Consider the following 144179-nt stretch of genomic DNA (forward strand, 5'->3'; position numbering starts at 1 on the left):
ACTACTGACACTTTCTCTGTGTAACAGCACACACAAGAACACACTGGCATTTGTTGATTAATTTAGGTAGATACAGACAGAGTCAGCAAGTATAATAACACTATGTACAGCAGCAGTGCAGCTCCAAAAGGTATCCTAATGTACCTGGGCAGAGGTATCAATCCAAGATGACTGCAACATGACTGCTATTTTACAATAATGCTGGAACCTCCTCTTATGTCACTGTAATTCCGCAGTGAATTTGTTCTTGTTATTTATGCAAAAACAATTGCAATACAGGCAATAATGAACATTCACTTCCACAAAAACAGACCGTAATTTTACCCAGACATCTTGCTGATGCAGTAGATCTAAATGAGCTACACTTGTACACATACACTCTGAGTCTTGATGATGTGTTCTCCTTCCACCTCCCTAAACCAGATGGCCTGAGGAAATACCATCCCTTTTTCAAGGACGAAGTCAAAACAAAGCAAGAGGATTCACTCAATCAAGGGATGCAGATATCACAGCTCTGAGTAACAGCTAGCCTTTAAGCATCCTTCCACTAAACAGAATCTGAACAACTGAACTGGCACTGTGGTTCCCCGTACAGTGCAACTGAAAAACTCATAATGCTCTCAGAAGGTCTATGGCATTAGGCCCTGCAGTGAGTAACATGGAGCTGAAGTCTTTAACTGTGAACTCTGGCTATGCTTGAACATGAGACAGATACTAACAGACCCAGCGTGCTGAGCACCAAAATATATCCAGGCAGACTCCAAAACAGGCTTTCAGAACTTGTGAAACTTTTATTCCACAGTTTCTGTAGTAGCAATGAGATTTTGAGAGGTCTGGAATTAAACACCACTGAGCATTTTGACAGATCTCACTACAATCTTTTTCAATTACCTTTCTTTTGTGGATCTAGCCTGAATTCTTGTCTTTCTGTCTTGTAGCATCTCCTTTTCAGGTTCCCCACCTGTAAAATGAAAGACATTGTCAGATGATGATGCTGTTGCTGCCTGAAAAAAAGCTGTACCTTAGCTACATGTGCATGCCAAGTAAGAATGGGTTGGATCCAAGCCTTGCTTCCCTGTGATGAACCTAGACAAAACTCACCAGTGTATTGAACAGAAGCAAAATTCTGCTTACCCAAGGAGATAAAATCAGAAACCCCTCAGGCTAGAAATTTCAGACAGACTTCAACTTAATCTAAAGGAATATTTAGCAAATGTTTGAGGGAAGTCCAGAAGGTCTGCATCTGGAACATCATTCCAAAAGCATCTGTGGGGTTAAGCACAAGTGTTCAATATTGTCTGGAGTTCTTAACAGTTTACATGTTGCTGAACTGTAATTTTTCAGAGCAGGCTGACACACCAGTCCATCCCATGGAGAATCTGCCCCTTCTGCCAGGGTTGCACGAAGCCCCCTGCTTTGTTTTTACTTTCCAGTCTCAGCCAGTGAGTGCTCAACAGCACTGAGGATCGTAGACACTCTTGCTTCTTTTCCATCGCCTGCAGGGGCAAGCTCAGAGGAATGTTGCTCTTTTCAGGAAAGCAGAAGTAAGGTGTTTCCCTCCTCCTGCTTCCAACTTTCACACTACCACACTATCTACTACACACTACTACAGCTATCTGTACTTTGTACTGCAAATAAAATAAGAGTGTGGACAACCAATCTAAATTTCTTCATATTTTCTTTTCATTCTTTCAGTAGATTAACAGAACTGTACAAATTGCAAAAAAAAAAAAAAAAGCTTTCAGAAATCAGGATCTCTTCACAGATCCTGACCTACTTGTACAGTTGCTGAAATCAGGCCTTTCTAGACTAGAATATTGTGACCATAAGATGAACTTTTGAGATGATACAATAATTCAAGCATGTATATCAAAAAGAATGAGTCATGGATTTCTTTCAGAATGGAATTCATTGGCCTGTTGTATTAAAATGCAGTCTGGTAATATACATACAAGACACGGAGATAGTGGATGACAACTACAGTAATCATTGAAAAACCTCACTGAAATAAGAGTTTAATATTGGAGCAGCACATTTCTAATTTAATATTACTTTCTTAATATCCTTGACTAAATATTACAGATTGTAATTTAGACATCCTCAAATATTTGCTTGTAATATGAACAACAGACTATATACATTGGAGAAACTGAATAAATTCAAGATATTTTTGATTAAAACCACAGTTGTTAATCTAGAGTTTCCCATGGCTGCAAAGCATATGCTTTAAATAAGGTAATTTAAGTAAGTATGAGAAGAAACATTTGGCAATGGGAACTTTGTAAATACTGCCGGTAGGTACCATTATGCATACATCTCCAAGTTAAGCAACAATCAGTGCACTGACAAACTCTGAAGTGAAGGAGTCCCATGGTCCATCTTGTCCCTATGATGAATGTATGTATGTACAGAAACAGAGAAGTAAGAGCCAACAACCCCAGAGCAGCATTCATTCAGCATTAAAGCACATCTCTACTGTAAATGGAATGCCTTTTTATATAACTTAACTACTACCTGTGTAGATTCATAGACATGGTTGATTTCTCTAGTAACTAAAATAAATGGTTATTCATTTTAAGTCCTGCTAGCACTGCAAAGCTAATAGAGTCCTAGAAAAGTGAGCTGGTTTCAATTTTGGCTTACCAGCACTGATATAAACTGAGCTCTCTCTGCAAAATCTTCAAGACTGATGAGGCACAAACCAGAAAAGGCATAACTTCGTCTTTTAGACTACAGATAAAGCTTCCAAAGATTTGCTAACGCCTTTTCTTCTCTTTTTGTTTCTGACAATTAAACATATTTAATACAAAGTCACTGTGAGCAACATATATGCAAGTACATATCATTTTTATATCATATAAAGGCAGAATCATGGTTTGAGATGAAGCACTGAAACGTAAAAATAGCAAGCAATTCCAGAATTAAGACTACTCTTATTGCTGATCTATCTCCCTTCCCAAAATCTATGTATTTTATTTTAATTATTTTGTATTTCCACCCCCTGAATACTCATGGCATTTCTGACATGACATGAACTACCAAAGCCTGGTTTCATAATTCTGTTCTCTCTCTGTTATCTCCGACACCATTTTTAGGATTTAACTGACCTAAAAATGGCTAGGATCCATACCTTCTGCATGTTCCTGAAAATGCAAAAAAAGGTTCCACTGAAAATAGTACTCATGGAGAAACTAGGATTAAAGAGATACAGGGCAAAATAGAGAAATTCTGCCTCCACTGAACTTAGAAGCATAATTTTTATCAACTTTATGAAGTCAGGATTTCATCCCTTTTCTTAGTGCCACTGTAGCAATTTCTTAGCTGGTTTATGACTGTGGAAACCCAACATTTCCTTCACATTTTACAGCCAGGACTGCTAGCACTTGGCATTCTTTGGACATAAAATATTATCATACATTCTTCCAGTCTGAAGAGTTGAACAAAATGTAACAGCACTCATTTATTTGTTAATTTCTCTTAGTTGTGTTTGTTTGTTAATATTGTATTGCACTGGATTGATACAACTGATTAAGAAGGTGTTTTAAGCCTAGAAGAAAATGAACAATTTTCAAGTTGGTGACAAGTTAAAGAACTCCTGAGAAACTTGACCTCAAATTTTATATATTACACATTAAATCAGTTGCAACATTAGCTGTTGGGAAACTAGTACACACTTTAAGAGAAGGCTTATTGACAATCATTGTTCATAAGAATCACCTGTTGAACAAAAGTGGCAGGCAAGAGAAGCCCTGCTTGGCATGCTGCTCTGTAACAGCAGAGGATAATTCAACAGCAGGAAAATAAAAACTAGACAACAACTTCCTCTATGAGACTAAAAAAAAATACAATAGCTCTAGCAGTTTGAGTTTTCCAAGTCAGTAAACAAGAATATTTCAGACTGTATGAGAAGCACTAATGTTAAGTTATTGAGCAATGTATACATGATCTGGTCTATCTTCTTCATTATGACAATAGCAGGACCCTTTCTCCTGCGGAGCCCTCCTGTTTTCCATGGACGTGAAGGTTGGACAGTGTCCCCAGCCATGCCTGGGACTAGCTCAGCTGCCACTGTAGCCAGTAGCTTCTACTACCGTTTGATTCAAGACAAAGCATCAGAAGAGAAGACTTTCTTTGACTTGGTTACACATACAGTAGAAAGTAGATCTATATAGCATGTGTTGGCATGTGCATGGTAGCAGGACCTTGCTGACTTACCTAAGTAAGAGCTCCCAGGGTGCTGCAGGATTTCTGCTCTTGTACTTCACATGTTAAAACAGGCTGTACTCACATCTACTTTTTCTGAGTAGGCTTATCCAGCATCACAACAACTCTTCTAATTTCTTGACCTCTACCAAGTAGTAGAGAAAGCATCCTCATCACTGTTGGCATAACTTTCACCTACAGGAAGCTTACAATCCTGTGTCACATAGGGTTGAAATTACTCTTTTTTTTTTTTTTTCCTGCAAGGACATCCCCCAGGAAACATTCCCTAATAAAAATATAATTGCCATGACATAATAATTAGGTGCAGTAAGCAGCTAGCGGTTAAAGCATGTAAAACTGAGTGATGTGAAATTGACTACAATGACATAGTTCAAGATAAATCTAATAGATGCTTTCTGCAGTCTGAGGTTGTGGTGGTTTAGCCCCTGCTGGGGTCTGAGACCACACCGCCTCTACCCCTCCCCCACAAAGGGAGTGAAATACAAAGCCCCAAGACTGAAATAAGGAAAGGTTTAATACAACAATGCAATAGCAACACAACCAACAACAACAATAACAGTAATAGTGATAGCAATGAACAGAGCAAAATAGCTACCAAATACAGCAGTGAGAAGCACGATGTACAAAACCACGTGTGCACCTCGCTCCCGCGCCAGGAAAATGTGACCTGCCAGGATGTGACGTCAGCATGGTATCTGAATAACCCGGCTAGAGCTCCCCCCCAACTGCTGGGGAAACTTAACCCTATCCTGGTTAAACCAGGACAGAGGTGAAGAATGTAAACATTTTAATATAAAGTTTTTAAAATCTGTATTCTATGCTACTTTAACTCAAGCTAGAGTTATGGTTTAATAAATTTCCTGTTTCTAATTGGCACACAGCAAAAGATCTCCTATGCCTCTGTGTGAGAAGTCCTATATATTTAACAGGATTTTAATCCATGTAAGCTGCAAAATTTTTGTGTTGGAAAACCTGGACTTATAAAATTAGTATCTTCAAAATTTTTTATATACCCTGCAGCCAGACCATAACATGTGGCATATTTGAAGTCCTAAAATTCGCAGCTTTAAAATTTCTCTGAATGGAATAATTAGATACCATCTTGTATGCCTGATACAATGCTTTGCACATGAATTACTTTTAAACCACTGTGAGATTCAAACAAGAATTTGACAGAAGAAAAGAGCTAGTAACTCTTATGAGTAATTTAGGCATGTCAAAAATATAAATTGTTGCCTTACTTTTTCTTTTTATGATTTGTGACATAAGAAGGGATTAAATCTGCACTATTTTCTACTTTGGTTATGATTTTTGTCATTCAAATGAAGACAGAGCAAGAAAGAATGAAAGTTAATTCTTATTGTTCAATGTAAATTATTTACATGATAGTCTTAAAAAGGAAATGAATAGAAAAAATGTATTTTAGAAGTGCAATTCTAATAATAAGAATTGGAACCTTAATGGAAAAATCATATAAAATTAACTAATGTATATGTAGCTCTGGTACAATTATTTAATTCTCCATGCTGCAACATCTGAGAGCAACTAAAATATTATGACCTTGAAGTTCTCAAAATAGCTAGGATTTCTACCTTTCTTCTCCATTGTTACAGTCAGTGTCATTACACTTAATTTACCTGGTGCCATTTTCCAGTCTAGTTATAGTTCTTTCTGTTTTAGTTATAATTCTTGTCACAGAAATGAAGAATTTGAAACCTTTTATGGATCATTTTTAACCTTCTGTATTGGGCTTTGTTGGTAATTCCACTTCCACATTAATCTACAGGCATGGTCTCATGAATACACATGTTAAGGTTCACTGAGTCAACCAAATGAAATATGGAATATTAACAAGACGAAACTTCTTTCTCCTTGCTGAATGGCATGTTATTACATATCACTAGTAGACATACCAATTCTTATAAATCATGCTGTGTCATGCATAAGAAAGAAGATGGAAAACAGTAGAAAACTAAAAAAAATCATCAGTGTGCTTTTAAAGTAAGGTTAGTCATTCTTAGATGCCTATAAGTGTGATTAGACTGTGATATGTATATATATTTCACTAGCCATGTAAGAGATCATCTCGATGCACTATATTTTAACAGTAGAATGATGTACTCCACATGACTTTGCATCCCAAAACGGCGCAGGCTCTGAAGTCCATGAATTGTAGAGATAACTGTGATCTCTGCATGTTGCTATATACTCCAAGTTTTAGGTTTGAACCTCACAATGAGCAGTTACCCAGCAGCACTAAGAAAACCCTGAAGACATTCCTCAGTTACTTATGGGCGATCTGCCAACATCTTAGCCATGGTGCCAGGTATTTATCAAACAAACAGGTCTTGCATTCTTACAGCATCTGGGAAGCATTGCATCTGAAAATGACAGATATTAGCATTATCATTTTCTTGTTACATTTGTCAATGTATTTGAGAAATTTAGATCCTTGAAGAAAATCAGTAACAATATTGATAAATTAAGGACTTGTCTACCCTATACAGTGCAGAGATCCTAGATACCATTCCCGTTCTACTATCTACCCATCTGGTACAACACAGAGCAGAAAGAATACATCGTATTTTTCATATCACACTAGCAGGCATTTATTATCTCAAGCACAGGGATGTACTGCTGTGAAAATATCTTTTCCAGCTCTGGAAGAAATTTGGATGATGATGGATAAAAACTATGACCCCTATTTTATAGTATGGTATGTACGGCCTTACTCATAATTCCATCATAAAACCAGCATTCGATGAATTCTACTGTATGGACAAAGGTCAGCAAACTCATCTGTTAGTCACAGAGACCATAAAGACTTCTTGAAGTGACTTTTCCTTCAAGTATTCCGAAGTTTCAAAAATACGTGGAGCACAAAGGAAGTGCTCAAAAGCATAAGGATTTTGTGTGTTTCACTTGGCAGCAAAAGCCATACAGTCCTGGCAGAGACCCCCAAAGAGGGACTGACCTGCTCTTCCTTGTACCACCTCACAGCTTTGCTCCTTCTCTGAACACTTTGCACGAGGACTCGGTAGTGGCAGCAGTCACAATCTAGCAGGCAGGAAGGAGCACCCCGTGCACCCTCACCACATCACAGCGCTTTAAAATAGGTGTCAACATGGCAGTTGCTAGCAGGAGAAGACTCACAGTCTTTTACACTGCCAGTAAATTTGCACTAGCACTATATCCTTCAGCTAAACCTCTCCTTGCAAAGAAGTCTCTCACAAGACAGAGGTGCACCGTGTCCCTTTGCCCTTGTGATGTGTAAGATCAAATTCTCTTGAAGTACAGAATTAATAATAGACTGCAATGAAGTATCACAAGCAAATTCCCTATCCCAAGCCTTTTCCCTTAACACTCATTAATTAGGTATGAAACACAAAGCAAACATAAACACTAGAACACTGGGAAATGCAAAATGCAGGCAGACCATGCTACCCAAGTGCATCTGCTCTAAATAGAAATTTAACTGCCTGAGGACAAACTGTCTTAAGAGTACTTCTGCTTAACTCTACACAGATTGGTCAATGTTCAGACAAATGGGCAGCCAGTCAGCATTTATTTTTCTTCCCTTTGTTTAATGCATGGCCTCGGGCTTCCTTTACTAAGCACTATTCTGCTCTGAATATAGATTCTAAATGTCAGAGTGATTCATGTCCATTTATTCATTTAAACAAACAAGGAATTGCATATTGACATCTAGGAAAAAAACACACAAGTGTCCCTCATAATTTTAGCTCATGATTTTAAAAATTGGAATCTTCCTGAGAACTCAGTTGCTTCAAGAGATCTTCTCCTATTTTAGTATAACAAAAAAGTTACCTATGTCTTTTGTCTGTAAGAGAGGGACTTTTTTACCCTTGCTTATTTTTTCCTTCACTTGTAACTTTAGTATAAGGGATCTATGCAACTGCATAATACTTGCCAACATGCATGTGGGTCCTAAAATCCACATAATTCTGCTATTCCAAAAGTTCATAGACTCATTTTAGTGTTTTCTCACCATCCTTCTTTACAGCAGGGCAAAATGAAATGACACAGAGCATGTAAGACTTCAATCAAACAAAAAGGCATAATTTGTATCACAAACTAGATTCAATAGATATTTGTAAATGCTTCAATATTTTCATTTTTCTATTTAAAATGCTCTTGTTTTTATGTTCAATTTGGACACAGCTTCAGTGCTATCAATGAGTCAGAGAAACATTTGCAGTATCTCTGCTGCATTATGAACTTTTATATGTATGCAGATCCATCTACCCAGTCATCTACACAATTAATGTAACTAACGTTTGTCATTTTTCATTCTCTCAGAGGTTCATGACTTATTCAAAGCTATTTTGCAAAAATATTTTCTACTTCTACTCCTACTAGACTGATAACTTCAGAAGATAAAGAAAACAATATTAACTTTTTTTCTGACAGAAGTCACATATATTGTTGGGACTACTACTTAGAAGAAAAATAGCTTTACTGATATATGAGATTCATATGTTATTCTGGTTTTCTTCTTAGCAAGGATAGAACAGAGATTCATAGGCTGGGAAGTTTACCCTTCTTTTCCATTCCTACATATCTTTGTAGTTTAAACAACAATGTAGTGTTTATAAAAATACAGCAGAGTAGCTGTGGTATATAGTATTGCATCTGGACACTATCTATTTTCAAGAAATGCCATCTACATTACTGAATTTGGATCTAGTCTGGGGAGAAGTCAGGATACTTCCAACACTATTGGTTTTAAACTTGGTTATTTTTCTCTTCCTTTGCTTATAAAAGTATGTAGATTTATGAGAAGAAAAAGCTGTTCTGAATGTGATGTGTTTAGAATCAACAAGAGAGTCTATAGTGACTTGGACTTTCAGACAACTGGATTGAATTTCAGCTGTGTCTCAGCACAACAATTGATTATCACAAAAATAATTCTACCTTCATCTGAAGTCTGTCAGACCAGACAATTCAAAATGTCTTCAAAAGCTAGGCTATCTTAACCACCTTGTAAAATGCCAATCTATCAGATGGAGAAAGAAAACCCTAGCAAGAAAATAAAGGGATTATTATGTAACTTTAAACTATGACAGTTCTTCACAGAAAGAAAAAAACCAAACCTGTTATGTGTATGTGTGTGTATATGTTTTACAGAAAAAAAAGTACATGTCTGTGTGCACATGTACATGTCTGTGTATAGTATAACAGTTGAAGGTTTTTCATTTGAGAAAGCTATTTCAGCAAAACTGATTTTTTTCATGTTCATATAGGTTTTGTTGAAGTTCCTATGGAAAAAAATATAAAAGAGCAAAAGAAGCAGTTCTGCTAACACATGAATTAATGAAGTCTCCTTTCTTAGGAGTTTAGTCTGCTGGTTGCTTATGTCAAAGAAGGTCTGGCCAATGTCTTTCCAACCATTAAAGAATGAAAAGGTATCTCTCTTAGAAGTGGGTGGAGGTGGTTGTTTAATCTAAAAAGGCATGAGCTGCAACTTCTCTTTTAGCTAGGACATGTCTGAATGGGAACAATGTCTTTTCTCTACTCAAGAGTCATTGTAGCCTTTATCAAATCTGTCTGAAGGCAGCTAACAGTTTCTAAAGCTATCAGCTGACAGAGGGGGAAAGACAACAGCTAGGTCCCACAAACAGACTCCTTCCCTTCCTCCATCTCCCCTGCCCTCCCTTCATTTTCTCCATCTCCTCTGCCATTTCCCATGTGATTGCATAGGTCTAGTTTCCCTAGGAAACCATGCTAAAAAGTCTGTTGAAACATAAGTATCAAGATTTCTCCTTCCCTTGTGAAAAGTGCTTGGCTGTATGGCTTAATGAACTGCTTGAAGTCAGCTGGGTGGTGTTATTTTCTGTTTCACAGAAGAAAGAATAAACATCACAAGAACCTTTATTTTTTTTTTTTTTTCCCCACCAGTGACTCCAGAGTGAGAAAATGCATGAAAAAGAGTTCATTTAATGGTGAGAAACATCATTATGATCAAGGGAAAATAAAGCTTTAGAGTTACAATCCAAGGAGGAACATTTTCCTTTCTTCGCTATAGCTGTCCCTGTGTTGGAAACTAAACACTGCCAGGGCAGGGGCTTGGGCAGAGACCCTGGCACACCATCACCTCTTCTATTACGCTGGGGTAATGTCCACGGCCTGATTTTGACCCCTACCAATTAGCACTTTCCAAAACAGTTCCTGAGCACAAGTGGGACATTAGCAGAGTCGAGGGACTGCTCCCCTTAGGCAGCTTCAATGCAGACATCGTGTTTGAGAGGTTAAGAGAGTTCAGCTCCATGAATGTGTGTGATACCATGCCTTTTGGCTTCTGGGTGCAAAACACCCTGAATTAATTTTTTGTAGAAGTAAAGATGTAGGCTGCAAGTTCAGCTACTAAGGCTGCAGAGATGCCGCAACTAACACACTGTTAGAAAGGCCCTTTCTACTACAGGTCGAGTAAAGCAATTTGTGCTTTACTGACTTTGTTTTCAAAAGGCTATTTTAATCAATAGATGCATTACTGAGATTTCAAGCTCTCTTGATGCAGAGAAAAAAAACCTGTGTCAATCAGGCACATGTAACAAGAGTAGTTGGTTTGAAACTCGTACTTATTTGAAACATGAGTCTTACATAGCATCTTAAATTTTGGCTTCAGTCAAAATTTCAAATGGTAGTTTCCCTTCATCAATATTTGTTTATCATGAAAGGTGTTTATACCCTTTTAAAGTCAGAATCAGCACATTTCATGGTTTTTAAGTAACTGCATGTAATTTGTGATTTTTAGAGTAGCACAGGTATGTCATTTCCCCTTAGCTATGAAGTTTGTTTCAACTGAGTTGGCATCTATTTTGGGTAGGATTGCAGACTAGTTGGAAGGTTTTAATTTTAAACAGGATTTAACAATACCAGCTCATATTCTAAAATGTAGCTGGTGGGGATTACTTCACACAGACTCAAAGATGATATATTTTGTATGTTATTAATCAATTCCTGACCATCCCAATCCTGAATAAAGCAGGTGATTAATAAAACGCCACTGGCAACACAAGAAACTAGACATGATTCTAGTACAAATTGCATCTCAACAAAGAAGACTGAGCCAAAAGTCAGATTCTGCAAAGTAGTAAGGATTTGTTGCTAGCACCTAGACAGGACTTCAGAACTTGATTCCAGTCTGAGATTTTACACAGACCAGATCATGAAATTAATGATCATCAGAGAGGAATTAATAGAATTACAGATTTTGAACATCATTTATTGTATTTGCGGTGGTTGTTGGGGTTTTTTGTGGTTTTGTTCTTTGGCTTTTGGGGGGTTTGGGGTTTTGGGGTTTTTTAGTGTATTTGAGAGTTTGCAGATGCCAACATGGGGGGAAATAAACAAAAGTGCTATGGAAACCCTGCTAGCACAGTCATTATCAAGACTCGGTACGAATGCAGTGCTCAGAATCACAGACTCACAGAATCATCTAGGTTGGAAAAGACCTTGAAGATCATCTAGTCCAACCATTAACCTAGCACTGACAGTTCCCAACTACACAGATGAAAAGAGCCCTACAGAGTGAATAATACAGGAAATATAGCAATTGAAATTAGTTCTCCAAATTTCCATTTTTAGCTGAAAAATCGAGCAATTTAGTATCAGTGGACATCACCAATAGTATTTTGTCTATTATTTCTGAAAACAAGGGAAAGGGATGGAAAACGATGAGATACATCCTGATCTATTTCTTGCAGTTCAAATAGGGATGGTTAATTAGTTGTGTGTATGTCTACAATCATTCTTAAACAATTTACAAAAAGGTTCTCTGTGGGATGTTATACAACATTTCTCCTGACCAGTATTATTAGGATTATATAGCTATTAAAATTAAATTTTACAAGATGCTTTGTATGCATGCTCTCCAGGGAAATTTCAAGAAAATGTCTAGCCACAGTTAACTCAGATAAGGCAAATTAAGGGAAAGCTTAAAATGCACTTCTCTCACATTAAAAACCAAAACCAAAATTGTTCAACCCAGACTCCTGGATTTAAGTACCTACTGTCTAAACACTGTGGTCAGTAATTAAAAAGACTAGGTTCTAAAAGGAAACTGTAGTACTATGAGACTTAATGATCGCAGAAACCGTGACTCCTCCAAATGTTGAAAGTGAGACCATTCAAGAGGTACATGTAGGGCTTTTGGCTACCAACAATCAGTTCTGTGTGGAGACAGTATCTAAGAAAACTTGGCATATTATATTTTTTCCAGAGTTCTTTGAATTGCACATGCTACAATCATCACAATCATCAATATATAATTTCTGCAAGCAAACTTTTACAGATCCATGAGATAACATGTTGAATTATAACATAGCTTTAATGAAAATACTAATGCAAATGTAGATTAATCAGATGTTAGGCGTGCTTTATACATTTGAAAAGCATTAGAAACAAGCAATGGGGGTTCATATATCTCATAGATAAGTTCAAATATCTAGCACTTTACTGCACAAAGTCAAAGCTGTTTTGAAATACAGACAACAGAAGAGGACTTTTTTTTTTTCCTAAATAATGTAGTATAAAAGTCATAAGCAAAATCAAAAAGAAAATAAATTCATTTTTAAGGACTTCTATTTTTAATGTTTTGCCATTAGCATCCAAATCCTGAAATCAAGAAATAGCAGATGTTTGGATGCAGGATCTAAAAATAGAGCACCATTTTATTTCAATATATGGTATAGATTAGTGCTGAAATAAGAGAAACAATTTCAGGAAATTTTTTACTTGACATGATTTATCAGGGACATTACAGAAATTCAGATTAGGTGTCAGGAAGTTAGTGGAAATGCACCTCTTTATGCCCACATATGCCCTCTGGGATTCACAAACCAATTGTTCAGATGTAAGAGACTTAAATATATATTTCAATGTGTTGGTCATTTCTCAAATAGACTTGCCAAAAATTTGAATCCATATGGACTCTGATTTTGGAACAATATACAACAGCAAATGTAGCAAATGACCCTTCTAACATCATGAAGCTCCACTGTTTCAAATAGAATCACATTAGTTTAAGCATCCCCTTTCGCAAATAGAAGTATTTAAAGACATGGGAGTGTCCTCTTAACTAAGAGCTCTAAAATTAACTATCAAACAGAATTTCAACACACCTAAATCTTAGACTGATCAGGAAATTATGCTTGGATGTCTATTTACATCAGTTCTTGCTTTAACTTCTGCCTCTCTTGTTCTTGTCCTGTACTCAGCTACAATTTTCTTCTGCTAAGAGTGCAGAAAGGCCAAAATTGTTTCGATGTAATTCACTAGAAAAGTTGTTATTATGCATAAAGCAACCAATATTAATCCTCTTTTAATTTTTTTTAATGTGCTGTTCTTTGAGTAAGGAATTTAACATTAAATCCTACACATCTGTTCAAAAGAGTAGTGCCATTCTTCAGTGGCATGAATAAACTGAGAAGGATTTGCTCTGGAGGTGTCTTTTTGGGGTTTGCTATTGTTATCTAATCCTTTCATCACAACCGTATATGGCAATATGCAACAGATAAAAGAATGACATTGATTGAACTCTAATGGATAATGCCTGAATTTGCTGGAATGAGACAGATAGTCTGGTCTGTTTCCCAGAAAAATTCTTCCATTAGTGATACTGTGATAATTTCCATGATTATAAGGAATTAATTTTGCTAAGGCAGTAAAAGTGCACCCCTAGAGTTTTATTTATTGTCCACTGTAATTTTGTTATTTCAGTCTATCACATTTGTGTTCCAAGTGGAATAGTGTTTTTGAATTCATGCCCAGCTTACATTATAAAAATTCATTTAACAGGAGGGCTTTCTTTTAATATGTAGTATCTGCTAAAAGGACAAATATAGCTCTGGCATTTTACTTCTCTAATCACATGTTACTAAATTATATCAAGAAAACTTGAGAGATTAATGTGATCTGGCTAAAAGAAAATAATTGTCCAGATATGATAGAATGTCCTTACCACCTACTACCTTAATTGAAAAGTCAAGATAATGAAGGAGAATAATGACAGTTCTCCATAAGTCTAGTTGGATATCTAAGAACTGTATAAGAAAAAAAATAAGAAAAAAGAATCTATCACTAAGAAACAGGGCTGCAGGAAGAAATTAATTCCAGAGTTTTGACAACAATTGCACCATGATCAATTTTGAGGCTACTACTTTACCAGTTTCTTCATTACTTACACTAAATACTGCTCAACTCAACTCACATGTATGTATGGATAAACTAAACAACAGAGCATTTACATTCTTAGCTGCAGGTCACACAGTACTTCAGTGGGAAGAATTCTTTTTTACTTTCAGACACCCGATGAAAACTGAAACTTTCCGTAGTAAAATTTGAAAACATCATAATCAATCATTAACACACTTTTAGTATCTTTTTAATAACTAGTATGTATGACTAAATAGAAATATCAGACTGGCTACAGAGAGTTTTTAAACAAAAAAAAATCATTTTCACAGTAGATCAGACATTCATTTGAAAGATACAAACATGTTTCATGCAGAAATACTGGCATGTTATCCTAGCCATTCCTTTAGAGTCAAATCATTTTAGTTGTTAAATGTATTTAATATATTTGTAACACTTGCATAAAATGCATGTCCATGGATTACAGTACTCAACAATTTTAGCCTCAAACTCTTCCTTTGAAATAAAGTTCTATGCATCATCTTCCCTTATGTATTGTACTGGAGTGAAGTTGATAACGTGGCAAAGTCTCATGAATACTAAAGCAAATCGGTGAATTCACCCCACCTCTATACTCCTCCAGCCATATTTTGTAACCTTGATATAAACTCCTCATTCTGTTTGGACTAAAATGCAATTTGAAGATGAACCTGTACACTAGAATTACCTTTTCTCCTAAAATCTGAGACTCCTCACCAACACTGTATGATTTAGCTGGCCTTTTTGGATGGAAATACTAATGTCTCAACCTCAACCCTGCTTCATGGACTAAATATCACTCTTCTCCCTCTCACCTCTAAGCTCATTGTTTACAGAAACTGCCTGAGGTCCCTTTCCCTCAACACCACAAAATCCAGCTGTTAATAGAAACTCCTCTTGACAGTCTGCAACAACCTTCTCCTTTCCAGTCTCTGATCCATTACTAGATTTTCATACCCTCTGACCTGTCAGTCACCCTTAACATGTTTCTACCTTATATTTTTTTTCATTCTTTCTTTTACCAGTTTGACTTTTCTCACCACACCTTTTGCTTTTTTTCTGTCTATGGCCCTAACTGTTCTTTTAACTCATCCTTTGCAGAACCCATCTCGTTGCCCCTCTAGTTTTCAGTAAGACATCTCATTAGGCTCAATCTTTGAGCACTTTTTTTCTTTGTCACACCTTATGTTCACGTAATCTCATCTGCCCACCTAAATTCAACTGACATCTCTACATCAAGATTTCCAGGTTTACCTCTGAACCAGAGACATCTCCAAATAATTTTCTCTATCCTTTGGCTTCTGCACATGGATGACTTGCTATCATTGCAAAATTAGCAGAGATCTTATTTCCCAATTATGTTGAAGTGTCATAGACAAGTAATATTGCTAATATGCCATCTTCATTAAAAGTCCCAAAATTCTCGTGATTTTTGTTCCTGATTTCCATACCATCCTTTTCTTTAGTAAACTAAACCTTTGTTTTCTGTTGAAATCCCTTCAGAATTCTGCCATTTTCCTTTAGATTTTAGAATCATAGAACAGTTTGGGTTGGAAGAGAGCATTAAAGGTCATCTAGTCCAACCTCCCTGCAGTGAGCAATGACATCTTCAGCTAGATCAGGTTGTTCAGAGCCCCATCCAAGCTGGCCTTGAATGTTTCCAGGGACAGGGTATCTAGCACCTCTCTGGGCAACCTGTGCCAGTGTTTTACCACTCTGAGATCCTTCACCTCTTTCACATGAGATGTATATCTGATGATTTATAAATTGGCTCAATTTGGATCAATCTACACAGAGACAGATATATTCCCTATTCCAGAATACTGAATTAAAGTTTCGGCCTATCAGTGTAAGTATGCAATTCACTTTCTGCGTATATCTGTATACACACATATAAACTGAGCTATATCCTTCCTAGAAATCATGTTGGTAGTGTCTCTGCTTCTTTTGTATTTAAAAAGGTGAATATAAATACAAGTAATAACCTGATACTACACATCTGTGCAATTTTCTAATATGCCAGCTACTTAATTAAGATTTCTGAAGATTTTTTAATAGATAAACCTTAAAGATTGTTATAAATACATCCATTAACAGCATCTGGAGACAAGTTAAAACAAGGAAAAGCTTTCCTACTGCACTGTTATAAAACAGATCAAAAAAAAAAGAAAATAAAAACAAAACCCAAAACCAAAAAACAATCACACAAAAAAATAAATACATCCAAATAATTACATGGATGAGACTTTGAAAACGAGTATCTGCATCGATATGATATAAATGATATGGCTGCATAGCAGCTAGCTCTGATACTGCAAGTAGAGCAACACTAGTAGCATGCATGTGCTAAACTTGATATACTTATGAAGATCAGTGGGGAAATTCTGTTGACTGAATTCTACATTGTATATTTTATTAGGAGAAACCTTTATAAGGAATAAAGTTTCAGTTTAGTTGCTTGGTTTTTGTGTGCCTGCAAAGCTGTGAACACCTTTTAAGACCTCATTTCTGTTATACTTACAGGAACTTACCTGATAAGGATATGACATGTCCTTTTAGGTGCATGTCAAAAATCCCAACCTAACCTTTAGCCCTGCAAGGCTGGGTGATCACTGGAAGAACAAGGGGAGAAGGAACATATGGTCTTGTATTAAGCAGCATAAGATAAATCTCAGAACAGAGGCAGCTTGTGTTTTTCACACAAGTCAGCATGTCATAAGACACCTCAAACTGCTACTTCCTGCACAAAATACAAACTGTTTTGTCTCCACAATGTCCATTTTCACACCTCCAAAAGTAAGTCCTTCAAATACACAAGTAAAATACTTTTTACCCTACTTTGCCACATGCAAACTCTAGTCAGTTGTTTTCAAAGCAGTCCTATAAAACGGTCACATTAACGAACTACAGGTTTTCTGTGTTTTGGTTTGTGGTTTGTTTTTTTTTTTTTCCAAATTAGCCCTTGAATTAACAACAAAAAAAGGTATGTCTCTGAAGGCAAATCATTCTAATTAAATTTGCTTTAGATGAGCAGATAAATAATAGAACTATTTTTCAGCCTGTGAAGAACTCTTTCATAAATATGTGATCTGCTAGAAACACTATTACTCTATGCAATTCTGTGTGGTCAGAGACATTCCTTCAAGAAAGAGACAGGCCAGCTGGAGAAAGACCAAAGCATATCACTGAGAACAATAATAAGTCTAGAAAGTATGATCTACTTTGAAAAACTAACCCAATGAGGTTTCTCAGTCTAGAGAAGCCTGAGGAAGACCTAGTAACAGTTTTCAAATGCATAAAAGTCTGCTGTAAAGAGGAAGAAAAGTCCATTTTCATGTCCATAAAAAACATGTAATGGCTTTCAGTAAGAGCAAGGAATACTACAGTAGCAAAGTACTGGGACAGCATGCATCTGTGAAGTCATGGAGTATCCAACACTAGAGTCATTAAGAACAGGTTAGAGAAACATCTGACAGAAATGAGAAGTATAACTGATCTTGCCTTCAGGTAAGAAGATAAACTAAATAGCCTTGAAAGTATTCTTATTTTACATCCTAGATTATTTTTATTATCATCTTTTTGAGTTTTAAGTATACTCCAGAAAAAAATTCTGAAGCAATTTTATAATTTCTCTTATTCTCTAACAGAAACATTAAGAGCGATCTCTGAGATGCTTATTAAAACACCAGAAAGGAGTCTCATATATGACATCTTAAAATTTAGGACTGTTTACTGGACCTTTGCTCGCTTAACGGTAACTATTACTTATTTTGCAACTGATCGCCTTAAATACCATTTTACACCTTTTGCAATTTGAAAACAACCATGTTGCAAACATTAGTTTTTTATCATTAAGAAACTAATTACTATTCGAATTAATTACTACAGAAAACCTTCCATCTATACCAACAATACTGACCTACTCTGTATTTCAAACAAGCTTGTGACTTGTCCACTGATTATTTAAAAATATCACTTAAGATGATCACATCTAGCTGTGTGTATGTCAAACTATAAATAAAACAACAAAGTGCAATCACATTTAATATAAAATTATTAATCTATTTATAATAACTTGACATATGTAATATATATAGTTTAAAACAGATGTAAAACAAACCAGAAAAAAATACAAAAATGCGGTATGGCTAGCAGAAATTTGGGAAAACTAACCAAATACAATATTTAATATTGTAATATTTTATTACTTAAGAAGATAATTGAAGTTTGGGTGAGAATTCACTAACAGACTATTCAGAAGTACTTGGAATTTTGATAATGTATTTTCTCTGATGTATAAATCTAAGATACAAAAGCAAATGTCAAGCATGACTGCTATTCAAACATGGCACCAAAAAAAAAATCTTCTGAAGTATCGCTTTGACAATTTCTCTCTCTTTGGATAAAGGATAGGACTGGGGTTTGGCTCAGCAGCACTTTTTAAAGTAATCAGACTCCAGAACAGTACTAACCATCAACAAAAAAACCCAAAATGCTTCTAACAACTAGACATGTTCATTTTACTCAACAGAGAAACAAAAGAAACATCCCAGAAAAATGAATAACAAAGAATGTTCAGTCACATTTATGAAAAAAAAAAATTATATTCTTTATTTTTATTTGGAAATGCCTAATCAGAAGGTGTAACTATTCAGAAGGGGTAGCAGGCTCCTAAACCTGTTTTTTTTCGTGCTCAGTAATCAGATGACCAAGATAACTGCCTCAGTTGTGGAAGGCTCATGTTCAAGTCCCTGCTCCATGGGATTCAGGGCAATCAGAGATGAAAAAATCTGTTCTGAGGTCAGACTTCAATGGCACTCCCACAGCATCAAAAAGTATCCTACCTACACATCTTTACAAATGGAAACACGCATTTAGTTCTGAACATAAGCACTGCAGCATAAAAATATTCATGAAACCTTTTGTGTCAGTTCAGCAAACTTGGCTGTGACGCAGTTCCTTCTCCAGCAGCCATCCCTATCTGGCCTGTTTCCGGGGCCCAACAGAATTAGATGGCAACATATCAACCATCCTTGATGTAAATTTTCTTCCTCTTTCATATAACAAGGGAATTCTTACATGACACTTATGCTTTCATCAAAATGATTAAATACTTGTATGAAATAATAGTTGTTCCACAAAAGAACATTTTCATGTGCTTATGTAAATATTCAACACAAGCAGAATTTTGTGACTGGACTTGAACAAGTTGATACCCTCAGATTGAGGAAACACTGACATGAGCTAAATCTACATCTACCAAGCAGAAATTGGCTCAAACTGCGAATAAGGCCAGCTGGCAAACTGATTCAGTGCTGAAAGAGGCAACTGATGACACCTGTAATCAGTTTGCACAAGGATGAGAATTCTGTTTTAATTCAAGAGGTTCATTTTTGATGTTCTAAATGAATCATCAAAGTTGAAATTCAGAAAACAAGCTGTTGGTTTTGAGGAAAAGTGTTACTGCCTTGAAGCAGAGAAAACAACAAAATTCATACAAAGCCTAGATTTTTCTCACACAGATGATGTTACCTGTGATCCCAAGGAAGATCTTTTCAAACATTAATAAACTATACGAGATGAAGGTGTCTCGAAGACACCAGCATCCTCATTAATTCCTGTAGTAAGCACTGAAGTTGAAACAACTTCTGTAATAAAACCAGTGACCTCAGAATTTTCTCTTCCTTGAACCTAGCCACCCAAATGAGAACTTGGTGCATATTCTATCTATTTTGTATACAAACAATGTGTTGTTCTCCACATACTACAGTCTCTGGTCTTAGAGCTGCAAACTACAGCTGAGACCCAACATCCAAGGCCAGGAAGCGCACCCTGGGTCACCAGGGGATGGATGTTACTTGATGTGGGTGAGGAGAGACTCATGAGACTGGTTTCTCAGATAAGCCAAATATATCAAAAGACATCTGATTTAGCCAAACTGAGAAAACGTGCCCCCACTGTACAATCAAAAATTGTGAGCTCAATTTTCAAATGACTACCTTACACCCTGTAGCAGGGAAATGACACTGAATGAAGATATTGAGAGAAGGCCAGCTTCAAAGACATCAGAGATGAGGTAAGAAGATGCTGATTTAAAAGGGAAACTGAAACATTTAGCTTATCTAAAGTATTATTTTTATAATAGCAGAACTATATTTAGCTAATGCATTCACACATGGAATTAATTAAGCTGTATTTAAAGCATTCTATTTATAATTGTTAATTCTCCATTTCCTGCAAGTCAGACTAATGAGGCATGTACTTAATTTTGAAATAATTTTTTAGGAGTTTGCATAAATTGGAATGGCCACATAAAATTTATACTCAGAAGATCTAGGCTGCCATGTGTTGAAAATAATTTAGCATGGTGATATGGTAGGTGAGGGGGACAAGGAAGTTTCAACACCACATGGCTAATAATACATGCAGATAAAATTAAGTTTTATTTTTACAGTTGCATGGTTACAATCTATCTAAAGTATGCCCAGACAAAGTTATGTAAACTTTCAAAAAGAAACAAAAAACTTCTTTTTTCTTTTACCTTACTATTTACATTACTACTCTTCATCTCTCTTGAATCTGCTTTTTTTTAACCACAGCATGCATTCCATTGCTTACTTAGAGATACTAAACCAAATTCTAACCTAAAGTTTTAATATTACAAACAGAACAAAATAGACTATCTGAAAGTAATTACTTTGGAGCATTTCTTGACAGAAATTGATTTAGAGAAAACATAGAAAATCTTAAAGACACTGGTTCCTAGATCACCAAAGTCTGAGGCTCACATCTGCACAGAATATAAAGTTGAATCAGTTCTGCTGCACAGAGAGGCTGTAGGGGATGTCACATTCTGCTCCCATACTTTTGGGGCAAGTACATGTGATTAGCACATTCAGTTCTGTGAATGAGCTGACTGAGCTACAACGAGCAGAAGGCAGGTGACAGTGGGTAAAACCCCTTTTTGCTCATTTCCTACATCCCAGGCACTGGGGAGGAAATGGGATGCTTCTTTTTCAAAACTATATGCTTTCTCTCTGTAAGCACAGAAGAAGAAGGAAAGGCTCAGAAGAGGAATTTGAGCTATTATCATTCAGCACATACCTCATTTTCAAAGCTGTAGCTAGCCCATAGCAACTGTTCATATATTTATGTGCAGAAACACTTATTTTCTGGTCTGGTTGTTAAAGTCTGTTAAAGCCTAAAAAGAAGATCAACATTATGCAAAAACACAGATGAAGGTCAGTTAAGTTAAATTCGACTAATGTAGCCTGAAGAGTCCAGTTTGCACTTAAAATGTCTGTCTGGTATTTGTAGGTGTATTTGTAAATTACCCACACAATTTGTCACTAATATAATCTGCCTTCCCAGTGACTACTTCAGGGAACTCAAATTCTTTTTTAATTAAAATTCCATAAAACCAAAGAGCCCAATTTAAAGCTTGTCAATACCGTTCATCTTTTCAGGTAGTGCTGTTTTAGACAACACATACATCAGGTGCTGTTGTCAGCTAGAAACCTTGAATTAAGGTAAATTGTTTAAAGATCATAAACATTATTTAGTTTTAGAGGCCTGTATTTACTCACAGAGCACTGTTTCAGCAGATATAAAGTACGTGGCAAGTTCTACATTGAGGTAAGACACCTTTAAAGGAAACATGCATTTCCTGGAGCTTAGGCTGGTTTGCAAAATGACATGAGGTAGTGGAAGCTGATAGAGTTAATGGTAAAAAAGCAGAAAAAGCAGAATTTACAGTTGGCTCCCAAAAATGTGACATTGCAGTGTTTTCTTATTCAGAATGGAAGTTACAGAAATGACAATGCTCAGAATATAGGAGTATTTAGGTATTTCCAAACTGAACTGACTCTGTTCCTATATAGTACTGCTTGCAGATTACCAGCTAGCACTGCTGAGAATGCTTTCAGAAAGGACTTAATACAAGGGGTGCAAATCAAAACCCAAAGCCAGAGAGTACTTTTCCATTAACTTCAGGGGCATTTAGACCAAGAGTAGAATTCTGCTTCAGCGGTCGGTAAGAAAAATGAAAAAAACCCACAAGAGAGAGGAACATCTACTAAAAAGTGAATCAGGGACCTTTATTCAGCTTCTATCACTCTATAAGAACAATGGGATATCCACAGAAAGACAGCTGGTTCACATCATTTCTTTTTCCAGACTTAAGCTGTGAAGCTCATTGTGGTAATTATCTCACTGTCTAGCAGTTGGGCTGGATTCCAAAAGGGACTCAAGAATAATATTACCTATTATGTTTCAGTTCCTTCTTTCAAAGTAGTAAAACAGATCTGAGAATTACTCTCCTGCAGAAAGAAGGGAGTCGGTCTTAAGGGGCTGTCTCATATGAAAACGTTTTCTAAGGACAGCAGCAGCCAGGGTCTATCTGGAGTGCTTCCCTCTATTACTTGTCTTCAGCTGACCCAACAGTGCTTGTGTAAAGGTAGCTGTCTGAATTACAGTGAGGAGTACTTCACAACTAGGAGCAAACCAAAATCCGAAGGGTGCAAAGATAGCTTCAAAACACCTTAGTTAGCCCACTTTTGTGAGCTGCAGGTTGTTATGTCACAATGCTTAATAAAATTAAGAGTTTCACCAAATACACTTACACCAGAAGGCAAACACAAACAGTCTATTACATGAGACAGAATTGTATTTTTTTTAATCATTCAAAATGCTAGTTAATTGAAATCAGGAGTAATAGTTTCCCAAAATCAATGATTCCCACATACTACAAGAGGTTCTGGAAATTCTGAACATTTAAGTGTGGCTACTTCTTTAAGATTATACCAGTGCACATTTATCACTGAGCTATTTCTGGTAAGAAACGCATCTAAATAAAGCCATTTTAAGGAAAAAACAATTCCCGCTCATCCAATCATACAGTTTGCAGCAATTTTTACAAACCCTTATTGTTCATATTAAGAGCAAACATTTTTATTAATTTTGACCAGTATTTGCACAGAAGAAAGTGCTAAATAATCCTAACACACTATTTTTAAAATGTTTTCAATGTTTTATATTTTAAACATGTTTCTGTAAGACTATCATAGAAAACGCAAGTTCACAGCTAACAAGAATCTCATGAAAGTTGGTATGCCTAGATATTAAATGTAGGGAGTTTGCTAATTTTATAACTATTCTATCGTTTCATTGCATTGTTAACTTCCCAATAAATCTTTCCTACCATCATCTTCTGTTTCAGAAAAAAACCAAAACCAAAAATACCCCAAGCTTCAGAAGAAAGAACTTTAGTCTATTTGAATGCCTCATACTCTGCCAGAATTCTACTGCTGAAGCTACCATTGAGAGTTATATTGAAAAGAGCGGCCAAGTAAGAGAATAAAACTGAATGCTTTGAGGCATTTTCCCAGTCTTTCTATGTGTTTGTCCACAACTTGTATGAGACTTAAATCTCTGGTAAAAGAGTAATTATATAGCGCTATTGTACAAATAAGCATACTCTAACTTTTGATATTACAGGCAAGAAATCTTTCTCACATCCTTTTCTATTTTCTTGCTAAAAAATTTTCCAAGGAGTCATTAAAACTTGTCAATCTGGCAAGGTATTACAAGAGGACAGAGAAAACATGCTGTGCACAGCACAGTCTGTTTCTCACAGTCAGAAATGAGGGTCAGTTGGAGTGAAAAGAACTGTAAGCTCCAAGGAAAGATTTAGGTGAAAGTAAGTCTTTTTATCATTTTCACCCTTTTCTCTGCATGCTTTGAGCCTTTGGGGGAAGAAAAAAAAAAAAAAAAAGTGTTTGAAGATGCTGTTTCTGAGTCAATTTAATCAACTGCACAGTTCCTGGGAGTTAAAGAACTTACAGGTACGAACTTCAGCTGGATTGATCATATGGGCACAAACTGAAAAAAGACCCAGTGCTAGAGCAAGCCGGTCACATCATTTCACCCTCAATGAGATGTCAAATGTCAGGCCCATCACTGGAGACAAGAAGAAATATGTGAACACATAGTATACATGAAATTCACCTTTTCTGGTCTCCAAGAATTAGTTCAGTCCTAGCAGCTCCAATCTCAAACACCACATGCAGAGACGACCTGCACTGCCCACAAGTTTCACAGACACTGCTGGTTTAAGCTGAGACACTGTGCTCTTTCTGAACCTACCCATGCCCTGCCCTACTCTTTTGCTATGCATATGCCCCCAGCACCAGCATCTATTTTTCTCCCCATGAGGTGGAGATTTCTTGTAGCCTTCCCTTGCAAAGGAAGGCACGTTCCAAATTCAGACTATCCTCAACTGCAGGCCTAACATTCACCCATTTTAAGTAAAGGAAAAGAGAAGTACTCACTCTCTTCTTCCTCATCCCTCTTGCTTAGACCTTTCCTTAGGTCAAAGAGAAGTGGAAATTCTTTGTGTGAAGCAGCATTCACACTGATGAGTGGTGACTGTTTCGGTAGCTTATTTAACAATAGATATTTTTGAGTCATTCTCCTAACACAGCTAAATCACCTAGAGCTAGACAAATGCCTGAAGCAACTGAAGTACTTACAAAAGTACTAATCAGGGACTACATCTCAGATCTTATCCACTAGAGGTGTGTGGCACACACATTGCCCAAGGGTCTGGACCTGAGAAGTCGTCTGTCCTGAAAAACTATTTCAGGAGCCAGCAGCATGCACTGAGTCCAGCTGGAGCACATGGCAAACCACTTCACGCTACGAATGTTTTTGAAAACAGCAGCAGCACACACATGGGAAAAATATGGGCTTTTTAATAACTCTTAATAACTCTGCTTTATAGACAGAAGAAATAATAATGCTAGTTTCTTCCAGCTGTCCACTAAGACAGCTGAGTTCATAAACAAAAAGTTCATAATCTAAGTGTAATAGATTTTGCTTCCTCAGGCAACACTGTGCTATGAAAGTGTTTAAAATGGACTTTTCTCTATGTAATCAATAGAGCTTTCACAGAAAGATTGGCTCTGTTCCAAAGACTTTTTTAGCTGTTTGCACAGGACTCCCAAACACCAAATAAGTCTTTTATCAATTTCTATCTCCCATTTCTTTATAACCCCTTCTCAAGATATACTGCATTTAATGGTGAAAGATTTATTTAAATCACAATCTAAAAAAGTTTCAACTCATAGTTTGTAACACAAATTGACACTATATGCAACTTAAGTTTTACTGACGGAAAAAAAATACATACTTTATAGTGTATTTCATGATATCCTCATTTTTAAAATGTGTGCAGGGAATATTCTGCAGGTAAAGACTTAATGCCCAATATAAGTAGAACTTAAAATATATCCTCTATAATGACATACATATTTTCAAAGTGTACACGTGAAAGTATCAGCTTTTCCCGCTGGGAGCAAAATGCAGTTTAGCCTCAGTTTCCAGCTTGCATTGTGTAGTTAAAGCACATTTAGCCTGTACGTGACTAAAACAGAAATTCATGGTGCCAGAATGCAATGAAGTCACTTTATTCTTAATCTTGAATAATACGAAGCAATAGTACAGCAACTGGACAGTATGTCCAAGTTTAGCATGTTTTTTAACCTCCTAACCACCACTAAGGTGTTTGGGTTTTTTAAAATTTACATAGATTTCCACTAAAAGCTGGAGGTTTAAATGGTTAACGTAACCAAAATCAGACTATGTGCATTCTTATCAAAATAGATAAATTTACATAGATTTCTCACTTTTGGTCTTTATCTTTCACCATAATCACAAGGCAGAATTTTTATAATTTTAGGTTTTGTATGCCAAATCAAAAAATTAATTTGGGCTTTTGTATACAGTAAAATTGTAATCAATTCAGATGGAAATTTATTACTTTCACCCACAGTAGTGCTTACCCACTCATTACTGACCATTACAGACATTGTCACCTGTAATCTAATGGTTGGGCATACAGAACAGGTTTGCTTGTATTTTTCATAAATTATGCCAATAAATTTTGCTGCATATACCTCAGAATAATTAATCTGACATGATTTCCCCAGGTTTCTCTTGCCATGGCAGAGTTCATGACTGTTCTCCTGGGATCTTTTATGAAATGGACCCCTTCAAATCCCTTGCTCACAGTATGGGAGGTAGAGGAGCCTTGACTCACTGTTAGCCTTCCCTCAGAAAGATTTTCCACAGGACAAAGGCTTAAAAGATGAGACAGAAATAGATATTTTGATTAGGGTTATGGGAGAAATTTGCTTTTGTATGGTTCTGGGAATAATTTAATGAGGCAAACTGCACTACTTTTGCATGGCTCTTGGCACACGGAAGCACTGACTCGAAGAAACACATCGAGAACACGCCTTAGCAAATGCCATGAAATAAAAGGAATACCACAACATACAATTCCAGTCTAAAGAATGGCACCTCAATATGCTCTCTGCTAAGATGAGAAGCTTAGTGCAGGTAGAAGGGTAAAGAGTGGGGGTCTCTCCACTCTCCTTTGGTCTTCTTTAGGGTAAAGGATTCAAAGAAGATCCAGAGAGAAGAAAACTGTCCCAGCCCCGTGGGTAGGGTTTTCACCAAGGAGGTACCATCTAGTTATGAAATAAGCATTTTTATAATTCAGTACTTTCAGTCCTTTTACTATAGTCCATACCATTGCAGCAAAGGGCACCTCAGGGATCAAAATTCCACTGTGCCATACGTCAGTGCACCTAACAAAAGACAGCTTGCCCATTTTCCCAGTCCACATGCACTTTCTTCCCCACTAAAATCAAACTGAATACACTGCTATGAGGAGTTTTTGCTCTCAGGACTACTTTTTCTCTGCTGAAATCATTATGCTAAATTTCACCTAGAGAAAATGGTCCAATAGAGAATTTAGTAGGTGTCTTACCCCTCATTTCATAATGCTGATAACTGCCATAAAAAGCTGACTTCACTACTTTTATAATGAAAAGTAAGGGAAGTTTGATAGTGCTAGCACTAGTTAATGTGTTAATGTAACATTTGGCTTTCCTCATATGCCAGCCACTTTCTCTAATAGAATTACAGCAACAGAAATATTGAGCATTCATTTTCATACGGTACTCACTCTCATTTCAGGAACTGAAAACTTGCCTGAAGGTGAAGAAAAAATAAGTGCCTGTAGGCTCAATCCTGCAAGGTGCCAAGTGCCCACAACTCTCAGAGAAATCATCTATACTGACAGTTTAACCTGTTCTTATTCAAACTTCTCTCTACTTCTCTTACAGAAGCAGTTTGCACAAATGAGGAATAAGGAATGATACAGGCTTGTTTACACATGAAAGCAACTATGAGATAAATTAGGGAGTGAATTTCAAGTCTAATAGCTGTTCTCCACTAACACCCAACATGGCCAGATTTAGTCCATGCAAAAATATTCCTAGTGTGGAATTGAGAGTGTCCACAGGGGAGCTGCAGTAGAATTGCCATTCTGGATTATTCTGAAAAACAAGCATAAGAATTTTGCAAACTGGGGCTGCTCAGTGCATTTTACAGCTAGGTCTCAAACACCATTCACTGTACCCATGGAAATGGTAAAAGGATGCCAAGGAGGTTATTCAAATAAGTAAAGATAATCTAGCTCATATCCCAGTCGCCTAAAAGTAGGGCTGTTTCAGAGACAGAACTCTTTTTTTTTACAGTATAAGTAATTTCAGCATTTACAAGTAAATATATGCAGAGATGGTAGAAGTAATTTAGATAGATAAAAGCAAACAAATTCAAGAAACATTATCCAAGGCTCCACATATGGGTGCATCCATGAATTAATTAAATTATATTCCAGATAATGTCTTTCTTTGAGATTAACCATGTTAAAGTAAATGTTAGACAATTTTCATTATGAACAGTCAATGATTGGTTATCTCATATTTCTGATTTCCTGGTATTTTTAACATCTGTGAGCTTTGATTGTCTTATTACCTTCCCCTGCCTAGCCTGTATTCTTGACCTCCCACTTTGAACTCAGAGGATCTTAGAAAAGGTTTATTTTTTTCTCTAATCTGCAGAGGAACTAGTAAAATTGCATATAGCCTGCTCTGAGAGGCAATGGGAACTTGAAGAGCTCTACTCTTTTTTTAGCTCTGGGAAGATATGAAAGTTGGTCAGCCTAATCACAGGAGAGAAAACAGAAAATAGACTATCGCATCCTTAGCATTTACATATTAGAGAAGGCAATTTTTTTGATTTATTGAAAGGTGAAAAGATCACTGACTGGAAGATTTGGCAGAAATTAATATATGTGGACTTTTATTTATTTACATAGGTTGAATTCAAGAGAGTACTTGTATGTACAGTGTATACCACGGCAGGAGTCTGACCTTTTGGGTTAGCTAGATAATATGGCAATGTAAGTTATAGTAATGTCTTATGTGGGTTTACTAAGACTGCTTCTCCTGGCATAAAATAAACAACCAACCATCAGGCAGGCATACAACATTTAATATCCCAAATAAGTTAATTTAGCCTTTCCCCTCTTGCGGTGCCAATCTATCACGTTACTGCCCTCTGCAGCAGAGTGCATGGCTACATGTCCATTTGCTAGTGGAAAAGTAAAGTGATCTAGCATAGCAGTTTCAGTTTATTTCAACTGTTGATTTCAAAATCACTTTCAACACTCAGGAGATGGTATCTGTAGCTAAGACATCTTGGTAGCAAATTTTTGCACTCTACCATTAAGTGTCTACTGTCCCTTCTGTTTCAAATGTCACCTTTACAGTGTTTATTTTTCCTGAATTAATAGCAAGAGCATTTTACTGCAATATGTCAGAATAATTAAAATGCCAGCACTCACGGTTATCTGTATTCGCTATGACAATCAAGTTACTGCAGATTCATTAAACAACAATGAAAAAATTATCTTTGGTGTGCTGATCTGCCAAAAAAAATGTCTGTAAATGATCTACATCTGATTGATGAACTAATTCTGTACATATACATGTAAATGGATAAGCATTTACTACCATTATGCTGAGAGATTTAGCACCCAGTTATTTGCATTCCTGAATTTACCCAGTAAATTCCCTAGTGCCAGGCCACAGCTTTTCCGGGCAGAGCTCTCTTTTCAGTCAAGAGCACTTGCAAAGCTTATTTCTATGGAGCATCTTTTCACCTGAATTTAACTATCTTGCAACTTGCCTACATGACCTAACCCAGTTCCGCTTTTTTTTCTGGAGTTTCTTATCTGATCCTCTGCTCTTCAGTTTCCTGCATCTACTTAAAACAACCTCCTAATTCCAGACTGTTTCTGGTACTTTGGATAAACAGCTCTCTCTGGTGGGGACCTTTAAATCACACCTGAATTAAACCATTCAGAGTGTATTTTATTTACCATTTTTTAAAACTTTGTTTTAATCTGTAACATACTCTCTGCACAGAGACTCATTTTGCCTTACTTTTCTATTGCCTAATTCATTTTATACATATTTTTTAAAACATATTTTTTTACAATCCAAAAAATTGCAATGCTAGTGAATAGTGAACCAAGAGCAAATATTTATGAGAAATGGACAAGGAACATTCCTACAAAGACAGATATAGTTATTTTATATAAAATCATAAATTGCTTGAGAATCAAATATAAGATGCTTATACTAAAAAAGGATAAATTCTATACTTGATTATATTAACAGAAACAGCATGTGTCAAACCAGTACAATAATCCTTCTGCTCTCAGCAATGCTCAAGCTTCAGCGGCAGGACTGACTGGATTCAGTCTGGGACATGACATTTTAAAAAGGCAAACTGAAAACCAAGCAGATGAGAACACAAAGATGACAGAAATGGCTTAGAAAATATGATTCGGAAGGGTTTATGTTTTGCATTCTTTTCACATGTATAAAGAAAATGGAGCTTGAGAAATATCCCTAAAAGAAAGATGGAGTCAAAAAAATGGCAGTTTCCTCTAATACTAAAGTTGCTGTGTTTATCACTTTCTGTTTAATAATCTGAGTGAAGAAAAGAAAGATGAATGCTCACAAAAGTGAGGTTATCTTCCCATTTGTTATGACAGAACATCATATAAAGATGTCATAACTATGGAATGTGAAGAGGTATGTACTAAAGGCAATATGAATGCATGAGTATTTTCATGCGCATGCAGTGGTGAGATCTGTATGTTCTGTGGTTGGTAAGTGAGCACCTATTCACTATTTAATTACCTATCCTCAATATATATTTAAATACAACGTTGAATAAAAGGCCTTTCATTTCCTGAAAGGGCACAATTTCTCTTCTAGCAATTCCAAGATCTTATATAATGTTCAAAACTATGATTAAAATTTTACAGAAAATTAATTTCCTTTAAAAAAGCCAGAACACTTCCTTTTTTGTCCTCCCTCCCTTCCTTAGAAACATTTTGCAGAAGAAAAATAAAATAAATAAAAAAAGAAACAAATCCAGTGCTAGTAAAATTAGACCCTGAATGTTTCATCTTGCCAGCCACCCATCTGGAAAGCCTTCTTAAATTCAGTTTTCATAAAGTCAGAAAAGTACTTCTGAGTACATGGACTTGAAATCTTGAATTTAATTAAACATTATTAGTTCAGCGTGTCTCTGTTGCGTTCTGTGTAGTCCATAGTCAAGAAGACACCGGTTTTCTGTGTTAGTGCATTGTCCTAAGCACTCCATGTTTTATTGTCTTGGCATGTCCTGTGGTTAAGAACTGATAATAGCATGAACAACCAAAGTCAGTCATTCTGGTCAAGATGGAATATATATACTACTCTTCTGGTAGTATAGGTACCATTTGCAGATGCTATGTAGAGAGCTGGTAAGAAATTCAGGCTGTGAGATCTCCATGGTCTGAATCTCTGCAGGAAAATTAATTGCATCAGGGAGGAGTGATAACAGCAACAGTTTTCTCAGAAGCTGTATTTTGTAGAGGTTTTGTGCCAAGGGCATTTTCAGAGACTTCAGCTACCAAACTTCACATGTTTCCAGTAAATGTCTGTAAAATGAGATTTTTTAGAGACTAGTGACCTGATAGGCAAGTTTCATAAAGATGGAAAAAACTCATCCCAAGCAAAAGATAGATCCTCTGATCTCAAGCCTCTGCTCCACCATACAGAGGATATTAGATCATTCAGATTAAATGGTTATATGATTTTATTAGCATGGGTAATAAGAAATTTTCCTTAATTCAGTTTCAGAAAATGGCTGAGTTATTTTAGCTGAAATAGCAGGAAAAAGATATCTAAATAAGACACTCTGTATGTAGTGGGATAAAGGAGGGAAGGTCACATGCATTTTAAAGCTACAAAAGGACCTGAAAATAAGGTCTTACAGTAAAAAGCGATGGAGGACTGTGACAATAAGAAGCACTATCAAGTCCACCTTTCGTATCTATGGAATACTAGTTACCTGAGGTAAATATAACCACTTACAATCTTTTAAAAATTAAATGCTGAAAGAGTCTAAACCGAGTGGAAATCTAACTTCAGGCCCAAAGGTAGCAATATTTACTACTGTTTTTTGGAGAGGGTTTTTTTTTAGAAATGTATGTATGCAAGACTAATAACATCAATTTTGAAATCCATTTTTTGATACTCGACTATCATTTAAATTCTGATTTTCATATTATTTACATGTGAACTACCATGGAAAAGATATTTTATGATCTTACAAAAGAAACCCTTACCTAATGTTGTATGCACACTTTGCCCTCTCCCCACCCAGGTCCCCACACACTGACACTCATGCAATGTCCCCTCTGGTAGTAGAAGGACAAAAAAGGGAGCAAGAACATTATGGAGTGGAAATTCTCAGACTAACAATAGTAACAGATGTTTATTGCTTCTGAGGAGTCTACTCCCCCAGCACTAAATTAAGTGTTTTAAAATAAACAGATAATAAGACATGAATACCATGCCATAGATCTGTCATACCTAAAAGAAAGTAACCATCTGGTAATTCAGGTATGTCTATTCAGTGCTGACACTGTAAACTGGATCATGAATGTTTCTATTCATAATATCCAAGAGCAGACAATAGCTCTAATGCATCATAGAGTCTTATGAAGAAATGCCTGTCTGCAGGGCCTGAAAATGTTTGTTTCTCAAAACATGAAAAGCTTAATTTTTAAGTCATTGCTCATAAAAGGTAAAATTTATATAGTAAGAAAACCTAAACCAAGAAATTGACAATTACTTAGCAAAATATAGTCTTTTGGGTGCTGTGTAACCTCACACTTGGACAATTTTTGCAATTATTTCACTGTTCTTTTTTGAAGACTGTTGCAAACTTTGCCTTGTTTACTGGTTAGAAATTACTTCTAATTTTCAGAGTAGATTTATCTGTGGCTAGATGAAACATATTTGTACATGTCTTCTACCTCTCTAATATTCATACTTCTGACACATTTTTAATATGTATGTAATATCTGCTGTCCATCCCCTTTGTGACTAAATCTGTCAAACACTTTTCTTCCTCTACTAGACATTTTTCGTTCTCTTTTAGGCCCTTTGCATCTCTCCAGCCACTATCTTACTTGAATAGGTGACTCAGATTGTTTACAGTTTCCCAAGTGAGATCTCATTAATTCTGTGCAATAGTATGAGTATTTTTCTGTTGAAAATACCTTGCTGGACACATTCTACAATCACATCTGCCTTTTTTCCACTGTTGCGTCTTGGTCTCTCACAGCCATTCTGACATTTATAGAAAGTCCTTCTCCTTCTCTGTCATTTCCTCCAGATCATCTATCTGGTTTTTAATATAAATTCTTGTTACCTGTCACCATGAAAATATTGCAGTTTTATGAATCCCATTATTTTACTTTTGAAGATCATCCAGTTCTTTCTGTACGAAATCCTAGTTTTCTACTTGAACAACAATGTCCCTGGTTTTATTGTCTTTTTATTTATGCAGAGTAAAATATACTTGAAAATTTGTTTTGACAAACTTTGCAAAATCTGACTTTGTTTAACTGTTGTCAAATCTGATTTTATCCCTGTATTTCTTGATCTCCAAAACATGACCGTTTTCTTCATCAATCCATTTGTTTTACTCTTTGGAGGCTCTTCTTAAATCCTGCATTCTTATAGAAATGATCTTCTCATTCTTTTTAGAACTCTTTAAACATTTCCCCTCCCCTTTCCCACACTTTTTATATATATATTTGTAATAGATTTTCCACTTTTGACTGAAATTCCAGTCTCTCCCCATTCATATCCACCTGATTGATGTAACACTAAGAGCTCCTGAATCAAAATATGTCCTGTTAAAGCTGACGACTTCAATAACAGCCATGCTTTTGCCTATAATTCTTCTCACGTAGAATGAATCAGCTCATACCTAATCTAGATTTTGTATACTTTTATCTCTTCCATATTTCTTCCCTAAACTATGCAAAACCTTCCACACATCTGTTATGGATATTATTCTACCATTTTCAGTAATGTAATACTATATATTCTACATGAATTCACTGTCTCCATTAGGATCCTTGAATTAAAAATCAGACTCTAGTTCTTGATGACACTGTTGGGACTAGCTCTAGCTGTTACCTACTCTTTCTGCTATTTATCTGACCACCATTCTCATCGTTAATAGGACGTGCTGTTTCCATGTTGCTCTTTCTCCTATCCAGTAATATTTCGTTATTGAGTGTCAAACTCATTTGCCATTTCTTCCTTTACAAACAGATATAGAAATTAATAAAAGCCTTTCCCAATCACCAGCTTTTGTATCCTAAATATCTCTCATCACTGACAAGCCTCCAAGGTTTCTATAGGGTACCCTTGGCAAGTCTATCTCCAGGAAGAAAGTCCTTCAAGAGGAAAGTGGCTTTCCATGAATGCGTCCCAATTGTTGAATATACTAAATCCTTGGTTATTGCAACAGCTCTTTGAAACCTTACTTTGACAGTTAAAGTTATGTCTACAAGCAGAAAATGGATCAGGTAAGAGAAGTGTTTTATAGATAAGAGAGTTGGTATCCTGATAATGATTTATCAGGAGTTGGCAATTGAAGTTTCAAGATCCGTTTTGTTTTGTCTACAACCAAGCTGTCATTGCAAGCCATTAAAAGTTTTACTGTTACTCTTCTGCTTTGTAATATATGTCGGTTTTAACACAATCCATATGGTAGACAGAATTCAATGAAAGTGATTCCAGACATGGCACATACCCCTCAGTCCATATGCTGGGACAGATAATTTCTCACAGTTGACATCCAGTAACAGAAATAGTGATGTGGGGCCACACACAAGAGCACAGAGGCTTGAGGCTCATGAATGCATTGATTAAACCAAAGTCACAGTTCAAAGTGACATTTACAAATAAACCAACAAACTCCAGGCTATTTTATCTGGAACGATCCTAAATTATTCTGCATTTTCAAACCATTTTAGCTAGGACTAAAGGATAGACACAGTTTCAGCTACTCTTAACTGCACAATAAATACATACTTATTATGAAATACCCACAAGATAATATTTAGCCCTAGCCCTGCAGTACTGACAACACAAGTTAGGCTAGATAGTGATTCTTCAACAGCTAAATTAAGCTTTCTTCATGTGTACATGCATTTGCAGAAGAACTAGATGTTTCTTACTGAAATTACAATAATAATATTCAACAATATTGCTAGTTTTAAAAAGCTAATTCCATTTAGTTCTTGCAATAACACATGCACTATAAAGAGAAAACATATAAAATTAATGCAAGACATGAAAGTAATTTTATTCCTCTAGTTTATAGCTAAAATAATTTTATCCATGAAAAAAAACTGATTTGATTTTCACTAGAATTTGGAAAGCCAGTGAGAAGAGCAGAGAAAAAGTCATCAGCAACAAAGCAGAACTATACTACAATAAGCTGATTCCAAAAGCCTTTCCTGTGAATACATTGATCCCTTTACATAATTATTCCATTATCAGAGAAAATAATGTTGCTAGGTTCCTTTACTACTAAATTGAATTTACACTGTTTTCTTCCTTAGTGATGTTGATAATAGTCTGGTCTGGTTACTCATTAATACCTTACTCTTTCGCTTTAAAGAAAACAAAAATATAATTTTAAAAAACTGCTACAAGTCAACCCAGATAAAATATAGACTATTTTTACACAAGTGTTTAATATAAGCAAGGAAAAGTTCTGCTAGTGCTAGATATGGTATTTTCATAGACACAGTTGGTGAAGAGCATCAAATGCATCTCTGAAATTAGAACAGCAACTTCTGGAAAATGTCCAAAGATTTGCTTTCCTTCTTCATATATCCATGGGTTTGAACTGTGTGTACTAGGTTTGGGAAAACATTGTTTTCCATTATTATTTAGTTCTCTCATCATCATTACTCTGCTTCTTATTCATTCCTGTGTGTTGTCTATAAGCTCTATTACAAACTGTCTGGTATAATGGTCATCTTTGCATTATTAATCTCTGTTGATTACTTCCCTCTTGAGGTATTACTGCAAAAAAATATACAAACTGACCGAAGAAGCAAATATGAAGAAACAAAAAAACCATGCTAGAACCTCAGGATCATTAAGGAATGTGCATTCTCTGATGAAATCCTGTTTTCATTGAGCCATAGAAAGTTACAAGAGTTAGATCACTTCTGATTTAAACATCTCTTGGGAGACATATGAATGACCTTGCTTAATGACATACTACTACCTCCCAGCTCCTGGACTTCACACATTACTAGCTCTATTCCAACACTCCAGTCTGACTGGCTGTTGTGGTTTGAACTCAGCTGGTAGCCAATCGCCATGTGGCCAGTTGTTTACTCCCCCCCCAGTGAAATAGGGGAGGGACAAAAGAAGAAATTCATAGGTTGAATAAAAAAAATTTAGTAATAGTAACAAAAACAACAGTAACAATACTAAGTCCAAAACAGGTAAAATGCAGCAGTGGCTTACCGAGCACGGTGACAGGTACACAGCCTGCCCCCCTGCAGCAGCAATCTGGCCGCACCAGAAAATCCCGCCACACTGACCCAGAAACCAAAAACGGGGCATGAGAGAGCACGTGTCCTCCTATATGCTGAGCATGACGTCAAATGATAGGGAATACTCCAATGATCGATCCAGTCCCAGCCATCTAGCTGTGCTCCCTCTCAGCCCAAGGAAAGTCCTTGGCTCCTTAACTCTCTCCTGGCCGAAACCAGGACACTGGCCTTCAAGTTCTATTCTTTGTTCCCTTTCTCATCCCCCCTTCCCTCTCCATATCAGTAAAAGTCTCTTTACATAGACACGTTTGTATGTCCTACTCCATTTACCTCTCTGTAGAGAAGCTGTTCCATACTTCTGATACACTTCTTGAGATAAAAAAGCTAAAATTGCACACAACGTTCTAGATGCAGGCATGAATTTTCATATTCTCTATTCCTTTCCTAATAATCCTTAATGCTTGATTCACATTTTTACCTTCAATTGGTGAAGGTGATTAAAGGAAACAAAAATCAAAGTGAAGTAAAAACATTTGTAATGGAACACTTTAGAGAAGTAGGAAGCGGTAATTTCAAAATTAAATTCCTTAATCAAAATTCAAGACTCTAGAGCTGTCAGAAGTCACAAGTGTTTTTGAAATGGATGACAAAATGGTATACTATCATCTGGTATTGTCCTATATTGCAAAAACAAGCATAATTTATTTCAGAATGGCATGACCAGCAGACTGAGGAAAGTTATTATGTACTCAAGACAAAATAAGCCAAGCATGTTTTCCTTGCTTGTTTTCAATTTGCAGATTTTAAATTCTTTTGACAACAGAAGATAAGCTGAGAATAGAACTCAATTTGTGAAGTTGATTGTAGCATTATTTACAAGCAAAAGCATAAGGTTAACTGGTTATCTGTATGTTATCCTATAAATTTTTCAAGCTAATTGAGATACTGACTTCTTGAAAAATCACTGAAAAAGGGCAGCACTTGTTTGGTTTTAGCTTTAAAATCTTCTCTGTCCTGCAAAGAATGACCAACCTTGTTTTCATGGAGAATAGTCCAAAACTTTCCTCTGTGGTAGCTATAATTTCCCCTATAATGTACAAATTTAAAGCCAGCAGTATACTTATAAGAATTTAAACCTAATGTCTCTCCACAGATTAAGCAAGAAAATGGTGTGACTCTTTATTATTCAAATGAATGTGAATAGGTAATATTTTTGTATAGAACCACATAAATTTTCTGGCAGATCAAAATAATTTGACTGCAAAAGACCTTTAAAATTAACCTACAGTTACTTCTGTACTAATGAAAGAGCTTCCTCTCCAAGGCAGGTATTTTCATTAAATTCTCAGCTCTCATAAATAAATACATTTTCCAATACAGAATGAGAGATTCAGTGCCAAGGAATCTAGCTAGCTCAATTTGACTGAAAATAATATTTTATAAAGATTTATACTTGATTCTTTCTACAACTACCCAGATTTTTCATTGACTCAAATGGTATCTTTTTGCTACTTTGAGAATTTTTGATGGTGTAAGGGTCAGAAGATTTTAAGCCATAGAAACTGAGCAGTCTAGGTTTAGTTTCTTATGAGAACTTACATCTGAAACAAAAAATATTCACAACTGAGGAACTTTGCCTCCTTCTTCTTATCCCATTTTGTACAAAACCACAGTTACAAACTTTAACTTCATTCCAGGCAACAGATACTTTTAATTTATTTTAATAGGGCCAAAATTCCACCTACAAATTTTCACTTAACAAACATTCTGCAGAGTCCTCCAAATAAACCTAATTGCATTCTACACATGGAAAATGCCAGGACAGAATAGTTAAGAATTAGAATAGCCACTTCCATACTTAAAAAGCACAATCAATCGGTACAAAGCCTTACTGATGCAAGAGTCACGTTCCCTGATGCAAAAGAACAGCTAATGCTCAGTTCTAAAATTGGTTATAGAACTTATTCATCACCAAATCTGAATGCACTTAACTACAAATATTTTCCCTAGTACAGTTTCTAATATGGAACTTCAGTGTAGCAAAGCGAGGGAATTTTAGGGTAAATTTTAAAAAAGAAAAATTAAAAATTTGGCACACAGGGTCTGGGCAGCCATTTCAAATACAGAGGAAAAATATTATTGCAGACCACCTTTTTAAAAAATAATTAGACAGTACCAAAAAATGCACTAAACTTCTATCAATACACAGCTGGGACCATTGTAAGGCAAGCACAAACACTATGTGTTGTGGTAGAAAGGGGAATGCTTTAAAAGAGAGGTTGGGAAGCATAGTTGGAATTGATTATGGTGGAGTTTGCCAGACTAACTAGGGATAGGAAAATGGCCTTTTTTTTTCCTGGAGTTCACTGACTGTGCAAACTATTCGCTTGATAACATTGGCCATTTTTCTTGCTTTATACACATTGATTTCCAATCCACAAAGCTTTGAATGTTCTCATTTGTCTTCTAAGGGTAAATCTATTAGAAACATTGTTGTCCTTTCCTTTGAGGAAAAGGAAGAAGGAAGGAAGATCAACGAATGCTTTTTTTTTTTTTTCTTTTCTCCCTGCATGTTGTGCAAGGGTCAATTAGAGAAACACACATTCATTACTGAAAGGAAGATAAGTGTGACATGGCTGAAGTTGGTTGTTGGTGGTTTTCTTTTATAATTGAGAAAAATGTAACAGTATCTTCAGTTGCATTGCTGAGTTCACTGATTTCAGTGGAAAATATGACAATGGAAGAACGAAGGAAAAACAAAAAAGAAGGAAATGTGGCAACAGCAGAAGAGGCACAAAAAGCAATTGAAACTGTAACAAAGGCTAAATATAAGGAAAAAATGCTTCTTTTTCTCCTTAAGCTGATTCTTTTGGCCTAGTTTTATGCTGATACAATCTCACTGGTTGTAGTGGTTTGACCTTGGCTAAATGCCAGGTACCCACCAAGTCGCTCTATCACTTCCCCCCCTTTCCCCTTTTTTTCTCAACAGGGCAAAGAGGGGAAAGAAAATAAGATAGGAAAACAAAACAACCCTTGTGGGTAAAACAACAGCAGTTTTAATATAAGCAAAGCGAAGCAAAGGTCCGCGCGGGGAAGCAAAAAAAAAGAAAACAGATTTATTCTCTACTTCCCATTAACAGGCGGTGTCGGCCCTTCTCAGGAAGCAGGGCTCCAATACGCGTAGTGGTTGCCTCGGAGGACCAAGGGTGACCCCACCCCCTTCCTCCTTTCTCCCAGCTTTATACTGAGCAGACCTCATATGGTCTGGAATATCCCTTTGGTCAGTTCGGGTCAGCTGTCCTGGTTGTGTCCCCTCCCAAGATCTTGCCCACCCCATCCCACTGTGGGGGGGAAATGTCAGAAAGAGCCTTGGTGCTGTGTAAGCACTACTCAGCAGTAGCCACAACACCAGGGTGCTGTCAACACCCTGCCAGCTCCCAACATCAAACACAGCACCATGAGGGCTGCTACAGGGGAAAAACCAATTCTGGCTCAGCCAGACCCGGTACACTGGTTATGTAAATTTATACTTTAACATAACTGTAATCAAACAGACAAATGACATACTATCATTTTTATTTATGTTTGTGTTTTCTTTGATCTTAATTGTGGTTTATTCTCCACTGCCTTTAATACTACATTGCCGACATTGAAGAATATTGAGCATAAGTCACACATTTCTTCCTAAATCCACTAAGAGGTAAGAGTAGAAATAATTTTGTTCCCATAATTAAACAATGGACAGACAAAATGACTTTTAGGGACTAAATACTCATTAAAAACTGTATTACTATTGACAAGCATGAGGGGCTTCATTACCCAAAACATCTTTGAAAATGTTACCCTGACAAGAGGGTAACAATTCCAGCAAGCTTTTGTTAATACCTTTCTTTTTTAATAAACTCTAAAAACAATACTTATTCTTACACAAGTCATAAAATGAATCGATCTCACACATATTTCAAGATGAAAATAATACTATGTCTGAGTACCCCAGGTACACAGCTATGTTTTCTTAGGAGATAAACTATTTATGTAATTATATGTATATATCGACAAAATGTTCTCTCTGAAAAAGCTTTCTAGTAGAACTGTGTCAGTTTTAAGACAGAAAAAATGAAGAGAGCTGCCTGTCTATAATGGTAGAAAATCTTATCTTTTGTTTACTTTGGCTCTAACAGGCAACACAATACTGAGAAAGATTAATTTACAACTGGAGAATCATAGAATCACAGCTGTGAACAGAGAGTTCATGGCAAGCAACAGTACCAGATTGTAATGAGCACATTACATGTTCTAGGCAGAACTCACCCAGACAAAATGAGGAAAATCCAGAGGAGACCACTGGAACATTCCTGGTCTGTGCTCAGGAACAGCATGGATTTGTTTTAATTTCTGAGTATAAGAACTTACTTTTCTCCATGAAAGAAGGACCAGAAATACAAAGGTTTGAAAAATAAAATGTAAACTGAAAAAAATAGCAACGGCTCTCTGATAAAACCCTAAAATAAGCATTTATGACTAGTGTCTTTTATTGTTAGTAGACTAAGCAGTAACACTGGCAAGAAGGGAAGATGCACCAGGTCATTTAGCCAGACAGTGCAAACACAATATTCTCATTTTTGTTCCCCCTCCCCCTTTTTTTTTTTTTAATCACAGTAAATAAAATGATCAACAGCAAGAGAGTGCAAGCCAACAAAATCTTACACTTCTGTCTAAACTCTAGAAAATATAATAGCAGACAGTATAAAGCTCAGGAAGAGACAAACTTTAACGAGTAAGCATCCAAAGTACTGTAGTAGAACTTTTAAGCAATTGTTTCATGAGTCTTTACATGTATTTTAAAGGTGAAAGCACAGAAAATGGTCTTAAAGCATGAAAAAGTTTTTCACAGGTATCTAAACTGTAATTTGGTACTTCAAGTAACAGTGAATATATAGAATTCTTAAAGCTACGAATCATGGCTCTGCTGAAACCACTAGAGGTATCACTGAGATCAAGCTTCATAACTGTAATTTATAAAATACTAAAATATATTAGTTTCCAATGTACTGCACAGGCTGGTTTAATTCTTTCTTACTTAAAGTATAAATATTCAAATACTTCACTAGATGGTGTGATGAGGGCTAAAATACTCAATATGAAAGAGAAGGAAGGGAGGAAGGTTTGGACTAAACAAGCTACTACTGAAAAAAACATGGAGCTGTCAGTGACTGTTTCCCCAATAAGCTTGAGTTCTCTTCTACCTCTGTTCAAACAGGCTCTTTAAATTACTGTAACCTAATGCTTGAACCAAGTTACCTTGGTTCCGAATCATCTGACCTACAGGTCTTTCCATAACATTTCAACAAAGAGTTTTAAGAAAATTCCAATTACTCTGAAACTCTTCAGTAAAGTATCTTCATTTAAATATAGCAAACATATTTTTACTACCAGCCTACGGAACAAAATGATTAATTCTTTCAAGTTTTCTATAAGCACCATCTGGTCGTTGTGATTGTTGCTGTTTTACTTATCAACGTTTTAACAATTTTTCCTTTGACAATTTAGTCTCTGACAGTGTCTTTTTTGCCTGAGAACATGGGGTTCTTTGTATTCTCACCACATTTGTGTTACCCACAGAGCGCTGGAAACTGTCAAGCAAGATGGAGAACATATCAACACGCTTTATGCCATTTCAGATGGTACTTTCTTGGAAGAAGGGGAGGTTTTTTCAAGTTTAGCAGTGGAGTGCTCTTCCTATAAATGTTGATGCACCCTGTTGAATGATTCTGAGAAGGTATTTGCTTCTTAGTGAATAAAACTTGCACTGAATGCAAAACCAAAAAGTTCTGAAATAGATGGGAACCCCCATGTCAAAATAGACATGCTTAGGAGATTCCTATGTTTAAGAGATAATAAAAGAGTACTGTAGGAAATGAATTTTTAGTGAGATAAGTGACCCATCTGAAATACAAGTAGGTGAGGAAGGAGGACTTAAGATAATGCAAAACTGCAGAGGAATGCCCCATTAAAACAAGTTAAACTTGTGGGTGATGATAGGTGTGAGCCAAAAAAATACAAAAATTGTTCTAAGATGACTTTGGTTTTTTGGACAAGATTAAAACAGGTGCTTTTCTGATACATCTTTTGAAATCTTCAGCTCATTCAAAACACTGAAATTTATGCACTCCTAATCATACCTAGAGATTCACAAATATTAACCACAATCAATTACAAAAAGGGTTTTCAATAGATAACTGCTGAGAGGGAACGCTTCTCATCTATGGCCTGAAACATCTTTTCTGTGAAAGCTGACTTTATTATAGTATATCATATGTTTTGGTCTTTAGTTGGATGTTGAATATCAGATATTTTAGAGAACTAAAACCAAAGATAGTTAATGGTCTTGAAATTCATAGAGAAACAGTTTGGACAAATCCCCTCAAATGTAATTGTTCAGAAAATATCATTGATTGGGTGAGAATTTGTATATAATTTACTTGAAAATGTATTTATACAAGAAACAATACATATGCACTTCATTTTTTCATATTTGCGTTATGAATCATTAAGCAGAGGAGCACAGACTCTCCAGTGTAATCAGTGATAACTTACAAAAGGATTCATTGCATGCTGTTAATTACGATTAACTTTTTCTTGTACATAGATCTCTACTTTAAACTAATATTTATCAGAAAGATTCTGTGTCTACTAAAAGATAAAGTTTAAATTACATATTTTCAGCTGAATTTCCATACTACCAATCACCATCTACTGTTACCAAGTAACTTTCCATCAACAGGGAGGATCAGAAAGACATGTGAAGAACAATTCAGAAAACAAGGAATTAGGGCTTGCTTCAAGGCTTTTAAGCAATTTACTTTTTCAGCATCACGAGGCTTTGGAGCAAGACTTGACAGTTTTTCTGAAGTGCTATCTTAAAAGTGTTGTGAAATAAAAAGCACTGTTCAACTTGTCACATGACTTCATTAATCCTGTCCTGTTTCTATGATCAGCCAGAAAATGGAACAATTCTTCCATTATCTATGTTTGCACATTATTAAAGGAGCATGTGCTCCTTGTAGAGTACAGATCATGAAGGTGTATTGACAGAAAGCAGAGTTGGGATTTTCTTTTGTTTTTTTCTTTCTTTTAAATTTATCTACACTTTGTGTTGACACTGAATTTCATCATATTCTAAGTGACCCAAATCAAAGTGGTTCAAACCACGTAATGGTACAGTAAAATTTCTAAGCTAATACCCAGTCAAAACACGTAGCTCAAACAAACTTAGCAAAAAGCCTCAGCAACAGCATCTAGTATGGTTTCAAACATAAGTATGTCTAACTTGAACAACATTTTTTTTTCCTTTTTAGTAAAACAAAATTAAAAAAAAAATTAAGGCTATGACTTAACCTACACACACAATGGGAATGTCACTGTACTCATTCAAATGCATTTGGGACCTCAGTGCTTCATAGCATTTGTGTGTGACCTTTATGAATAGAATATTTCTCTGCAACAAAATTGTAAAAATGATATCTTTCTGAAGTTCCAATTGGAAAAAAAAAATATTTTAAGTACATGAAAACAACAGGTTTATATCTTCTGCTAGAAAAAGAAAAATGAAACTGAGTAAAAAAACCCCAACAACATTTACACCTATATTATTGTTTTAATATATTCACCCTTTGTTAAGCTGATTAAGCATAAATTGATTTTGTATTTCAGATATGGTTAATTCACGTACTTCCTTTCAGTCTAGTCTCAAGATGATAAAAATATTCTGACCTTTTCTTATTCTCAGCACTGCTCAGAGGAATCCATGTGACATCTAGTCTATAATACCCTCACACAATAACCTCAGGTGTTTAAGTCACCTTACTGCCCACCACCAAGATGAAGAAAGATATATTCTCTGCAGATTGGGAGCATTCAATGTAAGAACTTTCTATCTAATATATTTCTAACAGCAGCCAAGCTAGACAGTGTTCTGAAAAGAAGTGCACTATTATTGTTGGTTTTCTATTTTGTATAAAATCTTTAATAAACACTGAACAAACAATTCTCAACCTAGAAGCCAAACTGCAGAAAAGAAAAATCAAATGAATTTTCACCTCTGTCATCAGAAAATCCTGTGAATTTATTTTTAATTCTGATTCAGTAGTTCTTTCTTTCAGTCCTTAAGACATTTTTCTACTGACATGAAGAGTTTTGCCTGATAAGGCCTGCAAGATTTTACCTCTCTGCCTGCCCACATTTTCTAGAAAACAAGATAATAATTATAAAATGTCAAATTACTGATTTTGCACATTCCTTGCACCAAATATTTTTGTACCATTACAAAAGAGCCTTCTTAAGAACATGTGTTTTAAAGATAAAAGATTAAGGATTAAAAAGATACATATACCACATATTGAAATATCACATATATTCAAAGGCCAATAAAACAAAGTGTTTAAAAAGCCTAATGTAATCGCATACTTCTAATATGCAGACACCTTCTAAGCCTTTTGTATTGTTACCAATACAAGCTGTCTCTTTCCCAAGCTCTCTGTTTTCTATACAAGAGTCATGTATTTCCCCATCTCCCCACCATTCCACATACAAAATGTTTTGAACAGCAACACCTTCGAAATGTAGTAAGACATGCAACAAGAGTGTGATATGATACATAAGAGGCAAGAGTTTAGTCTACCCTAATGAACAAAGAAGAAAACATTACTATAGCCACTATGCTTTCTTTCTGTGTCTTAGCTGCAAATAAATTTTCATAAATAAATGTTCATTTTTAATATTTTTGGGCTATACTAGAATCTGGTTTTAATGAATACCTGGAATAAGCAGTCGTCTTGCGTTTTCAGAGCTCAGAATTTTAACTACTTGAGTTTTATTTGGTTATAAGTCTGAAATCACACGCATCTACTCCTACTCACAGCAGTCTGAGGATTAACATAAAAATTGACTTCAGTCATTTCCATGCTGAATTTTTTCCAAAACCAGAACTGCATTGATGATACAAATTATCCAGGACTCCAGTCCTGAACACAAGCACCTCCTGTGGTTCATGTAAAGGAATTTAGAAGATAATTGCTACCGTATTTCTCATTGTGCATTGAACCTGTGCTTGAACATAATCAGCCTGATTATGCTTGAGCATTCAGTCAGTCAGACAGTTAACTGCTTGAAAACAATCTGACCCAAACATTGGATATTGGTATAGGTGCAGACTAAAAACACTAGCAAATACTGCAATTTTCCATCAATTTCATTTCTGTTCTGCAAAAACACTACAGACTGCTTAAAAAAAACCCCAGCAAAACAAAACAGAAAAACCCAAAACCCTCGAGCTGTTTGAAAGACCGAGAAGAACTCAGCAATTTATGGTGAAGAGAGAAAGGGCTGAAGAATATTTTGTTGAACAGATGCCCTTAGAATATAGCAAAGTGTAGACATATATTTTAGGTATTTGATCCTAGACCTCAAGACTCAACTGCTTAGAGGCATGTCTATTCAGTCAAGATTGCGATTTTCACTGCAGTTAACCCAGCCTGAAATATTATAAAATGTCATCTACAGTAATTTTTCTTTCTTGCTTCTCTGCTAAAGTCATAATTTAAGGAACCTAAAATGATCCTATATTGCGGTCCTTGTAATACGGATAAGGCAGAAAAAAAACCCTAGTAAATGTACGATCCTTAAGGAAGGATTGTATATCTACTCATATGTCCACAGTTTCCTGTCCTTCATGGTACATTTTAGTAATGAGTTAAGATGACAAAGCAGTTAAATATTCAATTTTATACACGAGGTAAAGTCTTAAAGAGATTAACAGACTTGTTTGTTAATGACACAGTAAACATTTTAGTAACATCACTACAATAATACAGATATTTTGACTGCTAAAGCACACTGTTCCTGTTAACTTTATTTAACCTTTCTGAACATAATTTCTTCATCCTCTTACCCTATCTACGTATATAACAAAGTCAGTAGGCTTCCAGGTTTTGAGGAGGGTTCGTATTATTTCCTTAATTTTTAAGTGGAAAGGTAACATTTCAGAAAGTCTAGTACTAGGCCTATTACATTAGAGACAAGGTTGGAAGGATTCTTAACAGAAGTTTCACAGTGCTGACTCTGGACATGAAGAGACAAAAATAGAAAATCCAGCCCATCCACATGAGGCTGCATTTTCACTACTTCCTTCTTTGCAAGCATGGTGCAGAGGAAAGGAGGCTCCCTCTGTTAATTATCTCCCATCAGCTGTTCAACAGAAACAAAATCAATCCAGAAGGGATGTTAACTGAAATAAGCAAAGAGGTGTTCAGGAACATCTGCAAGTTTGGGGTCAGGCTTATGTAGGGTCTATATTTCACTGCAAAGTTGAACTGCTCATGCAGCTACATCCTCTAACCCCCATAAGGATGTTTGAGCACACTACAAGAGTTGATGTAATGTTCATTTGTACTTCAACTGAACATAGATCTGTTGCCATATCAAAATATTAATCTAAACTACCTATGTTAGCATGAGTGTGGGGCAGTGGAGGACAGAGTGGGAGATGGAGAATGCTTCTACGATGTAGCAGTAGGTCAAAAAAACCTACTCATTTTTTTTTTTGCCTCACGCTTTTAATAGAACTTTTACTGTTCCATCTAGTGAATAGCCATTCTGTTCAAAAGGGAAGCTTTATTGTATCCTTCAAACAAGTGGTGGGCTGGTATTATGGAACTGAACACCTTCGGCAGTTATAAATAAACAATGAAATCTGTATGGTGCTCTGTCCTAAGAAAAGATTTCCTGCTGAAAGTGTTTGAGGGCAAAATACAGCCCCTAGTTTTCCCCTTTGGAATTAACACTCCTTCACAGGAACTTTAATACGTACAAATCAAAGTGGGTTTTTACTTCCCCCTCTTCTTCAACATCAGGAAACTGGTATGTTCTGAAATTTCTTTCTTTGTGCCAACTCAGCCTTATACATCAATTAGTTGGGGATTGTGAGCTGGAAGGGGAGATAATTAGATTTTCCTGTGCCTTTTTCTTTTATGCATTCAGATTTTACATTTTTTTCCATCCATCAATCCTCAGATAAAACATATGTAAATTCATGCTAAATACAGTCTGGTTACAACAAAGAACAATAACAACACATTCCCAGAATATCCTGGTTTGGGGTTTTCAGGATTTTGTTTGTTTGGGTTTTTTTTGTTAGGGTTTTTTTTTTTTGGGGGGGGGGGGGGGGGGGGGGCGGTGGTGGTGTTTGTTTTTAAAAGGCAAACTTTTCTAATGGACATCTTGACTTTCCATAACATATTCAGGAAAAAAAAAATGTTTCAAAATAAGGCTGGCAGCCAGCTGCACAAGACTTATTTATAAATCTCTCATGGTCTTATTTTCCAACTATCCAGCTACATTGTAGTTGGAATGCCTCCTGATGTTTTAGAGCAACTAGATATAAATACATACGTACAAGCCAGATGCCCAGGATGGCAGAAGTTTTACAGGCAACCAGCTGGGAAACTGTTTTGAAAGCCAAGCAGAAGGAAAAAAAAATAAAAGTTTTCTTAAGCCTGCTAAAGCATAAGGGTTACAGTGACAAGATGAATCACTAGCCTCTCTGACTCTACATGACACATGTCAGGATGCTAGTGGGGAATAGAGCAAGTTGAGGTGTACTCCATTATCTGGGGACCTTCTGGGAACCTACCAGAGGGTGTTTCCAGCGTGATAAACAGATGACTAAGTGATTCCACTGCATCTCCAGGGAAGAGAGCCAAGTACCACCATGACTTGGTAACTCCAACCCCTGGAGACCCTGCTCATTCACTGCCTCTCCCAGGCATGGGTTTATTATTAGTCTTTTGCATCACCAGAGTCCTATTTATACATGATCTGTTCAAGCAGGGAAGGGCCATTTGGCTATTCCAGAGGCTCACAGCACTTCAGACAACTAGAATCTCCAACTAGGGCTAGATGCTATTTTTCTGGCTCAGACTAAACCAAGATCTTTTTCCTTCTATGCTAATAGTCCTTTTCTTGGAGCTTGGAATGAGAACCACCTTTTGTGCCTTGTGTCCCAAATGAAGAGGATTTTTTGACATGAAGCTGTCAGCGGCTAATGGGAAGTTGAAGTCTCTGTGTTAATTCAAGCAGGTCCACTGGGGACAGTATCATGTTAAGAAAGAGCGGAGCATGCAGTGATCATCCCAGATCCATTTATGACTCAGACTAGCAATCTGAGCAGCTTTATCATTAAAATTCACAGAAAATCAATCAAGAGTGGCCTAAAGCAGATTGGAGTTACCACAGTGCCTCTTTACAATTTCACAGAAGGTAACAAATGTAAAGGGACAGAAGGTGTTAGTGTCAGTAATGTAGCTCTGCTTGCCTGGTTAAAGTTCATTAAAGGAATTAAAGACTCAGACACTAAGAAGTGGAAGACTAAAGTAATGTGATTTTGTTAGCCAGTTGGTTCAATATTGAATCATACAAATAACTAACATAGTGATTTCTAATCATTTTGACTACTTTGATTCTGAATCAGAGATAAAAATACAAAATGAATACACTGAAAACTTTGTCCTAATAATAATTAACTATATTATGTGTGAATAAACTTCTTAAAATAAACCTCTTCATCTACTGCAAAAGCAAGGCACTAGTTTGGGTTTTTTCTTAAATTTATAAATATATATATATAAAATCATTAAAGGGAATAAAAAGCAGAGTTGTAGTTTACTGCTACCTGTCACACAACATTAACAAGCCTGACTCCTTGGGTTTCTAAAAGCTGAACATGTGGGCTGAACAATAACTTTATGGTTTCTTTATATTATCAACAAAAATTGAAACATTTGAGACTACTGAAATATATCATAAGAATTAGTCAAAGCTCATAGGTGCTGCTAATAATCCTGGAAAAGAAAAGACAGACATCAAAGTGCTCCTTCTGTTCAACAGGGTAGCAAAAGTGACAGACAAACTAACTGGAGCATGGTTTAGCCACCTGATAATCAGAAGCAATGTTTTGCTAAACCAGTGGTGAAAAAGCAGATGCTGACCTTGGCATTTACCAAGCATGGAAAAAAAGAGGTTTCGTCTGGTAATCTGTGGAAATTTGATGAAGAAAACATGTGCTGTTGTGATGAGACAAGGTTGGTTTTTTAGAAAATGGAATGTGAGCTGTTAAAGATTTTCCTGTCCCTGTATGGGGGACAGAAGAATGAATCATGGTTCTCTTCTGCTGTAACCTCTCTGGTAAGGGTAAATTGTGCTTCTGCTCCATGAAAATCAAAACACACCAGTATTTTGCTAGGGTTCATAATCTACCCAAGGCATATAGAAACAATGAATTTATCAGAATGAATGTTGCTGTGTTAAAGAACTAATTCAGAGATCACAAAATTCTGCCAGAGAGAACGTCCTTGTGTGCAAGAGAAACACTGAACTCTTCCCTTTTCAGTGTAAGGAATTCTCTCACACAAAAGATAACTTGTCATTAGATTTCATGAAAGCTTTCAACATCAAACCTAGGAAAAGCAAGTGTTCTGAAAACCTTAACAATTCTGCTAATGATTTTTTGAAATAGATGTGCACTCGTGCCAAGCTGACATCACCATAACAACAGGTTGTAATAGTCACATACATGCCTAAACGGGGAGTTAAATGTTGAACTGTCATTTGTGCATGCCCCAGCATGGCAACATGAAGTTGCAGTAATTGCACGTTCACAGTAGATAGCCAAGTGTTCTTTCTCAGTTTTGGAAAAAAAAACCAAAACCAAAAACAACATGAAAAACCCCAAACCTAAAAAAGATAGAGTTACTAAGCATTACAAACAGGTACCAATTGGTGTAATCAGGCATATTGTTTCATGGGCTCAATTTAATTTTTTTCCGTAGATGTGTGGAAATAACTGTTCTTCTAAACATATTTACATTATGTTCAGTAGAGCATTTCCATCTAGATTTACTACTTTAGATATATTCCAGCACTAGTATTCAGACTAAGATAAAAGTGTAGATTTAAAAAACTGCCAAAACATTTTCAAGAAGTAAACTAAGTAAGAAAACTTGGGCAAAAGATGATCTATTTCAGTGATTCCATCTGACAAGAAAACAAAGGCATGCAGCAGAAGGTAGGTAGTTTGATACAGTCAGTGGTAAGGATCAGAATGAGGTTGTTGGGTACATATCCAGGATGGGAAAACAGACAGAACAGGAAGAGTTGTGATTGCCACAAAACATGACCCTTGATATAAATGCATGTCACCCATGAACACAGCTGAATAAGCTCTGAATATACTTGACCTGCAAGTTTCTGTTTTAATAGCTAGGCCTGATATGGGAATGCTACTAACATTGTAATTGGAGTGTTAATAACAACAGTTGTATTTAATAGATTGTTAAGACTTTAATTAGAGTAGCAATAAATTCTTGTCTTTGTATATAGTGTTTTCCCACTCCACTTAAGAAGACTTTAAGTGTAATGAGTTTCTCTTCTTATTGTCAGAAGTTGTGGGAATAGCCACAGTTTACCCTATCCAAGAGTGTGCCTTACCGTTATTCTGAAGGAATCATCTCTGAAATTAAGATGGAAGTATAATTTCTTTTTCTGTTAAGTTTGTGTATTAAGTTGCCTAAAAGGTAGTCAGACAAATATTTTTTATTTTATTTTTTAAAAAACCTTACATAGATCCATACTAATCAGTTGAGTCTCTGCTGCCATCGAACTTAAGGGAAATAACACCTTTTTAACACTTCCTGGGAACACAGGAGTGAGATAAAACTAAAATATGCAGTCCCAATGAGCAAAGGAATTATGTTCTATCCACCTTTTGTAAGTCACAAAGACCAAAATCTTTTTAGAGCATGTCATTCGTTTTCAGCCTTGCACAGTGAGTCCTCAGCCCAGGCATGATCATGGATCAAAAGATGCCTCAGTAAAATACAAGAAAAATGTCTGAATTCTGTTTTGTTGCAATCCTATTAGTCATAGCAAATCTTGTGTGCATCAGCTGAGTTCCAGGAAAATTATATGCAACAGCAGCACCCTTTTTCAGAGGCTATTCCAGTACCTTATCTAATAATGGGTCCGTGACTTTAGAAGACTTTTTTCCCCCCTAGCAACAAATCTACCAATCTTCCAAATCCTTATTAAATTCCACATCCATCTACCTCTTAACACTCCTGCATAATGCCATAGGACTGCCCACAGGACAAAAGCCAAGGTCTCACAAACTGCTTATCCTCCACCTAAACCCTTACACGTCTTAGATGGAGCTCCTGAAAAGCAAAACTTTCTGAAAGTACCATTATACTTAGAATTAGGGATAAATGTGTTTCTAATGTTAAGCTCCATGCTGTGTTAGGTTTGAAACAGTTCAAGTTATATAAATTATTTATTATTCATCCTCCTGGAATGTCCCTGTAATTCAGAGCTCCAGCTCTACTGTGCTAAGCATTTCACGAAGACGAAAAGAAATGACTGCTCTCCCAAAACAAAAGTCTATGAGGAGTTCCCAACATCCTTCATGCCTTTAGAAAAATAAGGAAGATTCACTGTTGAGCTCTAGGATACAAATTAACTTCAGATGAGAAATTTTCCAGAATGATCCCTTTCCTATTTATGTTCTCACAAAACCACAAAAAAACAAACGAGAGATTTTATAAGGAGCAAGAGTTGTTTAAAAGCAAATCTCTAAACTAAGCCTGCAATACCCTCCTAGCACTTAAACACAGGAAAGCAAGCAGTCTTAACTACCTATTTCACATCAAGATATTTCTAAACTCTACAAAATCTGAACAGAGAGCAATGTAACTTTTTTTTAAGGGTAAGTAAGAACACAGAATATTTTCCCTGAAGCTGTTTTTTCTTCTTCCTAATTTAGTGCCCGAGTAGGATTAGCAATAGGAAAAAGAACACTGAAACTGTAAAATTATTTCTCCAGCGAATGGAAACAAAAGGTAATTATTTAAAACTAGAAAAAAATTCAAATCAGAAACATAAGACATTATGTACCATGTATTATTTTTATCACAAAGAATTCCACATATAAAAGGCATGAAGAAAACCATAATTCAAAAGTGGGAAAACAGAGGGACTGTAAAAGTGAAATGGACTTCTGACAAATGATACTGTATTGAATGTGAGTTCACAGACTGACAAAACTCCAACCCTAATAAACTAGAATAGCATATACTCCAGCTGAAGCGCAGATGTTTCAGCATTAGTCTTTTAACCTGGCAGACTTAACTTGCCAAGGCTACTGAACTTTGAAGTTTTGAGGTTTTTGGGGTGGGGCGGTTGTTTTTCTGTGTTTTTTTTGTTTTGTTTTAATGCAACGTGAAGCTAATTTGGAAGGTATGACCTTCCATTCTTAAACTCATATGTTACCTGAATTACCAGACCTGTTGAAGGGTCTGGAGCACATGTCGTACGAGGAGCGGCTGAGGGAACTGGGGTTGTTCAGTCTGGAGAAGAGGAGGCTGAGGGGAGACCTCATCGCCCTCTACAACTACCTGAAAGGAGGTTGCAGAAAGATGGGGATGAGCCTCTTTAACCAAGTAATAAGCAATAGGACAAGAGGGAATGGCCTCAAGTTGCACCAGGGAAGGTTTAGACTGGATATTAGGAAGCATTTCTTTACAGAACAGGTTGTTAGGCGTTGGAATGGGCTGCCCAGGGAGGTGGTGGAGTCCCCATCCCTGGAGGTGTTTAAAAGTAGGGTTGACATAGCGCTGAGGGATATGGTGTAGTTGGGAATGGTCAATGTTAGGTTAAGTGTTGGACTAGATGATCTTCAAGGTCTTTTCCAACCTAGATGATTCTGTGATTCTGTTTGTGTGCTCCCAGATTTATCCCAAAGAGCCCAATGACATTAAACCTTTACGTAAGCATTGCTTGATTCAAACTCCACACCTTGCATATTCTCAGAATCTTTGAATATTGGGATGTTTATAATCTTTATAAAAGATGTACACAAGTTAATGTAATCCAGACTACTTAGAATTAAGAACAGCAAATTTGGTTAATTAGTAGTTTTGTTTTCTGTTTGTATCAGAATATTATTTGTAATAACTTGCTCAAAACCCTTCTTACACTATTATCTCCATACAGCTGTAGAAATTACAGAGACTTAGAAATCAAGGTAGAATAGGCAAATGTAGATTTCATGACTGAGTTATTCCTTCTAGATTGCTTTTTATAAGCATCTGTATGAACTTGTTCGTCCTTCCAGGGACACATTAGCACCATCAAGAAACACCAATCTGCCCTCCTCTTTCTCTTCCTCTGATTACAGACTAAGCAGTAACAAGCCCTACTACTCCATAGAGGAAGCATATGGATGTTCTCATCTGCCCAGTAATGTCCAAGACTTCACCTGCTTTTTCTATACTGTTCCAGTTTTCACTTGCTTCCATATCCCTACCCTCTAGCTGTCTGTGGAAGCCAGTTATTCTGAACAGATGGCAACAGCTTGCTTAGTATCAAGCATACAGACATACTCATGTTGGCTTTAAATTCCACGTAAACACCAATTTTCAGACACACCCTATCTTCCTGTCCTCCAACAGTGATTTATATCCCAGAGGACAACTTTAAACATGCTTAAATTTACATATGGAATCTGTCTTCTTGGAGGAAAATAATTTACCCCTGCATTTGAGATCTGAAATAAGAATAAGAGATAAAAATCCTAGTACCTATAGCTCTTTAAAACCGCTTCATTCCAATAGCCATACATGAAAAAACTTTCAAGCGAAGACAAGATTTGCTATACCCTATCAGATCACTGGTGCATAGACTGCTATTTTGCATGTGCCAGTGTTTCAGAGAAAAGCAAAACAGGATCCCTGTGAGGCTCATACAGTAGTCAGTTTTGTATCAACTGTTTGCCTCAGTGCTGGGAATATTTTTCATGGTATTAAATCCTAGTTCCTGGCTAAGCAAAGTGAGGCCTAAAGCACTGCTCTTTAGAAGACACTCGAGCTGCCACTGAAGTTTATTTGTATACACAAAAAAGCTGGTTTCTTTTAAAGGCTGTCATACTTTCTCATTTGTCATGTCCTTCACACATGCAGGTATTTTTTGTTTAAAGATAACTTGAGTTGTCTACTGCTTCACATCAGAATCACAAAAATGTGTTAATACAACCTACATTGCATTCTTTTTCAAAGAAAACTTTGGTTAGCCTTAAAAATCATTTGCCTACTGCAATAAATGCCTAGTTCAGGAGAAGGAAAGTTTTGCTGATTTACCTCAGCTAATGGAATTTGTCAAAATGAACTGTTTCATTTCTCCTTTTGAAAACTCATACGCTAGAAGAGAGGTTATGCACTGAATTGCATTACTTTTGAACTGTGACACACACGCCTCCTGTATCTATTTCTTCATAGGAGCTGCTTTAAAATATTGAAATGGATCTACTTCTACTGGTTCACATAGATTTTACCTGTTATTGCACTTCAAAGTATAATCTTTAATTTAAGAGACAGCATAATCAGTAAGTATACATATAATTAGTTACATCAACGTCGATAGCACGTTAGAGCTCTTAAAATATCAGGAAGATATTTTATTACATTCTTTGAATTAGATACACAAGGTAACTTGGAGAGAATTTACTCACATAAGTCATCTTAATCATAAATCCAAATTTTAGGCTTACATAGTAGCTGAGAATGCATTTTTATGAGTGGAAACTGTTCATGATCTCTGGGTATTCGTACCTGCAAAATAAAAGTTATCAGTTATCTAAATTTTTCTTTTGGTCACACCCAAAGTGCTTCAATCTTGCTAAATGACAGTCCAGTGACTTATCTCATTCCTACACCTTGCTGCTATTCACAAAATGGGTCTGAAATCTGGTGGTGATATAATCTAAGGTATGTTCTCAAAGAACCTCTAAATGGATCAGGAGGTACATAACCTATAGCTGGAAAAAAAAAAATCATATCAGTATTCCTTGTATGCAACACCTCAAATGTGAGATTACTCATTCATAGCACAGAAGATACTGCTCAGGTATCCCTTCCTCACTCCTGTGAAAATTATTCTATTTTATAATGAACTAAATAGCCATCAAGTCAGTAAAAGAGTGTAAGGAACATAAAATTCATTTTCTAATAATGCTATAGCAATCTCAAGAGTAGGCAGTCTAGAGTTCTGTCTTGGCTTCAAATACTTCAATGCTCTCTACAATCAAATGTGCAGTATTCCAGATGAGTACAAAATTACTAAGTAAAAAGTCCACTTCTCTTTTGAAAAGAAAATTGACTCCTTTCTGATTCATGGAAAGCATACTTGCCTCCAGTAAGGAGTTTCAGAATACAGTGCCAAATAAAAAGTTATCTATGTGCCAGAAAGTGACAGACTTTACAACATGTCCTTACCAATTTTTTAGCTCCTAGCTTAGTTCTTGGGCTTCCATCCTTGCTTTCACCTCTCCCTAGATGTTATCTTGAAGACTATGAACTCCCTTAGATCAGTAGATAGTTAATAGTTAGTCAGAAAACAACAGAGTAGCTAAGCACCCTCTGTTGATCTAGCTTTTAATTCTTCTATACATTTAAAAGATTTTTATTTAACAATTTGAATTTTAGTATATGAAATTTATATAATAAAGTTTATGTATTTTATGAATAAAATAAAAATAAATTTGTACTTTAAAATTTGTTATAGCAGTTTTAAAAGACTTTGGTCTTTATGTCAAAGAACACTATATCACCTTACCAAATTCATTCAAGCCAGAGAAATTTAAAACTTATCAGGAACAACATTATGCAATAAGCTGAAGCTATGATGAAGTTTATGGAGAGATTACATACTTTAAAAGTTCATAATTATCAAAGAAAGAAAACCAAAAACAATTACATGGCAAAGACCCACTGTCTGTTAGAGAGAAGTGGGGGCAGGGGGGAAGCAAAATATCAGGAAGTCCTATAGCTTAATAAAGTAATTAAATGTTCAGAAAGATAAAAACTGCTTCTTTTCCATAGGACTGCCTTCTGATACTGAACCTGACCTTTTCTCTTTCAATTCCCCTTGATTGCAAAGGGAGCACAGCTGTCTTAACTGATTAAGTCTTCATACGGAACAGCAGTAGTCCCTCGGCTTTCCTGGATATAAGCATCCCTAAATACTCAGTTTTCTAAAATACTCCTTTTAAGCACTGTTTGGTTCAACAGAGCTTCCTTTCTTATATATATATAAAAAAAAAAAAAATTTTAGCCTTTTGAGCCCCAAACATCATAAACACAAATCTGAAAGACAGTATCAAGCATATCATTTTACTTGCTCTTTTTTTCTAAAATAAACCTTTGTTCATTAAGAAAAGCTATCATACCTTAAGTGACATGAACTATTAAGAAAAATTCAGCATAAAAACTATTCTACCCCCACTGGAAGATATCGCCTAACAGCCTTTGTGAGTACCATGGGAATCAATTTAGGATGTCCATCTACTTTCAACTAGCTACTGTAGAAGAGCCATAAAATTCTGCCAGAGCCCATTAGGAAGATCAGACCTTTCTCACTGTAAGATTTCTACTGTTCATCTTTTTGAAAAGTTTTCAGAGTATTTTCAAATGCTTGATGAAATGTCTGTAAGTTGTAATAGAGCTGTGGCTTGTATATAAAGAGCATTTAAATACCTAAAATCTAGTTAAGAAGCTTTCAAATCCTAAAAAAATGTTTCAATGCATTTAGCATATTCTGACTTGACTTGAGAGTCCCTGAGTTCAGTATCTGAAAAAGTTCATTAGTGACTTGGTGGGCTGACAGAGTCAAGCCTACATCTCCTGCTCCATGAGCCGAAGAAAGCTTCCTGGAGCTGTGATATAAAGGCAAAAGCCTCTGAGTGACTAGAAAAAGAAATATGGCCTGAAGCCAGATGATCGCACTGAGACAGTCAGAGTTCTGGTCATTCATCATGCTTATTTTCAAGAGGACATAAGAATTTAAGCGTTCAATCAAAAAAAAAAAAAAAAGTCTCTGTTTGTGCTGATGATTGTGTATGACTTAATTCATGGTTTTTTGTAAACTTCAGAGTGGCCATATGAGTTTAGGTCAAAGTGGAAACTGGCCACATATGAAGAAAGGCCAAATACAGTGTTTACCTTTCCCTGAGTATTCTTTTGACTTCATCAATCATTCAGAGTTTGGAGTTCTTCTGAGTCACAAACTGCTTCCACACCACTGTATTTAATAGGTACTCATCAGTTTTCTTCAGTTAAATTGCTTGTTGCCATTCTGAACTTCAATCTTGTGGAAATAAATTCTATAACACAACTGCAGAATTGTAACCTGCCACCTGGTACCACCAATGGGTAGCCACAATTTATTGTTATAAATACTGAACAACTTTTTTCCTATTCATTTTCCCTTAGTTTTTTGTTTATAGACTCCAATTATCTGCCAATTTGACAATGAAAGTAAAGGAATATGCAAAGCTGTGAAGTCAAATTTAATAAGGATTTCCCTGTAAATTTAATCCATATATGTTACACTTGAACTCTTGCATTTTTCATAATAGTTTGTGTTTTAGAGATAAAAAATTCATAAGACATCATTCCTACCTAAACTTTTATTAGCTCTGTATATCCTGGAGAACAATCTGGTCCACAGTTTATAAGAAATAATAATAGCCAACAAATGTTGGGTTTTTTCTTTTATCTGTCAGCTGAGAGACATTGCTAAAATGTTTAGGTTTGTAAAAATCAATGAGAAAGGATTCCATCAATTGAGAATATAAGCAGAGGAATAAGGACTGAATTCAACACTGGATGAAAGCAAGTAGCGTCAGCTTCAAAGAAATATTTAAAGGTACTAAGAAGGACACAGAAAGGAAATGAAGAATCTTCAAAGAGAAAAGAACAGTGTTATGAATGGCATGGAACAAAAAGTACTAGAAGAAGAGAGACAAGGTAGATGAGTAAAGCAATGCAAAAAAAAAAATCAAAGGTTTGTAAAGACTCACAAGCTACACAGAACATGCACAAAGTATGGAGGGAAAGCCTGCAGAATGAAAGAGAAATATCAGGGAAAAAAAGAAAGTAAAATATTATGAAAGACAGACAAAAAATAGTGACATATAGCTTGCTGTTAACGTTCAAAAAGTATTGAAGACAAAAATGTGCTCCCTGCCATACCTTTGCTAGACTTTGCCTTCCACCCTCAAGAAAATAGGTCTCACCAGCAATGTACAGATGAGGGGAAATTCAAAGAGGAAGTGTTTACACCTTGCTCCCCACTGTTATGCTCTTATCACAGACTCTACTAACTCCAGAACTAGAGGATGACTTACATGCTTTGCCTTTTTATCACTATATTTGTCACTCTTCTTTTCTTTGGAGTTGGAAAGGAAGAAAAAAGCTTCACTGCCAAATGCATATGTTATTTTCTTTCCTCAGTGTCAGCGTGCTTTTCTGTGTAGGCACTTGCTCCACAAGAGAACCTACCCTTCTTTAAATTATGACATTAGGAGATACACTCCTAAGGCTGGATAGAAGAAGTCTGAGGTTTTCAGTTTCTAGTATTGTGCAGTATCGGCTTACCTTACACATCCTGTGAAAGAGAAGACTGCAAGATTGCAGGCAGACTGGAACCAAGCAGCAAGAAGGAAGCCTCACTTCAGTTACCCCTAAAAAAGTGGTAGCAAACATGAGTTGGGAAAGAATGCTGGTGTGCACTATTCAGTTTCTTGCTAGGCTATAATCACAGAGCTGCTATCTGTCTGAACCACATTTTATCTTCTCTGTCATGTTATGTTATGTACTCAAGGCAGCTACAAAGCTCTTAATTGTCACAAAGATTCAAACTAAATTATAACCATAAATATATGCAGCTTCAGTTAAGGAAAAGTGATGCAATGTCTCTACAGTTGTTATTTATAAAATACTGGTCAGACACTAAAAAAATATGACCAGGATAAGTAGTGTTTTTAGATAATTACAAATAAAACTGCTGATAAATCTGCCAGTCTTAATAGATTTACATCTGCTAGGAAAATGAGGAGAGGCAAAACTGTCTTCATATTATTATTAAAGCTTGTTAAAAACTTTGATCTAGCTCAAGGAAAAAAAAAAGTTATCTGTTTTTTATTACTGAACACTGAGAGAGAAGTTTTAGTCTTTGAAGATATACCATAAACAAGATGAAAACAACAAGAAATATAAAGGCTCTTTATCTGATATAAGAATAATTTCCTAATTTGTGCTAGCTATTGGCTGTTAACTGGGTAGTTAGACTTCCATGAATACAAAAAAAAAAAATTGCTACTAGGTTCTTAGGGATTTCAAACGGACAGAATTAAAACTATAGTGTGTATCACGGTAATGCCTGAAATAAAAATATACTTTAAAATTGTGAGATACTTTAAAACACTGTAATAGTCAGTTGCTTTAGAGGATCAGCAGAATTTCTACATAAACTAACAGATAAGATTTAAATGTACTAAAAATTTTCCTGTAAAGAATTTTTTTTTTCCCCATACAGGTAGCTTCCTCCTAAAACTTCCTTGCATGTATGGTCAGTTTTTAACTGTATTTAAAAAAAAAGAGGAATAGTTGTGTTTACCTTTTTCTAGGAGGATATCATAGAAGAAAAGATACTGGGTTGTTGTCTGTGTCTTGGGTTTAGGTCCTCCAAGCTTAGTTGCAAGCTTTCTATATAGCTTTAAGGGAAAACAAAACTTGATCAGCCTTGTTTTTTGACTGCAAATAAGAGGTTTTCCTCACCTTAAGACAGCATTGATTATTGAGAATAATAACTATATTGTTTAGAAACATTAAAAAATATTTTTGCCTATGACTGGTCTCTGGACATTTCCTTTTATCTTATTTTGCATCTTAAAACACAAAAACCTCCCCGTTCTTTCACAGAAATCAGTTAATGAATACAGATTTAAAAACAACATGTTTTCACAGTACACAACAACATCAAGTTACATTCCTGAGATGTACCATTTAAAAAGATAAGTAACAAGCCAGCAAGTATATAAAACTGCTATTTGAAGCAGTTGAGCTAAAAAGATGGGAAACTCAACCCCATGATTAATATAAAACAAATGCAGATGTGCAAGGACATACCTAATTTTCCCTGGTTTGGATATAAGCTTGTATTATTAAAGCAAAATGATTTCTAACAAAAATTGCATTTTTCAAAATTGAATACCATTTGTGGTGACCACTCATGAACTCTACATATTATTTCAGAAGTTCAATTGGCACTAACTGTCTTTCCAGGTACAGGAAGGCAAGAAGTATCTGTTATTTTTTTAAGTACAAGTTTCTAATAATACACAGTTCTGTAGCTTAATTAGAAATATTTCATCTTTCAATATTTTTAATAAGAGCTAGGAAAGAACCTGTTTTGATATCAACTATCCTTAGTAGCAACATTTCACAGCATGCAACCTGAAAAGGTCAACCTGTCAGGCAATAATACATAAAATACAAATTAAAATGAGAGTAAGGAAAATCATCTTGAGGTGAAACTATTCTTCTACAAAACCAAAGCTATAATAAGAATCGTTGTGTTAGTATGAAGCACACCTTCTTCAGCTGTGAGAGAAAGCATATTTCTTAAAAATCTGTTCACTACATTATAGATAAAAAAAAAATTCAGATAAAAATTGGGTGTTAGTTTGTTCACTAGTAACCCATTTTGGCTATCATAATTATTATCATAGTATCAGCATAACAATTTAACAGGTGAGAATTTTAATTCATTTACTAGTTTAAGGCATGCTATGCTTTGATTCTATCAATACATCCAGCTGCAAACCAGTTATTTTTCTGTTTCCAACATCATGTATAATCAGCTACATGACTAATGACTCACCACAGACTTCTACAGAGGAGGTTAGAGAGCTACACTGATTTCCCTTTGAAAACTTTTCACATGTCTATTACATTTCTGTGGGCAGCTTCATAAAATGGTGGAAAAGCTGTTCCAAAGTGCTATATCAAGGAAATAACACAGCACTATGTGTTTTCTCCAGGCATGAAATTTTTAATGGGTTATGTGAAATAACACAGAAGCAACACCTGTCCACAGAACAGATTTAAAATGTTTTTGTTTCAAGGATAACCAATTGTACGTTTAGAATCCCTGGTCCTGAAAGCTGCATTTGATCCTTCACATTGAGTGCTGAATCTCCCTAGAATCTAAATTACTAGCTCCCCAAGGAGACAATTTTCAGGTTTTGCAAGTCAACCCCAAACCTCAATAAAAATAAAACAACAGAGTTTTACTGAGATGGTTCTGTGCTTGATTGCCTTTCAAATACTTACTAAAACAGACTTGCTTTCACTAGGACATCTGCCAAACTAATGAAAATCTGGGGCTACATCTACAAGAAATGACAACACACACAAATGTTCTTTTCCATAGTGGTCACAAGCAATACACTAATTTCTTTTTTCTATTCTGTTGCGACACTCAAAATGGCATTAGGAATCTTCTTCCTTCAATACAAAAGTCAAATTATTTTAGTTTTAAAAATTAACCATGTGTAGTCCCTGCTTAAATGACTTCTGTGACGTGTTCTGCATATTGCTTCTTTACACCACCACCAGTTAATCACCTCTGTTAAAATACAGATCCCTCATTGCCATCAGGAGAATCTTGGTATTTACAGAAGAATGTTAACTCTGACAGCTTGTTTCTCGATAACTATACTGCACACTCACCAGCACAAGCATCAGACATAGTCTTCCAAAGTATCCTTTAACCAAATCAGTGAGATAGCACCTGGAGAAACGGACTATAATGTAGGTAGAAAATTACCTGGACAGGTCAACTGTGAGGGTTGTGATCAGCTATATGAACTCCAGCTGGCAGCCAGTTAGTAATGGCATCCCTCAGGGATCAATACCGGCACCAGTACCGTTTAACATTGCTATTAATGACCTGCACGATGAGGCAGAGCACACTCTCAGCAAGTTGGCAGATGACACAAGAAGGGCAGGGGGTGGTCATCAACATTCCAGATGATAAGGGAATTCAGAGTGATTGTAACAGGCTGGAGAAATGAACTCACAAAAACCTTAAAGTTTGACAAAAGCAGATGCAGAGTGCTGTATCTGGGATAGAATAACTCCATGCAACACTGTATGGCCAACCGGCTGGAGAGAATCTTTGCACAAAATTGTCTGGGAGTGCTGGTCAACAAAGAATTGAACACAAATCAGCAGTGTACCCTGGTGGCAAGGATGGCCAACAGTATCCTGGGCTGTATTAACACAAGTGCAGCCAGCAAGTTGAGAGAAATCATAGAATCATAGAATGGGTTGGAAGGGACCTTTAAAGGTCATCTAGTCCAACCCCCCTGCAATGAGCAGGGACATCTTAAACTTGATCAGGTTGTCCAGAGCCCAGTCCAAACGGATCTCGAATGCTATTTCCCCTCCATTCAGCACGGGAGGGAACAGGGAGGAGAGCCAGCTTCTTCTAGGATGTGCACGGTGAGAGGAGGAGATGCAATGAACCCAAACTGCAGCACAGAACGTTAACCTCAGCTCCACTTAAGGGTGTATACATGTGAGAAAGGAATTTCCCTGAAGAAACTTGTAACTAACTTCTCAGTGCTTTGTCCAAAAAGTTACCCACTCACACAAATCCAATAAGACAAAAGATTACAAATCAACTTTACAATTTCAAAGAGGTAAAAGTTACTCCCTGAACTGATACACAATTTCAATAATGGCAACATTTAGAAGTGATACCAAAACAGCACAGAAAACAACTGGAAGAAGAAACATTCATTTCACTGAGATAATCAGCAGCTGACACCACCTAGCAAACAGTTTTAAATCTAGTTCTAAGTTCCCTAAGAGCAAGTTTGAACATGTAAATGGAGACATTTATACAGAAGTACTACTATTTGGTAGTTTTGGAGTTTCCTCTACTGAGTTTCGACTTCATTTTTTAACTTTATCTTTCACCAAAATAAGAAATAACAAACAAAAGTGACCTTTCAGGCAGAGAAAAAATGTGGTTGGTCTTTAAGAAAACATTTTATTCTGCCTGTATAATAACCTACCGGGAAAAATGCAAGCTTTTAGCAAAATGTCACTGTGCTGTCGCAGTTGTTCTACCACTGTGATGAGTAACGGACAACTCTGTAAGACTGCTGTAGTTCACCCCGCACTGGGGTCATTGACCACTTATCACTGCAGGGATCATTGTGAATAATGACAGTGGAAAATGTGGAGGTAGCTGGATAAATAAATATTTGCCATTTCCTGAGCACCCAACCCTGTAAATATAGTTTGCCTCTGAATTAGGAGAATTTAAAGGAACTATTTGAGGTCTGCTTTTGATTCAACATTCATCAGTTTGTAAGGTATGAGGTTAAAGGTAGATTAAATTTTAAAATTAATGTATATTTTCTTGTACATAATCAAAATATAACCAAATAATATAATCATATAATCAAAACACATTAACCAACATTGTTTTGCTTTAAATCTGCTTGTTATTTGCTTCATTCAGAACAGTTCTATACTCATTGGACAATTACACACCTGGGGAAATATATATTTTGTTTCATGAAAAATGTATTATTATCTGGAAAGCATAGATTTACGAGATGAACAAGGCATACATTTGTTTAATTTTTGGAAATAACTACTTTTGTTTCACTCATCTCTCACAACTATGTTACTACTGTCACTGCTGATACTAGCATTCCTTGGATAAATTCAGTATACTGACACAAGAAAATTGTAGCAGTAGCAATTACAGCGGATGTTCCATAAAGCCTATAAAATAAAGGAAATATAGTTCAAAATTCTTCAGATGTTCTACAGTTGGTAGGACATCTGCAGAAAGAAATGTAAACTAAAAATAGCACAGGAAATTTTACATCCATTTCTCTGGACTTTGAGTGGAACTTGTTTTTTTTTTTACTTTCTTGTGGGTCACGGAAAACTCGTAACACAGGGATTGAAAGGTGGTTTTTCCTCCTTAGTGATAGAGTTATCCACTCGGTTTTAACCTGATCCAATGCTTAGTGAAATCTTGGAAAGGGTTACAATTTAAATTGTAATCACAAAAGTGGGTATTTTTTTCTCCATTTCCCCCCCCTCCCCAAAATATATCAACTCCATGCAAGAATGATTTCATTTGAAAGAAAATAATTACAAAATTATACATTATACTTGGACATAACAAGTTCATAACAAGTTCTAGCAGAAAGAGAAAAGAAAGAAGAATCGGAGGTTACCAAAGTCAATACAAAATCCTGCTCATGCTTTCCCCAAAAGCCTCATTTAATTTATCCAGAATTCAAGAAATAAATTCACATAATGACCTTTCACATATTCTTATGTTAAGTATTATCATTTCTGTCTTAAATATTCATCATTATGATGCTTTTCATAAGTGAATTACAAAGCCATATGCATCAATCCTCCCCAAACCAGAATATAAGTGTTTGCACATTCTTTCACTTAGGAAGCAAAAGTAATCCCACATGTCTCAGGATCAATAGGAACTAATCAACAAAACTTGACAAAGTATATTAAAATGTCAATAAAGTCAATAAATATTTTCTGCTCTAGAGGTAGATATCATCAACTTATGAATTTTGCTAGTAGAGGTTTAGTAACGAGAAAATAAGTCTTGAATGCCAAATCACTTATAAACTGTTCTACTCTATTACCAGTATGCTGTGGGTATAAACACTATATTCTTCATAATCTCACCCAGGAAGAATTCCACTTAGTTTAAAATTAAGTATGTTCTTGAGTTTGATCAAACAAATAAAAATTATCTATTAAAAAATAGCAATGATAGCATTGTCACTCTTTGCAATGAATCTATTTTAAGAACTACTCTTTGGTAATTTGGAAGTCTGTGATCACCTCAAAGTCAGTGTTACAAATTTGTGACAGTTTCTCATATTCACCAAACAGTTAAAGCGAGGGTGAGTGGAAAGAAAATGTCTGTAATCCAGATTATAGCCAAATCCATTTTTGCCTTGCATGATGACCAATACATGTTTTGAATTCTGACCCTCTGAACCAACTACAGCAAGTCGAATGCAGGCAAACCTAGTCCAGAATGGTTAGTGTGTACATGCTTTCTTTCAAATGTGGAGCAGATGGTGCATTTTAATTTTATGTCTGGATGTCTAGGATGAGTAGGTGATGATAAAAGGTTTCCCCTTTGGTGCAATAAATCAGTGACTAAAATATTCAGAGACCTTTAATTCATAACATCTTCCAAAAGAGTATTTCATTAGCCCCAAACTCCTCTGAGATGGGGAGCAGACATTGAAATTCTCTCAACTTTTTTCTTCACAGCTTCATTCAGTGTTATCAAGGCACCTTTTATGACACAGAGCACACATCACTAGTGTCAGTATGGGCTACAGCTACAGCCTAGCTTCTCATATTGTTCATCTGGGAAGATTGACTGAGATGTTGCCTTAGTTGGTCTGTAACTGATTTGGCAGTTTCTTAAGGAAGGGAAAGCCAAATGAAACATGAGGACTGGAAGAAATGATCCCTCTGATGATGATCACTCATCTCAATAGACAAGTCCTAAGGCCACATCAATACCCCGGAACAGATGAACCAAAAAAAAGTGGGAGTTGGGGCTGAGCATGGTTTTATTGTCTACCACTAACCATGCCACAAGTTCATGACAAATATTGGCTCAGAAGAAAGAGTAGATTCTTGATCAGATCTCTAAGGTTGAATATACGTAGTTATGATGGTGGTTTGGCCCTTGTTAGCAGCCAAACTCCCACTCAGTCATTTGCTCACCCCTTCCCCTCAGGGGGACAGGGGGGAAAATAAGAAAAACAGGATGAAGAAAGCTGCTTTAAGATGAAGTCAGAGAGATCACTTACCAAGTACTATCACTGATAAAAGAGACTCAACTCGGAAAAATGAATTTATTGCCAATTAAAATAAATATTTAATTACTGATTCAGGTACTGGGAAACAAAAACAAATGAAAAGAAACAAACATTTCTACACTTAGGGAAAAAAACCTTTCTTTTCCTTTTTCCAGGCTCAACATCATCCCAGACACTTCTCCTCCCCCTTGTTATGGCCACAGGTTACACTCTGACCCTTCAGTGAGACAATGGGCAGTGTTGGGCAGGGGAAGCTGTGATCAGGAGATAGGGGTTTCCTTCTACCACACCTTGTTTCTCCCTTTTCCCATGCTCTTGCCTGAGTCCTCCACAGGCTGTAACCCCTTTGGAGGTGTATCTGCTCTGCTCTGCATTCATCCATGGGCTGCAGACCCTTCAGGGATATATCTGCTCTAGCATGGATTTACAAATGTGCTGCTGTCCCCTCAGGGGTGCACCTCCTCTGACCTGGGTTTATCCACAGTCCCTTCATAAGAAGTGCCTGCTCTGCTAATGGAGCACCTCCTCCTCTGACCATGGTACTCCCTCTGTTGAAACTCACTCTTGTTCCTCACTCTTTTGTTCCCTCATCTTCTACCTCTAGCATTTTTTGTCCTTTCTCAAATGCATTTTCACAGAGGCATGACCAACTTGGCTGATAGGCTCAGCTGTGTCCTGCAGTGGGTCTGCTGCAGAGCTGGTTGGAACCAACTGTGTCCAGCATGTCCTGCAGCTCCTTCACTACCAAAACCTTTCCACGGACACCCAATACTGTTATCAACTAGCTTTGGTGAACCTGTGAATACCCTGCTGCTGACTGGCAGATGGCAAGGCATTATTTGAGATGTCATGCTGAATCACTTGAGAGTTTATCATGTTTTCTGACTTTAGCACTTCTGTTGCTGAAACTGTTTCATTTTGCAGGGAATTAATTACTTTTATCATATAGGGTAGAACCTGATTCCATAGAAGTGTGGTTAATTTATCTTCAGAATATCAAATTACAGGCATGCAAAGGACCAAGACTAGATTAAGTAGTTGTTCCAATTATTCAATCTCCACGAGTGATCATACCTACACAATGTATTTTACATTAAAAAGCACAGGCTGAAAATTGCATGTGAACACTGCAGACCTTAGATAGTCAGAGACAGCCAAACTGACCTTAATTATGCTGTACCATGAAGCAGAAGCATCAGGGCCAGGTATTGCACATCTTCACATGAGCTAATTTACCCATCTTTCTAGAGAAAATGGACCTTCACAGAGTTCCATGCTAAAACTGCTAGACTGCTATCAGAAATATCTATTTCTTTGACTGAAAGTCAAACTCCAATAAACAAACAGTATTAAAGGAAGAATGAAACATGCAGTGTTTGATTGACCTTCAACGGCCTGAAGAGATTAAGAAATTTCCAAGATTAAGAAGTTCCCAAAATACAAAGCAAAGGACTGATTTTTATGGACCAAATTTTAAGTAAGCCTGTAAAATTGCAGTTCTTAGACTACAAATGAAAGGGGAAAAAAAAAACCCAACCCAACCTTGAAATGCAATTTTAGATCCTTCTTTGAAAATCTGGCTTAAAAAGAGAGGAAGGGCTACAATCTAAGCCTCTCATCCCCCCTTCTTTTTCCTTTTTTCCCTATTTCACAGACATAGAGTACAATCAAGGTCTGTTCCTGATTTGATTAGAAATGCTTCCTGTGCCAATTACTTTTTCACATAAGCCAGGAAAAACCCTTTCTGACTTCAGCTGTCCTTGGCAATGACTTGTCACCACATGGAACTTGAAAAAGGCTCAGAACTCTGCCAGTAATATATAAGAAAATCACGCAACAGAGGGTAAGAAAATGTTTCCTTTTTAGTGAAAGGCAAACAAAATATGAAACTACAAAGGTTTTTTTCTGCTGATTTGAGAAACATAGATATTAAAATTACACCTACACAGGCAAGCTAAATTTTTAGAAAAGTTGGACCATATTATGGAAGAATCTACTTAAATACAGTAATAATACAGTAGTGACTGCAGCTCCACTTTGTGCATTGTAACAGGTTCCTAATGCCAGCTCCAGCTCCCACTCCATTTTAGAGGGGAGAACCAACACTGATTAAACAGCTGACTTACTGCTTAGAAAACTTACTGCAGAAGGAATTTATTAGATGATAGCTAAGCAAAAGCATCTAAGGAGAAAGCCCTGAGAAGATGCTGTACAGACTGTTGCTGGCAGTGTCCCCATAACCAGGTAGTGTGGTAAAATAACAGAAGAGCTGCTGATCAGAAGAGCTGGTGAGGAGGAGTCAAAGCCCATTATCACAGACGTTTCAGAAGGCTTTTCTTCAGACCAGTTATGGTCTGGTTCCAAGAAGTGAATACCTTTAGAGTGGTAGCATGCTACACATATTTCAAAGACACACTTATGATTTGTTTTCATGTAAAAGGAATGAAGCTTGAGTTTCCAAGCATGATAGACAACATGAATCAAAGCACAGTAAATAGGTAAAACTGGTAGATTAACTTCAGAAATGCACTCCCGAGCTGAACTAAAACACTAGTATAGACTTACACTGCAAAATATGCAAGTCTGTGAAAAAATCCCGTCAAATAACATTTTCTTTATTTTTTTTTTCTCATTACTACTTCAGAACATTTTAAGTCTATATAACAACAAATGCGGAAATTAAAGTTGTAATTCAAACACTGAGCTCTGGAATCCCCTGTTGCATTCAAACAACTGTATAAAACAGAACCTTTATGCTCAATACTCTACAACACATATAAGCCATTTATTTGCATATCATTTTCCTGCTAAAGCTATAACTTTAATTTCTATTAGCAGATGGGCCTGATTCTTGACTTACTCTGAGATATATTAGTAATGTTGACCCTGACATTCTGGATGGCTTATGCTTAGTTGATTAAAAATCTTGACCTTCCTCTCTGTAACACTGCTCTTTCTAAATCCAGCCTGAAGGTATTAAGCAGATATATGCATTCTGAAGTTTGCATTATTAACATCTGTCTCTCCGTTAAAATGCTTTACAAAAACAATTAGTATCGAATGTTGTCTGTATCTGCTGCAAAAACTATCTTCTCTGTAAGAAAAAAGCCACGCATTCTTTTTACTCCTAGTTTCAGAACATTCTAGTTCTAATGCCACGTCAGCTGTATATTAATATACAAGGTGTTAACATTGAAGCATTGATAAACAGCAGCAACAGAAAACAAAAACTCTCAAATTTCCTTTGTCCATTTAAATGTGAAATTGCATGTGTAAATAAATGACATTTATGCAATATAGTGATATATACGTGTTTCAAAGTAAATACATTAAAAACATGTTATGTAGCATCTATTTGTTAGCAGTGTTTTAATTTATTACTAGACGCCAAAGAAAGATTTATTAGATTGCTTCATGGGTTTATCTTCATGATTTAAAATATAGCAACTACTTTGGATGAAAGTGTTTTATCCCAATAGATTCATCTACCTAGTCAACAAGCTCATACAGACTTGCACAGATGGTGCAAAGAACTAATTCTTAATTACATACATGGACCTATCATTTGTGTATGACTGCTATTTTCAAATCCTTTCATACTGTGGACTAAATGTATACAACATACACCCTGCCATTCCACCACTTCCTTCTGGCAATTATAACTATTGCTTCCACAGAAGTTAAAACAAAGTACTTTTACTCACTTTGATGTAATATAGCTGCTGGAAACAATACCATGTAGCCATCAATTTGTATTTCACAGAGCAGTATTGCCCAGAAGTTTAAAAACTACATTCATAACAGGCAAAGGCTCTTCCATCCCTCTGTAAACAAGAAAGTTTAAAAAACTCAACTCCTTCTGAGTTTGCTTAACTATTTTTCAACTTTTTAATATTTACTTTTTTAAATATTAAAGGATTTACTATAGATGATAATGCAGTAATATTAAAGCATAACTGCAGGCCTGCAAATTGATCTCAAGTCTGATGGTATGAAAAAGTTGATGGTATTTTTATGAAATTTTTAACCATCCCTGTGATGATCATCTTTATGTACTTTCTTGTTTATCTCCAACAGACATTTGTTTTCTTCAACCCAACTAAACTATTCTATAAAGTCAGTAACTGGGAGAATGGCTGCCCTTTATATAAAACAAAGTGGTTTAATTTTAAACTAGTTAGAACTGTATCAGCCTTTGCACCCAAATATATTTAGCCTCTGCATAATACATAAGCCCTTATGAAAGGCTCACTCAGAACGTGTATAAAAAACTACGTTTCCTAACACTGCAAAATTCCACCTAAGTCTCACTACAACAAAAGGAAAATATTTCAGTGACAGTGCAAAGAGGCAAGGTGAGGATACAGGGTACCACTAAGCTAAGACAGACTTCAGTCAACAGCTTTGATCCTCCAAAGGCAAATGTAATGAACAGTTTAGTCCTTCTCCCTCCCCACCCCCTTTTTTGGGTCTCCTCCTCCCCAGTTTGTGGAAAGAAAGGAAGTGTCTTATACAGATTGTGTACCTAGGAGCTTCTTTCCATGTTCTGATTCATCTTCTATAATAGTCTAAGTCTATGCAACTCATTTCCACTAAAAACCATGCATAGAATATAATTATCCAACCAGTGACAGCCGCGTATTATGCTGTAAAGTGCAGCAGACTCCTGTCCTCTTTGAGAACAGTAATTTCTATTGATTTTGTTTTCCTCACATATTGTGATATAACAGTTTCTACTCCTCACAGCTAAGCTTCATGTAAAAAAAAAAAAAAAAAAAAAAAAAAAATTGAAAGAATCTGCTTTGTATCTTCTAGAAATCTGCCCTTTTAAACCATGTTCTAAGTTTACCCATGCCTAAAAGTACTTAGCTTCTAAATTTTACTTATATTTCTTTGGTCAAAAATGTTACCACAAGTAAACTTCACCTTGTCTGTCATAGAGGAAGAAACAGTAGTGTTTGCTATCTGCCACTAAATTTTAATCCCTATCCAGTAATCTTATTTGCACAGGCTAAAAGATCCTTGGGAAAGGGTCTGCTCTGCATGAGAGAGGTCTACACTTGTGCATCCTACCAAAACTTGTACTGGTAAATATCACTATCTAATGTTCTTGTGTTAGTGGAGCAAAATGACTATATTACTTGAGGATCTTCACTCCTTTGTACTAAATGTATGTAAGGACATTTACATTAGGAGATTATATATGTAAATTTACAAATAGATTGCCCTACAGGCTTCTGCTAGTGACATATATGATAATGTGGTTGAAAATGTTGTGTACAGTGTATATATTATGAACGCATTCCTATATCCCTTTAATATTGTTTCTATCAATAAAATATTTTGCATGCTATGTGCAGTGGTGGCCAAAATGAGACTTATTAAATGTCATCAAATTTTAGGGACCGTATCAGCATTTTAAGAGAAGCCTTATTAAGATGAAATTCTGTATTTCAGCTTGTTGTGAAGTTATTTGACATTTCAGTGTCACATCTACTCCTGATCAATAATGTAATACACTGTATACTACATTTTAGTGAGTGGAAAGACATTTTTGTATGCATCAGTTATCTACTGAAGTTATCATAATAAGAAACTCTGCTGTTAACGTGTCTTTGGATTTATGCTTCTTTTCTCTCCTTTTGATCAAATCTATGATAATTTTTATAAGATAAAATAGTAAGAGATGCTGGAAGAATAGCTCATCTGAATGCAAATGAGTTTTTTTTTTTCTTTATATAGCTCTCAGGGCTTATCTTTTTATTACTCTTGCAGAAAGCAGGACAGTCTAGTTAGAGCCAGGGGCTAAATCAGAAATGACTTGACAATCCACTGATAACGTGGCATTTTTAGAATATATTCTCTGCTCTAAGCTCCAGTGACTAAGGGTGAATCATAAATTGTACAAGTCAATCAGCTTAGGATTTGTTTTTTACATGAAGACTTATGAAAACTTAAGTGTATTTTATTACCTGAAATGAACTTTTATCTTGAACGTCTATGACACAGTAAAAAAGAAAAAAGATTGTAAGAAAGTATAAATGAAATAGGAATTTTGTTTACTAGATTTTGCTTGTTTGGCTTGTTTTTAATAGCTTGAGTTCTGCCATAGTATCTGTGATGTAGTATTAATAGCTGGGTTTCCTAACAGTCATATAATACCTGTTTAGGTACTCTGAAGAAATCTAAGTAAAGAGCTAAATCAGTATGTCATACATCAAAAAACTGGGGACACATGCACACACACATACTAAAGCCTTTCAAAGCACTGACTTTCAGCCCTACCTTCCATCTTTGCTATTTTGAACAGAAGACTATACTTACACCCTTCTCATAGTTGATCTTTCCCTTTGTAGAGACATTTTTCTATACTGTCCATGTTTATGGCTGAAGACCTGGAGTGGATTCTCACTCTGACTGCTTATGCCCCAACCTATGCCTAAAATATCTTGATGTAGTCCAAGATAGATTCTGGGTGGCAGCAAAAGTCTTTTTTGATCATGTGAACACCTAGGAGGGGTCTCAGAAATTACATCAAACCAAAACCTGAAGGAACATATGGACTAGGCACCAGAAGTAGTTGATGGTTGCATATCTTTGATATCTTTGAAGCCTATACCAAGTTGGTAATAATTTCATTTAAAATGCATTCTGCATCTAATGTTAACTGTTAGTGATTGATCTGATGCCTTTTGCTACTGCATATAAGAGTGCTAAATAAAAATTTTATTATAAAAAGTAGTGTTCTTACAGTTAGCTTCAAAAAAGCACGTGAGTTTGCTTCTTTTCGAAGCCTGACCAATTTTCAGTTAAAAATGGAAGAAAAACAACCGCGTTTCACATATATCTTTAGCATTATATCTTTTCTGGTTTTTCAGTTTTTCTATTCTTATTTAAGGTATAGGAAAATAAAAATGATTGAACTGGGATTTCAAGGCAGGCAGTAGTTAAGGTATGGGAATGTATGTTGTCATCTGAAAATCCTCAATATCACTGGACAATTTTCTGAAGCTAAATTATTTCTTCCAACAAAAATAACTACTTAGTGTCTTTATCTTCCCTGGTGCCTCCAGAGAGTGCACTACTAGCTACATAAGTATATATATTTAGCAAAGTTACTAGCTATTTGAATATATACATTTAACAAACTATATAATTTTTAGGACACTATACTGAAGTAGTATTTTATTTTTTAAGATATTATAACAAAAGGCTTACTCTACTAGAGCAAAGTGTTTCCAGTCACAGTGTAGACCTCCATTGTCCTTATTAAATAACATTGCTTTCCTACTATATGGGTAAAATTGATAAACCGAATGTGGCACACATATATTGTTGTCATTGCTAAATATAGATTCTGCTATGCTGCCAATTATCAGGGTAAAATTAGAATCAAAATATGCTGTTAAGAAAATTAACATACATTATTTCTCCCTGACCTTCAAGTATTAAGGTTATTCTTCATCTCTTATATTATTATACCCTCAGTTTGTCAGAACAGAACAAGAGATTTGCCACTACATCTAGTTCAACTGCAAGTACCATTTTTTTCAATTAATTTTCACAATGTACATCCTTTCCAATTATGCAGTCTTATTCATTTGTAGTTTTTATTTGTTTCTTTTCAGTTATACATAGCAAATATTAGTTCACATGAAATATAAATCAGACAGACACAGTACATCAGCTTTGGATATGCTTTTTCTTCCTTTTCTGGATAGTACCCATGGACAATATGGTTAACAACTTCCTTACTTCTCCCCTAGAAAAACCCAGCACAAGCTTCCCAAACTGTTCTTTCTGAAAGGCATGCACATTGGACCATGAGTCAAGAATATTATTAATTACATGTAGACCAATAGCAATAGCTTCACTAAAGGAGAAAATTAAATGAGACTAACTAACCAATAGGTTAGCAAAAGGTGAGCATTAACACATCGATGTATCAGTTTAACTGTCAAGTGTCCATAGTAGCTTTCAAGGCTGATAATGGATTTTAGTACCACCTTAGGGACAGATTTTAATTGTGCACTGTAATAGTGCTGTTTAAGCCATTATATGCCTGAAGTATTGCTATTTCTTTAACAACTTGGATGTAAAATTTGACTCTGGGCTGAATTGTGGCACTTAAGGGAAACCAGGAAGAAATTATTTTACACATTCAAAATTAAATTTATTTTGCATGCCTGACATTGCCATTTGCCAATTTTAAACAAATTCTGGCCCAAGATTACTCTACAAAAACTGTGCACTGGTATAACCTATGATAGTATCTTGCAGACAAGGAGAGAAATGAGAAGAAGGAAGCTTAATCATGTGGCCTAAGAGGTCAAGATCCATGGGTTCAGCAAGACAGAGGAGATAACAGATGAACCAAGGGAAAAAATGGGAAGACAGAGAGTGAGGTAGGCTGACATAAGTACTCTTTGCACACTCGAGTTATGCCTGGTTATGCTCCCATGAATCCGTATGCAGACACAGCCTCTTTATGAAGAAAATCCCATGTTAAACAAATCTTGAGTTCTTCTTCCCCCTCCCAAGTAAATCAATAAATCTAAGCTTTTGAACAAATAAAACAAATATAAAGGTCACAAGGCCTAGTGGCTTCATCTGTCATACAGTGACTATACCCCTGACACACAAGGTTTCTTCATCAATATTTACTTCTCATCTTTCCATTTTAAAATTAGAATGCAAGCATCATATTTGTAATGCGATGTTCCTGAAACCTATGAGCTAATATTCTTGTCCCAATTAAAATGAGGCAAACAGATTGGTTTTAACGCTCAGTGGCATTCTTTTTATGGACTCTTATTCCTTCATAGACCACTTAGTTATAAATAATCCATGCACAGAGCAATTAGGTCTCTTCCTTGTTTTATGGGTTACAGACTTTATGCCTGTGTAAGTAACATAAAATACTACAATGCAACAAAGCACATTTAAATCCCTATGTTAAGACTCATTGAATACTTTTGATATTTAATTTCTTCTCATTTGTCATATGATTACAGCCTTTTGACTGAATCACACAATTACTGAGTCCAGACCAAAGAATCACTGCTACCTGAAGTCTCTTTAGAAAAGATCATCTTTAACACCTACACAGTGTTAAATGCGACGTTAAGATAAGATACTGACAGAAATATAAGGAGCTGCAATTTTCACACAACTAACAACTCAGAACTAAAACAGAAAATGATTTCCACACTTTTTGTGGTAGAGAAGCAATAGATACATCACTTCTTTTAAAAGAATGATCTCATGCACTTACAGGATCATGTGAATGACAAGGGATAGTTGGGTCACTGAAATCAGTGAGAAAATTCTCCTTTGCATCAGTGGACCTCACACCAAGACTTAATGTTTATTCTATTCTGTGTAGAGAAGAGGAAAAACTTAAGATGAAAGTGAGGTAGAGGGGAAACGACAGAAGAGATAGGCAGATTTGGCTTTGCCTTTATTGTTTAAAGTTAAAATCACTACTGTGCTTTCTCTTATCTTGCAGAAATGTTATTTATAACCTTTATACTTTAAACATAAGAGTCAGGTTATGCTGAATTCTACAACATCAATAGAGATGTTCTAGGAGAGTTTGCAGCAACAATTGAAGTCTTTGCCCTCCTCTATGTAGAAAAGATTCAATATTGCCTAGGGAATTACATTCAGGGACAGAAATAGAGTGAGTGTGAAAGCTTTCTTAACAATTTTTAAAAATAAATTTAGACTGTGAAAGACTGGGAAGAATATTAATCTGTTTTATTCATACACACTCTCTTTTAAGGCAAATTAATTATGCAGCAGAAGTATTTAGCATAAAAATACAAACTTTGAAATGTGAGTGTTAAGTGTAGTACAGGGAAATGAAACTGATAGAACTGATAGAAGGAGATTGAAAGAGGCTAATTAGAAAATGTCTGGGAGAGCATAACCATTTGACAAAAAGTACATAAGATAAAGCACTGTGGGCTTTAACAGATTATTAATGGTCTGCAAGATTTATTATCCATTCACCTTTGAGATCAGCTTTTTTTTCCCCTCAATTTAGTGTAAGCTACAAAAATTCAGAACAGCAAATGCAACTGTTGGTTATAATGAGGTCACAAGCTAATTGTGTTCTTATTCCAAATTTTAGAGTAATAGCCCTAGGAATATAATATCCTACAATAAATTAGTTCAACCAACTAAAGCTATAAACTGGAAAACTATGACCAGATTCTCATCTTTCTTAGTTTTTCATAAAGGCTGAGCATAAACATTTGTTCTGTGGACCTCAATCCCACTAAAGGTATTAATGCTGTGAGAAAAATCCCCTTGTGGGTCTAAGCAGATTCCTTTACTGCAATGACTTTTTTGCCCAAGGAAAAATAGCATAGATAATGTTTCACTGTAGCAGTCACTCATTTAGTCATGTGGGTGAGGAGTATTAATTCTCTCTGTACACAAGGTTCTGAAACTAGACCTATGAGAAGAGTGACTTGAGACTTCTCTACCAGTTTTCGATGGAATTAATGTAATAGCAGAACCATTAGAAATTACGGCAATTTTATGCAAAAATAGAAGAGTTTTAAATCATTATTTTCTACATCAAAAAGAAACAGGTACAGCTTTGACTATTTGGTTTTTTAGATTAAAAAGATGACTTCTGCATCCCCTGTCCCCATATCTTGGTAATTATTAATCTTTACTGTAAGTAGGAAGATGGAAAAATTGATGTTATTGGCATTACACAGTTAGAACAGGGAATCAAGTAGAACCAGATGTGAATTACAGACCTATTGTGTAAATCTGTAGTATCCTGCTAATTCTGTGAGTCAAGTCTTCTGATTTACCTGAGAGTTCACTACATAAAAAGACTGTATGGTCAAGCTTTACATTTCAGAAAATGAAGAAACATGTTTTCTCTAATTTTCAAGTACACTGGTTTATAATTGAGCATGAATGATAACCTGCTATTGTTATTTGTTAATAATCATACTCTGGGTTTACTATGGAATTCTAATACTGTAGCAAGAATCCCACATACAATTAGATACAATACAGACTTCTATACATAATATTTACTTAGAAATAAATAAAAATAAACAAGCAAAGGGACTGGACTTTTTTGAGGGCATGTGTTTTACATACTAAAAAAGTGGCCTAGTGCCATTGGGAATATCAAAAGTAAGCATATTTCTGGAATCACAGTCCTACATCTGTGAGAACTGTGAAGTACATGGACCCCTTCTTGGCATGGACAGGAAAGAGTCTCTGTTTCATCTGAGATCAAACTGCAGAGATGGCTGTTGTGTGAAAAGATGAGAACCTGGTATCATGACGGCTCAAGTACAAAGATGATGCAGAAGTTTCTTTGCTAAACTATTCCTCTCAAGGTCAGGGCTGCCAGATCTAGAAACTTGTTCTCATCACAGCTTGCTCTGGAGTAGTCATGACTAATGGGACATCTGCCTCACTCTGGAGCAAATCATTTAGCAAGCATGGTTCTAAGCCTGGAATCTTAGCAACAAAATGTCAAACAACTGCCTGTAGCTTAAGAAGAATCTTTCTAAAAGAAGCAAGTCTTTCTAAAAAAGAAGCCAGAAGTACTGGGGCCAAGAGCTGAACACTACCACAGAAACATTTTTTCCTTCAATCTCAAATATACAGGGGGGAGAAATGACCAAAAAGATAAATAACAAGGGCTACTGAAAGAAATGGTGAGTAGAAGTTCCTAGAAAATCTAGGACAGTAAAGCAAAACACACAAATACATATATAAGATCCTTTCCTTGCTCTTTCATTTATTTATTAATATCCTTATTGGAAAGAAGTTCCTGGGGTTCTTATTTTTCTACTGAAGTATTTACTTCTCATGAAAAACACTGCAATAGAACATTCATAGCAATAGATTATATGTCTGTAATAGCAATGTAATAACAATTTCAATAAATGTTTGAAACATTTAGGCACCTCATGAAATAACTGAGTGAAACAGACAATGTAATAGAATGTCTGTCATTCAAGTCATTTTGCAAAGTGACTCAAAATTTGTAGTTATTTTATAAAATGACTGGTTTCAGAATATGACCAACATAAATATGATTTGTCCTTTAGTATGGTGCACCTCTTCATATCTTAGAGAACTTTCAATACACTGTGAAATAGCTGATATACAAAATATTAGCAGAAAAATATTAAGACATGAAGTTCTATGGATAAGGTTTCTGTATTTTATTCTTATTGAACGCTACTTATCATACTCACAAAGTTGGCAGCTGAGAGTCCTTCCTTCTTCAGACCCTTCCTCAGGTATACCCATTGTTAGGTGTTGGAAGCATGAGAAAAGCAAAACAGTGAGAAATCTGCAAAACACATATTTCCTTGACACAGGGTGTCCATAATAAACACAAGACGGGATGGAGGTCCAGTGATTTGTGTTTGTCATGGCACCAAGGAGGAATGCGAAGCGAAGGTGTAGGCCGCGCAGTCCCATTCTTTCGCTTTTCTCAAGGACAGATATATCTCCTGCTCTACCCCTTTCTTTCAAGGGATCATTTTTGCAGTAGCCAGCTGGCCTTGTTTCTCATCCTCCCTTTTTTTCCCACAAAAACCAGCTCATCCCCTCTCACCAAGCAATGTACTGTGACTTTACTCAAAAGATGATGGCTTGACTACAGTCCCACCCACTCACAGAAGATAAATACTACCCCGAGTTTGTACCCAAATCAGAGGGACAATAATTCAACACCAATTGGAGGGACAGATCGACAGGTTTGTGCTCTCGTCCCCCCTCAGAAGGGACACCTTTTGGTAAGATTCCCTCTGTTACACCAAGTGATTACCCAGGAACTAAGTGTGTGTGATTGCAATCGTTTTTCTTTTGTGTAATGCTATATAGCCAACCTGCAGTTTGTGCATTTATTGTAGACAATCTTAAAGAATCTGTAGATGTTACACAAAAATAAACCGTACTATTCGTGAATCTGCTTCTCTTGAATGAAACCAGACCTACAGCATATGGGCTATTTGGGCATCTGGGTCAGACCTATAGTTACGACCCCATACTATTCATGAATCTGTTGGCTTCTTTTGAATGCAACTGGACCTACAGCATACAGGCTGTTCATGCATCCAGGTCAGACCTATAGTTACAGTCTTAATTGGCATACCTATTAAGAGATAAGTCCAGCCACCCCTAGCCCCTCTAATCTCTGAGGATTGGCTAGAACGTAAGGGGATTTATCTCTTACCAAATTAATTCATCACCTTAAATTCAACATCCATTTATGAAATAATTCTGCAAGAAATAGAGTCACTTTTATTATCACAAATTATTTAAGAATTATATGCAGCAGAAGTAATACTGATTCCAGCCTATGATACTTCAGTTTTATGCTGCTTCATCTACATTATCTCACCTCCATATTGTGATAATTCTACTGATTTGATAACAGTTGTTTCAAAAATCTGCAGTAGCACATCAGTGAATCAGACCCACACAGTGTCATGTCATAACCTTGGAAACAGAAACCAAATAGTGACAGTAGAACTACTGGTGTTTAATTGGTCATGGACAGTGTTTACAATAACTACAAAGCACAAATGAGGGCTAGAAAAAAGAGAAGGCAAGGATGTTCAAACATGGAGGCGTTTTCTATGAGATTAAATAGCTATTACTCTAGCAGCAACCTCAAGTTTATCAAGTCCTACAAGCACTGTCTTTTCTAGAAGATGGAATAACAGGTCAGGGAAGACGATACAAAACTTCTTAAAGTCTGTCACTGCACATTTATTGCTGGTTACAGAGACTGAGATAGGTGAACCTTTCTTCATATGCATTTTTTACCAGCTTGCTAACACTGAATACAGTGTTATAGTGATACAGTGATACAGTGTTACAGTCCCAAGCACTTTTTACTAGCAGCTTGAAAATATGTCAGAATATTTATTTTCTTAGCTTTTGTTGAACAAAAGAACACATGAACTCTTAACCCTGCACTGTCAAATTTTACTGATAAAAGGAAGGTAAGTATTATGTAAAAGCGTTATCCATTAGTGGAACTCAAATAGATAATTGTTCATTAAAGCTGTGGATGTGCAAGCCTCATAACTTTGGTAGTCTGGCATTTGGGGTGTGGGGTGGGGATGAGCTAGGGGAACAGGGCAGGCTGGAAGTAGCTTTCACAGAATCACAGAATCGTCTAGGTTGGAAAAGACCTTGAAGATCATCTAGTCCAACCGTTAACCTAGCACTGACAGTTTCCAACTACGCCATATCCCTCAGCATTTTGTCAACCCTACTCTTAAACACCTCCAGGGATGGGGACTCCACCACCTCCCTGGGCAGCCCATTCCAACGCCTAACAACCTGTTCTGTAAAGAAATGCTTCCTAATATCCAGTCTAAACCTTCCCTGGTGCAACTTGAGGCCATTCCCTCTTGTCCTATCGCTTGTTACTTGGTTAAAGAGACTCATTCCCAGTTCTCTGCAACTTCCTTTCAGGTAGTTGTAGAGGGCGATGAGGTCTCCCCTCAGCCTCCTCTTCTCCAGACTAAACAACCCCAGTTCCCTCAGCCGCTCCTCGTACGACATGTGCTCCACACCCTTCACCAGCTTCGTTGCCCTTCTCTGGACACGCTCGAGTAATTCAATGTCCTTTTTGTAGTGAGGGGCCCAAAACTGAACACAGGAATCGAGGGGCGGCCTCACCAGTGCCGAGTACAGGGGTAAGATCACTTCCCTGTCCCTGCTGGCCACGCTATTTCTGATACAAGCCAGGATACCATTGGCCTTCTTGGCCACCTGGACACACTGCTGGCTCATGCTCAGCCGGCTGTCAATCAACACCCCCAGGTCCCTCTCTGACTGGCAGCTCTCCAGCCACTCCTCCCCAAGCCTGTAGCGCTGCTGGGGGTTGTTATGGCCCAAGTGCAGCCCCTGGCATTTGGCCTTATTGAAGCTCCTACAGTTGGCCTTAGCCCATCGCTCCAGCCTGTCCAGGTCTCTCTGCAGAGCCTCCCTACCCTTGAGCCGATCAACACTCCCACCCAACTTGGTGTCATCTGCAAACTTACTGAGGGTGCACTCGATCCCCTCATCCAGATCATCAATAAAGACATTAAACAGGAGTGGCCCCAAAACCAAGCCCTGGGGGACACCACTCATGACCGGCCGCCAACTGGATTTAACTCCATTCACCACAACTCTTTGGGCCCGGCCATCCAGCCAGTTTTCTACCCAGCAAAGTGTGTGCCCATCCTAGCCACAAGCAGCCAGTTTCATCAGGAGAATGCCATGGGAAACGGTGTCAAAAACCTTAATGAAGTATTTACAAGTACAATTACTTTGTATTTGCCAAAGAATGATACAGCAGGATTTACATAATAATTAAAAGCAGAAAGACCTAATGCAAAACATAGAAGCTCAGAGACTGGGCAGAAGGTTCAGGAAAGAAGGGACTTCTCTTTCCACTGAATAAAAGGACTAAAAGACAGTAAAGGCATTTCAAGCAGGGAAGAATTTTAGCCACAGGGTGCCACCCACCAATGAATTAATGCTCAATAATGCAAAACTCCCTCTTCTCAATAAATCAATGTGGATTTTGCATAAAAGTAAATGACAGAATATACAACTCTTTAAAATAAATATCAAAATAGTACTTATCTTCAAAGTGCTTTTCAAATATTTAAGATTTGTTTTGAAAACAGGAAAACAAAGAAACTATTGTTCTGTATGTGATATTTACAAGTAGATAAAGTGGCAGCAAAATTTTGTACACATTGAAGACTTGCTATTAAAAAAAGGAAATTATAAAATTTTATTTTAACCTTTCCATAGGATTATTTTTACGGGGTTAGTTAGATCCTTAGTGACTGAAATATTAGTGGGAGGGAGAGGGGGAAGTTGCTATGTTTGTGAATGACTAGGATTCTTTTTAAAAATGCTACCATCTGTGTTAAAACATACACATTTTTATTTTGCTTAGAAACTCTGAAAATTGCATTCATGTGCATGTGTTTCATGACTATAGGTCTGTAAGTTATAAAATAGTATGCAAAATATTGACCAGCAGGACCATCCATCAGAGTATCCAAACGTGCATTCACTCTTGATACTAATTGGTGTTAAGCATCTGACTTACAAATTCCACAGAACATTCTCACCAGTTTCTGTACGAGGTCTGCCTGCGAAAAAGTTTGCAGAATCACACACCTTACTTTTCACAATTTAATAAAACGAAATAAATTCCTGATTCTACAAAGAATTAGGTATGAATAATCTTACATAAATGTAACTCCATTCATCTTAACCTTTGAATCTTCTCCCACTGGAATTTAAAATTACTCTCTATCTATTTCTTAAACAAAAATAAAATAATCTAGATACTATCTTATGAATGTTTCCCATTGAAACATGTATTTGTTAATTAACTACTTTAGGTTGACTTAGATTCTCTTTTTATTCTCTGTTCTACTATGTTTTAAAGGCTACAAGCCTATAAAATGGTGAAATAGCTGCAATCACAATTTTCCTTGTTTGATCTCATCTATGGAGATTACAAAACTGAGGTCAACACTACTAAAAGTAGCTGTTGTGCTGCGGAGATCTTGAATACAGGCTCTCCAGCTCCATCTTCTGGTACTAAAGTACCTAAGGAAAAAAGTCTAGTACTTCAACAGCTAATTTTACCAACTATAAATGTCTTGAATATATGAAAGGGATTTCAGCAGGAATGAGCTTATTCAGAATATATGACACAACCTGGATTGGTAGTTTTTTTTACTGAAAGCCAATAATTTTTTCTGCCCAGTTCTCACATACTTTCCCCATTTCTTCTAATCCCCAATACATAATGTAATTAGTCTCGGAGATACTTCAATCTACAGGGACTAGATAAAAATAATTTTGGGATTATATTCAAGATTGAAATAGTCTCAAAATCAGTCTTAAAATCTTCTGGGACTCACTTATTCCAGATGTCATGTCACATATGCACAGTATTTGCACATGAGTCATTCTAGTCTGTACCAGAATAACAGAACCAGCTCAAAACCTAATCCTTGACTCCTTAGAATTTAAAATTTCCCAAGATTACTAAGGGTTTAGCCACATACTTACATTACAATGAACACTAAGAACAAACCTCTGGAAATCTTACTCTTGCTTCCTCCGGTAAACTATGTATGTAGGTGCTGAATATTCTAAACTATTCCAGTGCTAAAACAGTTCAGTGTTAACTCAAAATCAAACTGAAACACTGAAAAAGGTTAATCACTTTGACAAAGCTGGTTAAAAAACACCTTCTTAAAGCAATGTGCTGCTTATGCTTGCTTTAAGATTAGGAAGTATTTTAAACTGCTACTGTTCTCATTAATACTGTTTGAAGACCTTGAGCTCAAAAAACCCACAGTGGAGAGATATTTCCCTCAGTGCACAAACAGTTCCACTGTGTGTGACTTTCTGACACAAAACTAGAGAAATTAATCCCCAGATTTCTCAGAACCTGGAATATTTGAGTACTTAAAAATTGCAATCTTGGAAGTTAACTTAAGAATTTAGGTTTTTGTTAGTGGTTTTATTTATTTGTAATGTTTAAAATGATTCATAATAGACACCAGCATCTCAATTTCCCATTATTATTGCTACTGGAAATTTTGCTTTAGCAAATTGTTTATATTGTCGAAGTATTGAACTGTGTTGAGTTACATCATCATTTGGCTGAGAGTCCTCCAAGACACAAAAAGCTGCAGGAAGAGGCATTTGAAAGATGCACTCTATAAAGTGCATCCCCAATGCTGCAAGAAAACAAAAAATGCAAAGCGTTTGGCCTGATCACCTATGCTCCTTAAATATTATATGCATTTCATGTTTAAGTGGCTCACCAGTTTCCTCGACTAAGAGATTATAAAGCCAAGTTCATACCATAGTTTCAATTCTTACTTTCCTGCCCAAATTATTATACTGTCTTGTGAACTACTCAGACAGCTACTAAACTGTAAGAGATGATGGAAGTAGCTCTTACCTGCCTCACTAAAATTATTTGTGCTTTGAGGTTCTTGGGTGAAGAACGTTATTGAAGATCACAAAGAAAAGTTTTTTCTAGATTTATCCAGGCAGATGACCTAGATTTTCTTGATGGAGGGCATTTGTCTGTAATAGAGAATATACATAATAGAGTTCTGTAATTTTAAAACAGTATTTGAACGGGAGGGGGGAGGAAGAAGAGAGCTGAGAAAAGTTTCTGTTTGAATATAGCTCACAGATCAGATTAAAAGGCCTTCACCTAGGCTCTCACTGATTAACATTTGAGTCTCTCTGCTATCAAATTCAAATCTGATTCTCAGTTACCCAATTCTAGCAGGTTGTCCTGACCAGCAGGTTATTAGCTACTCTGCATCAGGCTTCTACTTGTGAATTCTCTAATTCTTTCTAGAAGGCGTATATGAAATTTCCAAAAGAGTCTCAAGTGTAAAACAAATAAATAATGAATGTGTTATATCCCATCGCCTTCAAATTACAAAAAAATATGATTTTCTAATGATGGATTCTTAGTGTCTTGCAATGGAAAAGGCTATCACAGTAAACCATTTTCAATCTAAAAAAATTACACCAAGGAAAATTTAGGGAGAATAATAAAAACATTGAAAGGTGGAGTGAATCCTTTGATGGAACTTATAGGAAGAAAACTTTTAAAAATTGTCTTCTAACATCTACATAAGAGTAAAAACAAATTTGAGGCTTTAAACTCCTAGACAGTCTAATTACTATCTACCTTCCTCTAATTTACTGAACACTTAAGTATATACATAAAATGGAATTGCTTCAACATGAAAGACTTATATGATGAGGGACATGGCAGTTAAAAGCCTGAATAAATCAGGAACTTCAGCTTGAGTCTGCCACAGCCAAAAAATTCTTTTAATATCTGGATAGCATTACCGTATTGTACTAGCTGTCCAGCTGAACTACTAGGTATCTAGATCAGAAATGCTAGACAATGTCTTTTTATAAAACACTGGCATTCTTCAATTAAAAAATGCAAAATTCCCAATGTTCTAGAGGTTAACTTTACATCCAAATTATGACCCACTACACACAATCCTCACTCTAGCAGGAAGCTCACCTTCATCTGGAAGTCTTTGTGCTGCTCCAGGCAGGAATCACATTATTTTCAATAAATGGCTGGAAAGCCCTACAAGCACTGTTTGTGGCTGAAGAAAAACTCCTCTAATGTGCAAATGAGACAGCTGTAGTACACCCTGTTTATAGGGAGAAAAAGACCAGAAGGAACAACAGAGTTATACTGAATGAAATATTCTGCTATAGATTATAAGCAGCTAAAATCAAGCACTCAGGATGCCTCATCATCTTAAGTCAGTTCTGTGTTGTATCTAACACCATCTAGCCAAGAAATACAACTGGAATTATGACATCAAGCTGGTTTAATTTTGCATTCCTGATCAGCTAAGTGTTGTCCACAAGTCTGAGAATCTTGCCCCAAATTTTCTGAAGGGTAACAACCTGATCAAGACCATTTATCAGCTGTTACAATTTTACAGTATTTTTGTCATACACATAACAATTCACTGATTCTTTCTCAACTTCCCCACCAGAGTAGCCAAAGTTAATGTATGACCACTAAAATCCTAATCCCACTGTGGTATGCAAAGAGTTTTAAGAAGTGTAGTGCTAAAGTGACATTGGAGACTACCTCAGATCATTTCTGTAGTATTCTTTACTCTCTAATCTCCATTATATTTTTTAATTTTGTTTATCATCTTTATCCCTTGGTAAGAGCACCCCAAACTTACCTGCAGACTTACCCAGGTCAGGGACCTACCTTAGCATTCTCTTCTTTAAAGTTCAGTTACCAACCACTTGTACTTTTAAAGAGATAGAAAGAACTGTCTGTCTAGTGAGGACTGTTCTGGTGGGCAATGTCCAAACTCTATGAACACAAAAAGAGAAAGAGATTTAATGAGTAGGCAACAAGGTCACTAAAGTTCCTCAATTACTTGAAATGGACTTGGATTTTGGAAGAATGTTATAATTATTAACAGCTGGGTGATGACTTAACTATAATTTAACAATTTATATTTAATTAACTATAATCAACTAGAAGAGCGATTTCATACTGTTTGATATATCCAGCGGATTATCCTGATACCTGGTTAGTTGATCCCACCACCATTTTTCTTTGCCCTACCAATCCTGCACTGGAGATCCAAAGAGCTGAGAAAGCATGGAATATTCCATGTAAATGGTGGGGTTTTGCAAATATGTAAGTAGCTATTAAATCTGAAATTCAGTTCTGGATTAGTGCCTGTTACTATCTGGGACTGACTTCTGAATCGCTGTCGAACCATTATTTGCAAGCAAGCTAGCAGTACAGTTAACTTGCCATTAAGATCTTGAATGTAGGATAATTTAATGCTTCCTTGTTACTACTTCAGGGTTGTTTTTCAAACGTCTTTTTAAAATATCATTCCCATGTGACTAACCACTTTTCTTATAACAACACTTTTTTAAAATGGATTAGTATTTTCTTTCAAATCTAGCAAAAAGGAAAAGCAGCCTTTGCTTTTCTGATGCTTGTTTAAAGGTGCCAGAAGGTGCATTATTATAACCACCACCTTTATGAATCCATTTTTTATCCCTTGCCAATGATATTCATATGACAGCCACATATAAGATTCATAGCTGACTTGCTCTCTTTTTGACTATCTCTCTGATCAGGCCCCAAACCTTTCTACAGAGGTCTTGAAACGCTCTTTGTAAGTCTCTTGATCAGGATGATCTCCAATTTTTAAATTTTCTTTGTAATGTTAATGCATTATCTTTCTTATATAGAGACAGAATGGGTGAGGTTGGAAGGTACCTCTGGAGCTCATCTTGTCCAACCCCTCTGCTCAAGCAGGGCCACCCACAGGAGGCTGCCCACCACCATATTCAGATGACTTTTGTGTATCTCTAGGGATGGAGACTCCACAGCCCTTTTGGGCGACCTGTGCCAGTGCTCAGTCACCCTCACAGTAAAATGTATTTCCTGATATTCAGAAGGAACCTCCTGTGTTTCAGTTTGGGCACCACTGAGAAAAGCCTGGCTCTGTCTTCTTTGCACCCTCCCTTCAGGTATTTCTACACATCAAGAAATCATCCCCGAGCCTTCCCTTACACATGCTAAACAGTCCCAGCTCTCTCAGCATTTCCTTGTAGGAGAGAGATCCATCAGTGCCTTAACCATTTTAGTGGGCCTTTGTTAGACTCTCACCAGTAGCTTCATGTTTCTCTTGTACTGGGGAGCCCAGAACTGGACCCCGCACTCCAGGGATGGCCTTACAAGTGCTGAGCAGAGGGGCAGGATCCCTCAACCTGCTGACAATGCTCATGCTAATGCAGCCCAGGTGTTAGCCTTCTTTGTAGCAAGGGCACATTGCTGGGTCATGTTCAACCTGGTGTCCTCCAGGATCGCCAGGTCCTTTTCTGCAAAGTTGCTTTCCGGACAGTCATGTGAGTTGTCCCCCCCAGTATGTACTGGTGCCTGGGGTTGTTACTTCCCAGGTGCAGGACTCTGTTGAACTTCATGAGGTTTTATCCCATGGGATATCTGTCTACTGTTGTTGGGTTTTATTATTACATTTGAAGAAGACTGTCTATCTTGTACAAACAAGGAAGGGCAGTAACTGCTTTTTAAAACAGTGCTAAATTAAAATGAGAAAGTCTCTTGCATCTTAACAAGGTAAGGTACAAATCACACAGAAAGACATTCTGAGAACAATGTTTCTTCATGGAACACAGGAGACTACAATTACTATCCACTGAGGTGGGTAATACACTTCTGAGTATTTGTTAAAAAACTATATGCATGTTTTTACAACAATATATTAACTGTTACATATTTGAATATATTCTTGTAAAATAAAAAACACCACAGAAAAATAAATTACCAACCTTCTCCCTATACTTAAAGAATGATAATATTTCTGAAATGAGAATTCAGAGCCCCACCAAATTAATTTCACCTTTCTCCCTTTCCTTTGATCAGGGAATTTGCCACATCCCCTACTTCTGGTTTCATTCAGTTTGAACTTCTGTTTGTGCAGTGATTTCCTTTTAACATTTTTGGATTTAAATTAGTCCCTGAAGAGATAACTGACAGAAAAGTTTACTGTGATGTCAGTTTTTAGAGCCTTTCTAATTACTTCTCCCCTCCCCCAGTACCTACAAACATCTAATCTTCTCCACTATGCTGCAAGCCTATTAAAATTAGAACCCTAATTAAGAATATTCAGATGACTATATTTTGCCTGGCTGATGGCTCCACTACAGTTGCTTGACTCATCCTTCAGACTATAAAGAAATAAAAAAAGTCTAGGAAAAGTGAAATGGAGACTCTATGTTTTTATATAAAACCACTTAATAGATTTGGAACAGACCTCTTCCTAATGAAGAGTTCCTAAAGGAACTGACTGTGAGAGACTGAAATGTCAAATGACTGTCTCAAAGCTTGCTTGTGTCTGTGCAAACCTTAAGGACAAGCTGCAGCCTTTGGATTAGTCTAAGGAATGTCACCCAAGTGAGCAGGAGTGTATTGAAGGATTCACCCCCCACTCCCTTGCGGTTGCATTGTCAAACTCCTTAGACAAGCCTCAAAGGGGCAGACATGAACTAAGCGGAAACCAAATGTTTATCAGTGGCTCCATCCTGTAGCCATTTATGGCTCTATTGTGTACACCAGACACCATGCTTGCCTTGCCTAATGAACTGATAAGACGGAGCATTTCTGCCCCAGAAGCCGGATAGAGCAAAAACCTGTGGGACCAGAGGAAAAAAAAAATGAAGGTGGGCAGATACGATGCGGATACGATGAACTTAAAAAGGCAACAGAAAACTTTGCTGTGTGTGCACCCACCTCCGAAAAACTGAAGACTGAGGACCAACGGGACGCCACTGGATCCATGGTGGTGACTATTCTTGTGACTTTGTCCTGCACACTTGCTTGATTTCTGTCTTTTCCTTCCATTCTGTCCTATCACTACCACTCTTCACTTTTAATAATAAAAACTGTTTTGGGTGTACAGCATTTGACCTTTTTGTGTCTTAATCTTGCTCTTGGGATCATATCGAAACCTCCCCCAACATTGGATTGGGACACTGACTCTCAGAAATTGCTTAATATTTGACAGTGTATCTAAATGACTGCAGTTCGTTTTTTACAAATACGAACCAATATTTTCACTACCATATGTGGTAGTTGGTAATGTTGAGTTTGAAAGGAAGAGTACTGCAAGGCTAATTTCTCCTTCAACCCCTGCTATTATTATGTACATCACCAGCTTATTATCTTTACTGAGACTTGCTGCAAATTTAAAAAACCCTAAGAGAGCTGAGAGAGTATTCCTACAACAGCATTTACCCACTGTATCATTAGTGTTCTTGTTACTGTAATTTCACAGTTCTGAGCAACAATTATTTGATTTATGAGAAGTATCATTTCCATTTTATGGACAGGTAATTGAGCTCTATGATACATTAATTGATTTGCAGGGGAAATATATTAAAAGCTGGCTGGAAAAGCAAATTATTCAGGATCTTCATAATCTCAATGCGTTTTAGAGCTACCACTCTAGGACCACTAAAGAAGTTTGTTTTAGCTGATGTCAGCAAAGCTACAATTTAGTGTTTGTCCAAAGAATGTTCACATTCTAAAATGAAAGTGAGGTTAATGTGGTTTCATGAGCTATAAAGGCATAATTAAAGGTTACTGTTTACTCTCAGTTCAGGATCACTTCTTAGCTCAAGGTATATTTAGTGAGAAAAGCTAAGGCAAAAGATGAAATTCAACAAAGTATTGCTGGTAAAGTGAGTTATGAGTTATACATCAAAATTTTAACAGAGGTGATCCAATCACAAGTCATGCCTGACTGTGATTCAGTGCTGCAGCTGATAATACCCAGAGTGCCAGTGATCTAATAATTCATGAGAAACAAGTTGCCAGATCAGAGTCTGGGACAGTTATTAACATTAACAAAATTTAGTTAATAAAAACAGAAAAGACACAAAAGGGCCACATCAAATTCATTCCTAATGCAACTTAATTGACAGTCATCTAAACTTTGTAATTTTATTGTGTGTTTTTTTAAATAACCACTGATGTTTCAGAATCAGTGAAAGATGGTACATACTCAAAAGTGATGTTATTCCCTCCGAGTAAACAAAACTCTACTGGTGATGAATTTGCCTCTCTGGTCCTGATCTTTACTGCCATAGGGATTTCTGTCTTTCCAAAGAGTATATGAAAATCCTGTTCTTATGACAGGGTAGTAGTTTTACACTCATTTTGCATAGGTGTAAATCACAAGGTGAAGTATAAAGCTATAAAAGACTGAGCTCCTGCTTTAAAATTCGTGTTTTTATGAGCTTCTCACTACAGGCTTTATTACTCAAAGAAGCAAAGGTTAGAAGTGTTAATAATGTGAATGAAATAAACAATTATGTAACATCTTCCCTAACAAGACACCTCAATAAAATCTTAACAAGTTAATTTATTGGGAAGGTAGGTACGATCTTCTTATTCAATATCGCATCTATAGAATCGTTAGTTAACACTAAAAAGTCGGGATTATATTGCAACTGACTGAATTTTGTGAATCAGTGGGTACATTAATATACATAAGAAAATTCAAGGACAACAAACCTGAGTATGCGTCGCTCAGATGTAGTCATGGAAAATTATTTATCACAGTATTTCTGTTATATATAAGTAAGCCTACTGCAATACGAATTTAACACTATAAAATCTTGAGTTTGCACCAGCATTCTGACACAATTTTTGATCAAAAGAACAACCCCACCTTACTAGGTTAAAAAGCATGTGGATAAATGAAAAAAAAAAAAAAAAAAAAAAGAAAAGGAGATTCTATAGCATTATAATAATTTACAAATTTCTCAACAGGAAAGATGTTTCTTCTAGTTTGCTAAATGTTGGTTTTTAGAAAAGATCTTGCTTCAAGGTATTACATGTTCCTGCGTTATAGTACTGTGTTGTAAATCCGCTGTTCTGAAAGATTAGGGCATATGCCCTTTTAAGTTCTGTATTTTGTTTGGTGGTTGGAAATTATAAGAAAAGGTGGTTGTGCGTTTTGTTGATTTTTTTTTTTTTTTATTCTAACAGAATACAAAAATTTTAGGAGGAATATTTTAACAAACTGGAAAAACTTTTATAATCTGCATGATACACTAAAATGGGCATGAATACAATATAGAAGTTCAGCCCCAAATAGAAATAACACATTTGTATAACTTCCTATTCACATTACAGAGTGTGTTTATATAATGTACTTCAAATGCTGGTAGTATCCCATGAAATGTTGAATAATGCTCTACTCCCAAACAATCCTGCCCAAATATTAAGTTCTTTTTCTGCTCTCCCTGTAGCTACTGTGGGAATACAGATGCAAAAAGAAACACTCCTCTCTGAGAATTAATCTGTTCTTGGAAGTTGTTTGTATCTGAATCCATAAATTCCCCATGACTTCATCATAATTTTGGCAACCAACAACTGTGATTGAACAATAGATAACTTCTATTAGGAGTGATGAATACACACAAATTTACCTGGCAGACTATTAAGTAAGGAATCTCCCCTTTTCAGTGTTCAGACAAATAAAATGGCTTTCCATAACTTAGCACTAATATCCAAAGCAAGCAGTGTGTGCCAATTAAAAACAAAAAGACAAAACAAAAAATATTTTGAGATAATTGTTTCTAGGCAATGTGGCTGACATTCTGTTTTCAGGCAAAAGTTACTAATAACATTGAAGCAGTGGTGGAGGGCAGAAAAGCAACTACATTGGGTTATAATCATTCCTCCAGTGTGAAAAGTTCCTACAAGGAAAGTTCCTTACCTAATTTTGTAAAAGTTCAGGTTGTTGTTTTGGTTTTTTTTTGTTTTTTTTTTCCTTTATGATCTCATGCAAAAATGGTGACAAAATGAGAAAGGAATAGGAAAGGGTTGGCTGAAGGGAGTCAGCTGATTATCGCTGATTTTGATCCAAAATATAGCACCCTGACTGTTAATTGCCAGTAGCTGATGCAGGGACTTACAATAGGGCCCTTCCTTTTCCTTGGAAACAAAGCATAATAACAATGCAGAAAAAAAATTGTTAGCGTAAGTAAATAAAGCATATTTGTACCATGGCTGTTCAGGACTACTGCTGATAACCTGGCATGTGGCAAATCCTAATCTTACCTCTATCCATTTTAATAGCTGGGCTTTCATAGTTTATTAGACTTCTGTATTTCTGCTTGTGACTTTTGGAAGATCGACTGGGCACTTGTAGGGTACTCTAACACTGTATGTGTTCTGGATACATCTGAATCACTGTATAAACAACCTATCATGAATCTGCACATACGCAGTGGCCAGATTTCCAGATTACTCCTCCTGCTCCAATTGACCTGCTGGACATTCAAGGCAAAAGGACAATGACTTATTTTTCCATAAAGTCCACAGAAATCACAGGAAAAGCAGGACAAAAATTACTCACAAAAGCAGCAGTCTTTAGCCAAAAGCAGTGGAGTCATCAGGTAAGTGTTTTACTTCTTATAGTATTCCACTTGCAAAAGTTCCAGTTGAGTACCTGCTGAAAAGCAGAGATTGTACTTCATTTATATTTCAAACCATAATAACAACTCTGTTGCTATTCAAAGAATGGAGAAAAAATCTGGGGGTTTGTTAGGTTTTAAACAGTTTCCAATTTTAGGCGTAATAGAAAACAAAGTGAAAATTTGTACAAGTATCAGGAATTAAAAATAGAAATATGGAAGAACACAAAATGCTATACTCATGCTATTGTTTTTTTCAGCAGAGCAGTCTTCACAAACACATAAATAAATTTTTTCCCCCAATGAAAAAATATGTATCTTATAACCTGTAAGACAAGCCATAAAACCAAAGTAAACCCCATTCCTGTAAACAGAAAATGTTCTTTAAAAATTCAGTTTGGGGAGCATAAATATTTAATTGTTTTAAGCATGTCTTAGAAGCTCAGAATTACTCAAAATAGTGTCATGAACAAACAAAAAGCAACCTAAACTCTTTTAGCAAAAAATACCTTATGAAAAAGCCTTTTCTTAAAATCTTTCAGTATTTCAGCATATTTAGATCGATAAAAAATGTTTTGAAGTATTACTTCATGTCTGAATCTTTCAGGTAACTCAAACTCATGACATCAGTGGGGAAGGGAGACAATGAATGCTCCTTTTATTATTTGAATGACTACTAGGTTTTGACATATACAATATTAATAAAAATAATTTTTTCACACAGGATTTTGTTAGAATAATAAGTTGTTTATGACCAAGCAACTTGTTATATGTTTAAAAACCAAAATGAACCATTCAAAGTAGTAGGAAAAAACTGTAATCTGAGGCTTTTTTGATGAAGATATATGCTTTGGGATAATTTATAACCTCACAGTCTGCTCCACTGTGACGCCATACAACAGAAAGACACATTAGAGAATGAATTCAGGTGGACACCCCACTTCTGTTGTTCTGAACAAATGAGATGGGCAGAAAAACTCTCTTTATAGATCATGCTCCTTGCTTCTGTGGGGTCTGCCAGTTACTATGTCCCACCATAAACTGCTGGCAGCAACTAAGCCAGGATCTCTCTTGCTCCCCACCAGCTTTCCTGGTGAAGAATATAGTTTTGATGCATTTTGCACCTAGTCAAATTCTGAGCAGCGCCACATGCACTCTCCAGATTAATTTGAGTTAGCTTTTTATGAATAATTCACTCAGCCTTACAGGCTCCAGTGTTTGATTGTGTTATATGCATATTCAGAATCAAATGATGAAGTAAATTCACTCTTATCACTATATGGTATAGCTAAGCAGCAGACACATTTCGCAAGGTGTCAAATTTGACATCCTCATGTGACAAATTTCCCAATTTCCAGACATATTTCCCAATGCCTTGCTCTAAGCATTAAACAACTGGTTACACCATTTAGATTTATTATTTGTTGAATGTTAAGTGAATCCTGACTGATAATTAATATCACTGGGGACTACTAATTATAAAATATACATAGTCCAAATTTTGATAAATAGAAATTATTAAGAACAATTTTAAATCTAAAATGAAAAACATAATTTCTGGAGCAATTATTTTAAGAAATTGCACTAATAAATGAGAAGACATTATATACAGTTTAATCATTAGCAATTAATTTATATAATCACAGTAACAATAAGATATATGTACAGCAATTACAAGTGTTATGTGTTCCAAGAGTTTATCTAATCATAATATCCAAGTATTACTTTCTAAATAACACAAAATAATTTGTCTGATTAAAACTTTGTTTAAGATAATACCCAATGGGCACAACTAAGAGCTAAAATTAATGGCAAGTGTTAGCTTTGAAAGATAGACATTTATCACTGACAAGTAGAAAGATACATATAGAGTACACATACAAATGTATACCTATAGTTAACACATATGTTCATACTATAGACATTAATTTTCATTAAATTTACATCAGATAAAAAACCTGTGAAAAATTCTACTATACAGAGCTTGTTTGAATGACCACAGTTCTGTCTAAAAACACAGACAAGAAGCAGTCCTGCTTCTCAGAAATATTCCTCCATTTCTACTTACAGTTTTAGAAAAATATATGGCAAAAATAAGCCTTCCATTACGTTTCAGCATTTGTTGCTCTAAGTAATTATTACTATTATTAATTTTAAATTATGTCTATCTAATTTTGGCACATTTCTTAAAAAGTAAAGTACCTTGAATATTTAAAATCTCTCATTTTAAAGTGTGATATTCCAGATAGTTCAGCTTTGTGCAACACCTCAGGTTTATTGTTCAGATATATATTCTGAGTTCAGAACAAATTTACAAATTGTTTTAGTTGGGTTGAATTAGACATAGAAGAGAACCACACACCCACCCCCTCAAACTTTACACTCATATTCTCTTTCCTCAGCAATGATCATTTGATTTTTCTGCATAGGTTGTTTTCATTCTCGCAGCAGCAAACCAGTTTAAATGGTGAATCATTTTATGCTGTTCCCCAGGCACTGCTAATCATGGTAATCTAATCTGTTCAAATTAACTCACATGCCACAGTTCCACAGACAATTAACCCTTGTATTTCAGTGGATTGTGTAAATCAAATCTCAACCACATTACCATAATCTTCTGCACACTATGTAGATTGTTTCAGTATTCATAATTGGTCATAAAGATTTTTCTTTTACATGATTTCTCCCAACATTCTAGGTAAAATTCAGAAAACAGAAACAACAAAATCAATCCATCATCTCAACAATTCACAATGTCATACAGAAAATACCAATTTTCTTTATGATTACAATCTAGCACTCACAGCATCTATTGGATCTGAATCAATGAAGGCAGACTATCTTGTCAGTATTAACTATGGCAGGGGGCCCAAAGGCCATCCCTTTAAGGCTCTGGGTTTTATCCCCAGTAATGGTCCCCTGACGCCATTTCCTAGTCTCTCAGCCTGTCTTGCACTGTGAGGTACCTTTCAGGACAGGGGGCCCTTACGCCTCAGAAGATATCTCCCACTGGGGGCTGCCAAGTAGGGACTAACGAGGAGTTAGTTCATCACTGGAGCTAGCACCCACCTCACTCCTACACTTGAACTGTGAGGGACAGACCACCATGGCTACACCACAAGATTAAGGGCAGGTCTTGCTCTAAAGAGAACTCACAAACCTGGGAGCTGGAAGCAAGAACAGAAACCAGACATCTTATAGACATATGAACAGGTTTTGTAGTGGTTTATGTACTCTTTTACCTGGGGATTTGCCCTTAAAATGTTGTCTGCCTTATGTTATTTCTATCCAGGTCAGCTCTAAAACTATGCAGGGGAAGCAGACCTGTTTCTTGATTTGGAAGAACAGACTGGGATGTAGGGATGTTTTCTTAGTGCAGTGTTACATGGCTGAGGACAAATTGCTCTTACCGTAGCTACTTGGGGAGTTTCTTCTGACAATGCTTGTGCTTCATGGCCGATTAGGTAGCAGTTTCAAAACATATTAGAGTTGACCACAAGACAGACTATTAAACTTTTTGACAAGTAATTTGACTTTCATAGGACTTAGCTGATTAAAAATTCACTGCCCTGTATCTACCACTCATGAAGGGCCTTGTCTTTGACCAAGACAGTATGAAATAAGAGAAAAGTGAATTTTCTCCAAAGCAAAATGAGACAGCAAAGTTTGAGACATATCTGTGTGGTCTCTCTACTCTCTAGTCTGGAGAAGGATATGAATTGTATTTCTATACATGAAAATCTAAAAAGAATAAAAGAAAGGAGAAAAAAAATCAAATCCCCTTTGAAAGGCCTATGTTTTGTCCTCTGGTAAGTTTTCCTGACTCTGGGCCAAGCTTGCAGACTCAGTAGAGAGAGAAGTTCCCAGCAGAGAGATAACAGAGAGAAAATAGAGAGCAGAACAGCATACCAAAGAGAGCAAGAATCTGTAGAACAAGGGCTCAAAGACATCTTTTGCAGTATGTAACTAAATTGAGAGCATCCCAGCCAAGGGGTGGGATGGGGAAATCTCCTTGAGGACCTGAGTGATCCTCAAGTATTGATTTAACACAGAAGTAGACACAAAGTTGACAGTAGTTATATACAGTTGGAGATCTTATGATGGATACATGAGCCCTATGACACATTCAAGACTGTGGACTGCTTATAAATAGCTCACAACATAAAAATAACTCTCAGAATTAGCTGCCAGAAATGCTGTGGCAAAAATCCCTTAAATCATTTTCTTCTATATGTTGCACAGAAGTGATTTGTTTTGAACTTCTCATATCTAAAAAATGAATTCCTTTCATGTTAAAAGGACACATAGTTTACAGGGTAAAATCTGTTTCTTGATTAAAAAATTATAAAAATATTATATTTCTACAACCATTTCCTGTGTTGTACTTTATAGCCCAATAAAATAATTAGCTCTGCCATGCCTCAAGTGACTTCAAAGTCATCATTAGTTGATACTAAATAATCAGAACACTGTTTAAAATACAAAGTAGTTATCAACATATTCCAAATATTTTTAATTTAAGAGATTATTTGAAGATCACAAGATAATGGCTAAGTCCCTTGATGATTTTTCCATCTGACAGTGCAGCCACACATTTTGTCGGCTGAAACATAACTCAGATTCATGCTGTGTTATCAACACATTGGAATAGCAAGTATTTTAAACTAGTCTGAATACTTTGATGTGCAGGTTCCTGCCTCATTGTGCGTTCATGGTCATTCTTTAAATTTAGAAGCATTTACCATTTTGCAGTATACAGGGGTTTTTTATGTTGTCTTGCTGAGAGTTTTAAGAAACCTCTCTCTGCAGGCAACACTGGATTGCAAGCACAGACATACAGAAAAGCTCAGATACTTCACAAAGCCAGGACGTTCAGTTGCCTACCCTGCATTTAGTCTGAGACGGAGATGATAAAAGTCCAAATTCTCTTGCAATTACCAAGCTAAAAGCAAGCAATAATGGGACAAGATATAGAATCAATGCAACAGCATTTTTACCTATTCTTTTTTCCCAAGTAGTATCATTTTCCAGTCACACTAAATTTCATGTTAAACTGGGGTACTAAGCTGACCTTTTAGGTCCCAATGAATAAAGTTACATTAAAACCTCTTCTGTCTTTGGAAAAGACACATTCAGTTGCTTCTCCTTCATCAAGGACAGTTACTTAATCCTTTCATTACAGATGTTCCTGCCAAATTCTTACAGTACACATTTTCTTTTATTCCCCTGTTATTACTTCTCCCCAAATACCCAACAGCCAGAATCAAATGAAGCTTTTTTAATACTCTTTACTGTACAGCTTGTGACTTAGAAAGGATAGCAGTGGAGCTTATATCATGTTAACGTTGACCAGAATTTACATGGAAGGAATTACATCCTAACAACATGCTTTAGTTTTCTAAATCTGATCTAACATACCAAGTGCTACAGTTACTATGTTCAGTCACTAAACTCAAAACTCAAAGCACAACAATCATAAATATCTCGAGTAGTAATGCACAATCCATGTGAATTCCAATGAAAATAAATATGCAGCAGTACAAACACAGAGCAACTGCATAACTCTCAAGAAGACCTTTAAGAGCCTTTAGATCTCAGTAAGATTTCAACTCCCCTGAAAGGAGTCTGTGGATGCAAAGTGGTTTGCATACTGCATGAAAAGGCATATCTTCACGTATGGGGAGGTCTGTTTCTAGGATTTGATTCCCAAATGATATACACTAGTGGCATCCAGAAGCGGTTAACTGCTTTATGACATTGCATTAAGAATTTTTCCTTTGTCTTAGGAAATGTTCTGAAATAATTCCATGATATTTAACTAGCAGGGCATAAGCAAAACTGGTTCTGTAACACATAATATCTGGGCTGAAGGACATAAAATTTTCACAATCATAGAAACAAATCTTACAGATAGGTCTCCAGTACTGCTGCAGCTATATCCTTAATAATCCCCATAACTCAGTTGTAACAGTGTTCTTCAGTTTACCTGTTTTGTTTTACTGTGATGATTGCTTTAGACTAGCCCCACTATCTAACTGTCTACCTATCTATCTACCACTCTGTGCTGTAAAAAGCCACAAAAAAATTTATCCCCACTGCAGTTTGCAATCTGAAATTAAAACGAAGAAATAAATAAGCATTAAAAAGCACAAGGAAACAATAGGACAACAGTGGTCACAGTGATGGGATGCAGTCTCAAAGTATAAGCCACCTGAGCATTGGTGTGGCTTCTTTTGGATATAACACCAGAGGAGTTACAGGAGAGGATATGACAGAAGGTAATTAAATCAGTTTGCAGATATTTAGAAAGATCATAGTGGAAACAGCATAATATTTTTCAACAATTAATAAGTGGATGATAAAGTCTGGTATCATAGGTCCACTGGAGATGGAATCAACTTTTTAATGATAATTAAAATAGAGATAAGCCACAAAACTCCTCAGGAAGAATGGACAAGACCCTTCTGATCCATGATACCAAGAGGGAGGCAGTTTAAAAGAGCATGGTTGGGAACATGCGATTAAACATGATCACTAACAGAGAACCAGAAAGAGGCAATTGAGAGGTTGAGGCTGTATCTCCTGATACTGACTGGGGAGGATAAGCAAGTAGAAAGCTCAACTTACCCTTCCCCCGCAGAGGTAGGAAAGACTATATGAGGAACTTTTTCCTTGCAGAAAATGTGACCTCGGTGTTTATTTAGGAGTAACTTTTCATTCATATTGAAACTGGTCAATTAACATTAAAAATGCAAAAGGAAAGGCTATAAAATCTGTCTTTGGGATCATTAATTTTTAATCATTCTTTTTAAATGACCAAACGAAAACAAAAACAAACTCTGTCATACTCCCTGCTTTGTGATGTGGAGCTGCATAAAAACAGTTACTTCTCAGAGTCAGAAACACAGGCACTATAAACACGGGCTCCTACACAAAACCAAAACGAAGATCTCATAGAGGCTGACCCTGCAGTTTTTGCTTGTGCAGAGCCACTGTTAATTCTGGAGCCAATGAGTGTGTGAGGACATTGAGATGTTCCTCTTCACAACTAAGCTCACTAATGGAAACAGGTGCTGATTAAAATGGAGACTTAAGAACCCTCTTCTGAGACATGTGGTCCTTTAAAATCCCCTTGTTCTTACTTTCCGTTATAATATCTTTAGAAATAAATGCAACCCCAACTTTTATTATTTCTGTGACAACTAGTTTCAAAAACATCAGTATTAGCTTTTAGTCCAGATTCCACGTCACTATAAAAAGTTCAGTACCTGGATTACATTGTTTTCTATTTGTACCAGGGACATTTATATCAGTAAATCCCTGACAAGATTTACTGCTCCCACTTGTTTCTCAGACACAGCATAGACTCCCTCATATATACAGACTCAGTTATCATTGCAGACATAAGATGGCTCTGCCTGCCCTTATCCTGCAGTACTACTATACTCCATTAATATTTTTATGAAACAAAAAATTCCTAAAGGAGTTTTGTAACCAAGAGATCTTCTGCTAGAGTGGTACTTTTTTCCCCTCTTCCACTCTCTGTGTTGTGTCTTCAAACGTTCACATTTGTATTTCAGAAAACTACTTTTTGTGCAATGGAAAAACTAAGTGCATTATTCTTAAGGAATGAGTAATTTGTCCTATTGTTAATTACTGCAAAGAACAACAAAGGTTCCTTTTTCTAGGAACAACAACTGAATTAAGAAGATATGTAGAACCAGAAAAATTACTTCAGAATAAATTCTGCCTCAGGGTTGCCCCTTTCCTCTGCAATGACTTAATGTCTCCTTATGTATTAAGAAAAAGAAGCCTCTTTTTTTTACTTTATTACACTTTTAAATTTCTTGTGTTATTTAGTTGAAATCAATTCTGTATCACACAACATGTCATCAAGCACACAGGTTAAAACTCCTGCTCTAGTTCAACATAGTTCAACATGGGAGTCAGATTTTGGTGTTAAAGCTACAGATTGGAGGAAATTAATTTGAGACATTATTTTGTACCCATCTCTGCAGAAAACCTAATTTTCCCTGTAAAAGCTGTTCTTTCTTAAATCAAAAAATGTCTTCAATTTTTTCCAGTATCTTGTAGTGGTTGTTTAATCCTAGTTTATACATTTATACTTTTAATCCTAGTATATACACAAATAAACAAACAGAAGAATAGCCATTAAAAAAAATAGAAAAACAAATACAAAATCAGCTCTTTGAAAGACTTGATTCCTTTGCTGTTGGAGAAACTTTAAAATGCATTTTAAAGCATTCATTAAATGCAGTGATCTATGATGAGTTATGCAAATTTTATCCAGCTACAAAAGTTTTGGAGTAAGATATAGAAATAAATACCTTCAAAATGCCTTAGCACCCAAGCTCATAAGGTTGTTATATTTATCAGAAAGTCTCAAGAAAATATTCTGGTAGTGTCAGAATAATAAATTTGCTCTCTAAAACTTTTGAGAAAAGTGTTAATAATGAAACTATTTTTTCCTTTCTGCTTCTAACTTCATTAATTTAATTTTGGGTTAAATGACAAATTTTTCATGGTTTACTCTTTCAAAAAGTACTTTAAGACAAGTTTAGACTTTCAGATTAAAAAAATATATTTAAAAAAAAATCAATGTTTTTTTATTTGTAAAAAGTAAAGCCCGCAGTTTTGGGAAGACTGAAAGAGTTCAATAAACTCAAATTTATTTGAGTAGATTTAGCTTACTGAAAAAAAAAAAAAATCACAGATACACTGTCAGTGAATAATTAAATTTAATATATATCCATATTTTTGCTGAAGTGTCATGAATCAGTTAGAAAAACTGTGGGTTAGTGGGTCTCTTACTTCCTTGTAAATAATGTGTAACAAGAATATCACAAACAAAATTTACCACAGAACTTCCTTTAAGAATAAACTCAGCAGCAATCAGCAGGCCTGAATCTTGTTCCCCTACTTGAACTATAATGGTCAATCAAGCAGAAGACTGTCCTTAGGGATGTGACCTTCCTCCTTTATGCTCCCTTTGCAGTTGTACATACAATGCAGAGTACATATTCTCTCCTACGAAAAACTCTTTGTCTCCTAACACAATCTCTTGACAGATGGAGAGACATGTTGCAGAAAACTTTGTAAACTACAAGCTGTCTTCTTTTTCTGTGTATTTCTTATGTGAGAACTAACCTAAACATTTTTCAGACTGTCTATAACAAGCTTTGCTAGGGAAAGAATTATTATAGAATATAAATGCTCTAGTTGTGCCTTTTCTATTTTATCTTTTTTCCCCTAAATCAACATTAGAAAAAAACCTATTGATGTAAACAAAGGTTTTATCACTTCCTATTATGACAACTCAGGCATACTTAGAGTTAAAAATAAATTACAATAATTCATGTTTAAGAACAGGTGTGCCCTTCCCGCTAGTGTAAAAAAGCAAGTGTAAGATTTTTCCCATATGTAAGTTTAATGGCTCTTTTCAAATTTTATTTCCACTGACCACAGATGTAGAATAAACTAACACAGCAGTATAAATAACTGTAACTGTTTCTCTATAGACAGATAAAAATTCGTGATCATTAACAATAAACTACAACCACCAACAGTAAACATTCAATGATAATCATAAAAAGAATAGGGCATTGTGAAGATCAATAATTTTAGGACAATTCTGCATTAAATTCTTGTTGTGCATTTAAGAGGACAACAAATAATAAAACATTGACTATCTTCTCATTCTGGCTGTTTAAAAAATCACTTTCTGAAACTCTCTTTCTCTTCTGTACATTCTCCAATTGATCATCTTTCCTTGCACAAATATTTAGTGCACACTACACTGTCATAAAAGTTCTGCAAGCAACACAGGTCCCTTTTAAAATCTTGCCAGTTTTGCACCTATGCAAAACTATGACTAACACTGTTCAGTGGAGCAGTTTTGTCCACTTTTTCACTGGAAAGAGCGGTTCTCAATGCAAGAAATTACTTTTCGCCTTTCAATATGCAAAATACATGTACCAGATGGGTAGATGCCAATTGTTTTTCTTAAAACATGTTTTCACTAAACAGTTATTAAGCTGGCTCCACATATCGCACAATCAGACCAAAGATTCTGATTCAGGAAGGCACTTAATCATTTGTCAGTTCCATTCATCTTAATGACCCCACAGTTACCCATTTGCTCAAGTACCTTGCTGAGCTGGACTAAAGAAAGGTTAGAGGGAGAGAAATGCAAGCCATGCAGCTTCTGTGAAAAATGTAGTTAAGGAAGACACATAAAGCAGGACCTTCAACACTCAACCTCTAATTCAGAGTTTTTTGTTTTAGATAATGATTTAGTATTTTTTTTTTTATTTTAAGAGCAGACTCATGAAATATACAAATTGCTTTCAGAATCTAATGCACTATCTTTTGAAAATCATCATTTGATTGTTTTCATTCACTGTCTTTAATGCAAGTAGAAATCTACCAAACTTGCTGTAGAACTAGTCAGGAGAGTGGATTCAAGTGCAAACCAACCAACCAAAAATGCATTTATAAGTACAAAAATCATGTCATTACTATCCTGTGGAATTCTGGCTTGTGACATACATTGTGGACAGTTCTACAAAGAAGCTACATGCAGAAAAAGAGATTTCAGACTTAAAAAAAATGTCTCAAGACCACAGTACTATTTGGTTTAACTTCTTAAATCAAAAATATTGTTTACTTTTGGGTTTTGGGAGTCCACATCCCATCTTTTTGAAGCAACTCATTCAGTCAACAGAAAACCTCTGCTATGCCCACAAAGACAGCTTTTTTGGGAGGGTAGACCTTCTTAATGTAGGTCTAATGTTTCCACTAACATATTGAAAACACAGTTAGGATAAACACCACAGACACAAACATACCATAAACAGAATCTGGTTCCTACAGGATAAACATAGTAAAGTCTCCTAAGGTTTTTTAAACTTAGTAAAGAATATTGGGGTTCCAAGTTTCATAAACTGTCCTCAAAAAGCTCATGAATCTTTTTTGGTAAACATAAGACTTGCAGAACCATATTTTTTAAAGGAAAAAGGAAAATGGGTGAAATTTTAATGAAACAGTTTTTAAGCTAAAAGGTGCTGTAGCAAGAAAATAGTTAAAAGGCATGTCCAGCTCAACAATACGGTCTTCCATGGGATCATACATAGATTGATTTAAGGTTTCAAATGATGGTGATATTTTTAAGGTCTTCAAGTGGCTATTTATACCAACTGTTAAAAATTACCATCGGAACAGTGGCTTCAAAAAAGCCATCTTCAACAATGGTGGCTTACTTTTTTGAAATCCACTTGATGAAACTGAATTTCAAAGGCAGAACATAATTTTGACATAGGTCCCAAGCTGATGAAATCTTTGGACTTCTGCGGCCATGAATAAAGATTCAATAAATCAAGTAAAATACAAATATAAACTTACATCCAAATGTTTAGAAAATAATGAAATGTTACTTAAATGGAAACAGTAACTTGAGTCATATGAATTTTCAAATAAGTTATAAGAACTAGGGAAAGTGAGAAAAAAATATTTGCTTACATTTAGTTTAAGTTAAGGTAGACCTGAAATGAGAGTTAACATCTATTTAAAAATTATTTTCCTGTTGGAAGTCCCCCTTCCTGTTGGAAGAAAGACCTTACCAACTCCAATGCATTGCTAGAAATTGAAGTACCTAAGATCCCTAGTTACTTTCAAGATCTTTTCTTTTGACTGGTGGAATATTACTCTTCTTAAAAGTAATCAACATCTCCTAGTCTAAGAAATAATTCTTTCATTAAGTAACTGCTATCATGTTATTAAGGTCTTGAAGTATTTTTGAGCCTTTTTGACCATGTGTATGTATTTGGCACATGACCCATCAAAAGTCAAATCATATGGGTATATAAGTTTTAAGTACATACATGAGAGAAAACTAGTAGCAGTGGTTAACATCTACATTTTTTCAAAAGAGGGGCAATCTCACTGTATTATCTTCTCCATAACAAACAAAATTTATTTTGACAAATCAAACAGTGTGAGGGACATGGGACGGGATGACAGACATGACAGAAAAAAATTCCACTGTCACAAAAACTGGACTATGATATTCATAGCTGAAATTAAGTAATGAAATCACAAAAGGGAGATATAAATATAGTTGCATTATGAAAAAAAATCTTACTAAGTTTGATTTGATCCAATGCTGTCTTAAGATCCTTATGTTCCAGAACAATCTGGTGCAAATAACATAAATTTAAGACTAGAGAACAAAGATGAAATCAGTTGATAGACTTCCTTTTATATGCAGACTCAGCAGGCTAATTTGTCAAGGACATTCTCATGGCAGTATAGTGCTTGGCATTAATATGTATCTGTAAAATTCCAGCTGAGCAAATAGCTGGAATAAGTGTCAAGAAAACTCAGTTATCTGCTGTACTAATAACCACAAGGCTATACACATCATGCTGAGAAAACATCCATAAGGAGCAATGTCATTACCTTAAAATTTCAGGTTGGCTTGATGAGCTGTTTATTCCAATTAACACACAAGGAAATTGCTGGGTAACTACCACCTTCATTTAGGAAGTCTCTCTAATGTTCAGCTTATGATGAGTTCTGCAACATACTTTTTTGAGGATCACAACATTTAAAGCAATTTTAAATCACATATGGCAACTACAAATTTAATCTCCTCATGCTGTAATCCACAGATAGAAATAGCTTTCTAAGGAACTTTCACACATTCAACAGAAAAAATAATATACTTGATATTGCCTCTGATCAGAGTGTAAGTTAAATTTTCATTTTACAAAAGGTTGCGATTCATCAAGGTTTTTTTTTTTTTGTTGTTCCTTAAATCACAAATGAAAGCAGTCAGTTCATCCTTTTAGCTACTGGAATTCAAAAGTGCTATCCCTCTACAGAATGCACTGCCGAGCTGTAGACTTGTACCTTAACAAAAGTAACATGAAGTCAAACTCTCTTTAGAAACAGATGCTGATTTAAGGCTATAAAACTTAGCCTTTGTAGAAATAGAGTTACGTATTTGTCTATGCAGCATTTTATGTTTGATCAGGAGACTGATCAAAATACTTTATGAATCTGTGTACAGAATATTACACTTATTGCAACAATATAAGAAGGAATAATATGCATGTAAAAACAAAGATCAAAATACAACTGCCTGCTGCAGTATCATCTCTGCTCTGCTCTGCTCCTCAGCAGTATTTGTTCGTGATTACTTGGAACAGATTATGAAGTACTGGTATAACTCCTACAGACTGCACAAATTAGTATCAAAATCCTGCTGCTCACAGTGCCACACAGAAATCAAGTTGCAAATATGTTGCTATGAATCAGATCCATGCTAATACTAGTCAGTAGGAAGGCTGGAGAGGACAGCTAGAAGTTTGGTGGGGATGGATGTCATGTTGCTTGTTGAAGCTTAAATGCAGTTACACTAAAATCTGGGATAATACAAAATTATTTTAATACATATTGCCTCTGTGCTATCAAGCTGTAAGAGTCAATTTCTGATTTGTATAAAGAAGTGGCAACTAAAGTGTTTAGGAAACACTTCATTGACATGCAGCTGACAGGCCTGTCCCCAGAGCACAGCTGATTCAGGATGATTCGAGGAATATATAGATATTGGTAGACTTTCAAAAACTGGTTGGTAAAATACTAAATAGTGTATTCGCTTTACCAATAACCCTAACCTAACTTGTTAATCATCCCACTAATACTGTAATTAATAGCAAAATATCTTTATTGTTGATCACAAATAAAACAAAACAAAAAAGGTGTATATGCTCAAATAGCTCCTAAGTAAAATTTCTTCTATGAAATTCTGTTTAAATATTTAGTCTATATTTCTGGTTAAGTGAATGAGGAAAATACTATAATAATCCCATATTTTTGAAATAGCATGAATTGTTAATTTCTGTCCTTTTTAATACTTGTTTTTCTAATGATTAATGACACCAGAGGTACATACTGTGCATAACATATTAAATTATTTCAACCACTGTAAATTAATATAATTTTGTGTGCAAAAAGACAGACTTATTTTCACAGGATATAGTATTAAAAAAGAAATTTAATGCTTGTTTTCAATGAAGTAATATAGTAGAACACTCATTTATTCATCTACTTTGTGCTATTGGTTCTTTCTTCTATTTAAAATTTTGAAAATTATTCCCTAGAATTTTGAAAATATTCTGTAGGAAAAGGTTGCTTTATGCTAAGATGAAAGTGTGTGTGGCTGAATGGTTTAATTCCACATGCTTGCAAGCTGATCCTTGATCAAATTAAGATGTCGAAGGCAATGTTCTTTGTAAAGGGAATATGTAAAGAGCTAAACCTTAGCACAGGAGAAAAGTTCACAGAGAAATTAAAAGTCCATGCTGAACCAAGATAGGTAGAAGAGATCATTTTAATCAATAGATAAAAATCTCAGATCAGAATAGTGACCATTTTTTCTCAACAGCAACATCCATTGAACCACAAACTGTGAAGGTGGAATTAGGTCAACCCTTCTCAAAATAAAAAAACCCTAATCCGATCTAGCTTACATAATCATCTACAGTTATCATTTACTATTTTGAAAATATCAAAGTTATGAATCCTAAACTTTCAACAGATTTACTGATTCTCTTGTTATAATGACTTCCCATTATTTTTCCTACTTATTTTAGACAGAATACCACAGATTTACAAATAGAAAAGTAGAGAAGAACCTAATGAAGGGTTGGTTTCTTTTCCCCTTTTCTTCACCATATGTTCAATTTACCTCAAAGACATAAATATCGTATCTAAATTAATACATGTAAAAGATAAAAGTACAATACAGATTTCTTTCAAATTATCCTATTCTCAACTTTTAATAAATATTTCTGTGTGATGATAGTGGAATTTTCACGGGAAGCTGGTGAACCTTTCCTTGTCCTTTAAAAGTAAAGATAGTGACTGCATCAGTTTCTAAAATGTACACTGTGTCTGGAACTGAAAAAGGGAAGTTTTCATTTAGTGACAAAAAAGAAGTTTTATGAAAAGGAGTAACAAAAAGGATAAGTCACCTCTCTAAGTAACCATAGAACAACACTGGGTTCCAGGTGAAGTGGGTTCCAGAAGCCTTCCCCAGCTGTGGCAGTTACGGCACCAAGCGCACTGTCAGAATTCTCAGCTTATGCACTTAGGAAATATCATTGGTGAAAATGGAAGTTTTTCTTTGAAAAGGAATCCAAGAAATATATTCTTGACCTAGATTCTTTTTAAGTGGATCAAGGCTGGAGTAAACGAAACAGAGTATCACTGAAAGTGTATTCAGGGCTTTCTTCAGAATGTTAACTCAAAATACAAATCCAGAAACACACATTTTGTATTTGTGGTCTTGCACTTGCATGTACGAGCTAGAGTATGTTATTCACCTGAAAGAAGCACTGACTAACCAATTATTTCAATACTCATTTGCTTTTCCATCTCCAGGTAACAAAGTGAACAGTGAAAAATACATCAGGGAATCCATCACTCAATCAGAACAGCTTCAGAACCATAACCTATAATTCGCTTCCTCACATTAGACCTGAATGCCAATGCTTATGCAAAATAAGGAGTATCGAAGGTAAGCAGTGTAATTAGGTATGTCTTAGTAATACATGTTAGGAAATAAATTTATACTTACCCTGTATTTTGAAAGGAGAAAAAAGAACAGAAGACAAACAAGTGTGTAACGTTTATAGGAAGAAAAAAACCAGCACTTACAGGATGTTAAAATAAAGGCAATGAAGTTTACACATGTCTAGAATATAGGAGGAAACACTTCAGTATAGATAAAAGAACAGGACACACACAAACAACTACACTAATGGAGGTTATTCTGGAACCTGGATGGCCCACGAGCACAGAGAAGTGTTTCACATCAAAGTTTTGAATCTAACCTAGGGTAGAAATGACTACAGTGTTTTTGTGACTTACAAATTTACATCTGAAAAACCACTACATTAGAGAAACTTTTAGATCAGGGTTAACCTCTCATTGATATTATCCAAATCTAAAATAACTGAGAGGTGAAGTAATCATGCTGCAGAAATATTTCCGCTGTTTAGGAAATAGAATACAGCCATATTCGGTGAGGTGCTAAAATATATGGACAAACTGCATTCACACTACAGCATGGTACAGTTAACTAAATTTTTAATATTCTTCAGTATCTCTCACAGTAAAAATGACAGGATAGAATGATCAAAGTTAAAAATACTCTATAATAACTGGTATCCTCACACACATATGTCATATCGGTGTCTAATTTTCTCCAGTTTTCTCCAGCCCCTGTAAATACTATAAACATTATGCAACCACTGATGAAGCTTTCTTAAACTTGTCTCTTCAGTTTTTTAAAAACTTTGGTAGTAAATCTGGCCATTGCTACTGTCCTCAAATATTGATCCCATATCTGATGGCTAGGATTCTCATCTAGGGTGTAAGAGAGCTGGATTCACTTCCCAGATTTGGATTAAGTCAAACAGAATAGTTTCTTTCAGAGCTTGAATCTGAACCTTCAGCACTACGTTTACATGTCAGTAACTCCAGGCATTTACTCAGCATCTTCCTTTATCAGAAGTTAAGAGAACTGAAGCATTTTTTAATTCCCAGAGCTTTGTGGGACACAGTAATTTTTTTTTACCCAAATCTACTGAGGGTCCTATCAGAACACTGTGTACATACGTGTAAACTTTATTATATACATTGCATATACTATACAAAACTGTTTTGAGACTTTGCACTTATATATACTGCCCTTGTTGTTTGAGTGCTCTGTTATTTACCTGAATGAAAGCAAGACAGTTGATATTTTATGCTGGTGGAATGAATGTTACTGTAATAAATTTGACTAAATGTGCAAAATCTTTTGCTTTTTCCAAAGTGTTCTTCCCAATAGTAAGGGCTTACCAAAACACACACAAAAAAAATTTAGAACACTTTGAAACAGTATGGTTTTTTTGTTCATGGTACTGCCTGTGAATGTGAACGATAGAGTTTGCCATATACCTGCTCTCTGATAGTGTGTTTTCAGATCTCAACAAGTCAGCAGGAATATTTCTAGAAGCAAAGGACTGAAGAAGCATGAGAGAAAAAAAAAGACGATAACAACCATCTACTACTCTCAGTTCATTGAAACCTACTATAATTATGGACAGTGCTCATCTGCTGTTTCTTATGTGCCCTCAAAACTCACTACACTGGCTTATGCTTCCAACACACATCAGACAGAGTGGAAGTCAACAACGAAGGGTGAGATAATTGTAGGAAAACAACAATAATATTGGCACATAAAGAATTAATGAAATATTGGGTACCTAAAGGAGCTGAAAAATGCACCTTGTTATCTACTGCAACTTCCAAACAGAGGCTTTGAAACAGAGACTGTAATTTATGTTTTTTAAAATTTTAAATCTTCTAGATGTGAAATCCTCTGCCTCCCTCTTCAGAATAATTGAGGCATGCACCCTACTAAGATGTTTATAATGTGGCCTTTTATTGTTTACAATTTTTCTTGCCATCAAACATATTGGTTTCATAAATATCTAAACTAAATGTATCTTTTCCTCACCATTTGTAAACTGTTACAAAGAGAAATTGCTTTCTTCTGTGCTAATTGTTGAGACCATATGTTACCAGGAGTAGAATGGGTATTGAGTAAGATTTTACACTGCATACAAAGTGAAGAATACATCTAGACAGTAAACCCTGGATCCCAGCCCTGAAATCCTATTTTATACTCATTTCTTTGGCTTTGGGAAGACATTAAGACAGCCTGTAGCTTACTAGCAATAAAATATTGACACTGACAATCCTAGTTTAAGCAGATGTTCTGCAGATGCAAAGGAAGATTTAGAATGTTTTCTGGACAAGCAGCCTGAAAATTACTCTCTCACAGATGAATAAGTATCAATACAAAACACACTGTTGCAAGCCTTGTATTTCTATACAACAGATAATGAAAAACCATCTGTCCATTGTAATTTGCCAAGAAGCCAGTCTAGCATACTATTTTACTATCTGTATTTAAAATATCCTACTAATAAATAATATTTCTTTACTGTTTTCATTCTGTCTGCACATACTGAATACAAAATTCATTGTGTACCTCACTTCTGTTAACGTCAGTCATGTAGATAACAGGCAGTCCCAGCAAGTATAACTGTTCTTCTCTTCTGAATTTGGAGAAGACACAGATCTTTAAATTGAAAATTAATGTTAACGTTTTATTCTGCAGGAATTCCTCTACTTAAGCGTTTGATGAGCTAGGCACTTAAATAATCAGAAAAAATAAAGTATTATCTAAAGAAATATTTTTGAGACTAAAAACCCCATAGACGCTAGTCACTATTTCGAATTTCCTGATATTTAGAAAATTATGACTCTGAATTCATATTTGCATAATCAGCCAAATAGGTAATATTCAGGTTTTTAAAAGTTTTTGTATATATTATTTTTAGCAATTAACTCATTTTGTCCTCTTTTAACAAAAAAAACCCAACTGTACAACAGTTTAACATAATGTTTGTGTGGACTTTTTATGATCAACACCTAGTGCTCTCAATATCCAGTTTTACTCTTGTCTTTCAAGTGTCAAAAACCAATGCATATTAAGAGATAGATTGTACTCAATACTACCTTAGTCCAACAAATAATATCAAGACTATGTTTGCAATTGAAACTCACACAATAAAATATTTTAAGTGAACACATTTTAGTATTGACAGAACCACATGTTGATGATGAAAAATACACAATGGCATGGTACTATATACTGTATTATGCAAATGAATGCATCAAAGATCAAAGCTTATTTCAGTCTCATAATAATTTAGTCCACAGAAAATAATTAATTTACAGTATGCTTTCTTATATTGTGCACCACAACACTAACGTTTTATTCAGGAACTTTCTTTTTATGTTACAGAGAGAAATCATATCAAAGGTTTTCATTTTCCTGTTTGGGGACTGGGGGGAAGGGGAAGGGGCAGTTCTTTAATTTATATTAGTCCAGTAGTAAGACCAACCTAAAATTTACCATTAAAAATACTGGGGTTTAATTGCTTAAAATGCTGTTAAATTTTGTTTAGGAATGAGACTTCCATGCCCAATACCTACCTATCATTACTATAGCAAAAGTATTTGAACAATTTCCATAAACCGAGCAGTACTTTAAGGATTCAATTATACTGTACTGTTCCCTACTCAGGGTAACACTTTAGGTCTATTACAAGTTCATGAATTAGTGAAGACATGTGCTCTGGATTTGAAGTGTCATCCAGTGCTGACAGCAGCTAGCAGCATAAAAAGCCAGGATACTAACCTGTGTCCAGTGCGCTGGTGGGAAGTTGGGAAACCTGTGCTCCCTGAATTCTGGTTCTGTCACTGTAGACCAACCTTCTCCGTCCACTGGCACTGTAATATTTTCCTCTCACTGCCAAAAAAAAAAATACCATAATTTCTTGGCTTTGTGAGAAAAACACCTTTCAAGAGCCAATGTTCAGAGCAGTCCACACTACAATATGCAAACATACAAAAAGCTTTTTCAAATTCTACTCAAGCTCTCAGCACTCATGCCACATCTGTTTTGTACAGTCATGTAAAACTGAATTCAAGTTTATAGACCTCTGAATTCAAGATTATAGAACTTTCCAGGTCTCTTTCCAGATATGAAACCAGAGTTACAGCTGTAGCAAATCTTCCAAATTACAGTCATTTTTGCTAGTGGTAAAGCATAAGGTGTCTTCCTTGGTACAGGAGGATTTGTCTTATTTTTGTTGCACTGAATTTCGGGTTGTGCATTGTGCATGTCTTTCACAGATTAGCTTTAAATAACACACTATATCATGCCTTTAATGAACTCACCTAGGCAGTAGTTTTGCGAGTGAAAGGTACAACCTCTGTAATAAAAGCTAATAACAAGATGGAAAGTAATTTGTGTCACGTAGCTGCATCCTCTGCTCCTGCAACTCACTGAATCACAAGATGGAAAGTTCTCCTATAACCTGTAGTAAAGGCTAACAGGACATTCTCCCTCACATGACAGAAAACTGGTAGGAGTTATCCTGCATGTTAGGTTGACTTTGAGACAGCATCTCTTCTCTATACTCCTCTTTGAATGGTGTTGATAACATGCAACCTAATACTGAGGAAAATACTCTTTCTGGTTCTGGAAATTCCTTATTGTTAATAACTAAGTCATGTTTGTGTAAAATCCTGGTCTTTAAACCAATACAGTTTTTAGTGTTATTTTTAATGGGCAGAGAACTCAAGAACTCTTACATTTTATGTAAAAATTTATCAAAAGGTATAATAGCAAATGAACGATAACAGGATAAATGATACATCATATATTACCAACAGAATTAATATTACTGAAAATGTATAAAGGCTGTAATATACATTATGATTAAATTATTGTCAGTCCAAAATCACTTAGCAATTTTTTTCCCCCCAATTACATCAGAATACTTTCATCCTAAAACTCAGTGTCACAATATGTTATGTGGTAACAGCTGCTTAATATAGACCACTTTAGTTCTACTCTGCAAGCAGTTATATAAATGGATAACTTTTGATATGTGAATAGTTTTATTAACTATATGAAGAAATCATCAGTTGCACAAATACCTAAATAACTGATACTATATCTCTCAATTAGTCCAGATGCCAAGAACTTTTTAAAATGCTTCAATGCCTTATTTAGGAGCTCCTTCAACTACCTCCTTCAAATGTTCACACATTGCAAGTTGTTTTCTTCTCTGGTCTGGTCTGTTCCTCTGATATTTCAGTTGTGGCTAGAGTCCTGCTGTTTTCTTGTGTCTAAGGTTTCTCTTGAAAGAAGTTATCCCTATTTGCCTGCTGTATTGATCTCTTACTATATATTACAAGCTGACTCCTACACATCAGCTGTAGTCATACCAGAAGGAATCTGAATTCATCCTGCTTGAAACAATGCAGCTGACTCTCAAATGTTCTGTGAATGGATCAAAATGTTGTATTTTCCATGTGAAATTATTTGTTCAGCATAGCATGAACCACTTCATAACGGCCATGTTTGATTTCCACATGGTAATTTGTCCAGAAGTCCTCTAGGTTCTTGATTTTGCTGCCATGTGTAGGTATAATTCTCCAAAACACTATCTTGAAACAAGCAGCAATTCGTTGAGCACTGCAGGGCATGCAGCATGAAGACATATGTTCTCCAGTAGCCATGAAATTAACACACACACACCTAGTGGCTTCTTTTTGCCTCAGCTTTTGATTTTAAATATTATTGGAACATTGCTAATCAAATGCACTAGTAAGAGTTGTGACACTCTTGAAACTAAATAAAGGTTATATATTAATATATATACATTTCAAATGAAGTAATACAATATTTAAAGAAGAGTTATACATCATTACTTTGTGTGCCCTGTGAAAAGAACCTATAGTGTAAAATATTTAGCAAGAAACACTTGTTTATAATTAAAATACTTAAGAAAAACAAGTTAATAAGAATTATTTATATGCAAATATTCATACTTCAGTAATTAAATGTATTTTCAAACTCCTGAGGCCATATTTTCATAGAGCACCCTATTTTGCAACACTCCCATTGCCTGCATTTCAGTTGTTCATTAAGTTTTAACTATCTGACCACACTTTTTACATATATTAAGTTTAAATTACACATGTAGAGTAGTAAGAAGAGTGGGCTCCTGACATTAGCCTCAAGAGAGCAGGATCTCTAAACAGTAAGACGAGATGTTTGTTTTCCTTCAAATCTGAGGGAGCTTATTGTTTACCTTCCCGTGTTTGTACCACATTTACATTTTGAGTTGGAAGCTACGTATAGGTGCTTGGGAATAAAGTGGGGTCACACTGTACACAGGACATAAAATTTATGCAATAAAGAAGCAGTACTTATGTTACAGAGTTGTGTTATGCAAAGGGTTAAATGGGTTACAGGAAGTCTGTCATTCAACTGGCATTTTAACTCCCCAATTCCATCTTCAGTCCCTTTAGCTTATTTTTTCTTGTATTTTCTAGGAAAGCATATGCTTGTGGTTGTCTCAAGGGATCTTGAACAACATGATCTTCATGGGATCCAGTCATCTCTAAAGCTCATGCCCTAATGCTCACACACAGCCGATGTTGATTAGTCAGGAATTTAAGACATGGCAAAAAATTTCTTTTTCTCTCCTATGCATGTAAAGAAACAGCACTGACTGTGACTTGCCCTTTTTCATCTTAACATATGCTGCATAGAGTCCTAAAGTATTTTAAAAGAAATTATCCATTCAAGAATGAGATGCAGACTGATTAAACCTTGCATGAAGCTCAGAGCAGCCGTAACTGCTCACACACGTTCTTTGGCTTCCTTAGAAAGTAACGCTGCCACCAGGCCTTGCAGGAGCATTTGTACTAACATGAAGCCATGAAGAACAACTCTTGTGCTTTTTAGTTGCCCTCTGTGAGAAATCTGCACACAGGCAAGCACTTCTCCTGTCCCTATAAGTCATCTGTCAATATAACCCCAAGTGTTCATCACAATTTGCAGAACTAGACCAGCTGTTGCAGCAGCAATGTCATTCAAACTACCGTATGTACAGTTGTCAGTTATGTCAGTTACCTTTATACACTCAAAATTAAATGCTGGCAATTCCATGGGAAGGTGAAAACACCGTAAAGTAGTTAATGTTGACAGTAGTTTCTAAAAGGTCATTTGGAGACATTCATTAGTTGTTTGCTTTAACAGTCATTACTATTGGCAGCAGAAATTGGCAAAAAACACTGTTATTGTCAGAAAGCATTAAGAGAGTGTCATTTGTCAATATGTACTCTTCTAAAGAGCAGCAGGCTAATGGAACGCCATCTTTAAAATCAAATGGGAAAACACAGCATGAATACCCTGATGTGGTTTTATCTGTTCCAGTTTGGGACTAGCCTATATGAGCAGCCATTAGACGTTAAACTGTGAAGATATGTGACAACTTAAAAAAAAGTAACCGTTGAAGTACCTCAGGTAACCAAGTGAAAATCACTTTAAGAAGTAATAATCAGGGTTGGTTTAATGCATAAACAACATAGGCAGCAGTCTACAGCAGCAGTGAGACATGGATGTTATCTCTTCCTTATCCTGCTCTGTGCATTTCCTGATATTGTCACTGAAGGAGAGGACACGGCTAAGAAGTGCTGCCAGAGAAGAAAAGATGTACACTTTACAATACTGACCCAACAATGCTAGGGGCAACAAGAATAGAAAAGTTTCTTCTTTTAGGGCTTCCCCATTCTCCCACTCCTGCTTAGGGAGAAAGTTCAGATGTGGGCACAAGCCCTCCATCTCAAAATCTTCCTGGCATCTTGGAAAATAAGTAGATGCCATTGAACAATCATGGGAAGATCTGTGGTTTGTGACAAGATCAAAATTGCACTCCTGCATCTCAGAGGTGGACATGAACTTACTCAAAACTCCATTGACTGCTCCTGACTTCTATCTCCATACAAAACTCCAGTGTTCTCAACATGCAAAAGCTTACCACTCAAGTTTTCACATCTCAAAACCTCATAGACTCTCTGCCTCACTCAACATGCAAAAGCTTACCGCTCAAGTTTTCACATCTCAAAACCTCATAGACTCTCTGCCTCAAATACCACTCACCACTCCCAGAGTCTCACTCAAGGCACCCAAACTCACACTGATTCTGCTCAAGCTTTTGCTTAACTCCTTTCTGTGATCCTTCAAAACAGGTGTCTTGCCTTCTTCACTGGGAAGCCTTGAACCATCTCACTCAAAAATTATTAAATACTGGTGTTTAGAGAGGACCTAAAAGCCTCCAGTTCTGAAGCCTGTACAAAATTCATAACAAATTACAGTCCCAAAGCAGTTTTTGAAAACATAAACTATCTCAGTAAACTTGTTTAATAAAATTATCAACTGTTCCTTCTCCCAAACAACATTAATTGCTATTTTGCCAAAACCATCAAATTTGTAGGACAATCACCAGGTGTTGAGTATAGTAAAAAAAGACAGTTTGTGCTCCTGAATTTAATTCTTGGCCTTACTACTCCTGCTTTATGCAGACTGTACAAATACCATGAAAATCAATCCTTAGAGTTCTTAGGGACTCTGTATCAGACCACTATCCTCTCTATCCGGAAGCAGAAAAACAGAATAAGCAGAAAGATTTTATCCTGAACTTCAGCTTCTATGATTCTGCTTTGAGTTTTTTCCAGATCAAAGAATCCCTTTGTTTACTTATCCACCTATCAGGCACATTTAACACTAACTCTATTTCTAAACACAATCAGGAATACTTACAAAAATGACTACTATCTAAATGAAGTTATACATGCTTTCCCTACATTGGTGAGAGAAAAAAATATACTAAGATTCAATATCCCTTTTTTGTTCCACATTCTTGAGGAAATGTTAACCACAGCACAGTTCAGTTCAGACTCAGAAGAAGGTGGAAGTACAAATCCAAGTTGCACCTCTTTGTAATTTTCCTTTAAGGCATTCCAATAATGGATTAATGCACTTTTTTTTTAATGCTGTCAAGTTATATTAAAAGCATTATTAAGCCCTCTCCAAACCTACATTCTAATAAATGTCAAGTCTCCAATTATTAGATATTTAAATATTTGTACTGAGTCTTTAATAATGAGAATACACATTGCAGATATGTGTGCTGCTGTACTATTAAAGTGAGATAAATCACTTGGGGCAATTATTCACAAAGCCTTAATAAAGCTGATTTTCTTATCAAATCTCAATAAAATTACTTCTTAATATGGGCACAATTGCACTAATAATTTAGAATTATTATTTAATAACTTTCAGAATAAACACAGAAGCACCATTAATTTTTTGAAGACACTGTAAGAGCCTGATAGGAAGCCATTTAAGAGCAGCTATTTATAGAACATATATAATTTTCATGTTTCTTTTCAGGGTTAATCAAGGCAACCCCATCCACCTAGTTAAAGCTGGTTGATTTTGTCAGTAGGTGGGATGATGTGTCATTATTACCAAGACCCTTTTAGTTCCTACCAACTATCCATTCTACCTCACTTCCTTTCAACATGCCTCCAATTCCCCAGACACAGGCTGAAAGAATAGTTTGAGTTGGACTGCCCCAACCCAGGTGATGCAAGACCTTGGACTTGGCTTTGTTGAATTTCATGAGGTTTGCATGGGCATACTCCTCAAGACTGTCAAGGTCCCTCTGAATGGTGTCCCTTCCCTCTAGTGAATCAACTGTACCACTCAGCTTGGTATTGTCTGCAAACTTGCTGAGCATCACTCAAACCCACTAGGCTGTTGATGAAGATATTAAAAAGTATTGGTCCCAGTACAGACCCTTGAGGTATCACTACTCATTACTGGTTTCTGCTTGGACATTGAGCCATTGACTGTAACTCTGGGTACAGCCATCTAGTCAATTCCTTATCCTTATACCAATCCATCCATCAAATCTGTATTTCTCCAGTTTAGTGGCAAGAATGTTGTGGAGGACCATATCAAAGCCCTTAAAGAAGCCTAGGTAGATGACATCTGTAGCTCTTCCCTTGTCCACTGATGCAGTCACTCCATCATAGAAGGCCACTGATCATAATAACCTGCAAATATATTTTATTTACAATCAGATTAGGTTTATACAAGTCAAGAACTTGGAGGTACATGGCCTTCACATCAGCATGGTCAGCTAGATAAATCAGTCAAGGGATAGTAACTGCTTTCAAGATGTCTGCCTTCTGAAGGGCCTTCAATGAATCCTGTCTGATCAGCCTCAGCCACTCATTTAGGTTTTCCAGCAGTTCAGGTTTTGATATCCCAACCCATGGGACTACATACAGGCCCAAGGTATTTCTCTGAGCTGTCTGGGTCAATCATATTAGGGGTGTGCCATTAATTGTCTAAGCAGGACAGTCACTTGACTGTGTAAGAGTCTTTCGTTTGCTTGATGTGGAACCCATGGCCCTTCCCCGCCTGACTTTTGAGGCTCATCAACTTGCAAAAGACTGAGAATTTCAGTGATGTTCTGAAATACATGGCAAGATTCAATCAGCCACACCAAGTCATCTCCAAAGGCTAAAATTGTTATCTTTTTCATTCAGTGCTGGAACCCGTTGCCTTCCTCCTTCAGCTTACACAGTAGAATACTGACAGATTGAGTAAAAGTGTGGACACTGGGTCACCACTCCAGTCCAGATCCTGATGGGGTCTGACCGCTCATTCTTTAGACCTGGGTAGTAATATTATGATAAAGATTTTTAAACAGGGCAATAATATGATCATTAATGCTGTTTTAGAGCCATTATAATGTGAGAGTGGCTCACAGTGTCAAAGGCTTTACCAAATCAACAAAGACTGCCCTGAGGGTCTGGTGTTTCCTCTTAGCACATTGAATAAGTAGTTGCAGTAGTTTAAAATTTTTGGAGCAACTAGATGAAATAATAAAGCCCCTCTGCTGTGGATTTACAGGACATGCCTCAATGAACTGGGTTGTTAAGGACCTTGAAAACAGCCTCAAAATGAGTGACCTAATTGTAATTGGCTGACAGTTAATTATGTTGCTCTGTCATTCAGGCAATGCAGATATTGATATTAATACTGTCCAGCATTATCTCATCATGTCCACCATGGCACCAGGTACCAGCCATAGATTAAAAAGTTCCATTAGTTGTACATACTGGGGATCTGTCTTCATTAGGTCCCTCAGACTCAGATGGACTGGGCTCAGCACTGTATTGTTACTCATTTCTCTGATGTTCTTAGAGATCGCTTTTGTTGTAATCATGGCTTCAAACGCAAAATTATCTACAAAACCAGTAGTCTTGAAAGCTCACAGGCCTTTGAATGTTCCTGGTGACACTCATCTCAACTTGAACACAGTGTGCACCTTGTCCAACAGGAGACTGCACCTCAGGGATTCCATGTCATCCAGGATAATACCAGCTAGTTTCCCTCTGTCCCAGTGGAACAACCACCAGAAGAGTAAGAATTATCCCCATCGAACTGCTCTCTTCTTCATCCACCTTTTTTGTAGACCTGAAAGACATACTTCCCAGTGCTTTTGCATTAGGCCAGCCTCTGCCATGGTGGATTTACCAAACAGCCATGTATAGCAGACTTTAGAAGCATCAGCAATCGGTAATGCTGGATCTTCCTCCCCTTCCATCACCTTCCTGTAAACCCCTTGAAGAGTAGGAAGTTTGTCAACCACTGAGATAACCTTTTTATAATGGAATTTCTCCATGCAACCCAACATTGTCTCAGTGCTCCCCTTCTTCCCGTAGATCTTTTACTTTTTTCTTCACTGGACTCCTTATGAAGTCCCCTCTACTTATGCACTTACCTGTTTGGCTGGTTCAGACAGCAAATGTTCTGCAATCAGTTTATTGATGTTTTTATGCCACTCATACTGCTTTTCAAGCTTTCAGAGTAAGTTAACCTGTCCAGCACTACTGATGTAGCCCCCTTACCATATCTGTTTTCAGGTGGGAGGGTGAAGTCCATTCCTAATTCTTAGATTTAAACACATGATCACTTTCTCCACAGTTCCAGCCCTCCACCAGTGCAGGTTCCACAGCCCTCTTGCACTTTGGGAAGTGGCTGGCAATACTATGAAATTTCACATTTGTTTTCCCACAGATGAGCACTGGAACAGGATCTTTTTTCCTCCATGAGCTGTCTTTAGATGTCTGATTTGTCCTAACATTCTTCCTGTCTGGTTCCAGCAACAAGGACATGATGAATTTTTGTTTGGGACCTTCACAACCAGAGTGTCATCGGCTGAATGATCTCCTCCTGTAGCCAGGATAGTCATTGATAGCATTGGTGGAAGTTAGGCCACAGTCATGTAGGGCAGGGATTCCTCACCCTTCTCAATTACCACACCAGTTGCACTTGGGCTGTTATCAGTGCCCCAAAGAGTCAGAGAAGTGGCCATCTCGTACACCTCTAGTAATCTGTACAGATAGTCACTTCCCATGGAAGAACAACACCCTTCCAAACTACAAAAGTCTGAGTTTATAAACTCCAGTCCAAAGAGATCCATTTTCTCTTCCATCAGTTTTTCGCAGACCCTGATATTCCTAAGGACCATGTCATCCCACAAGTCCTGGGGATTTGTTTGTGTGGCCACCAATACAAAAGCAACCCATATCAGATGGATCATAATATCATACACAATGCAAGGGCAAACACAAGACAGACAGCCCACCCTCAAACAACTGATTTTGTCCAACTACAGCCATGTGCACAGACTACACAAAGATCTGTAGGATCTACAGCCAAAATTTGGTTTCACCTAAAGCAAAACTATCAAGTGGTCAGTGAAGCCAGTAGATAGGGAGGAAGCAAATATAACTCCAAATACACTGGGGCAGAGGCTATCGTGGTTACCCCGAAGCAGATCCAGCAGGACCATGAAGAGGTTTAGCCTCTGCAGCAGAGCCCAGCTAGCATCTTTGGTCCCAGAGTTAGTGAAGAGAGTCATAGTTACTCCCACTATAACAGGTCTCCTTCATTCTCCAACTGGCTTCCTTTACCTCAAGCACTGAGAATCTATTTCATGTATTACTCTAGGTTCTCTTCTCAGCAGTGTGCCACATCTCCCACTGGCTATAGGGAAGGAAGCTTTTAAGATTAGTAATGGGTTCAGCAGAAACAGCCATTCAAGGAATGTGAGAGATTGAAACGTCATATGACTGTCTCAAAGCTTGCTTGTGTCTGTGCAAACCTTCAGAAGCTGCTACGGCCTGTGAATTAGTCTGGGGAGTGTCGCCCAGGGAAGCGGGAGTGTATTGAAGGATGCACCCCCCCATTTCTCTGGGGTTGCACTGTCAGACTCCTTAGACAAGCCTCAAAGGGGCAGATGTGTACTGAGCTGGCCCCATGTGTAGCCATTTGTGGCTCTATGTGTATGCTAGACACCATGCATGCATTGCTAATGAACTGATAAGAGGCAAATGTTCCTGCCCTGAAGCCAGATGCAACAAAACCTGTGGGACCAGAGGAAAAAAACCCTAAAAGTGGGCAGATATGCTAATCAGCAGATACGATGAACTTAAAAAGGCAGCAGAAAATTTTGCTTGGTGTGTATCCACCATCGAAGCCAGATCTGTGTGCACCCACCACCGAAGAACTGAAGACTGAGGACCAACGGAACATCGCTGGATCCATGGTGGTGATTATTCTTGCAGCCCTATCCCGCATCCTTGTTTTATTTCTGTCTTTTCCTTCCATTCTGTCTTATCGCTACCCCTCTTCACTTTTTTTTTTTTTTTTTTAAATAATAAAAACCTGTTTTGGGTATACGGCATTTGACCTCATTTGTGTCTTAATCTTGCTCTTGGGATCATATCGAAACCTCCCCCAACATTGGATCGGGACAAGGAAGTAGTACTAATCCCACATTCAGGTGTTCAAAGTGTAAGTCCTTGATGGAAGAGAAAATATCAGTTATAAAACCCCATAGAAAGAAGTTATGAAGAATTTGCTGGACAGCCTCTTCCTTCCTACCTGGGGAGGCAGAAATGGCATATATTTAAGTCATGTGCAGCTCAGCCTCAGAGTAAAGTTTTGGTACAAGTATCTGAAAAAAACAAACATCAAATTTCTTATCAAGTTAGCTTCTCTCATCACCAGTTTATAAAATTAAACAAAGAGCTTTTAAGCAACACAGGACAATCAGTAAAGTGGTCAGAGTCTTGTACTTCATCTTTGTTTCCATCTCTGTCCCTGGCACAGGAAAGGTGAGAAGCAAGAAGATGGGAGAGATGATGAAAGAAAGGGAATGGATTAGAGGACAGCATTTGTGTTTTACAGTGTATTTTGTTGTTCACCATGCAGTTCTACATTTCCAGTTAGGATGTCCCAACCCATTTCTATAAGAAAGAAAATGAGCAAAATTATTGTAGTACACTTTCCCCCTCTCTGTCCTTCATGTGACTTTCTGCTGTATGCATTAAGCTTTCTAAGTTGAAAAACTAAAAGCCAGCATATGCCATAGGACAAGACTACAAAAGCAACTAAATGGAGACTGGCAACAGTAGAAGTGTTAATGCAAGTCTTAAGCTGTCAGGGTTGCAGACAGCTTTGAGTACTAAATTTGACCTTGACCATCATTTTTTCCCTAATTTAAGAGTTTTTCTTTTTAGTCAATTCAATAACAGTGAAATTGAATTTTTAAATTAATTTACATAGTGGAAGAGGGCAACATCTTTTCACTTTAAAGATTTACATATTCTTAAGGGACTTGTTCATGTGCCCTGTTTGTGAATCATAGCGGAAGGGATGGTTACTGTGTTACAAAAGCAATAAAACATGCAATTTACTAAAATATTATGTGAAAATATTACCCATGGAAGAATGACTCTGATTAGCTAACAGCACCAGATAGGTTTATGATTGCAAGCTTTATGACTATTTGATAACATAAAGTGTTATTTGCTTCTCAAAAGGAAGTCGCAGCACATAATACATTTGCTGAGCTTAGTGATGTTAGCCCTATAAATCACTCAACGAGTTGCATTCTTCAGAAATAAAATCTGCATTGTATTGTTAAAAATTTACAGTGTGCTAATAAAATACTTCAGAGATCATTTCTGATTTTCAATATATAGTCAAAAGAAGGCACTTAGTGCTGATAAAAATATAAATAATTTTACCAGGTACTGACATTTAATAATGACTGTAATCGACTTGAAGCAACTTGTTCTCTACATTTAAAATAAGTAAAAGATGACAACCTTTAGTGATCAGTTTCAGTTATGCTTACAAGAAGTAATAATACAAGGTAGTTACATGATACATTTGAATGACATTTTTTTTTCTTACATTTTCCTGGTTAAAATAAAACAATCATTATTATTAAAATACATATCTAGCATTTCCTCAGCTTTGGACAGACTGAATTAATAGAATTATTGAATCTAGGATGGTTTGGGTTGGAAAGGACTTTAAAGCACACCCAGTTCCAACCCCCCTGCCATGGACAGGGACACCTTCCACTAGACCAGGTTGCTCAAAGCCCCATCCAACCTGGCCTTAAACACTTCCAAGGAGGGGCCATCTACACTTTCTCTGGGCAACCTGTGCCAGTGTCTCACCACCCTCACAGTAAAGAATTTCTTCCTTACATCTAATCTAAATCTACCCTCTTTCAGTTTAAAACCGTTGCCCCTCATCCTATCCCTATATCCCCTGATTTCTTCAGTCCTTCTGAAGGAAGAGTCCCTCCCCAGCTTTCCTGCAGGCCCCTTTAAGTGCTGGAATGCCACTATAAGGTCTCCCTGGAGCCTTCTCTTCTCCAGGCTGAACAACCCCAACTCTCTCAGCCTGTCTTCCTAAGAGAGGTGTTCCAGCCCTCTGATCATTTTTGTGGCCTCCTCTGGACTCACTCTAACAGGTCCGTGTCCTTCTTAAGATGGGGGCCCTAGAGCTGAACGCAATACTCCAAGTAGGATCTCACCAGAGTGGAGTGGAGGGGGAGAATCACCTCCTTCAACCTGCTGGTCACACTTCTGTTGATGTAGCCCAGGATGTGGTTGGCTTTCTGGGCTGCATGCACACATTGCCAGGTCATGTTGAGCTTCTTGTCAACCAACACCCCTAAGTCCTTCTCCACAGGGTTGCTTTCAATCTACTCGTTGCCCAGCCTGTATTTGTGCATGGGATTGCCCCGGCCCATGTGGCAGGACCTTGCACTTGGCCTTGTTGAACTTCATCAGGTTTGCATGGGCCCACCTCTCCAGCCTGTCAGGATAACTCTGGATGGCATCCCTCCCCTCCAACACGCCTCACAGCTTGGTGTTGACAGCAAACTTGCTGAGGGCGCACTCAATCCCACTGTCCATGTCTTCAACAAAAATGTTAAACAGCGCCAGTCCCAACACTGACTGCTGAGGAACGCCACTCTTCACTGCTCTCCACTTGGACATCGAGCCATTAACCGCAACTCTTTGAGTGCGACCGTCCAGCCAGTTCCTTATCCACCAGGTGGTCCATACATCAAATCGATGTCTCTCCAATTTAGAGCCAAGGATGTCATGCGGGACAGCATCAAATGCTTTGCACAAGTCCAGGTAGATGATGTCAGTTACTCTTCCCTTATTCACCAACTCTGTAACCCCATCATAGAAGCCCACTAAATTTGTCAGGCATGATTTGACCTTAGAGAAGCCATGTTGGCTGTCACCAATCACCTCCTTATTTTCTATGTGCCCTAGCACAGTTTCCAGGATGATCCACTTCATGAGAAGGCAAGGCTGCAGGAAGACCATATAGCAGCATTCCCATACCTAAAGGGGGCCCACAGGAAAATTAAGGAAGGACTCTTTATCAGGTGTAGGAGTCTGGGTCGTGCTGGGAGAAAGTTAGTGCAGACAGAAGAATGCAAGGACGAAGACAAGGCCAGCAAAATAAGGCTGGCAAAAACACACAAGATAGCAGATAAGTGAGAAACACCTGTGGTCAGCAAAAGCACACAAGTCTGAGCAAAACAGGTGTGGTGGTTTAGCCCCTGCCGGGGTCTGAGACCACGCGGCCGCTGCCCCTCCCCCACAAAGGGAGTGAAATACAAAGCCCCAAGACTGAAATAAGGAAAGGTTTAATACAACAATGCAATAGCAACACAACCAACAACAACAATAACAATAACAGTAATAGTGATAGCAATGAACAGAGCAAAATAGCTACCAAATACAGCAGTTTGAAGCACGATGTACAAAACCACGAGTGCACCACGCTCCCGCGCCAGGAAAATGTGACCTGCCAGGATGTGACTTCCGCATGGTATCTGAATAACCCGGCTAGAGCTCCCCCCCACTGCTGGGGAAACTTAACCCTATCCTGGTTAAACCAGGACAACAGGGTATGAGATAAGGGAGTTTTGGCAAGTTTTGGGCTTTACGTGCTAATTACAATTAACCAATGCAAATGCTTGTAGAGGTGCGTGAACAGCGCGTGTAGATGACCTGTAGCCTATTAGAAGATAGATGAGTGCGTGTATGGAACTTAGTAGAGTATAAATGTAACCAGAAAAGGAATAGAATATATAATAAAAAAGATGGATGACCTGATCATCACATTGGTGTTGCGTCGTTTCTGTTCCCGCACGGAGAAATAAGGACCCCGGCTAATGGTGACTCCGACAATCAGGCGGTGGAGTGATAGAATGAGGGGTAATGGTTTTAAAATGAAAGAGGGTAGATTTAGATTAGATACAAGGAATAAATTATTTCCTGTGAGGGTGGTAAGGCACTGGCACAGGTTGCCCAGAGAAAGTGTAGATGCCCCTTCCTGGAAGTGTTCAAGGTCAGGTTGGACGGGGCTTTGAGCAACCTGGTCTAGTGGAAGGTGTCCCTGCCCATGGCAGGGGGGTTGGAACTAGATTACCTTTAAGGTCCCTTCCAACTCAAACCATTCTGTGATTCTACGATGATTCTATGATGTAAAATAATTACTGGAAAAGAAAGAAGTAATCTATCTTAGTTACATATACAGTTTGTTACTACAGTAACCAAGTAACCAGTTATCTTTGACATCATTATACTCTAAAACTTCAACTGGGCAGTAAAGCATGGGTAACAGGCAGTGGAATGTGTCAAGAGATCAAATTATTTACATGAGGTTATATGAACAGGCTAAGGCAAAGCAGAGAAATGAGTATCCCGAAATTAGCACATGCACTGTGAAAACACTTTTTTTTGGAATACAACTAAAGTCTCAAATATTATGGCTGTCCACTAGGGTTAAATCCTGCTCATCTTATTCATTATGTAATGGGTTCAGCACTTAAAAATTTTGCCATTCAGCATTCCTGTACAGGATTACCCAATCAAATAATGTTCAGTTCCTAAGAACAAGACAATCCTTGATGTTAAAACAGTAATAACTAATATTATTCCTAAAGACTGGTAATTAATTAAGGACTAGTAATTATAATTTTAATGTCATTTCCAAGAACTTACTGACAAGAAAGTGTTTGACACTAGAAAGAACCTGAAAAAAAAGAAAAATTAGTGCAACATCATGTCTAAGACGTAGCTGTTTGGCTTGAGTTTGTATTAAGGAAAAATTAGACAGAATGCAGCTGAATAGACCATGGCAGATCAGAATTATCCAAGCACAAAATAAAGGTGTGGTAAAAAAATAAGCCAGCAGTCAATTTCATAGAAATGATAGAATAACCTTTTCTAGGTCTGTAGTCTGAAGTTTCATTAAGGCACAGGTTCCCAGATTACTTTCAGTGAAGATGCAGGTATTCAGACTGCATATGTTCCACAGACAGCTCATTAGTCACACAGCGCTCAGTTCACCAGGCTCCTTCCAGCTGAGAAACTGCACTGACATACAAAAAAAAATATTATAAAAAAGTGTGTTAATTATATTACATTTGTCTGTAAGCAATTTTCATTATTACGGAGAGGTCACAGGCCTGTGACTGTCAAAGGATGTCCTCCGTGAGACAATAAAAGTGTTCATAGAACAATCTCTATTAAAAACACAGCCCACACTGTAGAAGTCTTGAGTATCACTACGTACAGCTGTTCCATTTGCCTCATATAAAGACATCACTTCAGCCATATGCAAGCATCCATTCAGTTAATCTCTGCTTCCCTTCTGATCTAGCTTGCATTAATTGCTCATCTCCTAATACAGATCATTCCTATCCCCTTCATTTAGTACCATCTCAACTGAAATACAAACAACAAAAAAAACCTCTTCCTGGAACCTTTGCAATTGCAACACTCTTATATTTGTCACTGCATAATGATTTTCCCATTTTCATTCTTTCATCTTTTATTATTTGTAAGGTAGTAAGGGCACAAATATGTTGGAGAAGAAAACAGTCCAAAATGTTACTAATTCATATGTTTTTCAGTGAAACCAGCTCTGAGTAAGAGACTAGAAAATTACCAAATTCCTATAGCAGAAGAAACCCCAGAAAAAGGGAGGGAGGACATCTTTACAGCAATTTCCCCTACACTGCAATGCCAATGGGGAAGAAGAATCTGCAAAAAGGGAAGGCAGAATTTGCTATCCTAGAATGATCTATCCTCCCCACTCTTTAAAATCCAGGTAGAATCAGAATTGCACTTATATCAGCAGGATACCAGGTGACCTCTACAGAGCACCTGCCTCCCCAGATAGCCTCTCTATTGAAAGGAAGTCTTCCCAGAGAACCTGTGGATCTTGGACAACAGCACAGCATCCTCTCATCCTCTGACAATGAAAGAAGAATCAACTAGGGTTGTGGAGAGACATCACACCCTAGCTGCCTCAACACCTTCACATCCACAGGGGTAGGCTTGAACTCCCTTAGCTCCCAGAAGAACTTCTACCTCTGGAAAGGACTGTTCAGTCTGAACTCAGGCCAGTACCTAAAAGTAGGATAGAAACTCCTTGTAAAAGGTTTCATCTTTCTTGCTCACAGAATGGAGACCAGGTGGTACAACTCCTGAAAAAGAACCTAGGTATGGACGATAAAATCTCTGGCTCACACCTGCAGGGGTCTGCTGCTTGTCCAGGCAACAAATTCTCTTGCTACATTGTCTGAACTGCAGTCACATAATGCACAACAACGCACTGGCTAACCCAAGGCCACCTGAATTTCAGTGCCTCAGCTTCTTTCACTGAATTATAAAATGAGTAACAAACATCAGTGGCCAACAATACTCAAACAGAGGTAGAACTAATAGAAGCAAGAATGAAGACTAAATGTTATCAGTGTAGCTTGATCTAGAGACTCAAGAGAAAGTAAGGTGACCAAAAAGACCAGTAATTAAGACCATGTCAAATGAAATTCACAGCCATTCCTGTGGCTCCTCCTGCCCATGTAACACTTCTTTTGCTCTGCTAGCTGCTCAGCCAGCCACTTCAGACACTTCAATTTTTCAGTAACGTGCCATGTACACATTACTGTAAAGGGACCTTTCACATGAAGAGGACTCTCAAATCCGTTGTCTCAGGAGACTGTTTAAAAACCAAAACAAACCAAAAATCCAAACAAAACCCCAAACAAACCAACCCCCTTCTCCCCCCCTCCCCCAAAAAACGTAAAACCACCCCTCCACCCCCCTCCACCCCAAAAAAACCAAACCAAACCAAAACCTCCCATCACCTTTCCTATATTTTTCTTCTATTTCTCCTCCCTGGAATTTCCATACCCAGCCTTAGCCATAGATTAAAAGTGACTGCTTGCCACAGACACAAGTAAGCAAAGCTAACTGGTACAGACCGCTATGACTGCTATAATCACTAACTTTCCAGCACTTAATGACATAACAGTAATACTTTCTAAATCCAATAAAGAAATATATGTAAACCAATGTACTTTCAGCTTTCCTACTGATTCTTGCCCACTCATCTCCCCTTTACTCCACCATCTACCAGCAGTGAAGTATTCTTTAGAAATTGAAGGGAGTGGGGGACCCTGAAAGGTTGTTTCCTCTCTTAAACTTCGACTTCAAGGCTCATGAAGTGCACTATAAATTATTTTTTATTCATTAAAATCTTGAAGGAACAGAATAAAAGGATGCAAATAAAGACTATAAAAGTTCAGGCTGTCTGATGTTGAATGAGCTGCAAACAACTGAAGGAGCTTAACAAGATACATTTGTTTACTAAGGTAAAAAAATTTAGATTCTTCTCACAAACTAATCACAGTTTTACTTTAAAATGTCCTGGTCTGACACTAATCTGTGGATTAATTACAGGTTTGAAAGAGCTACACGGACACCAGAATTCTGTCTAAATAAAAACCCCTTCCTAGCTGTTTTTCTTGCCTCTGTGTTTCAAGAAACCACATGTTAAACTGGTAACAAAAGATAATTAGGGCATAACTGCAGCTACTTACATGTTATCTGTTCTATTTGCAAATCCTTGAAACTTCTATTATGTCCAATTAGTTGTTTGGATTGTTTTTCCCTTCTAGCAGTAAGAAGGGAAGAAACTCTCTTTTAAGAACTTAATCTCTCATTACTCTTTCCACTGAATATGCCACTCAGCAATCACTAGGCTGCTGCTATAAAAGTTACAGAACTTCATGTTAATAAACCAGTTGCTTGCTAAACCACATACTGTTTTTCCCTGTACCTAGTAATAGGTACTGAGATCAGATGTATGCACTCCATTGTACAGATGCTGTAGATGAGTACATTTAATAGTTAATGACCTGAAAGCTGACTCTTAATTTAAATTACTCCAGTATTATATTCACATTCTCCTTAAGGAAATGTACAATACTTGTGAAATACTGCTTTTAAGGTTCTTGTTTTAGTCACAGAAACACCTATTCATTTTAAAGAATCCATTAAAGCTTCTGCAATTTTACATTTTACTTCACGGCTACATCCAAACAAAATGAAGTATTTTAATGCCAAATTGAATATTTTAACAGGAACATTTAAAGTATATGTTATCTTGAACACACTAGAACGTCAAAATACTTAGTATCCATACAGGAATAGCCTTTTGCTCACAGTAGATAAGCAAAGAAAGAGGATTGACTATAGAATGTATTAATTTTCTCAAACTACATGATATTATGATGTATGTGTTCCTCAGGCCAGTATTATTTACCACCTGTATATTAGTGTAATTCCAATGTCTTAATTCCTCCTGAAACCATGGCTCCCTGCAGCTCTGTCCCAAGTGAATGAAGACACGTACTGAAACTCAGAACCCAGTGCGCTGCCACCCAGGGTTGCCAGTGCCACCCACAGAAAGAGTTGGCCAAAGTCTGCTGAAGGTCTGTTACACGGATGGCAGAGGGTAAGAGATGCTACAGTGACAATTCTTTAACAGGTATTAAGAAAGCTATCAGTAGTAGACTCCTCTGTGTATCTGGAAAGGAGTTTAGCGTTCTCCTTAAACTGAATTTACCAGACCACTAAATAAATTAATCTCCCATCTGTTCTCCTCTTTTGAGCGGTGTCACTGCTTGTCTCTGATGCTGGATTCCCATTGGCTAGGTCAATGCTAGTTACAGTCTCTCCAATGACCTGGCTTGCCATATTTGTTGCCAAGCCACAGGTCTTTGAGATCTTGTGTTGTGTGACTTCTCTGAAAAGATGGTGCAAAGTCACCATCTGAATCTCCTACCAAAATCTTCTCTGGAGCTGGGTGATGAGCACTGTCAAAGCCTCTGAAATGACCAGCAAATGGAGAAGTTGGGCTTTTGTCACTCTTCAGAAACAGTAATCTGCCTTTGTTCAAAGAGGTAGAGGTCTGCAGCTGTATTTTGGCTCTAAGGACACATTTTCATGCTGCTGTCACCACAGCAATTTAAGGAAAACAACATGCCTTCTGGCTTGCTTTGGGGGAAAAAAAAAAAAAAAAAAGGAATTTGCTTGCTCACCTTCAACCTCAGTGTTCAGGCTGACTGCTTTCTACTTCTGACACTACTTTGATTGACCCCAGGTTACACAGGTCTTTGCAGTGGATCTACCTACAACATTTCTAAAAAGTCAGCATCCCCAAAATACACACTGGTCTTTACAACTCCAGAGGTAGGTTTTTAGGAAAATGAAAACAATTTCTGAGAATACAGAAAACTCAGTGTATTTGTTAATGGTACCAGTTAATAAGATAAATTGAGTTTGAATTTCTAATTTTATACTGTTTTACTTATATGCTCTCTGTTTCAGATGAATACAGTTTCCTCAAATATTCTACACTTAATTCAGCATGCAAAGTTGACTGCCATTATCTGTATCAAAGAATATTTTTGCAGCCACTTTGTTAATTTCCAGCCCAGCATTTGGGAACAAAATTCACTTAGAGAATTTTTGCTACACAGGACATTCATGGATTGGTATCTTCCAGTGCATTGTTTTTACAGTGAAGTCTCTTATTGCAGCACATTTGTGAAAACGCTCTTGCTGCATCAGAACCACAGCAAAAAAGGTAAAAATCATTATAAAACCTGACCCCTTGTAAATAAGAATGGAATGACAGATCAGTTGGCAGCATATTTGGTCTCTCCAAAAAAAATCCAGTATGACATCTCCACCCAGCTCAGAAATCAGTGTGGCAGAGCTAGCCTTCTTCTACACAATGCAGTTAAGAAACGAGGAAGAGCTTTTAGTGTTGCATTTTTGAAACCATGAAACCAATTCTAACCTTCCTAGTACTTAGTACTCAGTTCAGTGAGAAATGGATTTAGATTAACAATCAAAACTGAAATGAATATTTTTCTTATAATCTGAAGTGAATGTGTTTCTGGCTAAAAGTAACCCAGGAAAAACATACCATGGTTATGACACAGGATGGAAGAAAAACAATCAGTTCAGTACTGCAAGTGCCAAAGGAGAAGAATGATAAATCGGGTCAGTGATGAAATTACATAACATCCTCAAGTAATGTTAACAGACACTGTTGTCTAGTTTAAAAACATAACCCTTACCAAAAGGGTTGTGTCTCACTGCTGCAGCTCAAAACTTTTGTTTAGAAAATTCTAGTCTAAATTCTAACTTAATAACCTATTTTTGGTATTGGCTGTAGCAAATACATATGCTTCATTTAAACAATTATGTCATTAAGTGTTTGGATTAAGCATTTTCGTAGTCCATCTGCACAATTAAATAGTAGTGGCTTTATGGTGGGAAATCTCTTGCTACAGTGAATGCAGTAGCTGATCTCATTTACATGCAAGCTAGCCAACATCTAATTCCCTACATAATATATAAAAAGAAAACCTATTTCAATACTATCCCAAATGCACATGACAGCACAAATAAAGTGCTTTCAGCTTTACGGTATCCATTACAATTAATTATCCATAAAGTCCTTGGCATAAACTGTGAAAAAGCCCTTCCTTATGAATAAATGGGACTCCATCAAAATTATACAGGTACCTGAACTGACTACAAATGAAAGCAAATATTCACTGACATTTTGTTACAAACAAAGGCCTTTTCTCTATCAAGTTGTTTGACACTGGATTTTACTGCCTTGAATTTCTAGTATAACAGATAGCATAATGTTTTTACTAGCAGATAAAGCTAAGAATGCATGTTTTATGATATTTCAAGAGATAAGGCAAATAACAAGAGAAAAGATTAATATTTCATGTCAGTTTTATGCCTTTATAAAATCAGTAGTGCTATTTCACAATCGTTCAAAAAAGTTTGTTCAGTGTCAGTTAGACTGTCCATTATGCTAAATTTCATAAATCAAGTAACAAATGAGAAATCTCTCAGAACCAAGTTGGTAATACTTAAGTAGAAACAACATCTAAGTAGACTATATGCTAGAAATATGTAAGTGGGAGGGATGAACTGTATTAGTGTGAAAAACTTACCTAAGGACTAAAAATTCTTTTGTTTAGTTAGAAGGTTACTGAGTTGACAAAAGCTCAAAACTTTGTAATAAATTCCTTCTCCCTTCAGGATTGGAATACCATAAAAGAAAGGTAGCATTTTACCATTTCAATTCTGTGTTAAATCCTGTCTTCTTGACACCTCATTTGTCAAGGTTAATATTTGCCTTTCATTGTCCCTAAATAAATTCTGCTTATTAGAGATACTAAAGTTACCTGGCATTTTATAGAAGAGTCAGCATTTGCTGTGTTATGAACCCTGTATTGTAGATATTTTAAACTCTATCCTTCCTCTAGGTGAAATTATTTCTGTAACAATGGGTATTCTAGGTGCCTATTTTGGGATGGACCTATATTAAAATGAATGCACAAAGTTGTCATTAAAATACAAATGGAAGAAAATTCAGCAGAACTACTACACTCCTCAGATTCCTTCATATTTGTTTCACAGCCTTTCAAATACTAGCACTTACATTTGTATTGATTTTATAATGAATGCACATGAGATGAAGAAAGTGCTGACTTTTTTTGCTCTGCCATGTTCACTGCTGCTTTTCTTGCCTAAGTAAGGTGCACTGAACCACTGAGCATATTCAAAAGGACAGACAAATGATAGTGGAATAACTTTCTCTTACAGTGTAACCATTATACAGCTTCTCTCATAAGGCACTAGGTGTAACTAGTGCATTATAAAAGAACGAAGCCTATGATTTGATTTTCACTACAATGCACAATTTGAAAGAAATGACAGTTTGGAACACTATTAAAATATCTAGTGAAGCAACACTAACAAACATGCTACCTATCCCTTCACCCTCACTCTACATATAGATTCAATGGATTAAAGTGATCATACAAAATTATTTTGTCTAAGAATCTCAACTGATGATGGGTTAGGCTGGAATAAGAGACTAAAAAATCGCCAGTCACAGGTTTGGGACATCGTAATAGAACCTTAGTCTGATTTTCTACTTGTTGAGGTCTACTGAAGGTATTATTTATATAGAGGCAGTATCTGAACCACCAGCAAAACTATTAGCTAGCAATAAGGAAGACAGTGATGGTATTTCAGTACCATTGTAAGTATACGTCACAATGTCAAAGGAGACTATTGCTGAATTCACACTTTGATACTAACCTTACCCAGATAAATGCTATCAGTGAGGTACTTTCTCAAAGGGAATGTACAAGATATATTATTGTAATTGTCTTGTTTCCTGAAAATTATTTTATAGAATGGGTTTAATACTACTAAAACTACCATTTGCCATAAAACAGCTAATAACAGGTGGCAGACAGAATGTCAAAACTTATTCCCAAGGATTCAGAGACAGCTACCTATTTGCTTAGCATTTCAGAACTCACTTCAAACTGACAAGAGGCAGTAAGCTCATACTGAAATATGTGCAGGAAAAAAAAAAAAATCATTTCAAGGGCTAAAATGTTACATTTTATTTGGACAGTACATCAAATTAAAAGAAACTTTGACAGCTGTACACTTCATACAAAAAAATAAAAACCCCAAAAAAACAAAAAAAACCCCAGTACTGCCTGAAAAAGAATATGCTATTATACTTTAAGAAATTACAAATAAAAAAACCACCTTTTGGGCTTGACACATGGCTGTTATATGTGAATTTGTCAGGGAGAGCAGGGCTGTTCTGAGAGACTGGGGTGATGAAAGAAAGATTTCCTGTGTTAGTAATATTTACTCATTTAATACTGGTGCCAAAACTGTTTACAGAGTCTGCTGAAGAAAGCCATGACCAAGAAAGCCAGGCCACATCACCTCATGTGCCAAGGTCCATATTTGTCTAGGGCTTTTTATAGGTAACTACCAATTTGCTTAACATTAAACCAAGGAAGGAATTTGAACCTACTCATTAATAGACAAGTTTTTTTATAAGAACATCACTGTAGCTTTTTCTCTACCACCATTTCAGCAATATTTTAGATCTTTGCAGAGAGGAAGAAGTACTCTCAATGCATTAAGTTTAATTTGACATGTTAAAAAGTTTCAAACTTCTGTTCTCCATTCAAGTGTTTCACCATATCAGTTACAGATTAAATGGCTTTCCAGATACACATGTGTCAGTTGTGCACCCTGGATACAGACAGCAGTGTAGTTGGGTCAAAATGTACTTGGTCCCCTATTATTTTATTTGTATCTCTACCTGGGTTTTCAGTAGCCTTCAACACACTACTTTAGATCACCAAGATGAGGCTAATTGGACTTCACACAGGACAAAGAAAAGAAAACATTACAATCTTTTGAAAATAACCATCTCCAAGGCTTGCAATTTCAAAGTGCATTTCCTCCCTCTTAAGAGAAGCAGTCCCCTGCTACCTTTCTTCTAACAGGACAGTTTAAATATGTACCACAAAACACAGCAGATGGTAACACAAGCTGTTCCATTCCTGCTGTACATTGACAGTGATACCATTTGTTCTGTTTGTTATGTATTTGGGGTTACTGGCCAGAACCCCTAGTTGGGAATCAAGTGGCACTACAGTGGATGCTGAAACACTCTATAGTGACCTTACAATAAGATTAATAAGATAAGTTTGATCAAACTACAAGACAACTATTATGAAAAGTCTGGAAAACCTCCAATAACAATTCCTGCCTTGCTAGCCATGGTAATACACTATGACTGAATTGAAATGTATTACATCTAGCATATGGTTTTATTCAAGTTTTGTTCTTGTATACAGCACATCAAAAGTGCTTTACAAATTAAAGAGCAAAACACTTATTAGAAATTAATATAGAACTTGGGTAGTTTGTTACACAGGAAGATGTTTCTCATCATGGGATAGACTTAAATGGTGAGGTGGATATGTATGGAAAGTAAAGAAACAAGAGGGCTGAAAAGCAACTAGGAAAGTTGAAATTAATTCACGCTAATAAAAATGTAATAGAAAAAGAAAGAAGATTAAATTGTATCAAGAGGCCAGCAAGAAAAAAGTGTTTTAGGTAGAAGATGAGAAAAAGCATACTAACACAATGATCTGGCAAACTGGAATCCACAGTGGAAAGCGCAAATTAATGGGGAGATGGATCAGGAACAGCAGCCTGGATTATCTGGCTATTCAGAAATAAAAGAAGCTTTCTTTGCCCCAATCCCAAAACCAAGTCCCAGATGTTCATCTGATGTTAACTGGCATGTCTCCACTGAATCAGTGGGGATATACCTACACCCACTGTGAATCATTTTCCTTTAGATTTATAACATTACACTGCCTTTCTCAGGAGTCAGAGCAGTCACCTATGATTAAAATTTCTGACACTTCATGCTTCCTGTCACTGCACCCTCATCATAGCCCTCAAGCTCAAATTTTCTAACTGTTCATACTGTCTAGCTAGCAGAAATCTCTAGCTTTACTAAGGGAATTTTAAACTAGACTCAACTAAAACATGTCTGGTGAAGGGAAACTTCCTTAAAGACCAGATGATTCTTAGCTTTTCCCTCTGATGCCCACTCTCAGGTGGGCTAGACAACCCCACATTAAAGAGCATCACTGCTGAAACTGTAACGCATATTCTGAAAAGCAAAAAACACCACAACATCCCTATTCTATTCCCCACTTCCCTCTGTTGTCAGGTAGGCTGTGCGTCTTCAAGCACCCTGTCACAGTCAGTCTCTCACATTTAAACAACCGAGTGCCTAAAAATGCCTGTCCTCTTATTTATGAAGCAAGGCAATGCACATTTTTGCAAAATCAACAAATAAATAGGGATTCATGCCAGACTCAAACACACACTTAAGTAAAGCACCAGACGCATATGAACTGAAACATTTCTGACAGAACACCAATGGCATGCCAGCTTACCTCACTGACAAATTTGAAACAAGGGTACATTACAATGATCTCAAGAACAAAAACATAAAGGTTCACAAGTGTTTTGCAGGACATCTAAATAGTTTCGACCAAAATAATATTATTTAACATACACTTTGTCAATGATACAACTTCTAGAATCTTGTTTAGACTAATAAAGCTTAAATGTCCTACCAAAAACATCAGCAGATAGAAGGTACTACCACTAAATTAGCATTCACTGAAAAAAAAAAAAAGAGACTATATATGACATGCACGGCTCCCATTTAGTTTACCTATGAGTAACTGTGAGAGGGACAGAATAGACACATGTCAGTGATGTTCAATTCTGCTGCCAGTGACACTGTGGATAGACCATGAAGATGAATGCCTTAAAAATAAACTAAGACTAGGGAACAGGTGTGAGTACAAACCCAGCTATGAAGGGTATCAGGTACATCTTCTACTTCGGAATAATATACAGCAACCACTGCCACAGTAGCACCAGCTGGCTAACCTTCTTCCCCCTTCCCCCAAATAATCAATTAAAAAATGACCCACTTAAGATAGCAAAAACAGTCTTTATCTGTGGATTCCTGCACTGTATAGTGAAGGCAAATAAGGTATCCTTACACATGATTTACAAGTTCCTAAATTGTGGGGAGTCATTCCCAGGTTGTGATGGCAAAGGAGCACCATAAATCTAATCCTGCAGTCTTCTGCCAGAACCTCTGCCAAGCGTGACAAGTAGGGCACCAGCTGCCTTTGCTCTGCCATGACTGCATGCCTCCTGCACTACTCCCAACCCCAAGTGCCAGACAGAAACAAATGCCACCAAAAAGTTTTCCACCTGGTGTGATGCCTTGCACCTCCCTCCAGTTTCAGGAACCAATGATACATCACAAGCAATTGATACTGGAACTGATCATCACCCTGTGCTGAATCTGGGCCTGAAATGAAAGCTACAACAGGAATGAGGAACATGCAAAGGTGGAAGAACTTTAATTTGTCTTGGTGCATAAAGAAAAATTTGTAAAGGAAGAAAATTTCTCTTGAATACAGATAATCCAATGATTAAACTAGCTGACTGCAGTGTTAAGCATTACATTTCATGGTGTTACGTTATATTTGCAAAAATCTTCATTACTAATACAAGCATTGTGCTAGTACCCCCCACCACGAAGGGTATTTCTGTAATGTTATTTTTCCTTTTAAATTTTGTGCCACTATGAATTTTTACTTTTAACCAAAAAAACCCCAACACATAAAAATATTTTATTATATACATCAAAATAAATTCTATGTTGATGTAAGAAGTCTTCTCTCTTCAAAGGTCAAATTTATGCTCTGCAGATTCTGAAGTCTGCTGGGTTCCAGTGCCAGGAACATGCAATTGAGAATGATACCATTTATTTTCCTCAACTATATCCAGATTTCAGTTCACTGCATTTATACTGAACATACTTCTTCAGTCTATTACTTTAAATTTGTTCCAAAATCCCAACTGATGTAAAAGACTAAAATTTTATGACCAAACAAACTTAACACACTTGCATTTTGAATCATACTTAATGCTGCAAAGTGAAGTACAGCAGTTCTGCAAAGCTACCATGTGTTCAAAAGCATGGATGCTGGTGCCATGTTAGCATTTTTACATCACTGCTCTAAAAAAGGAAGTATTACACAAAAAACTAGACAGTAAACTATGAATCCCATTAGTTTCCAGATTAAAAGTGGCAAGCTTCCTCACAGGATGTTCTTCCCTTTTCATTGATGGTTGGTTTTGGTTTTTGGGGGGAATTTTTTTTGGGGTGGGGGGCTCCCCTCTTCTTTTTCCTCTATCTGGAAAGAATGTTGGCAGCTCATTTAGAAAGAAAAAAAGTATGCCATATAATTTATGTTAAACTCAGATCAGTGATTGGAATATGAAATGAGCTTAGTTAAAAATGCCCAGCATAACAGTTACACACTATTAAAGTCATTACAAGGACTTTTTTTTTTTAGAGGGGAAGAAGTATATTTTGAAGATGGAGGATCTATATTAAACTTTTAGAGTCAGTTATAAAGCTTTAAATTATCTAGTCAAGAAAGAACCCTAGAAACTCCATGGACTTACACATGGCTCAAAACTTTTAGTTCAAATGCCAAAATATCAACTTTCTGCATCGTGATTTTAAACTGTGTTAGGTATCAACTTTCTGTTATAAGCAGGAACAACAAGCTTCAATGGTACATAATATTGTGGTGATTCTCTGCTCAAAACTGAATTTTGCTCTATTAAATCTTCAAAGACTTTCTGAATAAATATGGTCTCATCAGCACTATTTTGACAAGAAACTTACACCTAAACTTGTACTTTCTATACCACTTTGGGAAACTATGCAATAAGGGTTTTTTTGGTTGCTGTTACACAGAGAAAGTAAGAGAGTACACCATTATAAGCTTGCCCAGGTTCCAAACTAAGGAGATTTCACTACTAAAATTCTATTCAAGCAAATTATAGTCATCTTTCAACTTACTTGAAAAGAGCTTCCAAGATAACTTATTTCATAGATAAAAACTGTTGCAGTAAAACTGATTAAAATGTATTACATTATTTATAGTTCAAAGTTATCTTTGCTTCAGGCAAGGTATTCATACCTTTCATCAGGATTAACTATTTTTACCAAGTATTTTTAAAAAGTATGTCGCTCTCAATTTTAGTTCAATCCATTACAGCTGTAAGTCTATTTTGGAGAGATTTCTGAGGATTTATTTCACAATAGATGAGCTTAATGTATATTTCAATGGGAGACAGGATGGGTGGTTGGAGAGATATGGAGACATGATCCATGTATCCGTCTCCCAACAGAAGAATTTAGTATTAAAAGAGAGAGAGAAGAAATGTACACACTGGCTGGTATTTCAGGCTTTTTTCAATCCATCTTCTCTTTCAGTATACCTGAAAAAAATGCTGAATCAAATCAAAACATTTCCTTTAGGAGCACATGTTATTACTGGCCATTAACGAGCACAGACTTGTGTGCTTTGTCAACAGTTAGAGAATTTCACAGTGCTGCAGTTACGTCAAGAAAGCAATTTCTGTATTGGTTTCCTAAATTTAAATGAAGGGCTAGCCCAAAGCACATAGGACATCAGGCACTGCTTTATTTATTTTCTGCCAGCTGGTAAGGTGAGTTGCTGTATCAAAACTAGAAGTCTTGGAGAATTTCATAGGCATTCTAAATTTTTATTACATATTGATAAAGATGGTTATAAAAATTCTCAGTTTTTCCAATTATTCCTAGAAAGTGTGAAATTCTGTTCTTATAGTCAAGATATCATTAATTTTATTTTTTTCTTATATCAGTTAAACTGTACAGCTGCATTATATTTCCCTGTGCTGCAACATTTCCGTGTTGATTCTTCTTTAAAAGGTTTAAGTACTTGCTCAATAGATCCTTACACATTCTGAGGGATTTTTTTTCCCCAATATGAAAAAAAAATAATCTTCCTCTCTCTTGAGCCTCATACTAAAAAATAGACAGTTTAGTACTTTTTCAGATACATTTCTAAAAACAACAACAGAAGAAATGTTTTTCACTCCAACTGTTCTGAAGTAAATTGATTCGGTTTAGTAAGCACTGTCCAACTGCCTTGTGTCATCTGGAATAAGTAGATACATCCTTTACTTCATAAGATTCATGCTAACAAATTATTGTGCATCATAGCTGCTCAAAATTTCTCTGAATAGCTAATGAGATAGTTGTTGACTTCAATCTTGTTAGGTGTAAACCAGAAATTGCTCTTGAAAGTATCTGGTGTTTGTTCATGTTTGTTTATTTTGCACATAGTACACAGCATTTTACTTGAGAAATAAAAAGTGCTGTGTTTTGCACAACATTCTCAGGTAGTGCAAAAAGGAAAGCAAGGTTTACAAGGTCTTTTTGCTTATTTTGTCATTTTGGGAGAGGCATTTTCCACTGTTTTTCATCTCCTTACCATACATTTTTGCTTTCTGCAGCAGCATTTGTTTACGTTTGAATGACACATCAAACACACTAAAAGCTCTTTGTCATGTTTTATCAATGTTTTCCAGCTCGTGTCCTGCTTCCATACTGACAAGCTTGACAAAGAAATTCTTGTTGGATAGGGAATTAATTAGACTCACAAAATTTCATAAAATTTCTGCAGATTGTTTGTATTCTGGATTACACTTGAGGGACATATGCACATAAAACAACTGAAAGTATATTTTTCTTTCAAGAGACCACTTGAGCTGTTTAGCAAGTAGTAAGGAAAAAGCAGTATCTATTGATTATTTTGAAGCCTACCACTCAGAAAATAATCTAGAATGACTTGCTTCTTGGGCAATCGTTTTAGATATGATTCAAATACAGTAATGAGGTTAAAGTAAAAAAAAAAAAAAAACAACCAAAAAAAAACCAAAACCAAAACACACAAGCTCTCCTTTTTTGGAGATTACACTCACTGGAAATTACTCAGAAATTACACTCACTGGTCATGAAGAACTGAAGAATACTAGCTCTACCAAAAACATTGCTGTGAAAGACTTTGTTTCTTCAAATTTTTGTCCGTCTATCAGAAAGAGTATCTTGGTAAGTCCCAGGAGATACCATTCTATTGCTTGTATTATTACCCAGCTTTCAAACACAGACTCACATACTGGATTTCATGTGTCGTACTGCAGACTATATCCTCCATGTGAGATGTAACACATCCACCACTATGCATAAACAAAGTGCTGAAGGCACCGAAATATCATTAGCATGAAATTTCTATTATTTCCTAAGAAGCTAGTTTTTTTTCACATAATGTGGATATTTTCTTTTTCAAGAGTAATTATAGGTTCCTGTGAAAAGCAAAAACCTTTCTCTAAAACTCTACTATAAACTGTTGAATTAGAAACAGAACGTTCCATCAAAATTCCCTTAACTGATGACACTGATTGTGTTTTTTTCTTCCTTTACATTTCTGACCTTTACCTTAATATCTGATTATTTTCACACAAAACTCACTGGCAATAGCAGAATTACTTTTTGTTATCTCACAATCTTTTCAAGTTCTGGATGTTGTCTTTAAAAACATGGTTTTCTTGGAAATTTCAGGATGGAAAAAGCAAACACTGCCAATTTTAGATTTGCCTTATCTTGAGAAAGTACAGTTTAATAGGCAGTGTTTCCTACAGGATTTTGGGTTTGTATACCCTCCTCTCAGGGTCCCCCCTCTAGCTCAAGCATTCTGCAAGTAACTTCTTAAATGAATTCCACACACTCTTTTTAACTGGCCAAACAGGACAAGCAATTTTTAAGATATGTAATACAAATACTCAGGTCTTCAAAAAAATCATGTCAAATTCTCCAGTCCTGAATGTGAAAACATTATTCTAATAGCAATGACTGAACAACCCTTCCTGTATTTTTCAAAATACTGTTACTTATTCAGTATTCACTCAGAAAGAGGGGACGCTAATCAGAATGTTCCTCCTTAGGCCACAGTCATGAGACACTATTTAATTGAAGTTATAATGGTTTAGTATTTATTACTGAGTGACTTCTTTATATGGAGTCCATTAAAAATACTGTGTAATAGATATAACTATTTGTAGAAAGGATCATTAGGTAAAGCACTCTCATCCCATCCACAGTTTTCTGTATTGTATCCACTGTTTTCCTCTGAATTCTCTTCCAGCTGGAAGGCTCATTCACTTCTTTCTCTACATACCTGTGATGCACACTTTAGACAGAACTGTTTCATTTCACTCCAAGTAACTGTGTCATTGAAGGGAAAATTGTACTTATAATGAACATAAAGTTTTAAAAACACTCTTGCCCACTGCTAAAGTATTCTGGATTAGAACATGGTTTGATATACCATCCCTTGCACAGACACGGGCCTGAACTTGGCAACAGTATTACTGCAAGAGTAACAACATCCCCTGCTCTCTAACAACCCCAAGGCAAGGCACCTGACAGCAACAGATGTAGTGATCACTGATAGCGATCACTACATTCAGTGACCGGTGCTAACCAAGAAGTGCTCTGCAGAAGCGTAGAATGCACCCCCACAGAATAAAAAAATTAAACCTGGCTGACAAACGCATACAGTTGTGCACAGGCAGATCCAAAGTCTTACTTACTCCTGGCTATTCTAACTCTGTATTTTCTGTTTCTTCATGCAACATGCATTCCCCAGAACACAGATTTCCAGCAGGACAAGCTCTGAATCTGCTCAGCCTCCCATGGAAAGCAAACATGGAGCTACATTGCCTTTCACTTTTCTTCCACCCCAACACCTATAAAAACAGTTGAAATGGGAACTTAAATAGAAGCAAGGTACAAAGGCCATTACTAATTTTTATACCATGTTACTTTTTACAGGACTATGTGTTGGTCTCGGACCAGCTGGGACCAGGGTGATGCACTGAATAATAACAAACTCACACCAGTTTTTTGAAGGGGGAGCATTGCCAAGAGCAAATACTGTTGCACTGTGTGCAAGCTCCCAATTTATTACCACTTGTTTACATAAGTTTGTTTTTACTCCTACATCCTACTGACCTTCAGGTTTTATCTGTTTACTGCTCATACGGTCATCATGCATTCTGCAGGTGGTGTTCCAACCTGCTGTTTCTGACACTCACAACACGGTGCTCCGTAATGTTGCCTCAGTTATCCGCAATCATTCTTCTAACCTTAAGGTCAGTTTACATTTTGCTAACTACCAGTTCTTAATTCCCACAACTATGTCTTTTCCAACCAGGCAATACAAGGATTGCATCATACATGTTTGCACATCAATACAAGGACAGACCATCTCACTTGGGCTGATTTAGAGAAGTGAGTGCCATTTAGCAGACTTGTTGATTGCAGCACATACAGCAATACAATGAAACAGTACAGGGGTGTTTCTTAGTATTTAGACTACAAAATATGACCATATCCTGATTATTCAGTAAAAGGCTTCTACAACTAACTAAAAAATCATGTTAAAAGAGAAGTCAGTCTGTTGAAGAACACTGTAGCAGGGGGAATACCAAAGCCAGATGTTATCATGTGGATAAAAGTATTCCCTTTCAAATATCTTCTTTTTCTGTTAAACACCACAGTTCCGTCACATGTAAAACCCCATCTGTCCTTTATTTAAGGCATCATATTTTATCCCTGCAAAAATATACTGATATCAGAAATACACATAAAACATCCCGCTGTAAATCCCTATAGCAAATACATTAAAGGATAGGGGAAAATCCAGCCCTTATTTAAAAGGTCTCTAATGAATTTCAAATAATACACATGAAAAAATA

General features: G+C 36.5%; 2 long non-coding RNA genes across 2 annotated transcripts; both read right to left on the reverse strand.

The window, feature by feature from the left end:
- Window positions 1-5742: 5742 nt before the first annotated feature.
- Window positions 5743-78470, reverse strand: LOC141922351 (uncharacterized). Its single transcript, XR_012622959.1, has 6 exons — window positions 78371-78470; window positions 75400-75502; window positions 59831-59927; window positions 58810-58895; window positions 54885-54984; window positions 5743-6605 (listed from the first exon to the last, which is right to left on the reverse strand). It is a non-coding gene; the product is annotated as an uncharacterized LOC141922351 (long non-coding RNA).
- A 5661-nt stretch (window positions 78471-84131) lies between these two features.
- LOC141922352 (uncharacterized) lies at window positions 84132-112156 on the reverse strand. Its single transcript, XR_012622960.1, has 5 exons — window positions 112057-112156; window positions 92657-92752; window positions 85919-86055; window positions 85231-85366; window positions 84132-84257 (listed from the first exon to the last, which is right to left on the reverse strand). It is a non-coding gene; the product is annotated as an uncharacterized LOC141922352 (long non-coding RNA).
- Between the last annotated feature and the right edge of the window lie 32023 nt (window positions 112157-144179).

The sequence above is a fragment of the Strix aluco genome, chromosome 4 (genome assembly GCF_031877795.1).
Source record: "Strix aluco isolate bStrAlu1 chromosome 4, bStrAlu1.hap1, whole genome shotgun sequence".
NCBI classification, from domain to species: Eukaryota; Metazoa; Chordata; class Aves; order Strigiformes; family Strigidae; genus Strix; species Strix aluco.